Here is a 139,997-nt window from a genome sequence, read left to right as displayed (position 1 = left end):
ACCATATTGGAGCCGGGGGAGGGGGATAAGACGGACCCCCTGGTGTATTACTCTCCTGGGGCTTCTGTGACAAGCTAGGTGGCTTAAAACAAGATAAATATATTCTCTCCAGGCTCTGGAGGGAGAGTCCGAAATCAAGGTGTCAGCAGGGCTGGGTCCCGCTCCGGGCTCTGAGGGACAGTCTGCCCCAACCTCTGTCCCAGCTGCTGGCTGGGTGCTGGCAGTTCCTGGTGGCCCTCAGCTTGTGGCTGTGTCACTTCCACGTGTGCCTCCTTCTCCAGGTCACTGTCCCCCCTGCGCGTCTCACCCCTTCTCTTCTCTTCGAAGACACTTGTTTTGGATTTAGGTCCCAGCCTGCTGCAGGGATTTCTACATTTCCAGACCTGTAATTTAATCACAACCCCCCCCCCCCAGACCCTTTTTCCAAATAAGGTCCTATTCATAGGCTCCAGGTAGACCTATCTTTTTGGGGGATGGGACCACCATTCAGTGCACTGCACTTGGCTTTCCCGAAGCAAACGCATCAATAATATATCCAAAGTGGACTTGTTTGCTAATCTGATGTTTAATGGAGAGAATTTCCCGGTTTGACGATTTCTCTTAGCTAAGCGGTAATCTTAAATCATTTTTAATTAACTTGATTTGAAATAGACTTATAATAAATTCTGTTTCAATCTAAAATTTTTTTAATGCTTACTTATTTCTGAGACAGAGAGAGACAGAGCATGAGTGGGGGAGGGGCAGAGAGAGAGGGAGACACAGAATCCAAAGCAGGCTCCAGGCTTTGAGCTGTCAGCACAGAGCCCAATGCGGGGCTTGAACTCACAAACCAAAGATCATGACCTGAGCCGAGGTGCCCCAGATGCCCCAAATTCTGTTTCAATCTAAATACACCAGTCGGGTTGTGACTTTTAATACACCTACTTTTCAGCTTTTCGTTATTTTTCGACTGCTTTAGCGCTCTGGGGAAAAACAACCAGCTACAACTCCAAAAAACATGCGTATGGGGTCCATATGCTTCCTTTTGTCTCAGGTCTACTCCAGGTTGGCACAGCACTGCTCAGGTATCAAAGGCAGGTGGGGGGCGGCCAGTGGCCGGGCTGGTGGCCCCCAAGGGATGAAGGCAAAGGGGGATGGGCCGGCACTGAGGTATCATTCGGATTAGACTTTTGGCCGCTGCCGTTCATAGTTTGGGGTTCTCTCACGGTTTTGGTATCTTTCATGGCAGAAACATCTCGTGAAGGCTTCCCAGCTTGGCAGGAAGCAGGATCTCACCACGGTCAGGGGCCTCAGAGGCCGTGGGAAACCAGCCCAGCTGCCCATCTGATTCCCATGTGGGGCTGGGTGGGTTCCACATCAAATCACCACGGCCGAGGCCCTGACGGTGGCCCAGACAGGCAAGAGCCAAGCCCCCGAGTGTGGGCTCTTCCCCCAAAGCATCCTTTTGGCCGGCCGCCTGGGCCTGGCTTCCTGGGGGACCAGTGATGTCTTTCCCTCAGAGCATCACATAGATGAGGGCGCCTGGGACAGACCGCGTGTCACTTCGCGGTCCTCGGTGGGGAAGGAACACATACGCCATTTTACATGAAAACGCGCTGAGAGAATATAATCTGAACAGCTTTCAACTTTGAGCTGCTTCTCTGCCGGATTTGTGAAGAGCGGGCAAATGCCTCCTTTCTGATTTCACAAACTGGGCTCCAGGCGTCAGCAGGAAAAGATCCTAGAAAGCGAAGTATTGTAGGTGGGCCTGAGGACCCCGCTGTGGTGACCTGTTCTGAGGCTCCCTGACTCTGGTGGAAGCCAAGCTTCTGCGTGAACCCCAATGACCCTATTTGCAAAAGCGTCTTTGCAGATGTCATTCAGTTAGAGATCTCGCCATGGGATCATCCTGGATTTAGGGTGGGCCTCAAATCCCATGGCAGGTGTCATTATAAGGAGGGGACACAGACACAGAGGGAGAATGTCACATGAAGACAGAGCAGAGGGGGCGCCTGGGTGGCTCCGTCAGTTGAGCGTCTGACTCTTGGTGTCGGCTCGGGTCACGATCTCATAGTTCGTGGGATCGAGTCCCGTGTCAGGTCTGCTTGGGATTCTCTCTCTCCTTCTCTCTCTGCCCCTCCCCTGCTGGTTCTCTCTGTCTCTTAAATAAATAAACTAAAAAAACAAAAAACAAAAAACCACAGAAAACCCAACAACCCAGCCTGGCGTGCGTGCGGTGCAGGGTCGGGTGAGCGACTGTCGTTGGGTGGGGCTGAGCCGTAACCCTAAGTGCTGGGCACTGAGGAGGTGTTCGCAGGACTGCGGGTCCCGCTGCTTTTTGCAAAGCCCGTTAGAGGCAGGCCCGGCGTGAGGGCTTCCTCTCCCACTGCCCCCACCTGCCGGTCCGGCCCCTGCTTTTCCGGCCGTGTAGTATTACACACACAGAGCTAAGGCTTCCCTTCTTTCCCGTTTCAGTTATCGCCATCTGCACATTAAAACTTGCGTATAGCGTTCTGTTCCGTTGCCTGCTTTGGCAAAAATATTTCGCAAAAGCCTAAGGGCTCCACACGTGTTGGGGTGGTGGAACTTCTATTGCCTCCGGGAAGATCAGCCCTGAGCCCCTTTCCTCGCAGGGAAGCTGGGGCCACGTGACGGCAGGTCGGCCACGAAGGGGCCCTCACCTAGACCTTGGGTGCCCAGTGCAGGCCAGAAGCAGGGATGAGGGGAAGCCTTCCTGGAGGAGGAGGCAGGAGCTTGGGGGGCCGTGTCCAGGCCCGCGGGGGCATCCGCTGCAGCGTCCTCGGCAGAACACGTGTGGGGCTCCGGCTCTTGCTGGACCCTTGCCTGGTTCTGCCGTCTTCCTGCAGACGGAGCACGTCCCCCGACCTCCCTTCAACACCCCCCTTTCTGATCAGCTCGGCCAGGGTCGGCTGGCGTCCAGAGCCTGGCTGATCTGCGGGAACCAGCAGCCGCCGCTCCCGGAGGACGCGCCACCCGCCACACCGTGCTGGTGCCCTGCCTGCGGTCTCCTTCGACACATCCAGTTGTTTCCCCGCTTCCCCCACCCTCTGGACCGCTAAACCCAAGACCTCGGGAAGGGGTGGGACCCCCAAGCCCCCGCTGAGCGCCACGGTGACCCGTCGTCTGGGAGCGGGGATCCGCGCGCCAGGGGGCACTCGTGGGGAGGACCACACCGGATTCTCTAGATGCCCGCCTTCATTAGTCAGCAGAGGCGCCCAGCCTAGGTCTGGAATGTGCCCTCAGGGTGGGTATGAGGGCAAGGAGCAACCAGAACCTTCCCGCACGGCTGGTGGGGGGCGCATAAGCTGCCGCGTGGCTCTGGAACACGGGCCAACGGCACACAGTGAGCCCGGGAGCCCCTAGGACTCAGCCATCCCTCCCGCCGATACTTCATAAACCCACGGAAGCTGCGCTCGCGTGGGAGCCGAAGACGTGGACACCGTTCACAGTGCCACGTCCATCTTAGCCACGAGCCGGGAGCCGCCAAGGCACCCGTGACCGGCGGCATTAGGGACTGAGCCCGTGGCACCGCGGGCGGCGGGGTTGACAGGTGCGTTCATGGGGCGAGTTCATAAAACTAGATTCTTCGGAGTTGTGCGTTAGCTTTATGCAGGTTAGACTTCAATAAGGAGTTAAAAGAAGAGAGGACATGAAACTGGGGATGGGTGGGGGCGTGCGGGGAGCTGGGTGTGGCTGGAGCTTGAACTCAGGTTCCCGACACTGCCACCAAGAAGGCAAGGGAGGAGGGAGAGGAGGAGGGGGAGGTGGGAGAGTGAGGAGAGGAGAGGGAGGGGGAGTAGGGGGGAAGGAGGAGGGTGAGGAGAGGGAGGAGGGGGAGGAGGAGGAGGGGGAGGAGTGCTGCTTGCGGGCTCCTGGGCTTGGCTGACTCAGGCCTCCCTCCCTTGGGTCTCAGCCCGGACCCTGGACGGCAATTGGTGACCCTGCTTTCCCCGGGGGGTGGGGGGCCCTCCGCTGCTTCTCCAGCAGGTGCAGCCGATGTCCCGTGGTGCAAGATCCCAGCTCAGGCCCCCGCTCCCCTCCCCTGCCTTGCCTCGGCCACCTGGTGGACAGGGAAGATGGGTGGCCTCCTCCTGCTCAGCCTCGGATTCTGTGTTTGACCACAGTGAACACTGGAGGAAAAGTGTGCGATTCCCAAGCACGGGCAGGGGAGAGGTACAGCGTGGGGCGGGGCAGCAGGATGGGGAGACGGGGGTGCTCAAGCTGGGGGGCCGCAGGTGGGTGGCAGGCCGGGTGGCAGGAAAGGGCCCATGAGCGGGAGGGGCTGAGGAGGCCCGGGGAGCCGGGCTGGTGGCAAACGCACTCACTGAGTCCCGATGAAAAGCCCCCAGCCGGGCCCCCCAGTCCGCATCAGCTCTCGTCGAGGGCTCCTGGTCCGAGCGCGTTCACAGTTCAGTGCGTGGCTGGCTCCTTCCTGCATTTTCCGTCTTGTGTTAAATGTGAGGGATTTGGCACTCCCGAGGCTGGCTTTTATACAGAAAACATAATTCAGAAACTGGCTTTCGTTGAAAAAAAAAAAAAAATCTTCATCTTATCAAACTGGAGAATTTGAATAACTAGCTTCTATCTTTTGGAAATTTAAATAACTAGCTTATACCCTTATATCTAAGTTCAGCTGATAAGTTGGGAAGTAATTCCTTTAACTAGGCCCTTGTTTAATATGAACTGACGTCGCTCTCTCCCCGGTATCTCACCGCTGCATCTGTGCAGGTAGGGGATTGAGCTCGAGCTAGCTCGAATAAAGGCTCTTTTGCTTTTGCAAAAAAAAAAAAAATATGAACTGACGTCAAACACCTCTGAATGCAGGTGTCAGTTTAGCAAAGTGGCTTTTCTTGCTTCAGCTATTTGATTAACAAACCAAACTTACCTGCTGATCTAATTAGGTAAGAAATTAACCTTGTAGATGCAGAGATTCTCAAGTTCTCTTGATTGTTCCCATGCTGGAATAAATTTAGTAAAATTTCTGCCTAATCAGTCACTTCTATTTTAACTGAACAAAATAAGCCAGGCAGCCCTTGTATTGCAATTACAAACACGGCAAACCCCAAATATCCGTAAATTCTTTAACGTGAACATATGGACTATGAGTTTGAGTTTCTTAAAATTCCTGTACATGATTCCAAACGTTTCAGCTGTGAAAAGTCCTAAGAGGTGAACCCCTAGAAGGCCACCAAGGAAGCAGTGGCATATTCCCAAACCACTTTGGGGACAGAAGGTCATGTCTCCATGACGATAAGGATGCGCACTGCATTTGGACATATTGAGCTCGTAGTCTATAAGAGGGGTGGTGTCGTAAAAAAGATCCCTTATTTTATTTTATTTTATTTATTTTTTATTTTTTAATTTTTATTTACAAAATTTTTTTTTAAAGATTATTTGTTATTGAGAGACAGAGAGACAGAGCATGAGCAGGGGAGGGGCAGAGAGAGGAGGAGACACAGAATCCAAAGCAGTCTCTAGGCTCCCAGCTGTCAGCAGGGCTCGAACTCACAAACTGCGAGATCATGACCTGAGCCGAAGTCGGCCGCTCAACCGACTGAGCCACCCAGGCGCCCCAATTTTATTTATTTTTTAATGTTTACTTATTTTTGAAGGAGAGAGAGACAGAGTGTGAGTGGGGGAGGGGCAGAGAGAGAGGGAGACAGAATCCAAAACAGACTCCAGGCTCTGAGCTGTCAGCACAGAACCCGGCGTGGGGCTCGAACTCATGATTTGTGAGACCATGACACAAGCCGAAGTCGGACGCTGAAGCGACTGAGCCACCCAGGCACCCCAATTTTATTTTATTTTTAAAATGTTTATTTTTGAGAGACAGAGAGCAAGCTGGGGTGGGGCAGAGACAGAGTGGGGGGGACACAGAATCCCAAGCAGGCTCCAGGCTCCGAGACATCAGCACAGAGCCCAACGCGGGGCTCGAACTCATGGTCTGTGAGACCATGACCCGAGCCGAAGTCGGACACTCAAGCGACTGAGCCACCCAGGCGCCCGCATGCATCTCCCTTTCTGAACGATGCTTGGGCTTCATAGATTCCCAGCAGCAGCTGCCTCTATACTGTGACCGTAAAGGTCGCACTGCTTGCAGGGACCTTTTAAATACAGGGAGAGGGTTGACTGTCAGCCTTTCAGAAACCACCTGTAAGAGGACACAGGCTGGCCCGATGATACAGGGCCGCCGTCTGTATAAAGGTAAAGTCAACACCCCGGGCTTGCTTTTGATAAACAAAGGGAGACCGAAAGACCTCTTGCTGAAGCTTGTCCTTCACGGCTCGCCCTCCTCCTGCATTTCTTCTGTAACATCCACCGTCGGATTCTAGGTTCTGGGGGGACAGGGGCTCGGTCAGCCTCCAGGCAAGGCCTTCACTGCCGGCCCAGGGCCTGACTTCACCACTTGGGAGAAACCATCGGCAGGAAGAGGCTAATGTGGTCAGGGTGTCTCAGTCTGCTCGGGGAGGCACAACAAAATCCCACAGACGGGGCGACGTAAGCAGTAGAAGTTTATTTCCTCACTGTTCCGGAGGCCGGACGTCCAAGGTTAACGTGCCGGCAAGTTGGTCCTTGGCGAGAGCTCACTCTCCGCTTGCAGACGTCCGCACGTGGCCTTTCCTCAGCACGTGCACTGCGGTAGGGGTGGGGGAGGGACCGAGCTCGCTCTGCTGGACTCTCACAAGGACGCTAGTCCTGTGGGATCAGGGCCTCACGCTTAGGACCCCATTTAACCTTATTGCTTCCTTTCTCCAAAGGCGCCCACCATGCGGTTAAGACTTTAACCTATGAGTTTGGTGGGGGGACTGGGGGGACAGAATTCAGTTCACAGCCGGCTGGTAGTTTAGGAAGATTCACGGGCACAGCAGAGAGGGGAGGTAGTGGAGAAGAAAAACATTTATCGAGTACCTATTGTATACCTGGAAGTGTTAGGGGTTTCGTGTACCTTTTATTTTATTTTTTTTTTATTTTTAAATTTTTTTTCAATATATGAAGTTTATTGTCAAATTGGTTTCCATACGACACCCAGTGCTCATCCCCAAAGGTGCCCTCCTCAATACCCATCCCCCACCCTCCCCTCCCCCCCCACCCCCCATCAACCCTCAGTTTGTTCTCAGTCGTGTACCTTTTAAAACATCATCCTTATTTACTCTTCTTTCACAATAAGGGAAACTGAGGCCAAGGTGGTTAAAGAACTGCCCAAAGGTATACAGCTCCCACGTGGGAAGTGAGACTTGACCCCTGGGTGATCCTACCGGAGCCTGGCTCTGTAGGCTGGGGGCAGAGGTATGAGTTTGCGGGTGCTCTGGGCACGCCAGGGCACAAGGGCAGGCGGGTTCAGGGTGGGCTGTTTTAAGGGTACACCCGCAGGATCTGGGAGAGGGCCAGGTCTCACCCAGAGAGACCCGGAGAGAAGCCTGAGACCGGATCAGGCAGCAATCGTTGCGTAGAAACATCCGGCTGCCGGGGGATCTCACGGTCTGAGCAGGTGCAAAGGTCTTCGTGAGGGGCTAGGAGGGTGTCAGGTGCTGTTGTCGACCCTTCTTTAGTTACGTGGCCGTGTTGGGGTGCCGTCAGAGTGCCAGAGGGAAGGGGACGTTTGTCGGGGGCCCGACGGAAGCGTCTAGAAGGTTCCCTGTCTCAGAGAAAGGAGAGCGCAGGTGCCTGGAATCCACAGAAACTGGGCCCTCACCCCCTTTGTTAAGGGAGAACAGCACAGCCGTTCAAGTCCTTGGAAAACAAGGTGATCCGAGCACAGGCTGGAGCTTACGCAGGAGGGGGAGGGTGGGTTTAAGACAAAGCATTCCCCAAGGAGGCCGAGCCACTTGGCACAGATCTCCCTCCTCAACACAGGGCCGTATCTTCAAACCCAACCAACCAACTCCAACTCAGCATTTAAAAAACCTGTTGTGGGGCGCCTGGGTGGCTCAGTCGCTTGAGCGTCCGACTTCGGCTCAGGCCATGATCTCACGGTTCGTGGGTTCAAGCCCCACGTCGGGCTCTGTGCTGACAGCTCGGAGCCCGGAGCCCGCTTCGGATTCTGTGTCTCCCTCTCTCTCTGCCCCTCCCCTGCTCGTGCTCTGCCTCTCTCTCTCCCACAAAAATATACAGACATTAAAAAACCTGTTTCTGGGGAGCCTGGGTGGCTCAGTCGGTTGAGCGTCCGACTTCGGCTCAGGTCACGATCTCGCAGTCCGTGAGTTCGAGCCCCGCGTCGGGCTCTGGGCTGACAGCTCGGAGCCTGGAGCCTGCTTCCGATTCTGTGTCTCCCTCTCTCTCTGCCCCTCCCCTGCTCGTGCTCTGCCTCTCTCTCTCCCACAAAAATACACAGACATTAAAAAACCTGTTTCTCAGTCTTTCATGCAGAGGTCAAAACCCAGCATAAAATAATTCACTGCCCAAAGACCCACATACCAAAAGGGGGAAAAATTAAAAGGGGACCCGTTCCTTCTGGACAGGGCAGTGAGGGCCTCACTGCCCAGGGCTGTCTCCCGTCCATCCTTGGATGTCTCCTGTCCAGCCACACTCTGGCCGCCACGACCTCCATCAGCCGTGATAACCCCCGTGGTTCAGAGAGGTAAGTGTGTCAACCGTGACAGAGATGCAAATTCGGGGCACTCGGGTGCCCCGAGGTTCCTGTCCTGATGGCCCCAGAGATGGGCAGTTCTCCTGCCGGGCATTTCCATCCGCGGTTGGCTTGTTCTGTGAATGTGACACGAGCACCAGATGGGAGAAGGGAGACGCTCCCGCCGCTCCCGGGCCTGGCAATCCTCTTACATTCATGAGCAGAAGCCGGTTTGACACTTGCTTCCCGGGGAGCTCTCTTCTGTTCTTCCTCGTGGAGTAAGAGGGGCAGACAGGCTTCTCCAACACCGCCCTGCGTGGGGCCCACCCCACAGGGTGCGGGCAGGTCTGGGTCAAAGGCACATAGAACGGAGTCCGGGCAGGCGGGCGGATTCGTCAGGGCTCTCCAGAGGGACAGATGATATGTGTTTAAGATAAGGAATCCGTGCACGTGATCACGAGGATGAGAAGTCCCTGAACCTGTGTCTGTAGCCTGGAGACACAGGAGGCCGGTGGTGAGATCCAGTTTGAGTCCAAAGGCCTGAGGTCCAGGTGGTGTGAGACCCAGTACAAAGCCAGGAAGTCCGATGTCTCTGCTTCAACAGCCAAGCAGACGGCAAGTCTGCCCTCTCCCCCCTTTGCTCTCCATTCAGGCTCCAACAAGCTGGACGGGCCCCCCAACGCTGGGGAGGGGTCCCCCTGCTTTACTCAGTTCACCAGTTCGAATGCATATCTCATCCAGAAACACCTTTGCAGACACACCCAGAACGATGTTGAACCAAATACCTCTGAGTCCCCCCTGGCCCGCGGCAGTGGACGCACAGCATTAGCCCTGACAGTGGCCTTGAAGCCGGCGGGAGAGGCCCTTCCTGCTCACTGGGCCTGAGCCCAGGATCCATCCACTCCGTGCTGTTAAGAAGCTGGCACCAGCGTCCTGCACTCGGGCAGTGGGGCTGTAAGGGAAGGGGCGTGGTCCTCCCAGCTGACCCACGGGATTGGGAGAAGATGGTGTGGTGGACCCCTTGTTTCTTGAAACGTGTGCATGTCAATTCACGATTGTGTTCACATGCTTGCCCGGATGTTGCTGCAACATGAACCAGCACGCAGATATGCACCAGGGAGTCATTTAACATCACTTAGGCTCAGGTTCCTAGTCTCAGCAATGGAGACCAAAAGGTGCCCCTTCCCTATGGAGACCAATGGGTGACCCTTCCCTATGGGGACCAGTGGGTACCCTTTCCCTATGGAGACCAAAAAGTGCCCTTCCCTATGGAGACCAATGGGTGCCCCTTCCCAATGGAGACTGAAGGGTGCCCCTTCCCTACGGGGACCAATGGGTACCCTTTCCCTATGGATACCAAAAGGTGTCCCTTCCCTAAGGGGACCAACGGGTGCCCATTCACAGATTTGGTGACAGTGCTATGAGATGAGCTGCTTGTCTGTAGGACCCTCTTTGCCCATTTGGTCAGCACCCTTGTGTGAGGCACAACCTAGCTGGGTCTATGCAGTTGGCCTGGCTGTTTTGCCACGGCAGAGCAGGAGGAGGGGAAGAAGGTGGCATTTCGTAGTGCATACTTGTAGGAAATCGGAGCTTAATAGGTGCTCCCTGAAGAAGGAGGAGTTAGGGGCTGGCCTCCCGCACCAGGTGACAGTTGAGGATCAGACAAAGCGCTAACAGTGACCAGAAGAGACCAGGATGCCAGCGCCCTGCAGGGCACGTGTCAGAGGCACCCTATCCAGACGTCAAATCTGGGAGCACGTGGGGCTATCAGCGGGCAACACTCTCTGAGGGCCCCAGGGGACAGGAGCCAGCGGGGGCTGGTGCCCGACGCCAGGATGACAGTCAACCTGAGGGAGGGATATTTGTTTCAGGATCAAAAGGCCCCATCAATTCTCTTCCTTTGAGGTCGTGTTCTGTACGGGGAGGCTAATGACAAGGGAGGTGGGGGTGACCTTGGGAAATGGGGTAACACCAGGGTGTCTGTGCTGGGGACCCTGCTAGACACCATGCGGCTCAGCTTTCCTCTCCCTCGGGGTCAGCCTGTGCCCAGGGCCACAGTCATCACAAAGGACGGCCAGTTATTCATGAGTGTCATCAGCGAAAACAAGAAAAAATGGAAACAATCAATTCAGGGTGTGGAGAAGCCATGCTGGGACAGAAAGGCACACTGCAGCCTTAGCACCAAAAATGGCCAAGGTGGGGGCATCAGTGACGTTCCAAATGGAATCCACAGTCTGACTCCACATCCAGACCTTCCAACTCCACTTTTCACTTCAAGGTCTCCCATCGTGTGTGTTTGGAAGGCTTTGACCATCAAAGGCGTAGTGGTTTCTGTGCTCTGTGGCTGAGGCTGGGCTGGTCTCGGGACAAGGTTTTATAGGGTGCCATGGGGCACAACTCCTACATCTCCTTATTGTGCATCCCGCTCTGTGGGAGAGAGAGGTTTCAGGTTCCTTGTTCTGCAGATGTTGAAAACATCACTAGGTGCCAAAGGCCTTGGTTAATCTCATGTGTGGTAAGGGAATCTGTTTTATACAAAATTTCACCTTATATGTTTGTCAATATGAGAAACAGCCATTTCACTATATTGTTTCCGGAAAGAAGTAATAGCTTCTCAAGGGAAATAAGCTAAATTAGTTCGAGAAGTTTGAAAGAGGGGCATCTGGGGGACTCAGTGGGTTAAGCTTCCGACTCTCGATTACGACTCAGGGCATGATCTCACGGTTCATGAGTTCGAGCCCTGTGTAGGGCTCTGTGCTGACAGCATGGAGCCTGCTTGGGATTCTCTCTCTCTCCCTCTCCCTCTGCCCTTTCCCTGCTCTCTCTGTCTCACAAAATAAATAAACATTAAAAAAATAAAAGAATTTCCGAAGAAGTCAATATTTTAATTCAAGCGAAGATGTTTTGAGACATGTGCTCCAGACCTGGGTGTAAGCTGAGTCCAGAAGAAGACAATTTGTTGGGGCTCAGGGTCCCCAGCGTAGGGTCTTCCAGAAGAGAGATGATTCTCAACTCTGGGTGCCCGTGGATATCTACTGGGGAGTATTTTAAAATGCTGATGCCCGGGCCACACTCTAGACCAAAGGACCCAGAATCTTGGAGGGCGGGCCCAGGAATCTGTCTTGCAAAAGGCTCACCCTGGGTGGATGCTGAAACCCAGGGCATAGGATTATCCGGGCTGAAGACCAACCACATGGAAGGTTGGGTGATTGCCCCGCAGGGAGGTTGTAAAGTTGACAAACACTAACTGGGCCAATCCCTTCTCGGGAGCATCTCAAAGCAGACAGCTCTCATTAGCTCCTCTCCAACGTGACTCATTATCCAGCCGCCCCTAAATTAGCCTGAGCGCATCCGCATGCGTTTCAGGGAAGCGGTGAGTGGCAGCTTGTCCCAAAATGGAAATGCAGATGACAGAAGCTTAATTGAAATAGAATAATCAGTATTTTTAAGACCCCCACACTTGGAAGCATGGCTTGGGCTGGAAGTGAAGGCGACATGGCCCCGAATCACAGCTAGCTGAGCTGAAATTATCATGACTCAGTGGTACCGACGGAGCGGCTTTGTAGCCTCTGGACTTGTCTCTGCCCGTGTCCCCGACTCCGATCACATTTTACCCCCTTAGCACACTGCACACGCCTCCAGCGCCAGACTACATCTTACCCATCTCAGAAATCTCCATGGCATCCGACGTGGCATCAGACTCCTGACAGGAACTCAGTGTTTCTTTTTTGAAGAATGAACGAATCATGTCACCAGTGTCTGGGATGTGGAAGATGCCACCAGCCTCCGTGAGGCTGACGGGAGGCACACCTCACCAGCGGCTGAAAGGTTCCTGCCGCCCCGGGATGACCCGAGGAGAGAGACAAATGTCAGTTGGCGTTTTCAACATGGCGGCGATCCGTCCTTTACCAAGCTCAGTCACTGGAAGTAGGAACAAGGGAGCTGAGGGATGTCATATCTTCAAATTCAACAGCAGTGAGCATGTTATAGCTGCTAAGTCCTGCATCTAAGACCTACCTGTATGCAACATCCTTGGGAAGGATGGGGACTGACAGGTGAAGGCCCCATTGGTCCACTCACTCATTCAATCGGCAATGCTCTTTGGAAGGTCAGTGTGTGCTGGGCACTGACCACAGCTTGTCCCCGTAGAGGTCGCCATCTAATGTGGACACAGACTAACACAAACAATTCCAACGCCATTTGAGGGCCAGCAATGGTACACGAGAGGCATGGGGACCCTGAGGATAAACACAGGGCCTGGCTGGGAAGGAGAGTGCCCACAGATGGTGGGCATTACTAATCCAGAGAAATTAGGGCAAGGATAGGAGAGGTCAAGATGGGAGAGATCTTCTCTCTGGCGTTGTGACCACTTACCATCCTGTCTAAATGGTGCTGATTTTAGGAGGCCAGTGGTTTGCGCGACTGGGCCGTATGTCTTTAGGGTGTCTGTGCAGAACCGAAAACCATAGAATTGTCAAACAAGAGGACTGGACTCCTAGTTTACGATGAAGTAGAATAAAACACGTACCGTCTACGAAACTACCTGGAAATGCAGCGAAATGTTGAGTCCTAGGTAAAAGGAACAAGTAGGCTTTTCTTGGTTCCTGAGAGTCAAGAATGGTGGAAGCTGGTTGAGGACATGAGCGGGTCTCTTGCGACCAAGTCAGTCCTGTTTGCTATCTAATCCACGTCTTGTTTCCAGTAAGTTCCCAAGAAATCTCTGGTGAGCCATGGATGGCTTGCCCAAGCAGGTGCCTGCCCTGCGCCGGGATGGTGGCAGTTGCCTTGTCAAATGTCTTCGGGTTTCAACGGCCAACATTTCTCTTGGTTTTTCATTGCATTTCACTGGAATGCTAACACCAAGGAAGATGGTCTGAATTTTTGGACGTGATTTAACTTGTCCATATGGAAGACGGTGTGCCTGGCAGCAGCTGTTTACGTTTACTCCTCAGATCTGTTATTCCTACCAGATTTCTGCTGCCAGACCAGCGTCTTGTAATCTTTTAGAAGTAGGGCTGCAGAGCAGATTTTCCACAACATTATACAGACCATAAAAGTACTAGGAAGAAGGCAGGAGATGTGAGTCCAAGGGCACAGCTATGTATTCTGGCACCATTTTCAGGGAGGCTTTGGGTTAATTCCTGTCAATTCAAGTGGGCAATGATTCCGATGAGCGATGGCCAATCTTTCCTCACCCATAGCCTCCTTTGGACAAAGATGGGGGCTTTCTATTTCTAGAACATGTGCTTTGAATGAAGCACATTCCTGTTGGGCATCTTTCGGCAGGCTGCCCCTGTGACAACAGGTCAGCTCTGAGCACTGTTCCTAAGAGGACAACATTGTTCCCTGCTGGTGACGGGGCAAGGCGAGGGGTTAGACCTCACAGGGCAATGAGCATTTTCCCCATGTCAGTAGTTGGAGTCAGTAAATGGGCCCGTTTGAGATTTGTGCTTACGCACACTCCTGAATCCCCCATGCAGTCCTGTCTTCCTCCTGCCATCTTGAAGACAACCACGTAAAAGAATTTAAAATGTGTGTTTTGCCTTAATCCCCCACGACAAGAAGTGAACCAAGCCAAGAGAGGGCTGCTGTCTGGGATTGTGGAGGGACTCCGATCCCTGGAGCCCTTGAAAAATGGTCTCCCGGTGGTGGAACCAAATTGCCACTTAAGTCCCCGTGTCTCCTTCATAAACGTCTTTCAAGAGGTAACGTCCAGTGGAAAAGATGCGAGCGTCGGTACCAAGATACGCTCTGAAGGTCGTGAGCCACGAGGGCCGCGAGAGCGGAATGTCGCATCCTGAAACCCGTGTGGAGAGAGAGCTAGGGGCACAGTCTCCCCCTCGGACCACGGCAGTGTCCCTCTCCGATGAGAAAAGTAACCGCAAGAAAACTCTCGAATGACCAAAATCTCTTTAATAAATCCACTGAAGAGTAAAAGATACGAACCATCGTCTTTGGTTGGTCTGCAACCCAGAAATAAACACTTACTTCCGCACGTCGGCTATGAAGCATAGTACAACCAGGGTGTCTAAGTAAGGAGGCGTGGTAAAGACCACTATTTTTATACTACTATTTAAAAATCCCATGGCCAGTCTTCATTAAATGTTCACTGAAAGAATGAATTAGAACATTGGGCAGTGAACAACTATTTTAGATACAAAAACATCGCCTTTACACCTAGACCATGGATCGGCACCGTCCAAGTCCCTCCCACCACCTGGTGACGGCTTCCATCCCTTTTTTCCCTGGCTAACACACCTCAATTTTATTTGAGTGCCATTTTCCCTCGCCCTGGGATTAAGTATTTTCTGACCCAAGCCAGCCGTGGCCATCCTGTCCATTTGTCCCTGCGGGCATCTACGGGTTCCGAGTGACCGACCTGTGGCCAGTGAGATGCGCAGGGAGTCAGCTGGAGCATTTCTGGGAAATCGTTCTCTCCCTGACAGTAAAAAAAAGAGAGCTTTGCAAAGATGCTTTTTGTTTCCCGTGCTTCGTGCTGGGGACGCTGGGCATGAGAACGTGAGCCATTTTGTAACCGTGTGGGGGACACACACTGACCCCCTGGGCACAGCAGACTGGAGATGGCGGTTGGGGAGGGGGCTCGGACTCTGGTTCCATGTGTGTGCGTGTGTGTGTGTGTGTGTGTGTATGTATGTGTTGGTTTTGACCTCGGTGTTAGCTGCTTTGCTGAGAGCTTATAGGTCATAGATTTACAAGGCTTCCCTATGTTAGGCTCACCATCTAGAATAAGCCTGGGACACATTTGACAAATATTTGCATGTTAAAGAAATGTCCGTCCCAGCTCTGGAAAGAAAATGTCCTGGGCGGGGGGCTCAAGCAACACATGTGTATCTCTCAGGGCTCTGCAGGCGGCTCGTCCCAGAGCAAGGGGCTGGGAGCTGGGGTTCTGGGTGAGGTCCTCTCTGGGGCCTGCCGATGGCCACCCTCCCGTCGCGCTCACGTCAACTCCTCTCCGTACCAGGGAGCTGAGGGCTCCGGCGTCTCGTTCTCTTCTTATGAAAGCACCGATCTCGTCGCGGGGCCCCGCTTCCAAATATCCTCACCCTGGAGGTCGCAGCTTCAGCGTGTGAGTTTTGTCGGCGCGTGGACGTGGGGCCCATAAGCGAGGGGCTCGAGTAGGAAGATGCGGCGAGATCGACAGTTTCCCCATCCCCGTTTCGGGGAAAATGACGTCGTGCACACGGAGCATGGCGTCTCCGGCTGCGTTCTCTAGAAGCGGCGCCTGAGGTGGGGACTTCTGTGCAGGTGACTGGTTGGGGGCGTGCTCCCAGGCACCCAGGACGTGACAGAGGGAAACCAGGTGGGGTCTCGGCAGCTGAGGGCTGGCTCCGGCCTGACCCTACACAGGCGCCCTGGAGGGACACTGCTGCACAGGCCCCATCGCCCCTTGAGATGCGCTTCTTGGGAACCATCGGCCAGCCCCGCACTGTGGCTGGGGGACGGGGGAGGGCGGTACCCCGGGGTCAGGGGCGCCCCCTTCCGACGACGGACACCTCGCCCCTCGCCCCTCACCCTCCCCGTGGTGGTGGGATGTGTGCACCAACCCGGCAGGGGCTGAGGGTGCGGGGAGCGCTCTCCACCCCCCGCGCCCCTAGCACTGCGCAGACCCGATTGCGTCTGCCTGAGGCCTCTCCGTCCCACAGAGCAGCTCCAGGGCCCAGATGGTCGCGGAGTCCAGGGACAGTTAAAGGAGGCTTCGAGGGACGAACTGTACTCCTTCTGCTGCTCACCCTGGGACTGGGACTGACACTCGGGGTCCCCTCCTCTACAGCCCGGTCCAGGCTCTCCGCCGTGGCTCGCGTTTCTGCAGGGCTGGGTGGCTGGCTTGGTGGGGCCCAGAGTCACCCTTGAGGGTTTCTGTGTTTTCATCAGGCTGCATTTAAGCACTTGTCTGTCTGCAATGAAAACTGGTCATGAGAGAAGCAAGTCGCGTCCCCGGGGTTGGTATGGGCCCCAAACACATTCCTTCCCGCCCCCCGTACATCAGCAGCCCTACACGTCGGTCAGGGTCAGCTGCCCCTCCCCGCACAGCGATGCCTTTCTCCTGCCTGGAGGAGTCTGAACAGTGGCCTGTTTTTCTGGGGTCCCGTCACCCTTTTGCTTATGGTTGCTAGGGAGCCGAGGGCTGAAGGAGCACTACCCACCATGAGCCCCGTCCTGCAGGGGACGCCACCACTGAGCGGTGGGACCCCCCCCCTCGTGGGCGCATCTCTAGGGCACCTGGAATCGCCATCACCAACGATTACGACAAAAACTTGTCAGTGTCTGCGGCGCGTACAACGTAAAGACGGCGAAGCCGAGGACTCAGGACTGAATTCATCAACGAGCCCGTGGAAACGTCTTCCACCTCACCAGTAACCCCGGGCACACAGATTAAAAGAGCAATCTGACACCATCCCTCATGCTTCAGATTGGCTCAGCCTGTTAAGCGCCCGGCTTCGGCTCAGGTCACGATCTCATGGTTCACGGGTTTGAGCCCCGCGTTGGGCTCTGTGCTGACCGCTCGGAGCCTGGAGCCCGCTTCGGATCCTGTGTCTCCCTCTCTCTCTGCCCCTCCTTCACTCACACTCTGCGTCTATCTCGAAAATAAATAAACATTAAAACATTTAAATCTGCAGGTTGCTTAAAAGGCTCCAAGAAGATTTCTGGACGTTGCCCTTCCGAGCTGTGTGGCCGTGCCCTGGAGGGCTTTCTTTTCGCCCCGTCTCCATCATTCTGTTCCTTTCACGGCTGCCGTTTCGTGAGACTTGGTTCTTATCATTCACAAACGGTTCCATTTCATCTCTGAACTCATGTGCGGTGGCCAATATCACACCCTTTATTATACTACAGAACAGCCTGTGAATGGAAAGATAGAGTTTTTTTCCCGGATCAGAATGATAAATAACGACAAATTATGACCAGTGCAGAGTTGAACTTGGCCACAGACCGGGTGTGTGTGGACATGACTGTGCGTGCAATCACGTGTGTGTGCGTGTGCATGTGTGTGCGAGAAGGATGGTGTCCACCCTTGGGACAGAGCAGCAGCAAGGCAGAGTCCTGTCCCGGCTCTGCTCCCAGCTTCTCTGGACTTCTTGGCGGATTATTTAATCACTTTTTACATCTGACATCCCTAAAATCCCTTCCAGCTCAGGTCTTAGGTTCTGTGACACGCAGGGGTGGGTTGGCCCGGGCACAAGCTTTGGCCGTGGAAGGACTGGTCCGGGGGGACGTGTGGAGCCCGCCCCCAGTGTGGCCCCAGAGGCCATGCCAGGTGGCACAGACCCGCAGGTGTGGACCGGGCGAGACCCATCGTGACACGGTCATCGCCGCTGGGGAGCACCGGTGCCCTCACCGCCTGAATGTGGCCTCTGTCCACACACACAACACCTTCTCTCTCCTGGACTCCTGTGGAGTTTGCCAAGCTGTGTTCAGAAACCAAACTGTCAGGGCGTAAACTCTGTGTGGACCTGTGGTGGGTTATAAGTGTCCCGTAGCCCCTCGTCCCTGTAAGGCCCGGAGAAGTCCCTTTTGCAAAAAATATGACAAAGTTTGGTTGCCCCAAAATAGCCCCTTGGCGACTGTGGTTTTCTACTGCAGACGCTTTGATCAAACTCTGGAAACCACGAGAGCAGAGTTTTACGGACAGAGGGAGACAAGGCCGTGCAGGTGCCGAACTTGGATCGGTGCCCGTGGACTGGCCAGCTGTGACCCGGAGGGACTCTGACTTCTATGAGCCTCATTTCCTTTGTACAGTGGGAAAAGCCGCACTGACAGGCCAGGGGCTGGTGAGGGTCACGCTTGGCTGTGCAGCTCTAAGGCTCTATAATGATCCTGTGCTCTCTTGTAGCGTGTGCTCCTCTTGGGGCCACAACAAAACTCGGAAGGCGCTCTGTTTTGTGGACGAATTGCGTGCAGTGGAATGGTCCGCTAATGTAAAGCACAGGGAGGGCAATCCTGCCGGGACAGAGAACTTGGCTTTGTTTGTAAACTGGTAACACAGAAGGAAGAAGGCAAATGGCAGCATGGTGGGCGCCTAAACGTTGATTCATCCGAGGCGCGGAACTGAAGGGTGTGACTCCAGAGAATCCCAGCCTGTAGACGTGCGACTCTGGGAGCCCTGCCCTCAGCTGTCCCCCGTCTCCTGTCCCCTGTCCCCTTTGATACGCTGATGGCACCCCACCCCGGAGCCAATGGAAAGACAGCCAGACTCGGAACTTGGAGAGAGTCCTAGGATTCGGAATTGAAAGGAGGGAAGGAGTTGGAAAGGCAGCACCGAGGTGAGGGAACCGAATAGTTACAGTAGACTCCTCAATGGCCTTCTCCCATTTTTCTCTCTCCCTCAAATAACTCCACCACATCCCCTGCAAGTTTTCTCTCTGTTACCTGGCCTGGGATGATGGGGTCACTTGTCACAACAGGTGCATCTTTAAGAACTTCAAATACAACAGGCAGGACATTAGTGTGCAGAGTCACTGGGGCTTCCTCCTTCCCTCCCTCAGCCCTGAACTGACAGGGCCTGCAAAGGCTTTGGGAGTTTTGTTATTGGGGGAACTATGAGATTAATTGGGAGTGTGGAGCACTTGGCGGGGGGGGGGGGGGGACAGGCTGGATGAGACTCTCCAGTGGGTACTGGAGACCCCAAGAAGGCACAGGGTGCCTGGGACCCAAGTGCTCAGGACAGAGGAGATGGACAGATGCCTAAGGCAGGTCCCGTTTACTGCCCTTCCTTCGGGCCCTCCTCCTGCAGGGTAAAGAGGGGACATGCCACACGTCTCTTCCTTGTGCTTCTCCGCCTGTCGGTGCCCCAGATTCCACAGCAGAGAATTCAGGCCACTGCAGGTGCCTCAGGGGCTCAGCCCCGCGGTGGCGCTCTTGAGGGCTAGCCTGTCCTATACGGGAACACACATTCAACCTTAGATAACCTATTTACAAATGAACTTTGGAACACAACCTATTCAGAGTTTTAGGTCAGCCTGTACTCGGGCTTCTCGAAATGTTTACAGAGCCTGAGTTTTCCCCCGTTTGTATTCGGAGTGTAGAACAACACAGCCAGGCTGCCAAAGTGAGCATATTTGAAGCTCTGATCTCTTGGTGTCAGAAGAACGAGTTATTATTGAATTTATGCCGAGAATAGAGGCGTACAGACTTCTGCTTCCAGTGATAGTGAGCTAAGCAATTTGGACCGACTCTCCCTCTGAGGACAACAAGACACATTTGAACAAAATATCTGAAAAAGTATTCTTGAATACTGATGAACGAATCAGGCAGTGAGAACCACAGGGCCAGCACTAGGGAGAAGATAGAAATTTGGAAAGATGAGCCCAGCATCTGGGGCATTTTTTCCAACAGGAGTGTTTGCCACTCATGGAAGAGGCAGCTGAGAGGCCAAGCCAAAGACAAAATTTAGAGTCCAAGGTCCTTCAACTATGGGGGTCTTGGCAACTCTTCTTCTCTGAGGGGGGACGCTGAGGTCTTGCACCTGAAGAAAAAGGTGAACTGGAAATAAACAAGCCCTCACAAAAACTTCAGTCCCGTTTTAAGACATCTGGATATTCCAGGAAAATCTCAGTCCATAAAATTAGATTAAGATGATTCCAAATTGTCAACACAACCAGGTGCCTGGCGGCCACAAAAATCCCCAGAGAAAGTTTTTATCAGCACATTATTTCTACAATTTGTCCCCAGTGCAATGTCTAGCACACAATTTAGAATACGTAAACACACAAAGAGAAAAGACAGTGTTGACAAGAACCAGCAGAAAAAAAGGACAATAAAATTAGACCCTCAGGGGCTCTTCCTAGATATTGGAATTATCCAGGCAAAACATTAAAATAAGTGAGAGTTGAAAGCTATAAAAAATGATGTGACATATATGAAAATATCTGAGCACAAGTTTGAGAGCTACAGTTATACAATCATTGGAATTAAAACCTCAGGGCGCCTGGGTGGCTCAGTAGGTTAAGCATCTGACTTCGGCTCAGGTCACGATGTCACAGTTTGTGGGTTCGAGCCCCATGTTGGGCTCTGTCCTGACAGCTCAGAGCCTGGAGCCTGCTTCGGATTCTGTGTCTCCCTCTCTCTCTGCCCCTCCCTCGCTCATGCTCTGTCTCCGTCTCTGTCTCTCTCTCAAAAATAAATAAACAATAAAGAAAAACCCTCAATGGATGGGTTTAGGAGAACATTATTATATCAGCTAACGGGAAAATTAATGAATTTGAAAGTGGGTTAGAAGAAAATATCCAGAAGAAAGCATGGAGAGAGACACAAGGACTGAACATACAAAATAGGGAGTCAAAGACATAGAAGGTATGCTATTTATCCGATATGCTACTTATGTTTTCAGACTCCAGCAGATATTTATGAAGAAGATTTCGTAAATATTTGCCAGAGTCTGAAAAGGAGAGGGAAAAAAGAATTGGAAGAAACTAACATTTCAAAAGATACTGGGTAAGAACTTGTGTAATTGAAGAAAGTCACCTAAGACTAACATTTTTTTTCTAAATGTTATTTTCCTACATCTCCCAATATTTGAAATATAAGGAGAAGAATGGCTTAAAACAAAATAGTGGGGGACATGCCATCTAAACACTCACAAAAAGAAAACTAGTGTATATATACAAGTATCAGACAAAATTGACTTCATGCATGACGCCATTAGAGACACAAACTTGCTAGAGACCAAGATGGACAGTTTGATTTACCAGAAAGGTGTAGCAATTCCAAATGCACATGCCCTTGATCACATGATACCGAGATGTATTTTAAAAACATTTGATAGAATGAAAATAAATAGAAAAATTCACAATTGCAATGACAGCGGGAGACGTTGACATACCTTCGTTACTTGTAGGTAACGTGAAAATGAGGAATGATATGAAATGTTTCATAATATGAATAAACGACATAATAGACATATATATGGCACATGCACCAAGAGACTGCTAGATACCCATTCTTTTCAAGCACATGTGAAGTAGTTCCCAAAATAGACCGTAAAGGAAGTCTCAGCAAGTTTCAAAAGCTAAATCATGCGCAGTAAGATTTTGGCCCGAATGCAACTAAGGCAATAACAAAAGAAAAATAGAAAATCCCCACCCCTCCCCCCATGCTTGGAATTTAATTCTTTAAAAACATTTTTTTTATTATTCGTTTTGAGAGAGGGAGAGAGAGAGAGTGCAAGCGGTGTGAGGGGCAGAGAGGGAGACCCAGAATCCAAAGCAGGCTCCAGGCTCTGAGCTGTCAGTGAGGAGCCTGACGCGGGGCTTGAACCCACAGCCATAAGATCATGACCTGAGCCGAAGTTGGAGGCTTAACCGACTGAGCCACCCAGGAGCCCTTGGAAGTTAATTCTTCTAAAAGCTTAAAGTTCAGAGGAGACATACGAATGAAAAATTTTTAAATATTTTGAGTTGAAAGATAATGGCACAAGAAACCAACGTCATAAATAAAGAGGACATTCCTATGGGCACTTATAGATGTAAAAAAAAAAAAAAAAAAAAAGAAAAGAAAAGAAAAAGAAAAAAGAAAAAAGAGAAAAGAAATAATGAGAGGATTTTGTGAAAAACTTCATACCAGTAACTGAAAATTTTAGATGAAATAGAAACATTTCCAGAAAAATAACTTACAAAAAATGAACACAATAAGGGTGCCTGGGTGGCTCAGTTGGTTAAGGTTCTGACTCTTGATCTCGGCTCAGGTTACTCTGCATTGGGCTCTGTGCTGATAGCATGAAGCCTGCTTGGGATTCTCTCTCTCTCTCTCTCTCTCTCTCTCTGTCCTTCCTCCACTCATGCTCTCTCTCTCAAAATAAATACATATGCTTAAAAAAAACCTAACACAATAAGAAATGGAAAATGTGAACAGTCTTACAACCATTAAAAAGATGGATAAATCGTCTCAGTACATGGGGGGAGAACTATGAAAAATTCCAACAATCACTTGTGATTAGAAATAAAAAAAATGAGGGAAGTCTGGGTGGCTCAGTCGGTTAAGCGTCCGACTTCGTCTCAGGTCATGATCTCACAGTTCGTGGATTCGAGCCCCGCGTCGGGCTCTGTGCTGACAGCTCGGAGCCTGGAGCCTGCTTCGGATTCTGTGTCTCCCTTTCTCTCTGTCCCTCCCCTGCTCACACTTTGTCTCTCTCTCTCTCTCTCTCTCAAAAATAAACATTTAAAAAATTAAAAAAAAAAGAAATTAAAAAACGAGCAAACTAGGCTGTGAGGGAACTTCCTAAATCTGATAAAGGGCATGCCAAGAAACTAGAGAGATCATCATAATTACAAGGGAATGTTAAAATCTAACATTGGACACCGGAAGCAGGACAACGATGGTGGCCCTCGTCACTTCCGTGCGGTCTCGTACTGGAGGTCCTACCCAGTGCTGGCTCTTTCTGAGAAGTTGGGCGCCCTGGGTAATTCTCAGGAACCCCGCTGAGTGACTGCGGAAGCTGGTCTTGCCCCTCAGACAGGTGCAGCTTGTGGGCCTCGTTGCTGTTGGTGGGGTCACGTGACTGGTCGTGCCCCACGAGTCATGGATGGAAAAGTGTCAGAGCCCTTATTCCCTCTGGTATGGTTCTCCCAACCTTTCAGGTGGTGGTGGCTATTCCGCCAGCTTGGACCCCGGAGTGGGGGGTTTGGAGAAAAGCCCCCAAACTACTGCAAAGGGCCCACAGTAAGAACGAGAAAGAAATCTGTTACTATGAGTCAGAGACGATGGCACTGGGACAGAGGGCTGTGCAGCATCTTGCCCTCGCAATGAAATGCTCTAGCCAGATGATGCCCAGATGACCCACTCAAACACAAGGAGTTCTGGAAATGTTCTCTACAGAAATGAACACAGAGATGCACCCTGAGGTCCCATCTAACATGTTGGCTCCGATGGCAGCAGGTGGGCCGCTGCCTGCAACCCCTTCAGTGACCGTCTCGGCTGTGGGGAGACACCCGGCCCGAGGTCAAGCCTCCCAGGCAGCCCACGTTCCGGGGCCGATCGTGGCAGGGGCTGAAAGCCTTGGCCATTTTGGCCCCAGATGGGACATCGAGCTTCCCTGGGAGCTGGCTGAGGCTGTCTTCAGGCTCACAGCTTTTCCCAGTAGGACAGAGAAAGCTGAGCCACACCCAGGACTCGATCATCAAAACAGCCGAGCTCCAAAGAAGGTTAGATCCCCGACCCAACCGAGGCAGGTTGGCTATGCCAAGGCCAGGACCCTGGCTGGGAATAAGTGGGACCCTGGCACTTGGAAACAGGGACTTCCGGGTTGGAACGTCCAAAAATCCTAAACTCCCGATTTCCCCGGAATCCCCTGAGTCTGCGGAAGTGGGCCATCCCGTCCTGGTACAGATGCTAAGACCCCTGCTTGCTTGAAGACAACGTAAGATGTCTCCCCTGCGTTCTCTCAAGAGTCAGAACTTCATACCCTGGCAAGGACCCAGGAAAGAGATGTCACCCACTTTGAGCTAGGACGGTCCCTAGAAGCATGGAAAAACAGGCTCGCACTGAGCGTGACGGGACCCCACGGTTGCCACGGCAGATGGCAGACAAAGCAGTCCCTCCTCCGAGGCACGGGAGGTGTCCTAGGGACACCTGGAATGAGGATACCACCTAAGGCCAAATGCCTACCTGACGGTTCTACTCCACAGGAAGTCCTGGAGGTGACACCATTGACCGTGGCCGCATGAAATGCATTCCTGGGAAGAGTACCAGGCTCACTGAGAAGCCAGTGGTGGCCTCCTCTGTAGACCAGGCTCACTGTGGGACAGGCCATTGCAACCAGGCTCACTGAGAGCAAAGGGAACAAAGACATCAGACCCACAGGGACAGGTGTCGGTGCTGGACTGTCAGAAGACAGCCGGGTGCAAACACTGCAGCGAGAAGAAAGGTCACCGAGGCAGCCAAGGGGGGTGTGGCCTGCAGCGCGAGGGACACAGTTAATAGAACACAGCATCCTTAGGGGCAGAACATATGTGCAGCCAGCAAGGGTACCCCTGAGGCCAGACCAGAGAAGAAAGTACGGGTGGATGACCGGAGGGGGGGACAGGTGCCCCATTAAAGAGTCACGGTCCTTTGCCCTGTTTCCAGATCGGAGCCGTTTCAGACCCGGAACCTGACGGCTGAAGAGCGGGTCGGACCCCCAGGGGAAAAGAACGACAGCACAGCAGAGCCAGTGAGCTCGGTAACAACGGTCCTGTTCCTTCCCCGAGGAGACTGATGGTCATTTACTCGAGTAACTGTGCACTGCGGAGGGAGGGATATCCTAGCATCTGAAAGCCTGTTGGATAAAGGGCTAGAGTTTGCACGAAGGACCCAAAGCTTCATCCCGACTCCCCACCAAAGAGGGGGTACACGGAGGCCAGGTGACAGTTGTGGTCTTGACCAAGCACTGATTTACGATAGGTCCACTGGGTCCCTACCTCTGTCCCAGCTGCTAGGACTTCCACCCCCAAATCATAGGCAGGATGTTCAAACTTGGCAGTGGGTAAAACTCACTGTAGGTCCTTGGTCTGTGGGATAAAATCGGCTGTCACAGGGCAACGGAGGCCTCTGCAAACACCCCTGACCCTGGTCAAGACAGTAAATGAAGGCCCGTACTGCGTACCCCCGGGTGAGAAGTGGCGTGGAAATCAGTTCCCAGCTTACGGACCTGGAGTTCACACGGCTGGTGGGCGTGTCTTCTGGGCACAGTCTGTGCCCAGAGGCACCCACCCTGCAGCTGCCCTGACAGGTGTGGTTTCTTCTCCAGAGCAGGTTAACACGGCCTCGGGTACGTGGCTTGTCCCCAGCGGGTTGGCCAGTGCCCTCGGTCCCCACGAGGAAACCGTCTGCATTCACGTGGGCTGCGTAACGGGGTGCATCCCTGCTCTGCCACAGGGCTATGTCCACTCGCGTGCTCTATGCCCTCAAGCAGCCCGGAGGGATCTGGGGGACCCGGGCGTCTCAAAGAACACGACATCGGTCTAGTACATTGATGACACCATGCCGGTCGGTGATGGGGAAGAAGTGGCAAACATGTTGGAAGTCTTGGGAAGATGTGTGAGCTCAGCAGGTGGAAGTTAAATCCCAAGAAGGCTCAGAGAGGGAGGGGCCGCATCAATGACATCCGTAGGGGCTCCACAACCAGGGGTGCGCTGGGACCACATCCAGAGGGAAGGACCGCCGATCTCACTCTGCCTCTCCCGCCGTGAGGAGCCGCAGACGACGCCTGGCATTTCTCTAGGGCTCCTGGGGGCCGCGTGTTCCACACGTGGGCAGACCGCCCCAGCCCGAGGCTGACGGAGAGGCTACCAGCTTTGGGGGAGCCTAGAGCAGGAAGGGGCTCTGCGGTAGGTCCAGGCCGACCGCACGCAGCCCCGAGAGCCCGGCCGTGCGACCCGATAGACCCCGTGTTATCTCGGGCACACGCGGTGGCATCTACGGCAAGCCTGTGTCAGAGTCCCCATGCAGCCCCCCCCCCGGGCTTTTGGAACAAAGCCACACCGTCCGCTGGAGAGAAGTCCGTGCCTTTTGAGAAAACAGCTGCTGATGGGCTGCTGGGCCCCGACAGAGACGGGCGTCCCATCATGCATCTGGGCCGGCTCGGGGGGAGCTGGGTTCCGTCACATCCTCAGGTTGGAAGGAGCCCGTCATCGGTGGGGATATGCGCCTGCAGCAGGCGCACGGGGCCAGCAGGCTGCACGTCACCCGGTGACCCCCCCCCCCAGCTCGCTCGGTGGCCCGATGGGGGAGCCCTCCGGTGAAGCAGAGGCGGAGGGGCCCCGCCTGGGCGGACGGTGGCCCATTCACCCCGCGGGGCCGGCCCAAACTGCATGGCTACTGTCCTACAGCCTCCCTCACAGGAGCCTCGCTCCGGGAACGTAGAGATGGTTCTGGGGCGTGAAGAGGGCCGGCGAGAAACACGTGAGCGGCTGGACGCGCACGTTCCCAGCGGAGGTGGCACGAGGCGACGCCCTGCTTCGCTTTGTTTCTGCCGGTGATTCCGCGGTTTAAAATGGACCCTGCAGGGGCACCTGGGTGGCTCGGTCGGTTAAGCGTCTGACTTCAGCTCAGGTCACGATCTCGCGGTCCGTGGGTTCGAGCCCCGCGTCGGGCTCTGTGCTGACGGCTCGGAGCCTGGAGCCTGCTTCTGCTTCGGTGTCTCCCTCTCTGTCTGCCCCTCCCCCGCTCATGCTCTGTCTCTGTCTCAAAAATAAAAAAAACATTTAAAAAATAAAAATAAATAAAACGGACTCCGCAGAGCGGGAAGTGGTGTTTCAGTGCGTCACACGCGACGAGTGGATACGCTCCTTCCGGGGTGAGCGCCGATGCCGTTGGCCACGAGTCCCACGTGAACGCACCAACAATGTATGTGACGTGACATGGGTGTTTTTATTTTTTTTATTTTTTTAATTTTTTTTTTATTTTTTTATTTTTGGGACAGAGAGAGACAGAGCATGAACGGGCGAGGGGCAGAGAGAGAGGGAGACAGAATCAGAAACAGGCTCCAGGCTCTGAGCCATCAGCCCAGAGCCCGACGCGGGGCTCGAACTCCCGGACCGTGAGATCGTGACCTGGCTGAAGTCGGACGCTTAACCGACTGCGCCACCCAGGCGCCCCTACATGGGTGTTTTTAAACAGAAGCACACATCCAGCCAGGCTGTGTGTTGATGGATGACGATGCTGTGACCCAAGCCTTGAAGGGACAACCTTGCGTTTCCCTCCCCCACCCCCCCACCCCCGGGAGCGATGGCTCAATGTTTGCTAATTCAGTGTCCACGCAGACTTTCTAGAAGCCAGCTACTGCAGATAATGAGAATTGACTACGTTCTTCCAGGTTTGCGGTTTCTTTGGGGGCGCCTTCCTCTTAATAATGCAGGTGGCTCCTCACTGCGACTATGGACAGAGATCCCTGTCCGTCTCTGGAGACTAAAAAGCTTGGCGGGGAGAGCCACAGCGTCACTCTCTGTCCCTGGGTCCTCCTGCAATGGTGCCTGCGGTCCGGGCGGGGGTGGGGGGCTGGGCGTCACTCTCAGAGCCGCTGACCTGGGCTGGCAGCTGTCCCCGGAGCTTCTCAATGTTTTCTTGCCGTCGGTGCGTGGGGAAAAAGCTTCCTTCTCGTCCTGCTTGTTTCTGGATTTGTTAATTCCCACTCCCTTTCGTCCCCGCTCACAAACCAGATCGTGTTCTGAGCCCCTCTTCTCCTTACGGTGTCTTTCCAACGGAATCCAACAGCAAGCAGCACAAAGTGCTAAAATCCGGTTTCCGGCACCTCCCTGGAGCGGCCCCCGCAGCGCCGCGTGCTGAGGCGCAAGACCCGCCCCCCCTGGGACTCCCGGGCGCCGGTGGTTACCCAACGAGCCACCGCTGCCCACCGAGGGGGACCGTCTTCCCGCCTCTGGTCGCAGTCTCCCCGCGGCCCTCCCGTGATGCAGGTTACACGCCACCGGGACCGTCGGGCTCTGCGTCACGTCCGGGCCAGACTCACGGAGCAGCCAGCCCCTCGGACGCCGCCAGCCGCCACGGCAGAAGGGAAAGAGCTGTGGAGGGCCGCCCTTGGGCGGTGAGATGCCCCAGCCCCAGAGGAACGCGTGTCCCCTCCGCCCACGGAGCGCTGTCGGAATGAGCGGGGGGGCCGGTGACGCAGGGGGCACAGGTTGGAAACACTTGGCGGAAAGCACCGATGGCGGCTGTCGAGGACCAAAGAGACGAAGGGCTGGCCGGGAACCCAAGGAGCAGGTGCTTGATATGGTGCCCAGGGTGCGGTACGAGCCCACCGAGGGGCTGCACGGCGGTCGGGGGAGGGAGCCAGGAGTGTTGTGCGGTCTGTCCCCTGCGCTGGCTCGTGCCGGCTGCGCGCAGTGGGGTCTGCTTCGCCCCTTAGCTCTCCAGGCCTGCTTCACCCTGGCTCACCCTGGTCATGGCCTGAACGCCCCGAGGGGTCCCTCTGCCGCCTGTCCTCATTCCGGGAACAGGTCCTGGGCTTTTGTCCCAGCTGGATCTGGGAGCCCTAGAAGTGCCACATCTTCCCCGCGGCGGCATTTGCGAGTGACCTGTGGAGGAGACTGGGATCTGTCCTGGAGGGCGTCATTAACACCGTGGATTTGTCACCGTGGATTTGTCACCGAATTGAAAGCCCCTCCGGAAGTTCCTGGACCTGATCAAAGCGCACCCCCCGGGCTTCTCTGAGTCATTGGCGCTTGGATGCTTTTCTTGCATTTCATACAATTTGGAGGCATTGATTTATCATTTCCCCCTACTTGGTATTCCAGAGACTTTGTTTTTCATTTCATGCTGCCACTTCTAAAAATAAAGTTAGTGGTAATTTGAGCTTCTTACTCCTTTCTCTTCCCTTTCGACAGCAGGCGATTGGATTATAAAATCCTGCAGTTGAGGAGACGGGCGGGGGCCCAGGCACCCTGGGCTCGGTCTTCGTGCTCGTGCCCCTGCTCCCCCATTTGGGTGCCGCTGGCACGGGTGTGGTCACGGCCCCTTCCCCTTATGGGCTGGGTCACCCGGCGGGACTGGTGTCCCCAAGCGGTCCCCAGACCCGGTCCTGGGGGACCTGCCTCGTGAAGTCGCTCGCCCTCTGGGGCTCCGATACTCTGCACGCTGGGGAACAGTGTCTGCTATTCGCTCCCACACAACAGAGGGCTGAGGAAAACGGCTGGCTGAGGCAGGGAAGGGCACAGTGACATGAATTTAGAATTTGCTTAAAGACAGATCACATTATATATATATTGGTTTATCCTTTATTTATTTTTGAGACAGAGAGAGACAGAGCATGAACAGGGGAGGGTCAGAGAGAGGGAGACACAGAATCCGAAACAGGCTCCAGGCTCCGAGCGGTCAGCACAGAGCCCGACGCGGGGCTCGAACTCACGGACCGCGAGATCGTGACCTGAGCCGAAGTCGGACGCTCAACCGACTGACCCACCCAGGCGCTCCAGCAAGTTGACTATTTTAAACAGAAGTTAGTTAAGAGACGGCCAGTGCGGGAAGGACACGCAGACCCTCCTCCGTCCCCTTAGAGCAGGAAATAAATCTCCCTTGTGGAAGGTGCCCTCCCTGTCCCAGGAGGAAGGGACGCATCCTTGTCACCGGAAGTGGGACATTTGGAGCCCGGAGGGCTGTGTAAACAACCCTGGTCACCACCCCAGCCCAAATTCTGTTAGACTGCCTTACTGCCTGAAGCCCCCAAAGTTAAGTTTTCTTTGTCCGCCAGTCCCTCCCACGCGGATTGTCTCTTGGTCTAAGAGGTGTGAAAACTGTCCCCCTGGCTCATTCCGCCTCGAGACTTGTTCTCCTCCTGTAATCTGTCTCACATCAGTTTCGCTCTGAGTGCCGCTGGAAGCCCTGAGACCAAAGGGTCCCCTGTCCTTCCCGGGAAGGGCGCCCCGTGCTCACCGTGGAGGCCAGGGGACAGGCAAGTGCAGTTTCTTATAAGCTGTTGTCTCACGCATTTCTGGGCCCCCCACGAGAAGCCCCCTAATGAGAAGCGTAAACAAGAGAATCGCACGGAGGCTGGGGTCAGAGGTGGCTGGCTGGCTGCAGGCTGGGGCCCCCCCACCCCGGGACGCTGCCCGGCTTCTGCGGGGTAACCTCTCCGACCCAGTCCCCACCCCCAGTTTTTCAGCAGGAGGGTGACGAGGCCTCCCGAGTGCCTGGCTGAGCCTGGTCAGCTCCCGCCTGCCCATCTGCGCGCGGGCCTTCTCAGGATAGTGCACACGCTGGAAGTGCGACAGGCGAGCAAGCAGCCCAGCCCCTCCCCCGGCCTCCCCCCTCCCCCCCGCCAGGGAGGCACCAGGAGGGGTCTGCAGGTTCACACCCCCCCCCCAAGAGGACCCGGACGCCCCCTGCAGAGGAGCTGTCCTTCCCCAGGTCCATCCCTGCATTGGCTCTGGGGGCCCTCTCGTGGCGGCAGAGAATCTGGGCTGAATTACAAGAAAGGAAACAAACCTGGGTCGCAGCCTTTGGGGCAGGAGATTCCGGGTCCTGCGTGCCCACCAGCCCCAGGCAGAGGGCGGCCCCTGAGTCCTACCGTTACCGGCCCCGCCCTGGTCACGGCCACATCTGCACCCCCTCCAGGGAGCCTGTGCCAGGGGCCCGCGGCCGCCGCCTCCTGTGTGCCCGGCCGGCCCCAGCCCTGCCCCCCCCCCCCCCAGTCAGGGCTTCACCCACTGTCCGCTGCACCCTCTCTGAAGCCACTTGGCTGTCTCGGAGCTCAGGCCGCCCCCTCCTCGCCCCTCCCCATGCACCCCCTGCCCCTCCCCTGGCCCTGCTTGTCAAGAGAACCCCAATCCTGGGTACCTGCCGGCTGCCCTGTGTCTGTGAACCCTCTCCCGGGTGGTTTGCTCGTCACATCGCTGAGGTCTCTGCTCGGCTTTCCCTCCTCGAGGAAGGCCATCTGACAGCAGATAATGCTGTGCCCTGTGCCGTCCCCTCACCCCCGGCGACTTTCTGCCAGAGCCGGGCCTCCCTGAACTGTCACTGCCCACCCGTTTGCCCCTTGGGGTCTGTCGCCCCTGCCAGAGTGCGGCCTCGGGGGTGCTGGCTTGGGCTCACCCTGGTTGTCACTGTCTGCGGGCTCACTCAGCGCTTGGCGACAAATCGTTTTGAATGAATGAATGAATGAATGGCACTGGTCTACCAGTCAGGTTTACAATCTTCCTCCAGGCTCCTGGGAGGAGCTCCTAGGACAAGGGACCCTGAAAATGCAGCTCGTAGAGCTGGCGATGTCCCAGGTCACTGAGGGTGTGGCAAGTGCCAGGCTCAGCCGGCGTCGCCTCTCCAAACGCAGCCCTCCCGGGAAACAGTGGCCTGTGTAGCAGATTCCTTGACTTTCTAGTGTCGTCCCCTACTTTTAAAATTAGCTTTAGGGGCGCCTGGGTGGCTCGGTCGCTTGGGCGTCCGACTTGGGCTCAGGTCACAATCTCACTGTTCGTGAGTTCGAGCCCCGCGTCGGGCTCTGGGCTGACGGCTCGGAGCCTGGAGCCTGCTTGGGACTCTGGGTCTCCCTCTCTCTCTGCCCCTCCCCCGCTCGTGCTCTGTCTCTCTCCAGAGTAAATAAACATTAGAAAATTAAAAAACCATTAAAATTAGCTTTTCTACTTCTCCCGATTATAAGAATAAGACACGTCCACCGCAAGACATGTAGACAACACAGGAAGGCCCGCCTCCGGACTTAGAGTCAGCTCCTTGGAGATGTTCACACGCCTGCCAGGTGCCTCCCAGCAACGGCTGGATTAGCGTCTGGCCAAGTGGGCGTCGCGGCCCAGCCTCGCTGATACCGAGAAGCAGCCGTCACGAGTCTAGAAGGCGGTCTGCACGTCAGAAGGCAGACAACAAGCTGTGGGACCGGAGCACGGGCCCAGCTGTAGAGGGGATGGTGGGCCACAGACACAGAAAGACACTCAACCCCACTCGCTGACTTAAATGGAAACCACGATGGTCAGGATAATGCGGACGTTTAAGGGCAGGGAGGGCCCCCGGCCTATCTCTGGCGTGCTGGTGATCCTCTATTTCTTGCCCTGGATACTGGTTACGTGACCGCGCAATTGATAATTTCTGACCTGTACGTAGAGGCTGCCGGAGCTCCCAGGGCCGGGCTCCGGTCCTCAGGGCGGAAAAGATGCACTTGTCTGTGGGGTCAGACAAGTCTGTGGAGTAAACACCGGCTCCCTGGCCCTTTAAACGGGCTGCCTGCCTCTCATCCGTCCACCGGAGCACAGGCTTGTCTGGTGCAGACGGCACGAACCGATGCGGAGGCCCAGTCACAACTGTTTCGAGGCCCAAAGAGAGCTTTGGGCCAGAGTCATCTATTCGTTTTAGGCCACTTGCTTTGTTTGACTCCCAGTAATAAGCCAACCTGTGTTTAATTCTGGTGGATGTGGCCATGGGGACAGACACGCACGGGGCGTCCCCAGCCCTGACGGTGAGCCCGCCGGGCGTTATCAGGACATCACCGGTGAATAAAATCCAGCGAGAAGCGGGGGGAAAGGGCCGCTGTGTTGAGGCCTTGGCCTGGGAGGGGAAGGGAGCGTGGTATGTGTGTCCACGTAGAGAGAGGCTGTGTGTGGGCGGTGTGGGTGCTTCGCAGCCCGGTTCCTGCACACATCCCTGCAGTTCCCTGCAGTTCTAGCCCCCATCGGCGCGCCAAGCTCAGCACTGGCTCGCGTGTTTTCTCCTCCGCTGCCCCTTGAAAGGTGTGGGATCACTAAGAGCATTCCCAGCCCCGCATCTCCTGGCCCGTAGACCCCCAGAGAGAAGCGAGGTTTGCGGGTGTTTGTACGGGTGCAGAGAGGCTCTAAGGACCTCAGACTTCGCTTCTCTCTTCTAGACAGAGCAGCCTCCACCGGCGACATCCGGGGCTCCTACAGTGGCCCAGCAGCTCTCCCTGCAGGCAAGGTGCACACCGAGGGGACTGTGTGCCATGACTCAGACAGCGTCCCCCTCCCCGGCCTCTGTGCCCCTGTGGGAGGCACACCGTCCTTCCCACCTGTGTGCCCCGCAGCCCCGATGGCAGCTTTGCCACCGGGGACGTGGGGACGTGGGAGAACAAAGCCACAACGGAGGCCGGCGGGTATGGGAAGGGGAAACCAAAGCTGACCCCACTCGTGGCCTACGCAGAACTCAGGTGTGGTTCCTGGGACAGTGATGGCTCGGGGAGGGCTTCGGGGTCAGCAGACCGGGGACCACTGTCCACGGGGAGGCCTCTCAGAGGAGGCCGGAGGTCATAGAAACGTAGCACTGTGCGTCCACTTAAGACATGATAAATAGAGGAAGTGCTGTTTTTGGCTCTAGAATTTTGGTGCTAAAAGGTGCCCTGGCTTAAATACAAAGGGCTTGGGGGCAGAGGGGATGGGGTGGGATTACTTGACGGGCACAGGGGTGGTGAAAAACTTTGAAACTAGACTGGTGTGGCTGCACGGCATTGTGTGCACACCAGATGGCACGGGCGTGCACGCTTGAAGATGCTTAAGTGCGTGTTGTGTGAATTTCACCTCAGTCTGAAACGTACAAATAAAGCGCATGGGGCCGGAGCACACGCGCCCCTTCTGGTGGACTCCGAGACGTCCTGGGGTGGGGGCGCCACAGCCCAAGACCCCAAAACTCTCCAGGCCGTGGGCACGTTCAATGTCTCTGTGCCTCTACTCAATGCACATCTACCCACGGTGCCTTTAGAAGCGGATCGGGCACGATATCCAACAGGTAACAGACTGTCGGACTCAGGCCTCAGGTTGGGACTTCACAAGGGGGCCAGGCCATCTGGGGCATCTTCAAGTCAAGGTGCTGCCCGGCCCCGCCCCACCGCCTGGGACTGTGCCCGCTGGCCCTCGCCCCTGCTCACCTGCTCAGCTTCTGGGTGAGACCCCCTCTGCCCCTGCTTGGGCTCCAAGGACAACTCATGCAGCTCCCAGCCGTGAGTTTTGCAGGTGACGCTGCTGTCATGGGATTGTGCCAGCTGGGACTGTGACTCACCAGTTTCATTCAGTCGGGCTTCACATCTGTCTCGTCTGCCAGCTCTGCTGTTTGGTTCGGGGCCCGATGGAGCCCGGCTCCCCCGTCTGGAGTGCGTCCATGGATGAAGGTTTCCGCTGCACTCTGACCTCTGCCCTCGCAAGGACATGGTGGAGTGTGTCTGTGTTAGTTAGCGTCTCTCTGCAGTGGCTGGAAAGGCCGGGCCCGGGGACGGCAGAATGGGGCCAGCAGCCCTGAACCCGCACATCCTCAGGTGCACGTCAGAAAGTATGAGCCTTTGGTGGCAATGACGTCACACTGACTGGTGAAAGGGTAGCGGAGGAGGACTGAGTGGCCCGGCTTGTGGAAGACTCGCAAGGACGAACTCAGAGCCTCGAAATTAACCTTCAGTGGGAGGAGCACTTGGAACCCACCGCACATAACCTCAACAGGCTGCACGGTTTCAGGGAGGCACCACCAGGGGAAGGGACACCCATGGACACACCCCGCCTTCCCAACACCACCACCGATCGTCAGAGACAAGGCCAGGACCAGCCCGTCCCCCCGCCGGCCGCCAGTCCCCGTGCTGAGTCTGGGTGGAGCATCCGCAGGGTGATGTCACGGGCCTGTGACCCTGAAGCCGCACGGGCCCTGTGCTCAGAAGGGCCCACGCTTGGGGGTTCATGCCTCATGGTCACCGTGTTCACGTGCTGAATAATGTTATCTCTGCACTGACGTTTCTAACTGAGGTCGCAGGTGCTGGGAGGCCCCATGATCTCACCTCCTACCGGCCTCCTCCCGTCTCCCAGACAGAGGAAAGGAAGACATTTTCTTTAAAAAAAAATTTTTTTTTTAACCTTTATTTATTTTTGAGAGACACACAAGGGAGGGAGGAGCAGAGAGAGAGGGAGACATAGAATCTGAAGCAGGCTCCAGGCTCAGAGCTATCAGCACAGAGCATGTTCGAGCAGGGCTCAAATTCGTGAACTGCAAGATCATGACCTGGGCTCAAAGTGGGACGCTTAGCCGACAGAGCCACCCAGGCGCCCCAGGAAGACACTTTCTATTTCAGTACCTTGAACGGCACTTTTTTCCTGTGTTTTGAACAAAGGGCCCGCGTTGGCTGAGAGATCGGCAGCCTGCACATCGCAGCCCCCCAACCAGGTCCTGCAGGGTTGGGGGGAGGCACCGGGCGTGAGGCTGCTACGGCTCCTTGGGGACACCCCACGGGACACATTGTGAGCAATTCACAGCAGTGAATACTGCGTACTGTGCCCCCAGCCTCCACACCACCGGCCCCCAGCGCGTGGCTGCCCCAGTGCCTCCCTGCACGTCTCTCCTGAGGAAGTTCGCGGTATGCAGACCGGAGCGAGCATTACCAACTCCTACGACAATTTGGCACCATGTCTGTTGAATCTAACAGGCGTCGGGACTTGGGTTTTCCCAGTCCATTTTTTTTCTAGTGATTTTTAAAAATTTTTTGATGTTTTATTTATTCTTGAGAGAGACAGAATATGAGCAGGGGAGGGGCAGAGAGAGGAGACACAGAATCCAAAGCAGGCTCCAGGCTCCGAGCGGTCAGCATAGAGCCCAATGCGGGGCTCAAACCCACAAAGCGCGGGATCATGACCTGAGCTGAAGTCAAATGTTCAACCGACTGAGCCACCCAGGCGCCCCATCTAGTGATTCGTTTTTATCGGGTGTCACAGCTGGGGAGGTGGTTGAGGGTGCACTTCCAGGCACGATACTCCGGACAGGCTCTGCTCCGTCTCTCTCGCTGCCCGTCCCAGCTTGCTTGGCAGTTATCCTGCTGGCATCCCCCCCTCTGCCCCGCACCCCGCCCTGGATTTGAACAGGAACATCTTAGTGACGCACAGGTTCTTGGAAGGCAGAGTCACATCTCCGTACAAAGGCGAGCATGCGCGCGTCGCGACCAGCTATTGGCGGAAGGACATCTTCTCAGCCAATCGCTCAGGTGGAAATGAAGATTTATTGTTGTATTGAAATCGTATACCTTTTTCTTTAATGGGGCAGTGAGACCTTCCACTCCCGGGCCCAGAATGTTTCCGCTATGTGCATTCCTTGCTTTCCAATGTCGAGTCTGCATTTCAGCCTCCCCTGGGGGCCCCTGCAGGCTCGGAGCACGGAGCGGCCGTCCTCTGTGGCTTGTGGGAGACTGTCTCGACTTCAGTCCCAGACTCGGGAAAAATAATGGCCCAAAAGCTTCCTGCCGCTGAACCACAGGCGATGGTGGCTGCTCTTTGGGGTGGGGGCAGAAGCAAAGAGGGTCAGAGGGTCTGCTGAAGGCCTCACCCAGGCATTTGACGGGTTCAAGCCTCGGGGAACAGGGGGCCCCAGAACGTCACGGTGAAGGACTCTCTGTGCGTTAGTCACCATCGGCCCTGCCCGCCTCGGACACAGGCCGTGGGGCGAGCAAGAGGCTGTCCGGGCATAGCGAGCACAGGCCTCGGGGCCCCTGCCGCCCGGGACAGGGAAGGAAGGCAGAAAGGAGTGACCCCAGCCGCAAAGAGGAAACACAAGACGGAAGGAACCGGAGGGAAAGAGAACCCCGTGGGCGGAGCGAACCGTGTGTAAGGCACCGTGCAATCCACTCGGTGCTTGGGCAAGTTTTATTCTAGCAGGAGGGAACTTCTACACGTGTAATAAGCAGCTTTCGTTATTGAGCAAAGCAAGCTTGTCTGGTGAGGACAACCGCCCGCAGGAGACCCCTCGTCTCTCTGGCCCTTCTCCGCAGAGCCCGCAGCAGGAGCCTCCGCCGGGGCCTTCCCGGCCGTGGCCCTTGGCACTGTGGCACGGGGGAGGCCACCACACGGCCCCCGTCACGCAGACGGAGAAGGCGCCTGTCGCCTGTTGTTGGGGAGAAACTCAGAGCCGGCACCGAGCACCGAGCACCACCGGCAGTTTCAGGGACGGCCCTGCTCCTCCCCGGGTGGCATTCGCATAATTCGCAAACTGCCCAGACTCAGCCCCTCCCCCAGCAGGGCGGCCCTGGCTTTGCCACCAACAGCCTCTCCCTCCAGCTGCAGAGCTACGGACTGTGTCCAACCCCGAGAAAACCAAGAACGCACAGTGTTTGGAAGTTGTTTTTTTTTTTTTTTTTTTTTTTTTAACATGCGGGAAACGTGAGCAGACGTCATCAACATGCTGCTTGAGCTATTTTTTAAACATTTTCTCTCGGGGCGCCCCTTGATTTCGGCTCAGGTCGGGATCTCCCGCTTTGTGAGAACGAGCCCGTGCTGGGCTCTGCGCTGACAGCGAGGAGCCTGCTTTGGGCTCTTTCTCTCAAAATAAGTAAATACATCAAAATAAGCTTTAAAAAACCGTTTTATTTCAAAGAGCAGACAAGTATTCTGCTAGGCAACAACTGGGAAGACAAATGGCCAAAAACAATCATAGTTTGTCTTAATAAATAACAAAATGCCATTTATTTTCTTGGATTTCTAGAACACACAGCACATCTTAAATAAATCACCCCACGCTGGTGCCGCGGGGCTGGAGACAGTTCCAGGCGCCTAGTGTGTTGCAGGTGACTCACTGCGCCAGGCCCGCCCACCCCGGCCACGTCCTCCCCGAGCCCCGCAGGGACCAGCAGCAGCAGCCACCGCAGCGCTCAGATGGCAGACGCATCCAGGTGTTCGGGCCTGGTGTTCCCAGGGCCCTCGACGGGCAGGCCGATGGCCTCGCGGCTGCCCACTCGTCGACAATTCTGCAGGCCGGTGAGGAGCCGGGGGCGGTGGTGGGAAGTCTTGCGGGAGACCTGAGGGCCCCGAGGTCCGTCCTGGTTTCTGACCTGGCATCGGGTTTCTTCTGTCCTCCCAGAGCCTGGGCTCCGTGCTGGCTGCGTTCTCGCGCCCGCTGCGGCATCGGGTCCCCGACACGGCCCGTTCAGGTGACATCAAGGTCCCTGCCAGCGCGACACGCACCCGTTCTAACGTCCTAGGCTGGAGCGCCCGAGACTCAGGCTGACCTGAGTGCCACCCACCGGGGACCCGCCCGCCCAGCCACGTGTCCCCCGGCTCCGCCGTGGTGAGGGCACTTCCCACGCGCCTCCTGTCCGCGGTGCTGAGCCCCACGGCTCGCCTAAAACGGCAGCTGGACTCCTCAAGGCGGCTTTTGTGTCTTTTCCAGGTGTGTGTGCAAAAGGCAAGGGTCAATCATTCTTTCCAACACAGGATCCTTTATTTGAACTTTCCCTTGACAGACCGTTGGCGAAGGACGGGCCCGCCTCCCTCCAGGGGACTCGGCGGTCAGTGTTCCTTGAACCTGGAAGAGGAGGACAAAGGAGCAGCTGGTGACACGGCCAGAAATGGCACAGGAAGGACGCACAGCCCCCCCCCTCCCCCCCAGAGCCTCTGGAGCCACCTGGGGGGTGCAGCCCCGCCCCACCCGCAGCCCTGGGGACGAGGAGGGACAGAGATGGGGCGGGCGGGGGGTGGGGCAGGCTGGCTGTGGGGGCTCCTATTCTTGTCTCTAAGACGCAGCTCAAAGACAACACAGAAGGCAATTTCCCTGATGTTTTCCCTCAGCTTCTGAGGAGAGATTAATTGCCACCATCAGCCGCCCGGAGGCATTTATTAGGAAAGGACAAATCAGCATGAACGAGATGTGGGATGATAAGACGGTGGGTGGGTTTTCTTTTCCTTCCATTTTAGGAGAGGCCAGGTGTGGAAGGCAGGCAGGCAGGCCCGTACTAGAGCTGCTCTCTGACCTCTGACCGGTGGCAGGGGGCAAGGGGAGGGGGCACTTACAGAACCTGGTCCCCGGCCGCTGACCCCGGGCAGCTCAGCTCCTTGTGAATGAGACGAATCAGGAACTGCAACCGGAACAAAGACCAAAGACAGAAGCCGTTACTGCGGGCAGGGACCCTGCATCAGTGCTCTCGGAAGCTCACTTGGGGGCGGCTGTGTGGGCCCCACATCACACGCTGGGGTGCCCCGGGCCCCAGGGCAGGGCTGTGGGCCTGTGAGCCGCACGGAGGCCGTGCTCCTGGAGGTAAGGACAGGTTTCAGCCTAAAACGTCTGTTGCAAATGAAACGAGTCCAATCATAAAATACCCAGATTAGGGAAAGAGAATGTAGACCAGGTGACCCACGATCGCGGTGACTCTGGGTGGGGGCCCTGGAGAGCCGCACGGGGGACTCTGAAGGCCAGGTGAGCATCTCATGGGCCCCGGCACCCAGAGGCGGACCAGGCTCACGTTTGGAGCAGCCGCGTTTTCTTAGGAAACTCCTGGGAGAGCGCTGGGCCCCGCCGGGCCCCTCGCCCACAGCCTCCACAGCTGCCGTGGGAGTAAACCAGGGACAGAGTTCTGCCCCGTACGCGCCCACAGGGCTGGGTCCGTTTACGGAGACAGACCGGTGACCTGGTGCCACACCAGCTAACTGGTTCTGCCTGTGTCTGTGGCTTCGGACCCGGTCTTTCCGCAAGCTGACCCCAGCCCCACAGGAGGGCCCCTTCCAAGGCCCAGAAGGACCACTGGGCCGAGAGAGGGCCAGCGTGGCCTCAGGTCAGAGCTCCAGGAAGCAGGGGAGCCTTCAGCGCTCGTGGTTCAAGCAGAAGCTCTGAAGAGAAGTGGCCGGTGAGGAGAACAGGGGTGACTCCTTCCGAGAAAGCACAGTCCGGCTGCCGTGCCTGACCCTCGATTGGTGCGCATACGGTCACAGGGGTAAAGCAGGGAACGTGTCAGGGGCCGAGCGTGGGGCTGGCGGTGAGGGGGACGTTCCTGTGGACCAAGCGGACCCTGGCAACGTAAGCCTCCAGCAGCTCAGCATGGGCCTGCTCGCCTGGAGCTGGGCACCTGGTCGACACACGTCCCGCCGAATGTGCCGTGTTGAGCGTTCGCAGAAGACCCGCCATCATCCAAAGCAGATCCCGGACACAAAGGGAAAAGGGAAGGAAATGATGAGTGTTTAAGGTGGCATGAAACACTGCAGACAGTAGTAACGAACCTGAAGGACAAAGGTCACACTCTTGCGGGGAGGGGGGAGAGGTGGGGGGAGGACCTGGGCGGCTCAGTCGGTGAAGCATCCGATTTCGGCTCAGGTCACGATCTCATGGTTCGTGAGTTCGAGCCCTCCATCGGGCTCTGTGCTGATAGCTCAGATCCTGGAAACTGCTTCGGCTTCTGTGTCTCCCTCTCTCCCTGCCCCTCCCCTGCTTGTGCTCTGTTTCTCTCTCTCTCTCTCAAAAGTAAAGATTAAAAAAAAATTTTTTTTAAAAAGGTCACACTGTCGCATGTGACGGAGAGCCGTGTCTGCGGGCAAGCCCAGGGAGGCCCGCCTGCTCTAAGTGCCTGCCCAGACGCCCGGAGCCCCCTGGCCCGGGTCGGCGGGGGTCAGCCCATGGGTGTGACAGCATGGCCACCGGGCTCTGCGCACGTGCCCCTGAGAGTCCGGCAGGCCCCAGGTCTGACCCCACAGGGTGACCTGACCTGCTGGGTGCTGGGGTTCCAGCCTCAGACTTGGGGGGTGGGACCGGCCTCTTGACCCGCGGAGAGAAGACGTCTGTCTGGTGTTTAGGCCGCCTGCGGACTCCTCCCGCTCTCCCGTTTGGGTCTCACCTGGCCTGGCCGGTCCAGCTTGCTTCCGGTCACCACTTGCCTGTCTACCACTCTCACATCCTGTTCTCTGTCCTTTCTGAATTCCGACGCGCCACACGTGCCGTCTGGCCCGCAACCCCAGCGCTGCCCGGTGACGGCGGGCCGCTCACGGTCACGTTTGCACGCGTGCGCTCGCCCTTCTTGTCGGCCGCGCAGCCCCGCCTTCTGTGCCCTGAAGCTGTCGGCTGTTCCGTCTTCGACTGTGCTCGGCCCCGTCTCTACATTCCTCCCCGGGGCTCCGGTCTGTGCTTCATCCCTGGCGGCGGCCACGGCTTCCGCGTGCTGGGCTGTACCCGGGGACGTCCTTGTCTCTGTGCTCCACGGGCTCCCCTTCTTTGCTCGTGAACCCACATCCTTCTCGGACGTCTTCAGTACTGCTACGTCTACCTGATAACCATGTTATCTGCAATTTTGGGGGGTCTGACTCTGCCGTTTGTCGTGTCTGTCACCTCAGTCACGGTGGACCGTTTCCCAATTTCAGGCTCCTCTCTGCCGGGCGTTAGCAGTGGGGATCCGGGCAGCGGGTTGAGGTTTGCCCCTTGCAAATGGTTTTAGGGTTGCTTCTGCCCAAGAACCAGGCGTATCACGGTTCCAGGCCAATTTTACTCAATTTTTGGGTACACATTATGTGTATTTACCTAAGTTCAAAAATCTAAGCTTACCATAGGCAGGTCCGTGGCTAAAAATCCTCAGGGACGACTAGCCCCCTCCAACCTGGTGAACAGGCTGAGGTGGACACAGATCCTTGTCTCTCGGACCCACGTGCTCGCTGGAGCCCAGCCCACTGAGGGTCCTGGCCTCCTGCCCCACTCGTGCGGGCCTGAAGCCCCACCTCTGCTCCCCAGGGGGGCAGAACCAGCCACTCCCCGATTCCCACTGCTCTAGCCCGGGTACTTGTCTATGCCGCTTCGACATTCTGGGTCCCGTCCCGAGGATACCCTTCCTTTCCACGGGGTTGGCTGTGCATTTAAAAGGACGCATAATGTGTGTTCCCCCGCATTGCTGAGGGACAGTCTTCAGTCTCTAACCAGCCATGATGATGGAAGTCTCGGGGCCACTTAGTTGAAATGATCTGGGACTTAACTAAAGCCCTCAGGCATTTATAAAAACAAATGCTTTGAGGAAGAGCCTCTTAAAAACCTAACAGGCTCCCGAGTTGAAAGCTGGCCCTGGATCCTCTACGACATGGGGGGCTGTGGAACAGCCCTGGAATGAAAATACAGAACTCTCAGAGCTGATATTTCCAAATCCTCGACTCACCCTTACAGGGATCAACCTCGGGCGTTTTTCTGGGGAAGCGAGAGGAGGCACGTGGCTTCAGGTCGGGGACCCCGTGCGCAGGGCGGCTGCAGGTTGAGCGCACGCTAGCCACTCGGGTGAGCACGGCCCGCTTCTGACCGGTGCCCGGGCCTCTCTGTCCTGCAGGGGCCGCAGACGGAAGCTGGGGGCCGGCACCCACAGCCTCTGCTCCTTCTTTCCCACCCCTTTGGGCTCCGAGAGTCAGGCCGCTTTCCCCGGGGCTGCAGGGCACAGGAGGAGCAGTGGGGCAACGGAGGTCACCACGTAGGACGTGGGTTTCGGCCTGCCGTCTCCTCCAAGTCCCCTCGACGATCCTGCCTTGGGGTGCCATTATTATGCCTGTTTAACCAACGCGGGAGCTGCAGAACAGAGAGGCCAAGTCACCTGCCCCAGGTGCACACACACTCGGCAGAGGACGGGGCTGGGATCCCACGCAGGGAGCCCCTGCTCTCTGCCTCCCCACCATCCTGCCTAAAGCTGCAGAGTGGCAGGCCGGCTTCTGCTCTGACATTTGTTCAGACCAGAAAGAGGAAGGCCTCGGATCGCGAGCACTCGGGAAAGCTAGGGTCTGTCACGGGCCAGGCCTTCCTGAGGACCGCACTTCCGTCGGAAAGAGCGTCACCGTGTTGGGACGACAGCCACAGAGACTTACCAGTAAGGCACAGGCGTCTGCAACCATCAACATGTAGAACACGTTGTTCCATCCAGACGGGGAGAGGAGCCCAGCCAGCAGGGGGCCCAGCGCGGCTCCTGGAGGGGGGCAAGGGCACACAGGAGCCGGGTGAGGAAAACGCTGGAAGGCGACTATCCGACACACCCAGGCCCAGCGAGCACACAGCAGGGTGCTCGACGCCTCCCTCACAGTTAAAGAAAAACACGCTGAACAGCACAATCTCATCCCCACCTCCCAGACTTGTGGGGGGAAAAGGCTCGCTCATGCTCAGTCCTGGTGAGGACGCGACGGGCATGGCCTGTTTCTGGAAGCAAATCTAAAAATATGTATTGACCTTAACACGCTCATTCTTTGGATCCAACAATCCCAATTGAAAACTTTATTAATGAAATCTGAATCTAATGCACGATCTCAGATACGCTTTGGTTAGGAGATGTGTCATTGGGGAAATATGAGTAAGGTTTGTAGATGCTAAGACCGTGTCAGTGTTAACTTCCTCAGTTGATGATGGGGCACTGTGGTTACATCAGGGGATCCTTTGCCTTCAGGGAATGCACACTGAATACACAGTTACTGGGAAAGGGGCAGCCTTCCGCAATTTGCTCCCTAAGTGGTTTGGGGAAAAGTATGCATATATATAAAGTATGGACGTATATGTACATTTCACTTCCACTGAGCAGGTGCCCACCCTCCCCGACAATGATGGGAGTGCTGGCCGCAGGCCCACACCCCGGCGGGCACTGGGGAGTCTCTGCCTCCAGATTCTAGTTGGATCCCATGACCACGAAGACCAGTGGTTGATGCATCATTCCGTGTGGAAAGGGCTTCTAGCAAGTGCTCGGTGGCTCATCCTTAAATACAAATATACGATGGGCCAGCCCAGCTCACCTGTGTCTGAGGACAGCTCCAAGGTGAGAGCAAACAAGTCGGAAGGAGGGGAACCGGGAGGAAAGAAACAAACTGGGGAGGAGAAAATTCCCAGGAAATTTTAATACCTTCAGATAAGTGACAGAAAATCGAGTTGAGCCACATGACATTCTCACAAAACCAGCAGCAACACTTCACGATTCAGTCTAATAAACGCTGCATCCAAGAAGTGAGAACTAACGAATGTTAACATGATGACAACCAAAACGAAGACTGGAAAGTCAAGAACATCTCTGAGAAAGCAGAGAAAAGAGAAAACGACAGGAAGAAAGGAAAAAAAGAAAAAATGCGAGGATCAGCCCACAAGTGTTAATACCTGACGCATCAGTTTTCCAGGACTTAAAGACAGACAGCGGTAAGGGAAATGCGTGAGGAAGGGCACGTGTCTCCAGGCAGGTGAGTCCCCGGGTACCCGGGGCACAGGGGACAAAGAAAGGCACCAGAGATAAAGAAGCGTGCCCAGAGGTTTTGGGGGGAAGCAGGCTGGGCCGGGGGGGGACAACAGACTTCTCAACAGAGACCATGGAAGCTACAAGACACTGGAATCCTGAAGAAGCAGTTTTAGCCTGGGATTCGTATCCACAGGCTGCAGCAGAATCCAGACCGCACGGACTCCCAGCCCTCAGGCTCCGCTTCCCGTGGGCTACTGCTCAGGAAGCCACTGGAGGTCTCCACTAAAGAGGAGCAGACACGGAAGCTGGAAGACGGGTCCAACGCGGGAACGTGGCGGAAGCGGCTGCAGGACAAGGCGTGGGAGCGCTGTGGCCGGTGGCCCCTCTCGGCTGACGGGGGGAAGCCAGGGCGCACGCATAACCACAAAAAGCTCACTTCTTGGCCTAGAGCGAGTGCTGCGACCCGAGGAGCGGTGTCGACTGAGGGGGCTGGGGAGGGGGTGAGAGCCGAGCCCCGGCCTTCTTCGCAGGAGGACAGCAGTGTCGGGCCGAGGGACGGAGAAGCGTGTAGGCTCGTATGCAGCTCAGACCACAGGGAAGAGCCGACGAGGCTGCATCTACGAGGAGGGAGCTGGCGGGGGCACAGGGACCCGCGTCCCACGTCATAATCGGCCCGTGAGGCTACCTGGCCTCAACAGTTGCATCAAGTGTTACTCTGATAAAATAAAACTTAGCAGGAGGAAACTCGGGGCGCTGTGCAGTCGCCGTGTGTGAAACACAGAGGAACGACAAGGGCTCGCGCCCCACGGGGAGGCGGCTCTAAGCCCTGGGAACGCACCAGGCACATAAACCGTGTCACCGGAACCACGGGGCCGCGGTGAGCTGTGAGAAGACATCGGCCTAGTTACTATTCACTGAGCTTTGCCCCCGTCCAAACCAGTATTTACGGCTCGGCGTGGACGTGTCAGGGTGAGCGCTCTGTGAACGGGGTTTTTTGCTGAACTGTGTGCGTTTCCACTCAAGCCTTTCTTTCTTCTGTCTAGCGGGCGGCACTTTGGGGGAGAGAGAAGGGCGGGGACACGGCTTGCTCCGCCATGGCCACTTCCTGGGCCCGCGGGCCGGGAGCGAACAGCACTGCAGGTGCCGTGGGGGTTGAGGCACCAGGGCCCCGTGGCCGGTGCACCCCACCCGTTAGTGGCGAGGTCGAGCCGGTCTGCTTGCCCTCGGCCATCCTTTGTGGGGGAGAACGCGCTTAGAGCTGTGCCCCGGTGTCTCTCCTGGGGGCTCCCCGATGCACACATTCCACTCTCGGCACTTCTGCTCCCTCTTGTTTTGAGAAGAAAACCAAGAAAGATGTGTTTTTCACCCAGTTCGCGTTTCCGTCCTTGTAAACTGCCATCCTCTGCTGCAGAAGAGCTGTTGACCCTTCTGGCAGAGCTGCAAGTTAGCCCCAAGACACGGCTTCACGGTGGCAGCTGGACGGACTCGTGGACCGTCCTCTGGGGACAGAAGGCACAGAAGGTGGTTCCAAGTCACACGGCTCATGTGACTGAGCTCAGCCCACAAGCATCCCGACTTCTGGCCGAGCATGTCCTCCAGGCCCTGGGAAGTCTCTCGCGGGCCATGGGAGTGGGGACAGCAGGGGACCTGCTCCACGTGGGCAGACCGTGCTGCCCTGCAGACGACTGCCCTGGGCACAGCGCCCCCCCCCCTTTCCTGGACGTGTCCCCACGTTCCCCCAAGGGGAACTGTCTTGGTTTAAACACCACAGGGGTGACCACGGACACTGCCCAGCAAATTCAAAGTCACCCCATGATCCAAATACGGGGCAGGTATGACTTTGGGGAGCAACAGAGGCTCAAGCGTGGCCCCCTCACAACGGCCACATTGCCCCGTGCATCTTAGAACGAGCAGAACCTGCTGCGGGAAGCGAGCTGCCGGGGGCCCTGGGAAGGCGGCCGGGGCAGGGACCAGGGCTCCTGTGACCCAGGGGCGGGCGGCCCTGTCCTGCTGTACCGTGCAGGCCTCTCTGACCCGGCCCCTCCCCTGTGAAGTCAGCACCCCCAACAGGAGGCGGCCTGGCCCCGTGTGGGATTCTGGGTGTGGGAGCCGCCAGGCAATTCATTTTCCACCCGTTCACTGAGTGACTACTGTGCTCCAGGCACCGTCTCCGTGCTGAGAGTACGGCAGAGAGTGAAGCGACTTCCTGTCCTCGGGCAGCTTCCATTGAGGCGGAGGGTGAGGGGATGGCATGAGGCAGGCAGGTGGAAGGTGCTGCGGAGAAGACGCCAGGGTAGAGGGGCCCTGGCTGAGGGTGACGAGGGTCCTCCTTCCAGAGTGTGGGTGACAAGGGTCCGCGTTTCAGAGTGCGGGTAATAAGGGTCCGCATTCCACACGGGCCGAGACGTCTCACTGAAAGGGTGGTGTTATTCCTGAGCAAAGACTCGCAGGGCACAGTGCACAGACATGAGGTTCCCCTAGGGGAGCTCCTCCAGCACGGGGCACAGCTCGTGCAAAGGCCCCACACGGGGACACGCTGGTGTCTGAGAGCAGCCGCAGGGAGGCCGTATGGCTGCCGAGAGTGGTGGGGATTCTGCATTAGTGAGACAGCAGTGGGCGCCCAGGACAGGACGGCGGCTGTTTCTATGCAGCTGGCACGCATGCCCGCGGGCACCACCAGGAGGGAAACCTCCCACAGCCACACAGAGGGGCGGCCCCGGGGGCAGGTGCAACTGTGCTTCGACTGAGCTGCCTTTGTCTGGCAAGAGCTCGGCTTTACTGCCACGAGACCGTCCCAGATGCCCAGATGCCCCTCCCCACCCGGCTTGCCCTCTCTCTCTCAGTCCCCCTGCTTCGGGTGCCTGGGGCGGCAGGTGACGGCAGGATGCGACCCAGGATCCTCCAGGGTGGCCGCGGGCGTCGCCAGCCAAGCTCCTGAGCGTCAGCTTCCCGCATCCAGCGAGGGACCAGCGTAGGAGGGCAGCGCCTGGAGCAGGGCAGGCCCGTTCAGGAGGCTGCAGGGTCCCTGGCAGGGAGCCGTCACAGAGCGCGTGCTCCCTGCACGAAGGCGGAGAGAGGTCAAGAACGCTGCCGTCAGCCTTCTGACTCGTGGGTAAGAACAGGCTTCATGGTTCGCACCTGCCCGTCTCTGAGCGCAGGACCCACGCGTCTTGCAGCCCCCCGTCCTCCAGAGCGTGCTACGGAATGCTCTTCCGGAGCTGTAACGAGGCTGCCAACGCCTTGATCTCTTACGCCTGGGCACTTACTAGTTTTCCTGCCGCGTGCACCTAATTCAGATTCTGTCCGTCGCCAAATGGCAGCGGTAAAGTCAGGAGGCCAGTGGCCCAGAGGCCGCGGGGTGCCAACGGCTGGCCCGGGCGAAAAGCTGAGTGCGCGTTCGTTCACACGGAGGGAAACCACTTCCAGCCAGTCACGTGCCCGTGCTTCCTCTGGAGCCGTCCGACCAGGGCGGACAGACGGCGCCCGCACCCCCCTTCCCCTGGGTCCGCACGTGCTTTTGACCTGCTCGTATTTGAAAAAGGCTGGCCGATCCTTTACTATTCGTCCTAACTCGTTGATAAATATATACCATTTACCTGTTTCTGAACGGGGACTGAACCTTCTGAATACTGAAATTGATCTGAACATCATATTTTGGAATTACTTTCTTCTACTTGCAATTTTAAAAATCTGGTTGTGGAAATTTTGTAACGTAATGCACCTCAGATGTTATGGTCGTGCCACAGTGAATCGTCGCTCTGACATGCGTGCCCTTGACCCTAGACTGAGCGTGGGGATGCTCTCTTTACTCTCCTACCCGTGATCTGCACCTTAGACCGTTCCTACAGCCTATGGGCTTGTGAGGTGGGCATTTTAGAAAAGATCAGTTTTTCACGGTAACTCTAATGGTAACTGTTAGAGCCTCTTTTCTCATTAAATGATCCAAACTTGTCAACAGTAATGATCTGAACTCTGTGGTAAAAAAATTAATCAAATTGCCCTTAGTTGGTTTTTGCAATAAATTATTAACATAAATTCACACCTTTGCTGAAATACTAACTGAACTTTAAGTGATTATAAATACCATATTTTTCCATTAGTAAAAACTATTAGTAATTTTTATTTATTTTTATGTATTTATTTTTAAAATTTTTTAATGTTTATTTTTGAGAGCGAGAGAGAGAGAGCAAGGGAGGGGCAGAGAGAAAGAGGGAGACACAGAATCCGAAGCAGGCTCCAGGCTCTAAGCTGTCAGCACAGAGCCTGATGTGGGGCTCGAACTCACGAGCTGTGAGATCATGACCTGAACCAAAGTTGTTTGCTTAACTGAGCCAGCCAGGCTCCCCAATAATTTTTTATTTTAAAAAGTTAATATTTTTTAATTTTAAGTACAGAGTATACTTAATTTTAAGTAAGTACCACCTTTACGACAAGAGAGACATCCTCCATTTTGTCAAGACTTTGTGTAGGTCTTACGTATTTGGATGAAATTTTGGATTAAGTTCTCTTTGTGAAATTAACTGAGATTATTAAAAAAAAATTTTATCAGCATCATTACACCACCTAACTAAAAAATAATCTTTGAAGGATTCTTGAAAAATAATCTTTCTTTTAGAATAAGCATTATAACAATACTGTAAAGAGTGTTTTGTGCAGTAAAAAAAACCAACAACAAAAAAAACCCAAAAAAGGCCAGCCAATACTAGTATTATCCAGACCCTTGGAATTCTTGGCATCTGTTAACTAGGATGTGACAATGTGGTTTCCCCTATGACCACAATTAACTTCTTAGCCCTAAAGATGACCACTCACCTACAGACCCGGTCCCGTCAATGATGGCGGTCACGGTGGCGAGGGCGTGGGAGTTTCCTTTGAGACTTTTGTGCGTGCCCTAGACGAGAGGGAAAAACAGATGTGAGGCCCATCTCAGCTGCATCAGTGAGAAACCAGCCTGCCCCTCCTTACGACAATTTACCCAATTTTCGAAGCAATTCAAAATGTGGGGCGTCTTCCATCAGAAAAATCTAAAATCTAGTCCGATCCAAACTTACTTTGGAAAAATACACAAAGTTTAAGGGTTTTCAACAGTAAGACACCATCAGAGATATCTGTCCAAACATATTCTGGTTGAGAGAACTCTCAGAATTCTTCAATCAGCAACTATTTCAATCAGCAACTATTTTACTCAGCACACCACACCTGCCAACGTGGGAAAGAAGGACACAGACTTGTCCCTACCCCGGAGGGGGCCAGCATCAACGCCCATGTCCATGTTCCCGCGAGGGGCCTTGTGTGACACGTGCCGGTGGCTCTGCAGTACTGAAAACCCAACCCGGGTAATGGCAAATGCCAGGAAGGATGGGGAAGAGGGCAGGACCCAAGACACCAGTGTGACGGTCGCCAAGTCCTAAATGACAAACTGAGAGGAGCTTTGGTTTTCAAAAAGCAATACATACAAGGCTGGGGGGAGGGGGGAGCATAAACCGAGGACAGTAAAAGAAAAGTAACTGATTGGGGGAAAAAAGTGCCTGGAAACCTAAAATGACACAAACCAAAGCCTGTAAAAACAGATGCTTGTGAGCGTGTGCACAGCAATATATAAATAAAGCACACACACAAAGTGATAATCACCCATAACTCATGTTTTCTGGAGTCTGGAGTCCCTGCTCTGTCCTTCCTCTGATCCCACAGAGCAGATGACTGTTACTTGTCTGCTGTGGCCCCTCCCAGCATCTTCTGTGCCCCATGCAGGCAGGAGCACAAAGGGGGGCCTGATGTTGGAGGGCCTGCCGCCTGGTGGGACTCCCCAGAGCCCTTCCTCTGCCTCTCTGCTGACCCGATGGGGCCTCTGGTTGTCCCAGGAGCGGAAGGGCCTGAGGGGCCGAGGACAGCGCTCTGAGCCGATGGGCAGGGTGAGTGTCAGGCAGACACGGGAGAGGAGGGGAAGGGGGCGGGCATGGGGTCTGCCTGGGCATGGGGTCCGTGTCCTCGGGGGGCCTGCCATGGCCTCCAAGCAAGAGAAGGAGCGAGTGGCTGGTGAGCTCCGGGTCTGACTCTACGAGGACTGGACAGAAATGCAGAAGAGAAGCAGGGTCACTGGAGACAGGAAAGTTCCAGGGGCCTCAGGGGCCCGTGGGGGAGGGTTCACCGGGCCAGACGCCCAGAAGGCCGGCCATCCTGCCCACAAGTCTACAGGCCGCTTCTGGGTTGCTGCTTATGGTTTTGCTTGAGAAAAGTCTTGGGTGCACGTTAGTTTTGCCAAGACGGCACACGGGCCGCGTGCCCTGTGCCCGCTTTCCCTGGGTCACCGCCTTATATGGCTTGCTGTCGCTGCCACAGTCAGGAGCCCAGCACTGACGCGTTATGTTTACCTAACCCAAGGACTTTCATCTAACGTCTCCTTTGACCTCGTTCTGTGTGGGACACCACATGACTCAGCCGTCACGCCTCCCAGGGCTCCTCCTGCCCGGCAATTCGGCCCACCTTCCTGGGTTCTGACCCCGACAGCAAAGTGCCCTCTGCTGGCGTGTGCGGGACGTTTCCCTCCTGAGGAGCCTGGGAGCGGGTTTGGGGAGGGTGGTCTCAGAGGTGAAGTGACATCTTCACAACACGTGTCCAGGGTGCAGGCCGTCACGCGCCCTGTCACTGTTGGCACTGACCTTGGTCCCCTGGCGGGGCCGTCTGTCAGGTCCCTCCCTGTAGCTATGACGTCACCGTACACAGCCCGCACCTAAGGACAGAGAGGGCGCTCCCCTCTCGGAGGACAGGGTATCCATAGAAACTCTTGTCTGCGGGGGATTTGACTCTTCTCTCTTGTTTATTTAAGAAACAACTTTTTAAAGAGGATCTTGTATCTTGGTGCAGGTGTCGGTGCCCGCTACGGACAGTGTGGAATGTCCCTCGTGTCAGGCGCATGAGGGTGACCCGCCCCCACTGGGTCTCTACGGGCATGATCAGGAGTCCGAGGTCACCTTGTCAGCAGCCCCCTCCCTCCAGGAAGGACAGGTGAGTTGTTCCTGTGGACTCTAAGGCCCAGGTGGCTCCCCCCTCTCCACGGCACTGGCATTTCTCGCCGCGTGCGTGAACGCGGGCTTGCTTCCTCTCTGGAACAGGTCCTCTGGGGCTCAGGTCCCCGTCCGGATTGGCTCTGCGGAGACTAGCAGAGGGCCAGGCACAGGGGGCCGGGTGAAAGGAGGGGCCGACCCCAGTGCACCTCAGATCTGGGCCCTGGGGGCGGGCTCAGGGGTGCATGGTCACCAGTCCCCGGGGTTAAGCAAGGGTAGCACAGAGGATCGAGCCAGCCGGACTGCTGCCTTCTGACCTCGGGCCTCAGACGGGCCTCTTAAACTCGCTCGACACCCTCGTTGATGGAACGGGGGCAGCACCTCCCTGTATCTGCTTCAGGAGACTCTCAGAAGCATATGTATCAGTCACGGGCAAAAAGCCCCGTCTCTAAAGACACCGTTTTACTAACAGAGACCGTCTCTGACCAGCACCCGCCCCCGCCCTGCACCGAGACCGCGGCCACTCACCAGGTCGGCGGACACGGCGGTCGTGATCAGGGCGTATGGCCCGCTGACCAGGGCCCCACTGAGCAGCAGCATGGCTGTGGGAACCAGAAACCAGAAGGAGGGATTCAGCAGCGGAATGGTGCCCTCTGGGAGAGCCCCCACGGTCTCGGCAGCCCCCGGGTGAGCGCCCTGGTGTCACGCGCGGGTCTGGCCTGAGCGCGATGTGGGCGGGTGCTAGGAAGGAGGCCCGCACGCCTGGGGCGCGGTGACTGCCGACTGCTGGGGCCAGCGTGGTGAGCTTCTTCCTTTAAACCTGCCCCAGGTACGCCTGTAAGTCCCAATCACAGGACCTGCTGCTCCGTTTCCTCGACCCTCAACTGGCGGCGACTGTTGAGAGCCTGGAGGGACCAGAAGCCCGGTGTCCCGAGTACGGATGTGCCGGGGGTGTGCAAATGCTCCCTGTGGTCAGTGCCGGCTGGCGCTAACCCCAGCCTTGGCCTGCTTTGCAGTGGGAGGGTGTCTGTCTGTCTGTCTGTCTCTCTCTGTGCCCGCAGCTGTGGATGGCTGCCCCCGAGGGACACCCGGACACCCAGAGCCACCGAGCTCCCACGGGCAGGGTAACGTGCTTACTTCTAAAAGGCACGCTTTCTAAACCGTCCTCCAGGCTCACTTTTCCAAATTAGCCACTGGTTACCACTCCTCTGTGCAGAAGCTTCTGGACCAGTGGGTCACGGGAAACCCACAGCTCCTCGTGTCAGCAATCTGACTTCTGGATGACTTCTAACAGGATCACACACAGCCTGCCTCCCTCCCGATCACCACTGCTGGCTGCTTAAGACAGGAAAGATATTTACCAGGGCGCCTGGGTGGCTCAGCCGGTTAAGCATCTGACTCTTGATTTCGGCTCAGGGTGTGATCTCACGGTTTTCGAGACCGAGCCCTGAGTCAGGTTCTGTGCTGACAGTGCAGAGCCCGCGTGGGATCCTCTCCCTCTCTCTCTGCCCCTCCCCTGCTTGTACACACACGCGCTCAATCTCTCTCTAAATAAATTTAAAAACTCAAAAAAAAAAAAAAAGAGGGGCACCTGGGTGGCTTAGTTGGTGAAACGCCTGGTTCTGCTCAGGTCATGATCTCACAGTTCATGAGTTCGAGCCCCTCATCCGGCCCTGTGCTGACAGTGCAGAGCCTGCTTGGGATTCTCTCCCCCTTCTCTCTCTCCCCCTTCTCTCTCTGTCCCTGCTCTCTCTCTCTCCTCTGAAAATAAATAAATAAACATTAAAAAAATCCTTCCCAAGTGTCAGAGCCATATCTGATGGTACTGCTTGCAGGAAGTAAAGAATCGTCCTCCGGCGTCCTGCACCCGCTCTCAGAAAGGCAGCTGGCAGAGGGCAGCTGGGAGTCTGGCCCCTGCCGGGCTCTGGCCTGTCCTCACCTGCTGGGGTGCAGGTCTCGGGGTGGAGCCCTGCCTCTGCCTTCCGGGGGGTCACGTGGCTTCTCAGAGTGCCTCCTCGCGGCCCTGGAGCGGGTGGCCCGTGCTCTCCCACGCTTGTTCTCAAGCCTGCGGACGGCAGGCCTCACTCCTGGGGCAGGAGCCCCCCCGAGGGACCTGGGACTATCTGGGCCACCCCACAGGCTCCGTTTACACCAAGCCGAATGCCTCCACGCTAATTTGTTGCTCTGCTTCATCAAGCCGTGTGGACAAAAACCGCACACAGAAGACAAGAAGAAAGGCCGTGGGGACTCACCTATCGTGGCTTCTAGGCCCATTCTGCTGATGGTGGAGAACATGTAGAGCTGTGAACGGTGTAAAACCAGGGGGACAACCGGTCACTGTGTGCAGCCAGATGCTGCCCGGGCCGGCGGTTCTCAGACAGCCGACCAGAGAGGGGGCCCCTAAGAAGGAGCGGGGGCCCTGCGGCCCTCGCCAGGCGCTGTGAAGCCTGGTACCCTGTCCCCACGCGCGGGCTCTGATGGCGCCTCCCACTGAGCTCCCAGGGCCGGGCACACGGCTTGGGGCAGCTCTCCCTGGGATCCACGCCTCAGTCCGACCGTCCCCTCCTCGGGCCGTCTGCCTAAATGGGTGCACCTGCTGAGGGGGTCCTGAGGCAGGGGCCACGGGGCCACACTGACGTTTTCTCAGTGAGGTTCTCTGCAGGTCTGTGTCAGGCAGCATCCAGGCCCTGAGACGCCGGACAGCTGGGCCTCGTTCTGGACACAGCCCAGCCGAGTGGCAGGCGGGCAAGTGTGTGCCGTGTAGCCCGATGAGTGACGGTACTATTGTTGTGACAATAGAGACAGGCACACAAAGGGAAGGTCACCTGCCCTAGGTCATTGTTACCAAATGCGTTCAAAGCAGTGGAAGCCAGCACTACCGTAGGCAGGGCTGCTGCCGCCTGGGGAGGTGGGGGACCCTAGAGGCTGAGCAGGAGCCTGTCGGGGAGGGGCCAGGGCCAGGGCCAGGGGAGGGGGCACCCAAAGGGGAGCCAGTGATGAATGAAGAGAGTGGCCCAGCAACGTGCAGAGGGCAGGGGAGACATCTGGGGAAGGAGGCTTGGCAGGCTCAGTGGGGGGACAAGCTGAGGGGGTTCTGAGGCCACGGCCAGTATCCAGAAACCATGAGTCACGAATGGGGCTGAGCCCGGGCTGGAGGTGACGGTGTGTGTAGGTGGGGGGGGAGGGGGGAGGCGGCTGGTCCTGGAGGCTTGGGGTCCAGACAGGGCGGGCGGTGGGGTGGGATGGGGGCCCGGCTCACCGTGGGGGCCGCAAGCAGAAGCATCAGGCCACAGGTGGAGGCCCGCTTCTCCAGTCGATCTGAGATCACGCCCGCCAGGATCCCACCTGCAATGCAGAGGGGGTGCTTGGGTCCCCGGGGCAAGATCCCACGGAGAGAGAGTGGAATATGCAAGACGGCAGTGAGGAGAGAATAATCTCCCTCTCCACGTCCCTGTCCACCCTCGCCGTTAGCCACGTCCCCGTCCCTCCTCGAGCGGGACTGTCCTCCCAGAGTGACGGCCATACGTCCACTTGGGTGATCTGACGGTTTGGGGAATGCGTGTTCCTCCCGATAGGAAGTCATCTCAGAGGGAACACGGACGCAGGTGTCCAAATGCCACCATCCAAGTTTTCCGTCCACGTGCGACAGGGAGGGAGGGACTCACCGAAGATCCCGCCCACGTCAAACAGGGTGGAGAGCTCCCCGGCTTGTCTGGCATCAAGGTGATCTAACAAAACGACAAGTGTCCCCGTGAGCAAGTCACAGCAAAGTAAGACCGTGCGTGGCGCTCCTGTCTCCTAGGCATGACCTGAGCCAAGCCGCAGTTAGGGGTGAACTCGGGGTAAAGGAAAAACAGCAGAGGCTGCTACGTGGGGAGATGCGCAGGAAGAATGAAAGCGAAACGCTCTTCGCCGGAATAGGAGGATCCTCATGGCTCGGCCTAACTCCCACCCCTCTGGTCCAGTGTCCGTCCCTGGGGTAGCCACAGGTTAGGCGCAGCCCCGAAGGTGCAAGAACTGCCTGGCACAGAGGCTCCGGCACCTGGGCGCACCCTGGGACACTCGGCGGACCCCGAGGAACTCCTGAGACAACAGGGAGGGAGCCACGCTGGGCTCCAAGGGGATTGAGGTTGGACAGTGCAGGAGAAACGGGCTTGGGACGCATGTGGGACCATCAGTCGAGTCCAGCCTTTCCTGGTGTCCTCAAGGCACATACATCCAAGGGACTTAGCTTCTTCTAATCACTCAGACTGGAAAAGCCAGCAATTCGTGACTGGAGTCCTAAAAGTGTCACCCCTTCTGCAATCATGGGGGAACAAAGGAAGAAAGAAGGTACGACATCTGTCTACACAGCGTGCGGCTTGCATGCCCTAATGGGGGTCTCCAGTCTACACTGAGTATGGCTTGCCTGCCGTAATGGAGGGGGGGTCTCCGGTCTACACCACGTGCGGCTTGCCCACTCTAATGGAGAGGGGGTCTCCTGTCTACACTGAGTATGGTGTGCCTTCCCTAATGGAGGGGGTCTCTGGTCTACACCACATGCAACTTGCCCACCCTAATGGGGGGGGTCCCTCCAGTCTACACTGCATGCGGCTTGCCCGCCCTAATGGAGAGGGGGGTCTCCAGTCTACACCGCGTGCGGCTTCCCACCCTAATGGAGAGGGGGTTGCTTGACAGGGAGCAACTGCCTTCCCTCCTTCCCAGACTCTGTCCCCCATAACGTGGCGGTCCCCTTACTGCCTCACCTGCTGTCCCTCTGAAACTCAGCCCTCCTGCCCCGGGCTCACAGCCACGTCTGCTGGACCTTGTGGCCGTGGGGAGTATGTGGTGCGGGGGCCCAGGGCAGGCAGCCCCAAGAAGGGGCACTTTGACCTGAAGACTATTTTCAGTTGAAAGCAATCGAAGCCCGGCAGATTCGGGAACGTTCCTCACCTCGCCCACAACTGCCTACATTCGTGCTGGAAGGCAGAGCCCGAGCAGGAAGCGAGCTCTCACAGAGGCTCCTCTGCACCTAAGGGCCTGGTCTGCACAGTGGGGCAGACGCTGTCTCCAAACACCTCCTCTCCCCTTCCTGCTAGCGTCCTCCCCCTTCGGGACCCCCAGAGCCCACCCCCTCCCGGGCTCAGGACGTCCTACTGGCCTCCTGTTGCCTGACTGTCTCTGGAATGTCCACGTCTTTGTGGATTCCCCGTAGGCACCAAACTCCATTTGATTTCCTCCTGCTCATGTGTCTCGTGTCAATTTGACTCTCAGCCCAGCCACAAGGACCTTGAAGGGCAGAGAAAGCTCTTCCTCCCTGACAGCGATCTGTACTCTGTGAACCCCCGGATTCCACATCTTCCCTCGCTGCCACACTCCCCAGAGCCTACATCTCCCAGGGACCCTTGCAAGCCCTGTCCCCTGGCCCCTCTGATGGTCCCCGTGCCCTTTCGGCTGTGCCTGCAGCCCCCGCACTCAAGGCTCCTTTAAGAACTGTGGTCACACGCAGCACAGGGAGGGTGACGGTGCCATGGAGCTGTGGGTTCGGTCACATGTACAGCTTCGGCCGTGGCTGGACTTCAGGAACCCAAGACAAGCTGTCAGCTGTCCCTAAAACTAGAGCTCTTCCCCAAGCAGCCATTTCCAGGTCGGATTAGTCAGCCTTTATTATCTCAATCCCCAAGGCCTCCTCCCCGCGCCGCAGCTGTGACGTGAAGTTCCAGGCAGCCTAAATTTAAACGCAGGCCGCCCCAGATAGTTAGAGCCCCGTGGAATTGGCAGCCGCAGCTGGGCTATAACGTGGGCCCTTTAAGCCCCATCAAGGTTATTACGGCCACGGAACTTTCGTACCCGAATTCTCTTTTTGTCTATACGTTTCTCTAATCACACGTTGTGTGGTTCAAAAGCATGTCTCAAATCCTCGGGCCCCACGCGTGCCCTTTCCTTCCGAGACCGCGGAAGCCAGCGCACGAGAGGGGCGCCGGTCAAGGCCCTGCGTGAACTTAACGTCTGTGTTTCCAGCCGCACACACTCACCCACACTGGTGATGTAGAGTGGGAGCCAAAACAGGAAGGTGTAGCTGACCAGCTTTGCAAACAGCAAACACAGAGAGAACTCGATCACACCCTGAATGGGAGACAGAGAGCCGGTGTTTACCCCAATGTGTACTCTGCAGGTTGACTTACACGTGCGACCGAATTATGAATGACTTCGTTCCCATGCCAACGGCTGGCATCTCTGGCCTGGGCAGCTGCAGACGCTGCAGGGAGAGAGGATGCGGGACCTATAGGGCAGGGTGCTGCCTGGGGATGGGGGAGCGGGGGGCAGTCAGCGCATGGGCCCGCGGCCACTCCTGCAGGGCGTGGCCAGAGTGCATAAGACACGACTACCACACCGCACGGCTCTGGGAACTTAGCGGTGAGAGGAGCTCTCCAACAGCGTGCCTGGAGGGGCCATCTCGTCACCGCGCACCCAGCGCTCTCTCTCCCCGGACCGGAATCCACTGCAAAGGACATGGCAGCCGCCCCACACTGAACAGCCTTCCCCCTGCCGCACGCACGGTCGCCCGCACCCTGCCCATGCTCAACACACCGAGGGTGCTGGGAAGTCACCTGGAAGAGAGACGTAGGCCTCCCCGAGGAAACCAAGGTCTGCGGCCTGACAGCTAAGGGGAGACACCTGCTCGAGTTTAGGTCCACTTTTAGAAAGAGGTGGCATTTTGAGACAGTAATTCAGGGTATCACTGGGAAATCTGGGTGAGAGAAGGGGTAACCCTAAGGCAGCATGCGGGGTGCGTGCGGGAACACCCCCCAAAACTGGGCGGAGGACACAGCTCCCAAGTGATGTGATTTCGAGATTAAAAGAGTCAGGGTCTCACAGCGGTGACCCAATAATGAGGACGTGCGCGTGACCAGCCTCATGCTAACCAGGCGCCTGGCGTGGTGCTCACTGCGGAACGAATGGTTTCACGAAATCCTCAGAACGTGAGGCAAGTCCTACACCAGGGCTGAGCCCGATTCGCAGATGGGGAAGCGGAGGCTCAGAGTGGTTGCCAACTTGCCCGGGACGCCCAGGGTGTTCGCAGCTGGGCCAGGGTCAAGCAGGCTGGGGTTCTGAGGCTGCTCCGTCCACAATGCCACGTTTCCTATGTGACCGTGGCACCCTGCCCCACCCTCAGCCCAGCATCCGGACCATAAAGCGCCACAGAAAAGCTGCTTGTTATTCACAACAAAATTTTAAAGGTAACTTTTTTTTTTTTTTTTAAACCGGCATCTCCTACAGGCCACCCACATTCTGGTGACTCTGGGAGTCCCGGCCTGGGCTTCAACGTTCCCCACTGGCTGGAGACCAGCCTCACCCAGTCACGAAAGGGTCTCTGGACCCGTGTTCCCCGTGCCGTTTCTCACTGAGGGCCCACGAGGAGTGTGGTCTGGGCGTGAAATCTGCAGCAGCCCGTCACACCCGAGGGCAGGAGCCCAGACGTTTCCAGGTGTGGTCCACGAGGTCTGGCAGCAGCGAGGGCCTGGACATCCTTCCCTGCGTGGGCAGGGTCTGCTGTCTCCCCTCCGCACCTGCTTCTGCCCCGGCTCTGCCGTCCCTGCCCACCGCGGCTCGCCACGTTAGAAGAACACATCTCCCCTGTGTCTCTGCGAGCTCCCCGGATCCTCTGCTGAGGGAGCCCAGGACTTTAATGCAAGAAAAGTCTAAGCCCACAAGAAATCGCACCCCTGCACCCCTCCCCCACCCGTCTGGGGTCACTTCTCCCCGGGCCCCCTTCAAGCCCTGATCACGTACCGCTGCGCCCGCCGGCAGGTGCCACGCACGCCCGTCAGCCTGGAGCGAGGGCCCGCTGCCTCCCCGCAGACCAGCCACCTCCCTGCGGACCAGCGCACATGAGCTTTAAACCCCAAACAGGTGCAGAGGCTGCACACCGCAGCTGTGCGTCCTGGGGTGGCTTCCTGCCCTCCCCCCGGCTCGCCCTCCCCCTCACCCCTTCCCCAGTAGCACACGTGGCTCACGTGGACTAGCTGTGTTCTCCTAAAAGCACCTCAGAGGGTAGAGAAAGTGGAGCGGGCCCACCCACACCACAGAGCGGAAGTCGGGGACAGTGCCTCCCCGGGGCTCTCGGTCAGGGTCTTCGGGGCCAGGGAGGGGCTGGGCCAGGAGGGGCTTCAGGCTCTGCCGAAGCCAGACTTTCTGGTTTTCCAAGGGGGGACGGGAAGCCCTATTCGTCCAGGAAGCGGGTCAACGTCTACTCGGAGGCAACTAACTTGAAACCTTTCAGGCACCGGGTGTGAGGCCGACCCTGCGCCTCACTCAGACCCAAGACCAACTGTTGGCGGCTTCTGGTTTACGCTGTAGATTTCTAACCCCCGGATTATAGAACCACGGGCTTTTTGTTTAAAGCTTGATCCACAGGCCAGTTCTCTTCACAGCAGGCGAAAGCGGCCCTTTCCGAAACCCTTCCCAGGCACGCGTACTCACGGGGATTCTCAAGGCCCCTGTGAAGCTGATGGCGGCCATGCTGCCCCCGCCGTCGGCCGGGAGGACGACGACGTGGCTCTGATGGACCGGGTGCTTTCCGTCTGACAGCAGTAGACACTGGATCTCGGGGTCCTGGCGGTGAAGCCCGTTGGGAAGAAAAGAGACATGAGGGGTTAGCAGGCATCCGGCTGAAGTGAGGCTGCAAGTCCTAGGGCAGCCGCTGCCCCGCCAGGTCTCGGGGGCGGCCTCGGGGGCGGTCTTTACAAAACGCTACAAACATACAAAATCCCTGGGCCCGGCAATCTAGGATTCTGCCCGTGAAAGACAGTCGGAAAGGCGGAAGAATACGATACGGTGAACGCCACGCCCCCGTTGGGAGAAACGGGTAAAGCGCATCCACAAAAACAACATAATCTGGCAGCAGCGGTAAAAACAAACCAACAGCTTGTGAGGTTTTGACGCTTATGTCACATTGAGTAACAAAACATTCCGAACTGCATTTTCATTATGATCTTAAGGAACACTGAACACGTTCCAATTTTTCTCTGTCGGGGTAACTGGCAGGATCTAGTGATGGGGGGAGAGCAGCTAACTTCTAAGCTGACAATGGTTACTGCCGGGTGACAGAATTGCATGTAATTTCCAGGGGTCAAAAATTCTTCACACGGCCCTGTGTTTTCTAAGGAGCTCACACTGGACGCAGGCATGTTACCAGAAATTGCATTATTTTAAAATTCATAAACCACTTCCAATATCCTGTGAATCCCGCTTCTGGACACTCCTGCAGGACAAAGTGTGCCTTCACGAAAGCAAAGAACAGTGCTCCCCCGCTCGGGGATGGGGGCCCAGCCAGGGCCGGGATGACCTAATGACACTCTTCATGAGTGAACCATGAACTGCAAAGACTTCCAAAGCAGTGTTTCTGTGCATGAACACTTTCCACCAAGTCGAACGGTTTTGTCGCGTTTCCCTCGCTATAACCTGTGCAAGTTGGATATTCGGGATTCTCTTCCAGTGAAACACAGAAACTGGAAGACCGGGGGTGGGGGGTGGGGGTGGGGACAGTCCCCGTGGGGGACAGTCCGACGCCCGCCGGGAGCCCCGCGCCTCGCCCTCGGCCCTTCACCTCGGGACGGCCCAAGATCCACACCTCCGGGAGGCTGGCTTCCGGCCCCACGTGGCCTGGGGACGAACACACTCACGGGTAAGCGTACAATCTGATGTTTCCGACTGGGGATGACAACCCCCGGTGTGACCGCACATCTTCCCAAGCACGGTCCCACAACAGCATACGGACACGGAAGACTTCCGTCTGAGTCTGTGCTGAATACGCGTCTCTCTCCTGAATGATGCTGACTGTCCAGCTTAGGAGGCCACATCGACAGCAACCACACGCTGCAGACTCGGGGCTCGGAGGGGCTGCGGCGCTCAGGCTCTTCCCCAGGCCAGCCACCGCAATCTCGGGGGGCAGGCCGCGGGTGAGTCGGTGTGCAGTCAAGGCCAAAAGCTGGACAGGTGTTTTTTTTTTTTTTTAATTCTGAATTTTCAGGTGTGGATTATACACACAGGAATCAGTCCCGGCGTGTGTGGTGTCACCAATTTCATGAAGACTCTCCCCAAACCTATACAATCTCATATATCTCATTAAACTGCTTCTTCCTCTAAAATTTAAAAAAATGCGTATTTATTTTTGAGAGAGAGAGACAGAGCATGAGCGGGGGAGGGTAGAGAGACAGAGGGAGACACCGAATCCGAAGCAGGCTCCAGGCTCCGAGCTGTCAGCACACAGCCCGATGTGGGGCTCGAACTCACGGACCGTGAGATCATGACCTGAGCCGAAGTCGGACAGACACTTAATCGACTGAGCCGCCCAGGTACCCCAAAACTGCTTCTTTGAATAAAAGATGTAAAACACTTGTTAACGAATGGAATGAAGACCCTAAATTAGAAAATGTATGAAAAAATTTTATAGGAGAAAATAAAGATTTTCAGATGAGTTCATACCTATGTGTAGCTGTCGATACAGTTACTATACTCTCTTAATAAGATACTATATGTAAAATTTTAACTCCAGTATCACGAACACAGTGTGGTATCAGTTTCAGGTGTACAATGTGGTAACTCAACACTCCCACACGACACTCGGTGCTCATCACAGTAAGTGTCCTCGTCAATCCCCATCACCGGTTTCCCCCATCCCCCCACCCCCATCCACCTCCCCTCTGGTGACCATCAGTTTGTTCTCTATAGTTAAGAGTGTTTCTTGGGGTGCCTGGGTGGCTCAGTCAGTTAAGCATCTGACTCTTTTTTTAATTTTATTTTTGAGAGAGAGAGAGAGAGAGAGAGAATGAATCATGACCCGAGCTGAAATCAAGAGGCAGATGCTTAGCTGACTGAGCTACCCAGGCACCCTAAGCATCTGACTATTGATCTCATGGTCGTGAGTTCAAGCTCCACCCTGGGTTCCACACGGGGCTCCATGCCGGGTGTGGAGCCCATTTAAAAATTTAAAAAAAGTCCATTTTTTGGTTTGTCTTTGTTTTTTTCCCTTTGTTCATTTGTCTTGTTTCTTAAATTCTACATACAGGTGAAATCCTATGGTATCCGTCTTTCTCTGACTGACTTCTTTCTCTTGGTATAATACTCTCTAGCTCCACCCACATCATTGCAAATGGCAAGATTTCATCCTCTTCTATGGCTGAGTAACATTCCGTTGTATATAATACACCGCATCTTCTTTATCCATTCTTCAGTTCATGGACACTTAGGCTGCGTCCATGTCTTGGCTGTTGTAAATAATGCTGCTATAAACATAGGGGTGCATGTATCCTTCTGAATTAGTGTTTTTGTATTTTTTGGGGAAATGCCCAGTAGTGTGATCGCGGAGTCACAGGGTAGGTAGTTCTACTCTTAACTTTTTGAGGAAGCGCCATAACGCTGTTCCAGAGCGGCTGCACCAGTCTGCATTCCCACCAACAGTGCACGAAGGTTCCTTTTTCTCCACCTTGGCCAGCGCCTGTTGTTTCTTGTGTTGATTTCAGCGGTTCTGACAGGTGTGAGGTGATACCACGTTGTGGGTTTGATTTGCCTTTCCTCCATGATAAGTGATGTTGAGCATCTGTTCGTGTGTCTGTTAGCCGTCTGGATGTCTTCTTTATGTCTGTTCGTATCTTCTGCCCATTTTTTAATTGGATTATTTTTTAGGTGTTAAGCTGTATAAGTTCTTTATATATTTTAGATACTAGTCCTCTCTCAGGTATGTCATTTGCAAATATCTTCTCCCATTCGGTAGGTTGCCTTTTGGTTTTGTCGGTTTCCTTTGCTGTGCAGAAGCTTTTTCTTGATGAAGTCCCAATGGTTTATTTTCACTTATGTTTCCCTTGCCTCCGGAGACACAGCTACAAAGGAGTTGCTGTGGCCAACGTTAGGGACATTACCGCCTGTGTTCTCTTCTAGCATTTTTATCGTTTCAGGTCTAGGCCAGGTGTTTTGTAAACACGAAAACAGACTCACCAGTGGATGAGATTCAGCCAGATAAAGATAAAACATAGAGGGAACAGACCCTGCTCAGCCAAGAGGAGAAGAGCGCCTCTAACTCAGAGCAGGAATTGTACACAGAAACCCGCCTGGTCACAGCCCTTCCTGGTTCCGTAAAGCGTGTCTGGATTGCCCGCTGGGCTGGAGAAAAGTCTCGGATCCAGCCCCTCAGCTCTTTATCTAAGCAAGCTTGGTCTTTGTTGGGAAGGGCCTCCTGCCCACACCCACTCATCTTTAGGTACAGCCTGGGGGCTCCTACCTACCAAATTCCAGTGCTTGGCAGTGTCTGGAGGAGACAGAGGGAAAAAGGGAAGTCCTGGTGGGTTTTGTAAGACAAATCAGGGGGTGGGGCACCTGAGTGGTTCGGTCCCTTGAGCGTCTGACTCTTGATTTTGGCTCAGGTTTTAATTCCAGGGTTGTGGGATCGAGGCCCAAGTGGGGCCCCTCACTGAGCATGAAAGCCTGCTCGAAAGTCTCTCTCTCTCTGCTCTTCCCCTGCTTGTGCTTGCTCTCTCTCTCTCTCAATGTAAAAAACAGAAACAAAAACAAAAAGACCCCACAACAAACAGGGGAGGAAATCTGCCTCCTCCTTATAGAGCCAGAGACCCACCGGGCGGACCGGACATGGGAAGCTGGGCACCAAGAGCCCCAGGGGATCTGACGGCACCAGCAGGGGCAGAGCTTCCTCAGCCAAGGCAGCCCGCTCCTAGGCTCAGGACTCGGAGGGCAAAAGGGCTCCATGCGATGAACACAGACGCGCGCACACGGCGGGCGGAGGGGAAGCGTGCAATGCTGCCCCGACGGAAACCCAAGCCCACGGCATGCCCTGTGCTGCCCGCAGCCACACGGAGGAAGGTCTCCCCCAGAGAGCGTGGATTCCCACCGGTGCGCCACGTGGAATCACCTTTGGCATTAAAACGCCCACTCAGCGCTAAGCGTTGGCTGAGCCCCAGACAGCCAGAAAGACCCTCAGAGAAGCCTAGGATGACGGTGATGTGGGCCTCTGAGGGTGACAAATTCCCACCAGCCAGCCACAAGCCGAGCATCACAAAGAACCCCATGGAAGAGGGTCCACCTGGCTCGTGATGCCTGAGCCTCTCCCTCTTTGTTCGAACTCGCCTCCCCACGCGCCCCTGGCTTCACGTCTTTTCTCGCCAAGTTGCTAAGAATCACGCGTGGCCCAGACGCCACGGTGATGAAGGTGATGAGGGGGTGGGCGCTGCTCAACTCTGGGCCCCGCGGATCCGAGCTCGGTCCCTCCGGGAGAGGGGACAACAGGGTGTCCTGCCAAACTGGAGGGACATCCTGCCTGGTGACCCAAGAGCCCCCCCCCTCCCCACTTCAGTGGGTGCCGCGTAAGGGACATGGGACCAAAATCTGCCCGGTCACGGGCACATCAAGGCCAGCCTGCGGTGTGGCCGGGCCTGAAAAGACCCGCCAGGGCCTCTAAACATGCCACTGTCTCTCTGGTGACATGGTGGTCAACGGAAGGCAAGAGGGAAGTTACGCTCAGAAGACGTGGTTAGCCGTACCGGGTGGCACGCTGCCAGAACACGCGGCCTGGGGGTCTTGCCTCAGAGGAAAAGGTGAGTCTTCAGTAACAGCCAGAGGGGAGTCACAGCCACTTGGACATCGATTAACATCTGGTGGTGTGGACCGACTATATGTGTTCCTCCCAAATTCCCATGTGGGACCCCAAGCCCCGAGTGGTGGGCAGAGAGGTCACGATGGGGTCAGCGCCTTGTGAGAAGAGGCCCCGGGAGCCCGCGTCTCTCCCTGTGCTCTGTCTCTGAGCATCCAGGGAGAAGGCAGGCGTCTGCGAGACCCCAGACCTGCCGGTGCCTTGATCCTGGACTTCCAGCCTCCAGAAACAAACGTTTGAAATGCGAGGGAAAAACGCGCGTCGTTTAAGCCACCCAGTCTGCGGTATTCTTGTTCCGGCGGCCCGAACTAACACACCCAATTGTTGACATGCACACTCAGCTGAGAGTAGAGAGTTTACAGGACTCCGGCGGCATTTCCCCCAACTCCGAGAACCAAGACGTGCGAGACGTCATTTTTCCCTTTCAGTTACTTCAGCCACCACAAATAAACTTCCTTAGGCAGTAAAGAAAAAAAAAGAAGCCCACGTGGAGCATGTATCCTTCTAGCTGTCTGATTGAAAAAGCAAACAGCTTGTTATTTCAATGACTAAAACGAATCCAAAATGCCCCTGTGGCTCAGTGTGGTCAGTGAAGCGGAGCCATACGAGAAAGTTCTTGGCAGTATCCTGGAGGGAGGAGGCCCACCGGCTGCATCGAGGCTTCCCTTCTGAGGAGGACCAGGCGGGCAGCTGAGCACTCGGTGCCTCAGTTTCCTCCTCTGTAACACGGGAGTGGCAGTGCAGAGGGCTAGGAGATGATTTTACGTTATCTCTTGGGCCCACCTCACTCGCCAGCCCTCCCTGTGTGGCCCCTGAACCTCCTAGCCCAGGTCCGCTCAGGCCCGCCCCCCTTCACGGCTCTGTCCACGCCCCCTGCTTAGGGATGGCTCCCCACACGAGGCCTGAACCAGCGCCCGCTCACCCGTCTCGGTGGGCTCTGTGCCTGGCATTTAGCTGCTGCAGGAAACTGCTGGTTTCCCCTCTGTCCCCCACCCGCCCCCCCAGAACTTGAGTCCACGGGAGCAGCGGGGACAGTGTGACTGCCGCTCAGGGCGTGGCCTGACGCGGAGCACGCCTGGGACACTGAACGCTGAGCACAGCTGTTGAATGAGGGCATCGCTTCCAAATTTGATTACAGACTTAAAGTAAGTCCAGCCTGCTGCCCAAAGAAATCGCGCAGGGGCAGGCTCAGGTCTCGTGCAGGAAACGCGAGGCCCAAGTCTGTCACCGAGGCAGGGCTCGGATTTCCGCAAGGCGGCGGGGGCTCGTTCGACTCACCAGGGGCTTGTTCTCGTCGTCCGCGAAGACTTGCTTCTGCAGCCTGAATCTGTGTGCGCTGTTCTCGTGGCCCCTCGAATGCTGGGTCAGAAGAGCAGAGCGTTACAGCGATTCCCGAACGGACGGCGGCGACCGCAGTGGCCACCCCAGAGCAAGGGGCACCGTGCAACACGTCCCAGGACAGGCGCCGGGGGGAGCGAGACACACGACTAAGATAAAGCAACAGGTAATCGGGGGCTCTGGACCCTCAGACAAAAGACGTGGAAAGAAGATCTTTCTTGATGAATAAGCCAAGACTGAGGGATAAGGAAACGTAAAAATGCTGATTACGGCAACCTAATCGTCCTTACTGGCTTTGACAGTTTTCAGTGACGGATGGAAAGGCCTGTAGAAACGATACAGGGCAGTGTCCTTCTCTAACGAGTGTGGAACAGAGGCCCTGCCGGGGTCAGCAGCGCGATTCAGGGCAGGGCGTTTTCACGGACACTAGTCACTGCACAACCAAAACCCGATCCTTACGAGCTTTGAAACGGAAATTCATGCTCGCGGCAGGAAAATGGCTTTTAAAATGTTTTACAGTATCAACTATGGGTTTTTTTTTTAATGTGTTAACCTTCCCGAAGGTCGTGATTTTCAAAATCGGGTTTGTTTTCATTCAATAAGGCATCAGAACCCCTCTTTTCAGATTGTGCTTAAAGGCTCCAAGTAATTAACAAGAGGGAGTCTCTGGCTCCGTCTCTTGCACTGCGGCGGGCGCTGGTCCGGGAGCAGTGGGCCTTGGCCGTGAGCGAGAGGAGCTCCTGCCTGCGCGGTCACCTCCCACTGGGGAGACCAGCGGCAAGGAGTAAACGAGATGTACTGGGTAAAGCCGGGTAGAGTAGGAGGCGGTTAATCAAGTCAGTGATGTGCCCTGACTTCCCAGGCAAAGCGTGAAACATGGGTTTGGGAGGAGCAAGGGCTCAGTGTTTGAGGAAACTGATGAGCAGTGGCTCAGAGGGGAGAGGACGGTGCCAGGGGCCAGCCTGGTGGACGTGACGTCCCAGGAGCTGGCCTGCCCACAGGGGGGACAGTGGTTCCCCGACTGAGACGGGGACAGCCGGGGCCCGGCTGTTTATGGGGTGAGGTGGAGAGATTACTGGGTCGTGGCTCGTCTGAGACGCCTCTACGGGGGTGGCAGGCGGGCAGTGCCCTGTGTGACCGTGTTGCTCAGGGAGAGGCCCCGCTGGGACTCCACACCGGCGCACAGGGGGTGCTGAGGCAGGGCCCGAACGTATCTCCAGCGGTGAGAGCACAGAGGACGGGGGAAGGAAGAGGCTGGGGTGCTGACGCATCTGAGGCTGCAGGGACCCTGGCGGGCTGTTTCGATGGCCCAGCGTGGGCTGGAGGGAAGGCAGGAAACGTGCACGTGAAGTCAGCGAGGGTGGCCCGCGGGGACTGCTCCGTGGTCAGCGGGGAACTGGGCGTGAGGGCCACAGGGGCTCCGCCCGGGGAAGGGACACCACCTGCTGGGCGCGGCAGAGGAGCAGGGGCCCGGCCTCAGGTCAGCCTCTGGGGGGGGGACGTCGCGGCCCGGACTGCTCCAAACTTCTTGTCTGGGGGTCTGTCGCCACGGTCATGACTAGCCCTCTCCTGGCACTGCCAATACTTCGAGGGTGGGACCCTGTCCACACTTGGCTACCCACTGACACCACACAGACCAGCCAGACTGGCGGCGGTCGGCAGACACCTAGCCGACGGCACACGGTCCTGGCAGACGTGAGGAGTGGAGAGGGAGTCCTTACCGCCACCAGGGAGGAAGAGCAGGCGATGTCCTTGGGATCTGAAACACCAAACAGAGCAACGTGTGAACCCAGGTCTGACAGCTTCCACCGCAAGAAATGAGACTGCCACGAGCCATCTGATACTTGACCAGACGGAAGGGAAAGACGGCTGCCCGGCGGGGTGAGGCTGCAGCTGGTCAACCCGCCAGGCCGCCCCACGCCCCCTCTTTCCGTCCCCGGGACCACGTGCTCCCCCAGTGCCCACAGCATGGCAGAGGGAGCCACCGGCAAAGGGAGACCGTCACACGTGTGAAAACGTGGGACATATAAAAATAAGCAGAGCACATGTGTGCTACGATGACAGGCCATGGAAAACGCACGTAAGGACAGGAATCAGAAGGAACTGTAGACGTGGGACAAGCCTCTTTGGAGCAGCTGGTCACTTTCAACATATGTGATGGGCTCGTTAACATTACGGAATGAATTACGAATAAGAGTTAGTGGGGACCAAACATCTATCGTGATACAGAGCAAAATGCCTTTTATCGAAACGCGAAGAAGGAAGGACAGGTGCAAAGCCACAGAGCCGACAGCCAGACTCACAGCCTCCAGGAGCTGGGGGGCGCGGACCCCCTGCTTCGGAAGCCAGACGGCCGCCCTAACGGGATACACAGGTCCCTTCGGAACGGCTTTGAAACCCAGATGGCCCCCAGGACCCCCTGCTTTGGAACCCAGACACTGCCTTAAACAGCCCGGCCCTTCCTCCTACCCAGAATCCGGGTCTTTTTGTGACTTTTGGTGACTTTCAACTTCCCACAGCTGAGTTCCCTCTGGGGACACGGGGGTGACAGCCACAGGGGGCCCCACCGGACTGAACACACATTCTGCTGGACCAGCAGCTCTTTCACGTCCGCCGTGCGTGGCCGCTTGGCACTGGCGGTCCCGGTAGCACACCTGAGATGTGCCGTCACTGCTTATAGAGATATCAGCAGTGCGCAAGTGGCTTTCCCCAGGGAGGCCCCTGTGAGGTCCCCAAGGGTCAGTCAGGGGTCGCCACTCCTCATGAGGCTCGGCCAGTCCCCACGATACGGCCTTCACTGTACGGGGCATCAGCACAAAGGACGCTCGGATGGGACATGCCAGAGAGCGGCTTCCCAGGCCGACCCAGAGGGGCCTGAGAACGGGGGACCGGGAGGGACCCCGGTCACGAGAAGGGTGGGGAGGGAGCAGAGAGAAACCAGCAAGGTGCACGTCGACTGGCCTCCCCTATGTTGAGGGCTCTGCCGGCAGCATCGCCCGTCCTGACAGCTGGCCGTCATCACCGTGCACACGGAGCCTCCCGGTCACGGGGACAGAACACGGTCCCCCCTCCCCCGGCAGAAAGGCCCCAGTTTTGTTCTGCTGTGGGGGAGGGCAAGCGGCCTCCTTTAGGCTGACGTGCCCTGCGTCCACGTGGACCCGGGCTGACGGGGGACACGCGAAGACGGGCCTCATGCACGAGAGCCTGGCCAGGGCCTGGGCGAGGAGGACGGGAAGGGTCTGAGCCTGCACGCCGGGTTCTCTCTGCTCACACCAGCTCATGCATGGCGCCTGGGGTCCCGGCACGAGGGAATGTCAGGGGACCACAGAAGCACCTCGTCCCACGAGGCCGGCTAGAGGCGCCACCTCCAGAGGAAAGTCAGCGGTCAGCACACGGCAGTGCCCGTCAGAGCCGCGTGCACAGAGGCCCCCCCGACCACGGCTGCGGGGAGACGGGGTGCGTGGCGGGGGCAGGGGGCTTCCCCAGACAGGGTGGCATAGAGTAGAGAGGCCCACTTGGGGGTCGGGGGGGCTGTACTGCGGGATGAGGTCCCCTGCCGACAGGTACGGATGGCAAGTCTGGCCCACGCGCCGGAGCGATGGGGTCACGAGCCCTGTCGACCTCCTCCTGGCTCCCGTCGGGGGGCCTCCTCGGGGGCTCCGACATCCCCGGCAGGAAAGAGAAGGGCCTGCGGGGACAGGGGGGCCGGAGGCAGGGCGAGGAGGGGTGGAGGCCGCCTCACGTGCGCGGCGAGGGCGGGAAGGGGGGCTGCGGTCAGGGGAGTGCGCGTCCCACGAGCAAAGCCAGTCTTTCACTTCACCGGGAGAAAGGGGCTCACGTAACGGAGCGACGGTGGCAGAGAAGACACCCATGTGTGGCGTCTCTCAGACGCTTTCTAAGAGAAGAGTTCCCACAGCCCCAGAGATAATCTCTCAAGTCTCTGGGTCCTAGGGAACCCCGGTTTGACAAACAGACTTAAGAAAAGCCTACACTCTCTGTTGCAGGAAAACGTCTCTCAAATGCATATTGTCTCTGTGACAGAAAATAGCATTTATGACAGAGTTTGGTTTTTTTAATTATCACCTAAATGACAAAAAAAACCTTTTGAACCGTATCCACGAGAACACATCCCAGGGACCTAAGGGGTCTGTGGCCAAAGTGCGAGAAAGTCTGAATGGGTGAGCAGGCACCTGTTACACCCCAACCTCACCGTCTACCGTGTGACCTGGGGCAGGGCACCCACGGCCCTGGAGGTCCACGCGACTATACCTGCAGCGAGCCTGGCACGGTGCCGGGGACACAGAAGGCACCTGCTGTACGGTGACACAGAATGGTGACACAAGAAGGGCCACTAATTACTCAGAGGGCCTGAAAGATGACTCAAGTCCAGGGCACAGAACAGGGTAAGCCTAGTCCGAAGGCAGTGCCGGGCGAGGTGGGGTGAGGGCGGGGACCAGGTGACTAATCTGGCTCTGGGGGCGGGGGGGGGGGGGCAGGTTCCCCGAGAAACCTGCCCCAGACCGTGAAGGGTGTGGGAGCAGGAGGGTGTGGGGGGGCTGGGAAGGAGGAGTGGGCAGACACCGCGGGTGGAGCAGTGGAGGGGAGGCACAGGGGCTCGGCCGAGGGCCCGTGTCGCCTGTGGCGAGGGCGCAAAACCGCCTGGACGGGGCCGGGGACACGGGCTCCGAGTCCAGGCCTCCGTCCCACAGCACCGCCCTGCCCAGGGTGCCTCAGGCCGCCCCCGTGGTCAGCACGTGGCCTTTCTCCTCAGGTCAAGGACGACCCAGGAGCAGGAGAACGAAGTGCAGGTCCGCGGGTGTGCGTCTGTCCCCGGGGATCTGTAAGCCTCCGGACAACTTCCTGGGCAGGGTCCCTGGCCTCACGGCTCGGCAGGGCCGGGAAAGCAGCTCGGGGGTCACCGCAGGCACCGGACGGAGAGGGGGTCCCCGACCAGGGCTGGTGGGAGGGCAGCTCCAGGAGAGCCCTGCGTGGACCCTCTCTGCCTTGTCCCGCCCCTCGGAAGACACAGGAGCGGTGGCTCCGTGGGAAGGGGGCTCTCGTTTTCCTACGGAGGACGAACCACAGCTTCCTTGTTCTTGGAAACCCTGTCCGGAGTGGGGGACGAGGCCCCGCCTGGGAAAACCGACCCGAACGGTGCTACGATCCCGGCCAGGCTGGCAGATTAATCGCTCCTGCCACACACCTCATTCCGTGTCACATTTCCTCTTTCCCCCTAAACCACCCTTCCTTGGTTGGGGAAGAGAAAAAAAAGGTGCCGTGGACACACCCGGGGGCCCCTGCGCACGAGCAAAGAGGACACGCATTGTTCTCCAGATGACTAATGCGTAAGGAACACTCTGGAGAGCCCCGGGACCGAGCTCCAGGTGCCAGGGAGCCAGCGTGGAGACAACAGGGGACACAGGGACCTTTCCCGGAACTCCGTGGTACCCAAGCTATGGCTGCCCGCCACAGGCTGGGTATGTGGGTGAGGTGGCTCTAAACCCCTGTCTGTCTCACGATTCACTGGTCCTGGCCACGTGGACGCGTTGCAAATAGTGTCCTCGGCCCCGGAGGAGGGGGAAGAGGGGGTGAGCCGCAGCCACCCCTCCCCGTGCCCGCCCGCGGTGCACCCCAGGCCTCAGCGGACCACGGCCTCGCTCTCACTGACAAGGCTGGCCTGGAGCCTCACACCCGCACAGCTGATGGTAGTCACTTTAAGACGGAAAGGTTACCTTTAGCAGCAAGAAACAAGAAGTGAGAAGCTGGGTCAAACAGACCTCAACGTCCCGGGTGACGAAGCCGGCAGCCCGAACTCAGAGCTGAAGTGACAATGAATGCCCAGCACGGAGGGCGTAGCCGGGCTCCTGAGGGTCCCTACCTGGGAGTCAACAGTGGGGAGCTGTGCTGCACCATATGATTTTGTTTTCCCTGAAGCCAAATCAAAGAAGTAAATGCCAAACGTGACCCCTCAGAACAGCTCGTGGGACGGGGACGCCTCGACACCCGACACTTTCGGCAGCTTCTCTCCCACTGGAGGTACTGCCAGGACTCCTTGTCCCTGCCGGATCTCTACTTTGAAAACTGATTTCAAATTCAATTAAGTCAGAGTGTGGTATTGAGTCTAGAATGGGGCAAAGAATTTGAGTTTCTGGTAGAACACTCTTCACCTGATTAGGACATCCGGTCTTGGGTTGTGCAATGACTTGGTGACATTGTCTAAGGTAGATCTTATCAGAAGACAGACAAGCCGGCGAGGTACCAGTCTGCGTCGGCAAGACAGGTGAGCAGGTGCGGCCACGCGGGCTGGGCGCTGCACCCCGGCAGGTGAGCAGCGTGGCAGGCCTCGGGCAGACGTGACGTTGCCGGCACCGGGCCAGCCACGCGCACCTTGCGCCGCGGGGCAGGAGGGCAGGTTGGGATGGGAGGAATCTCAACATCAGTTACTCCAGAAATCAGGAGACGACAGAAAACCCAGCCAGACCTGAAGACAGAAGGCTACCTGGCAAGGGGAGAGCCAGGGCGACCGCGGGCCCACGAGGGGCCAACACAGCCCGTTCTCTTAACAACTCGCCCCGCGAGGCCCTCCCGGGGCGCCATCTCCAAGGCCGGGGTACTTACGTTCGATGAGAAAGAGAAAGCACACAATCCCCATCGCTGCCACAATGGCCCCGGGCACGATGAAGGACAGGCCCCAGCACGTGGACACCCAGTAGCCGGCAATCAAGGACCCCAAAATGTTGCCCACGGACGTGTGGGAGTTCCAGACCCCCATAATCAAACCTCGCCTGCAACACAACAAAACACAAGACGGCCAATGATGTCGAGAAGCTTCAGTGGACCAGCAGGTGGAGGACAGACGGTGCCTACGACGGGTGCGAGGAAACATCGAAATCAACGGGCAGCGTGGATGCCACTCCCGCAAGGTTGTCTGGCGGGACACACGTCAGGCCGTGGCACTGCACGTCCCTCTCAGAGCTTTGTTATTCTGTGCTTACAAAGAGGAAAGAAGCCTTTCCCTGACCTTCTTGGAAGGCCCCACATTTACATTTGTGCCTCCGTAACTGAAATACAATCATCTGGGGCACCCGGGGGGCTCAGTCGGTTGAGCGTCTGACTCTGGATTCGGCTCAGGTCGTGATCCCACGGCTCAGGAGTTGGAGCCCCACATCCGGCTCTGGGCTGACGGCTTGGAGCCTGCTTGGGATTCTCCCTCTCACCCTCTCTCTGCCTCTCCCCCACTCATGCTGTCTCTGTCTCTCAAAACTAAAAATAAACTTTAAAAACAAATACAATCGTTTGAGGAGATACCCCATTAGCAAAAGCTCACGTCGAGGACCCCACCGGCTGAAGGATCGAACCCGGGCTCACGGCGGTGGGTTCTGGCCCTGCTTCCCTGCTTTCCCCGTGGCTCCCAGCGCTGTGTGCTCTCGGGCCTGGCCACGCCGTGCACCATGCAGAAATCACAGACCGTGGGCCCATCGCCAAACACTAAGTGCAGCTCAGGACCTGTCACCCTTCCAGGTGCCTTCCTGTCTTGGGACGATATACTTATTGCTTCACAAGACCTGGGGCCGGGCCCTAAGCTCCGTGTTTTCTGCCAGGCTCGCGGGTGACCAGCTGCGCAGAACGACACGCTCCCGCAGCCCGCGACAGGGACAAAGGCCCACCTGAATCTCAGAACCCCAGAGTGTCAATCATCTTTGAGAGAGCAGGCTAGCAAAAGCGGCTTTTTCCGCAGCGGATCTAAAGAATGACTAAAAATGATGTGGTCTGGTTTGCGTCAGAATCTTAAAAAACAAATGGTGCTGAAAGCGGGTGCCTTTTCTCACCTTCCTTTTCCGAACCAGTTGCCGAGGCAGGTGACGACGCTGGGCCAGCCGGTGGTCTGCACCAGTCCGTTGATGATCTGTGACAGGGGCAAAGGAGGGCTGACGGCAGGTGGGAAAGCACACGCGGCCGTCTTCAGGCCAGGCTCACAGGCGCTCGCTTCCCCGGTTCTTTGCAAGTTTGGGTGCACAGCGGGGACTCCCACAGCAGCAAGGCAGCAAAACCCTCCTTGATGGGAGCCTCAACAGCCACGGATATGTTTTCAGCTACACACACACACACACACACACACACACGTGCATGGAAATCATAGATAAGTGCTTTCACTTCTGTGGCCTGAGCCTCTGAGAGGAGAACGAGCTGGACGCAGAGCTCAGGGAAGCGTTTCTCCACGTTTCAACAGCGCCCGGGCTGACGCTCTCAGAAGGTTCAAGAAGTGCGAGCAGGTCTGCTTTAGTCTCCGGGGCATCCGGGGTCAAGGGCACGACAGGAGCTGCCCTCCTTTGCCCCCTACAACGTTCCTGGGCCTGTCCGGCTTGCCTTCCCTCTAGGAACAAGCTGGGACTCTGGGAAGCTTTTTTCCTTCCTTCTAGTTTTTTATTTTACTATAAAGTGTGAATCGCTGTTGTCATTAAAACAGCCAAACTTGTTCAAGTCCAACGGCAACATTTGAAAAGCAAATTCCGGACAGTTGGCTTTGATGATTTGATGACACCCTCAGGCTCTGGAGAGCCTCAGAGGCTGGGCACGAGTATTTCTGTCATTTCTCACTTGTGGTCGATGTTCACCCAGGGCGGGGCAGGGCGGGGGCAGTGGCACACCAGGACAGATGGGCCGGCAGGAAGGGCAGAGCCCACGGCCTGGCTCTACTCCCCTTGGAGCACGGTGAGGCTCTCTCCTCTCCGCCCTGCTGACCGCCCACAACGCCAACCTCCCGCCAGCAGCTCCAGAGTGCTCCCTTCCTCCCACCCCTGCCACCCTGTGTCCCTCCATCGAGACAGGTCAAATGGGCCACAGGACACGAAATCTCCCACACTCGGGCGGCAGGGCTCCCAGGCTCCCTGCCTCAGTGCCCAGTGGGGGGCTCGGAGGGGGAGGATTTAAGAGGCAGGTCCCAGGACTAAGGGAGGCCTCACAGCTACTGCAAGGACAGAACTTCCTGTGCCAGCACCGACCCCAACGGCAGACAGGACCCCGTGCACCCCCACCCCCAGGCAGCCTTCTCTCGTGGCAGAAAGGCCCAGTCCGATTCATCACGGAAACCCCATCCATGGGGAGCCGCGGACCCAGACCTCACCTGAGTTACCACGTAGAAGCCGAAACTGTGGATGTTGTAGAAATACCCTAATCCAAACAGGGCGGTAAAAGCACCACTGGCCAGCATCCCAGAAGTCAGGTAATACCGAATGGGCAGGCGTTCCCCTATTATGCCACTGAGGACGGAGAAGAAAGAAGCGAACATGAGAAAACAAACACACCCACAACGTGAAGGGTCCGGATCTTTCCGGATGTTTTCACGCTGTTCTCTGAGCTTTCAGAACTCCGATGCGCTAAGTTTCCAGGAAGATTTCATCACAGCTGTCTCCGGTGGAGCACTTATTAACCAGAAATTGGCAATTGGCAACATCTCTTAGGACTTTATTTCTAGTAAAAGCCACTAACCATCAAGTAATAAACCTCAAACACTATGACTTGCCTGTGATGGTTGCCAATTAAAACAACCAAAATCTCGTCCTGCTAGTTAAACGTGTTTTTCTGTAAACAGCATCCAGTAACTGTGCATAGTGTTCAAACATCTGGAAGGGCAGATGTAGGCGTGTCATGAAAGGGATCAGTTGTGGCCTCGGTTAGTCGCTCGCCCCCGAGCTGTCACCGAGTCCCCTGCGTTAACACGCCGGGCTGGAGGGGCTCTGCCAGCTGCCTTCCTGCTGACCTGCTGACCTGTGACCTGGTTTGAAGACAGACAGACTGGAGCGTGAGGTCAGGGACAGGGGGTGACATGCTCCTTTCCACCGGCAAGGTGGCTCAAAATGAGCAGCTGGCTGGACAGCTCCTTCCCAGAGCCGTCTGGTGCTCCGGTGGGGTCGCTGTGGGTGAAGGGCCCGGGGCAGGGTGGCCTCTCACCGCCTTAGGGGAAGGGCCACCAAGGAGCAACGTGACAGTGTCACTTGTTCAGTGCACAAAACCCAGAATAATCCCAGGTAACTGGGAGGCTTATGCAGCCATGAGAAACCACGGGTCACATTTTCTTCCACGTGGCCGTTAAGGGATCCGGATAAACAAGAAACTTAATGGAGAGTGACCCCTACCTGCCCGTGAACAATGCTCTGGGAACCATCTCCACGATTCTGTCTTTCATCTCAAGAACCAATACACTAGAAAACCTGTCCTTCTGGAGTCCCCAAATAAAGCCAATCTACCTAACACCACACCGGTGACTGAGGCAAATGACTAAGGCAGAGGAAGTAACTTAAAATTAGAAACAGGGGTGCCTGAGTGGCTCAGTCTGTTGAGTGTCAGACTTCAGCTCAGGTCAGTGATCTCACAGTTTGTGGGTTTGAGCCCCGCGTCGGGCTCTGTGCTGACAGCTCGGAGCCTGGAGCCTGCTTCAATTCTGTGTCTCCCTCTCTCTCTGTCCCTCGCCTGCTCACGCTCTGTCTCTCTCTCTCTCTCTCTCGAAAATAAATCAACATAAAAAAATAAAAAAAAAAATTAGAAACAACATTCAGGTCAGATTTTAAGCTGGGGAGAAACCGGTCACAAACTCAAGAGCGTTCTAGAGCTAAGCAAGTTCTCTGCTTCAACCCGCTGGCTTCAGAGGAGAGAAGACGTGTCTCAGAGGGGCTGGCTGACCTGCCTGGGCATCACAGGACAGAGCTAGTGCCGTCAGCCAGGGCTGACACATGTTCTCCAGTCTTGCTATATGACACTGGGCCCAAATTTAGTCTCTGCTTCCAAGTCGCTAAAGAAAAGGCCTAAGGGAACGGACACCATTCCACCTGACATCCGATTCATACCGGGAACCAAAGGCCAGGGCGCACCTGCTAGGAAGGTCTGGGCTGATGTAGGTGCCCCCGTATGCGGTTCACGCGACATACAAACGATCCATTTCCTGAGCCACGTGTCACAGTGTCACTAAAGGGCCATCCAAAGAAGCAGTGTATGCCTTTGTTACAGCCACGAGTCTACTCTGGATTCTACACGAGGCAGAATTTTGTTAATAAACCCTCATTGGCGAGTTTCATGACACGTTATCTTTGCTGATACATAAGCAACAGTAAGACCCTCTTATTTAAAGCCTTCTTAACCTCAACCCTCTTGACCCGTGGGGTCGGGTCACTCTTTGTGCCGTAGCATGCTCAGCGGCCCCGGTCTCTGCCCACTAGATGCCAAGCACCCCTTGTCCGGTTGTGACACCAACCTTGTTTCCAGATCCTGCTAAGTGTTGCCTAGGGGACAATATCATGCTAAGCTGAGAACTGCATTTAAATACCGTTTTCTACTAACTGGGAAAAACAGTCCAACCTTTGGGCTTTTTCTTTTTTTTTTTAATTTTTTTTAAGCTTTATTTATTTTTGAGAGAGAGGGAGAGAGACAGAGCATGAGCAGGGGAGGGGCACACACCACAGGCTTCCGTATCCAAACTTACACATTCATTCATTCAAACCCGTTCTGCAGGGCTATGCAAATGAAACACAGAGGGGCCGTCCACTCCACCAACAGAAAGTGCCTGACCGGGCACCACCCCCACCCTGCACTGGGGTGCAGGGGCAGGTCTGGATGATGCCACACTCTGGGTGGATATCACAGAGAAGCTAACCACTCACAGGTGTCCCCACGATGCTCAAAGCTCTGAAGATCACTGGGTCTCTGAACAAAAGCCCCTTGCGCTGAAGGCCTTTAGTCCCTATAATTTTTTTTTTTTAAACCCGGCTGGACTGACACGATACCAGTTTTTAATCAGCCAATCACAAATCCTGTTACCCACATAACACTTCCACCTTCCTGGGTCGATGCAGGACGGGGTGAGAATCACATGTGACCGACGCTGGGAACACTCCACGGGCCGGGCTCTGCTCTGCGCATTCCACACGGATTAGCTCATCCTCTCCTGCCATGATCCGGGGAGTTAACCACTGTTGTGCCCATTTCGCAGAGGGGAAACTGAGGCCCAAAGAGGGGCAGCACTGAGTCGGATTTATTCCCAGCTGCGTGTCTCTGGGGTCCGTGCCCCAACCACAGGGAGGACGGTGAGGTGCTGTTTGGGGCGAGCTGGGCAGCCAGGGGGACGTGCCCGGCACACGCCCTAAACTGCTGTGACTCTAGTGATCCGGGTCGTGTGAACAGATGGTGGCCCCAGGGACAGAGGAGAGGATCACTCTGCACACGATCCCCGGGAGCTACCAGCACCCTGTTCCCAGCGACCACCCCACGGCAGGGTTAACGGTGCCTCCGAAAGCCCGGGGCCCTGAGAGCCGTCCCCGGACGGCCCGCCCTGAGCAGCACAACATCCGGGGCGTCTACACGCACCGCTTGGCGGTCTCGTGTTGATCAGCCCTGCGGCACGCTTTACCCTCCCCTCTGAGAAGAGCCAGGGCGGTAAGCAGCCCGCAGACATGTCCTGCGGCGAACGGACGAGAACGACGAGCATCTTGAGAAGCAGGCAGACCCACCTCAGGTACATGCCGATGGCGTATGCGCACAGAAACGAGTAGTCCAGGGCCCCGAGCAGCTGCTGGTAGTTGTCCTGGTCTACACAGGGTGAAAATCAGCAGGAAACAGTGAGTATGGCCTACTTCCACCAAATACCAGTCTGTGTTCTGGGGCCGGGTGATAAAGTGCACATGCCTGCTGTCTACACTTGGGCAGCAGACGCAGGAGGAGAAAGGGACGGTTTTGAACACAGGAAATGTGGCAGGACATCCGGTTGGCTTCTGGACAAAGGGAAAGAAAGTTGCCACATTCTCAAATAATCACTAACTAGACGTCATCTGGATTAGAGAAAATCCCCACTGTGCATGGGGAGCAGGTGGTTTTTTTATTCATTTTGCCTCCCGAGTTAATCTGGCTTTTCTGCAGCAGCCCCGGGCCAGCCCCCGCCCCACACCTCTGGGGGCTCCCTCTCCTGTTCAGCACGGTCCCCGCTCGGCAAAGCCTGGCTCTCAGCCCCGACAGATGCAAAATACAAGTCCTCTTGAGCAGATTTCCCCAGAAAGAGGATCTCCCGGGCGTCAGCAGGTGCCGCGGGCACAGTAGCTGCGGGAGGAGGCGAGCGGGTGGCAGGACAGAGCTGTCCCCGGACAGGCAGTCACGTCCGGGAACACCGTTAGTGCCGCCCACATCGGTGAGGCTGCCTGTCGCTTTCAGGACTGGCTGTCTAGCCACGCGAGAGGCCGCAGGACGGCGCGCGTCAGGATCGGGATGCACCGGGGTGGACAGACGGAGAACTCACCAAACGGGGCCCAGCTGCAGTCAGTCTCGTTGTCTGGTGGCTGGTGGCGGGGGGTGTCACTGGCCCTCTGGCTCTGGCTGCTCAATTCGACGTCCCCCTCGTTCAGTGCGGCACAGTACCTGTGGAGCTCACCCTAGGACATCAGCAGAGACAGCGTGCTCAGGCCAGGTTCAGGGGCTCGCGGCATTGGAACAGCCATCCCCTCCTTTCGGTCTTCCCAGGGCAACCACGCTCTGGGGGAGCGAGGCCCCCGCCGGGGCGGTCTGTCTGCACGACCCACCGAATGCCTGCGGTGACCGGGGCTGCTCGGGCCTCTGCCGCTCCCAGCCCCGAACTCACACACAGCCAACACAGGCCTGTGACGGTCGGGCGGCAGAGACGACCACGCAGCTGAGAGCTGCCTGCTGCCAGCCCAGCACCGCCTGCCACACTGCAAACACGGCCTCATCGTGCCAGATTTACACCCGAGTAAATGCCCCGCAAAGCCGGAGAGCAAGGCACAGGTCCAAGCAAAGAGGAGGATGAACCTCCCATCAGAAGAAGCCTGACGCGAGGAGCGCAAAGGGCAGACTCGGTCAGTCACTGGAGGACAGAACCTAGCCCCAGGTGGCAGCGGTGACACTCACTCACCAGCAGGAGGGCCGCGAAGGGGGCGGGGCACACGGGGCCTGCAGTGGGAGCTGGAAGGGGCCAGACCCTAACCTGGGGATCGTTCGGGCTTGCGCATATTTGCCAGGCTAGACGCTTCAGATCTGCGGGTGTCACCATGTGCAAATCACGAGCCTCAGTAAGACAACAGGACAGCTGGGGCACAAGGCCACCGACCCACAAAGTTGTCCGCGGAGCCAGCACGCGGGCCAGGGGCAGAGGAGTGTAAGGCTCGGGAGCCCTCTGGCTGACAGGTGCAGGGGCCTAAGGAAGTCGCTCCCACCTGCCTCAGTGTGCCCGCCTGCAGACAGGGCTGGCCCCCCTCAGCCGCAGAACTTAGCGGGATTGGTGATGCTGTTCCAGGGCATGGATGCACCAGGGAGGGCCGGAGGAGTGGGCACCGGGGCTGTGTGCAGGGCACAGGGGACGCGGGGTGCTCCTTACAAGAGGACCTCCCCTTCCAGCAAAGGGCCCGTCTTGCTACGGGGAACCTCCACCTGTCTACCAGTCTGCCTTTCAGCCCCACAGTCCATGTCTCCCCTCCCCAGGCGCCCCTGCCGCCTGCTGTGCATTTTCTGGGTTTTTCTGCTCCCAGGGGCTCAGATGAAGTAATCCCCCAGGTGTGAGTGAGGGCAGAAAGGAGGCAACCACAAGGGCAGGGAGTGGCCCTTAGTGGGAGCAGGGCCCCAAGCGGCGTTCTTCACGGAGCCGCAGCGTGAAGGCAGGGGTCTGGGGTTCACGAGGAAAGCTGGCTCCAGAAAGAACAGCGGCCACATGTCCTGCCCACCGCCTCCTTCCCTGGCACCCGTCTCTTCCAGAGGGAGTCACCAAAGAGGCTCCTGCGAACGGCTGCCCTTGCCAGGGCTGTGGTCAGCCTGGGCTGGACGCCTCCTGGTTTTGCACGGACACACGCCACCGAGGCCTGGCAGGGCACATGGGACTCAGCCACTCTGTGGTCCCGTGGCTTGTCATCAGCACTGGGCGTTCTGCTAGCATTCAAACCTCGCCCTAAAAGTTCTCCACAGGCTCCGCTTTACAAACTCAGTCGAGTCTTTGCCAAGACAGCTTTCTTCTCACCCTCCCGGGGCCGGAGGCCGGCTGTGCTGGCCGGGATCTCGGAGTCCCCCTGCCCTGCACACAGCAGGCGGCCCTTCCCCATTCCCCCGGGTTCATACTTGGCTCCTCCTCTCCCCGCAGAAGTCACCCTTCCCTGGGCCAGACCCCGTGCCTCACCGCCCTCGCTGTCCATCCGTCGCCGAGAGAGCAGCAGGCAGGCCGGGCGCTGACCCGCCTGCCGAGACGGAACGAGGGAGGAGGTGGCTGTGGGCCACGGCTCCAAGCGGGGCTTCCACATCCCCTGGGACCAAGAAAGATGAGGAAGGATCCCTTCTTGTGCCATAAACAAGCAGAAAAGGGTTTCATCTTGGTTGTCCTGTGATGAGGGGGACTCTGAGCGGGGACTCTGGTGCCACGGGGCTGGCCTCCCGCTTCTCCCCTGGACTCTCAGAGGGCACAGCGACTTCCCCAAGGCAGGGGGCCCCCCACTCACTCCAGCCTCCGGCGGCTGCGCCGAGCCCTTCCCCAGCCCGCACCCTTCCCACCGGAACCGCGATCTCCACCCTCCGGGCGGCTGAAGGGCTGCAGGAGAGCCAGCAAAGACCTCACACTGGTCCCGAGGATGCTTGTTTCTGTCGCCACGTGCTGGCTGTCAGCCACCAGCTTTATTCCCACACCCGGTGTGTGAGGGAAAGTTAAGGATGAATTAGGCCAAGAGGATCTGATCAGAAAAACCCTCAGCAGGGGAACGGGTTCATACCCTGGTGTGACAGCGACGGGGGGCTAGTCCTTGGCCCTTGCCAATTTTTACGCGAATGTTTCCACAGGTAACAAAATTAATGGACGTGTGACACCAGGCGGTCATTAAAAGCCAAGCAATCAGGAGACTATGTGGCCTGGAGGCTCCAGGTACACGACCCTCCAGGTTATTTACCGCTGCCCACGTGCCACACGGCGGGACAGCAACAAAGTACACAGCAGGTGCCACGGGGATTGGAAGGTGGGGGCGGGGGCGGGAGGGGCTGGTGTCCGCAGGATGGGGGGACACGACAAGCAGCCACGAAAACAGCCGCGGGGCCACAAGGTGGGTGGGGGTGGGGAGGGGCAGGCAGGGGTGGGGTGCGGGTGCTCTCTGTCCCGTCTGCGGATGCATCTCCAGCCCTGGCCCCTCCCCCAGTGCCCCTACCAGTGGGCAACAAGAGGGAACCACGCAGGATCAGCGGGCAGCATGGCCTTTCCGAGGCACCGACGTTCTACACGCGCTCACACCCACACAGACTTAGGCACACGTATCTGTACGTGGACGCACATTTACGGAAGACTGTTGTTTAAGCCTCAACTTGAGCCACGAGCCTCATACACTCATTCATCCCAACTGTGGGGGGGGGGGGGCACCTCCTGGGTTCTCAGGCCTGCCAGGCCCCAGTGATGCTGCTGGTTCTGGGTGACTGAGCAGAAAACCAACCGGGCAGGGACCAGGGCGGGGACCAGGCCGGGGTCAGGAATTCAGGGCGGTGACGATGGGGACGGCAGGTCAGGGTGGGATGCCGGCCTTGTCAACGCCCCCAGGAGAGGGGTCGTGGTTGTGCCCCCTGTAGACGGCACAGTGAGAGCTTAGATTAGAGCACGGGTGCACGCGTGTACGTGTGAGTGCGGACGTAGTCCACATGCAGGGACACGTGTGGTCAGCTCTCTGTGGTCCACCAGGTGGCGTGGGCCCGTTCGCTTTAACTAGTCCTTTACATTCCTTTTATCAGGCTTTGGGTTAAAAGAACTTGCCAAGGCATTATCCAGAGGAAGTCCTAAAGGAGAAAGGAAAGTTCCGGTACCTGCGGCGGTCTGAATGCCTGTGTTCCCCCAAATCCCTGTGTTGAAACCTGCCCCCCGCCCCCGTGATGGAGCAGGAGCGGGGGCCTCTGTGAGGACGGCAGGTCCCCTACGTGAGGACACAGGGAGGCGGCCATCTGCAGGCCGGACCCCGCTGGCACCCCGATCTGGGACTTCCAGCCCCCAGGACTGAGAGCAGTACACGTCTGCTGCTGGTGAGCCACCCAGCCCACGGAACTTGCTAGAGCAGCGTGAGCGCGGGGACAGGCTGACCGCGGGAAGGGCGGCGGGCCCTGCGTGTGCTCAGCTGGTCTGCGGGAACCACTGGCACCACAGGACCGCGCCGCCAGCCCACGCCCGCTGCCACAGGGGCACGGAAAGGGGGCGGGGGGCTTTCTGCTCCTGTGCATCCTCTGGTTTTCAAAAACGGAACCATTCTATATAGATGTTAAGTACACCTTCCTCTCCCCTCTCAAAATAGCTCTAGAAATCTTCCCGTGTCACCTGGTCTGGCTCTGATTAATTATCGTTTTGTTTCTTAATACTTGTTTCTTTACTTTTTGAAGTTTATTTATTTAAGTAATCTCTACACCCCACGTGGGGCTCGAACTCACGACCCCAAGATGGAGAGCCGCACGCTCTTCTGACTGAGCCAGCCAGGCGTCCCTGTGATTCTTTTAAGTGGCTGCGTATATCAGCTTATGGACTGGCCATAATTTACTCAGACTTTCTTTCACCTGCTGACTGGGGTCACATAATATGTAGGATTTTTCCTTTTTCTTTTTGAAATTGCAAACAGTGCCACAGTAAAGACACATTTGCAGATTTTAAGTACGGCGGCGCTTTTGGTTAATGGGCAAGGGTCCCAGCGCGGCTGAAGGGTGCATATTCTATCTCGGAAGAGATACGGTTCACAAAATGGTCCCCAGAAGGCGGGAGCCCGGCGTCCCCATTGCCAGCGCCTGGCCGTCTCCCTGCCCTCGCTGCCGTGACGAGGGCAAGTGTTTAGACAGCGGGAGTGATGCGATCAGGGGCCACTTTCGCTCGCCTTCGTGACCGCTCTCGCCCGGCCACCGGGTGTCCGTGAACGACCCTGCCCGCTATCCCCTCTGGCCGGCCGCCTTCGGGCTTGCCAACTCCACACCTCTAAGATGGACATACTTTCGCTCTTGGAATTATACTTATTTTTCCCATTTAATTCTTTTTTTTTTTTTTTTTAACGTTTATTTATTTTTGAGACAGAGAGAGACAAAGCATGAACAGGGGAGGGTCAGAGAGAGGGAGACACAGAATCTGAAACAGGCTCCAGGCTCTCAGCTGTTGGCACAGAGCCCGACGCGGGGCTCGAACTCACGGACCGCAAGGTCATGACCTGAGCCGAAGCCGGACGCTTAACCGACTGAGCCACCCAGGCGCCCCCCCCCCATTTAATTCTTTAATGTACCCATCTATTTGTATAAGACAGAGACCCCACTTCATTCTTGTAGCCGAGTAGCCAGCTGTGCTCATGCCTTTTGCTAAATAAGCTACACTTTTCCCAGCACCTCCGTCGACCACGCCACGTTTCTAGTCTCTTCTACTGACCTCTTGGTCTACTCTCAGGCGTACCATAAAAACTTGATCATGGTGGCTTAATTTTTCCTTGGTCATTAATTCTTGCACATTTTTCCACATATATTCTAGGGAGACTTTGTTCAGTTAAAAAGACACTGCGGCAGGGCACCTGGGTGGCTCAGTCGGTTAAGCATCTGACTTTGGATCTGGGCTCGGGTCACGTCAGTTTGTGGGATCGAGCCCCACGTTGGGCTCTGCACTGACAGTGTGGAGCCTGCTTGGGATTCTCTCTCTTCCTCTCTCTCTCCCCCTCTTCTGATCGTGCTTTCTCTCTCTCTCTCTCTCTCTCTCTCTCTCAAAATAGATAAATGAACTTAAAAAAAACAAACGCTGCTGTGTTCTAATGAAGCCCGCACACCGGGACACTGGCCGCTCTACCCACGGCGTGCACCGTGGCCAGCTTTCCCGGCGGTCTTCTGTCTGCTGCTGAGGGTCTCACACCTTCCTTCCTACAGGCCCTGTGTGTGCAGGGAGGGCCGGATGCTCACACTCAAACCAGTGGGTGTCCCCATTCCCGCGGGGCACAGGGCTCCCTGCGGCTCCCCAGAGAAGCCCCCTGCCCTCAGGTATGCTCGGGCCCACGGGGGCGGTGCGTTGGGGAGAAAGAGCCCCCAGCGGCACCCAGTGCCTGGAGCAGGCCCCGCCAGTGCCCAGCCTCGTGGCCTGAGGCCGGGCTGGGACAGGGTGTGGGAAGGGGGAGGGCTGTGCCCCCGGCTCTCCATCACTGTCATCTTTGCTTTCTGTTCGCTCCACTAAAATCAGAGACAAATGAAATGCCTCAATGGTGATTAAAGGCGAGTCCAAACAGGGTAGTCTAAATCTGACATGACATATGTCCTGTCACTCTACAGATGAGAACCGTTCTACAGAACGAGAATGAGAACCTGTCACTCTACAGAATGAGAACCGTTCTACCTGGTGACCAATTCCAGGTAAGCAAATATACTTTAATTTTGTGTTGCTTATAAAGTGTTAGGAAATACAGGCTGCAGAGAATTCAAACTATTCCTTGTGTCCCCAGAATCATCCCTACTTCTCGTTTTATGCAGAAGAGGCCCAAGCACGTGAGCGCTTTGTCAGGTGTTATAAAGCTTAGGTCGCTGCAGGTAGTGGGCCAACCTTATCCACCTGAGAAGAAGAAACCTCAGCTCAGCCCATCGCAGGTGCTAAGCCTGAAAATCCGCGTGTGAAAGAAAAGCCGGGTGCGAGGCTGCGGACGTACTCAGGTACTCCACACCCTGCGGGCCCGCGGCACAGAGGTTGAGAGCAGAGACCCTGCGGAATTTGCTGGAGCTGCGCCACCCTGCACGAGGCGACTGGGCTCCCGAGCCCCCAGGCCTGCTGCGAGGACTGTCAAACGATGAACAGGGCACCCTGCCCTGCCACGGGGCTCAGCAGGCACCCTGACGGATGCAATACTCACATAGGAGTTGATGGGACACCGCCTCATCAGTAAGCCCCAAGCTCCCGGCGGGGAAGCTGGGAGGGTGCCCCACAACAATGCTACATCCCTTCCTGGCTGAACGGGTTTCACAAGGGGCCCCTTGTGATAGCGAATCGAATCCAAGTGTCCTGTCCCGCCAAGGAGGTCCTGTGGCGGCCGGCGCCCCCTCCTGTGTCCTCGCACGGAGCCTCTGCCCCCTAGGCGGGGCTTGCCAGTGAGAGCCCACCCTCCCTACTCTAGGCGTTCGCCCCCCACCCAAGGTCAATGCTGAACCCCCAGCAGCTCCTTCAGCCCCACGGCGCTCACCGGGACCCCTCCAATGGCCTCTTCCGTTCTTAGAACTTGCCTTTCCTTGAGCCGTATGTGCGCTTCCCTAACAAGGAAGACAAGGAGTGAGTGGTAGCATTGAAATGTGGTGGCGGGTCCTTGGTATGATTTTAGAGTCCCTGGTTGGGTGCATCACATCCCCCCGCAGTCATTCAAACTCGGTATATTGAAAGCTCCAGTGACGTGAAGGGCACGGAAGATTCCTGCTAACTGGGGGTCAAGGACGAACTGTAGGATCCTTTGAGTAGATGGATGCTGTTTAACTAACACCCACTGGGCGTTACTGGAGAGCAGGGAACACAAAACTGTCCACAGAACGATGGCCGTGTTCGGCATTCCCTGTCCCGCTGGCCTGAAGGCCTCTGGGCGGGAAGGGAGGAAGCGTGGCTACAAAGGTCAGAATCACGGTGCCCGATCTGCGTCCCTGCCCAGGACCAGAGGGTGAGAGGGCAGGCAATCGAGTTCTGACTAAGCGATCTTTGGCAACAAACAATTTCCTGTTCCTTCTACAACCAAGAGTCAAAAGCCTTGACAGTCTATAGGCAAAATGATGTCGTTCCTGTGAGGGTAAGAAAATTATCTCGCTCCTTCCCCAGTTTAAACTGACTATTACATAGGACTGTCTACTTGAATCTTCTCTTCTTGAAGTCTAGTTAAGTGCCCTGCTGAGCGTCACCTGGTGCTCACCCGTCACTCAAACAGAAGCTCGTGGCTCTAAGAATAGCGGGGCCACCACGGCCAGGCTTAGGATCGGAGCACAGTGACGGGAGAAGCACCTTGGGGAACGATTTCAGATTAGATGTGTCTGGAGGGAAAAATTCACGCAGGACAGAATAAATACTTAACGAAGTTTTAGAAATCTGCAACCGTCGACTAATGCGGCACCTCTGGAGTTACAAACCCTAAAAACACTTCGAAGACGTTCATTTCAGAAAAGAGAAACCAAGGAGGATAACTTGCTTCTAAACCGTCTGTTTCCTCCACTGTCTCACCACCACCCCCCACCCCCTCCCTCGCTCCCAAACCCGTTCCTAAAGTAACAAGTTCCTTACGGAAATTATAGGCAGGACATGAAACGGGGTGCTTTTTATGATTTCTTACCTTCACTATGCTGATAGGCTTTCGGGATAAGTGGAAACTGGCATACAGCAAAAATGTCAAAACAAAAATGAAGGCTCTGTACCTGAAACACAGAACAGAGGTGGGGGGTGACGTAAAATGAATACAAGATGCGTTAAGAGTACACTGTGTTTCCCTTGCCTCCGGAGACATAGCTAGAAAATGAAGTTACTGCCTGTGCTCTCTTCCGGGATTTTGATGGTTCAGGTCTCATATTTAGTTTTGAGTTTCTTTTCGTGTCTGGTGTAAGAAAGTGGTACGGTTCCATTCTTCTGCATGTCACTGTCCGGTTTTCCCAGCATCATTGGTTGAAGACACCGTCTTTTTCCCATTGCATATTCTTGCCTCCTTTGTTGAAGATTAATCGACCACACGTTACAATCGTGGATTTATTTCTGGGTTTTCTACTCTGTTCTACTGACCTATGTGTCTATTTTTGTGCCGGTACCACACGACTTTGATTACTACAGCTCTGTAGTGTCTCTTGAAATCTGGGATTATGACGCGTCCAGTTTTTTCAAGAGTGCTTTGGTTATTCGGGGTCTTTTGCGGTTCCATACACATTTTAGGAGTGCTTGCTCTAGGGCTGAGAAAAGTCCTCTTGGTATCTGATAGGGTTTGCGTGGAGCCTATAGATTGCTTTGGGTAGTACAGACGTTTTAACAATGTTTGTTTTTCCAATGCATGAGCGTGGAATGGCTTTCCGTTTCTTTGCACCATTTTGACTTTCTTTTGTCAATGTTTCATAGTTTTCAGGATACAGGTGTTTCACCTCTTTGGTTAAGTTTATTCCTCAACATTTTGTTGGTTTTGGTACAATTGTAAACAGATTTGTTTTCTCAATTTCAGTTTCTGCTCCTTCATTGTTAGTGTATGGAAATGCACCAGGGGCACCTGGGTGGTTCAGTCGGTTAAGTGTCCAATTCTTGATTTTGGTTCAGGTGTGATCCCAGGGTCATGGGACCGAGCGCCACGTTGGGCTCTGCGCTGAGTGTGGAGCTTACTTGGGATTCTCTCTCTCTCCCCCTCTGCTCTGCCCCCTCCCCACCTCACGCTCTTTCTCTAACTAAAAATAAATAAAATGCTCTAATTATGCTAAAAAAAGAAAGAGAAATGCAACAGTTTTCTGTAAATTGATTTTGTATCCTATGACCTTACTGAGTTCATTTATCAGTTCTAGTAGATTTTTGGTGGAGTCTTTCGGGTTTTCTATATATTCTATCATGTCACCTGTAAATAGCGAGAGTTTTGTTTCTTCCTTACCAATCTGGATGCCTTTTATTTCCTTTTGTTGTTGGGTTACTGAAGCTAGGGCTTCCAGTACTATGTTGAACAACAGTGGTGAGAGCAGACATCCCTGTCTTGTTCTTGACCTTGGGGGAAAAGCTCTGTTTTTCCCTACTGAATATGAGGTTCGCTGTGGGTTTTTCATACATGGTCTTTATGATGTTGAGGTACGTTCCCTTTAGACCTACTCTGTTGAGGGTTTTTATCATGAATGGATGTTATACTTTGTCAAATACTTTTTGAAAGCATTTTGACATGCTTTGAAATGATCTTATGGTTTTTATACTTCCTCTTATTGATGTAAGGTATCGTGCTGATTGTTTTGCGAACACTGAACTACACTTGCATCCCAGGAATAAATCCCCTTGATCATGGTGTATGATTTTTTTGATTTATTGTTGGATTTGGTTTGATAGTATTTTGTTAAGGACTTTCACATCTATATTCATGAGAGATACTGGCCTGAGGAGATAAAAATCCTTAAAGAGAGGGGTGCCTGGGTGGCTCAGTCAGTTAAGTGTCCAACTTTGGCTCAGGTCATGATCTCACGGTTTGTGCATTTGAGCCCTGTGTTGGGCTCTTATTGGCAGTGTGGAGCCTACTTGGGATTCTAGCTCTCTCCTCTCTCTCTGCCCCTACTCCAGTCGTTTTCTCTCTCTCAAAATAAATAAACTTTAAAAAATCCCTGAAGAGAGCATAGGCAGTAATTGCTCTAACATCGGTTATAGCAACATCTTTCTAGATGTGTCTCCCAAGGCAAAAGAAATAAAAGCAAAAATAAACTCCTGGGACTACATCAAAATAAAAAGCTTCTGCACAGTAAAGGAAACAATCAAGAAAACGAAAAGGCAACCTACTGAATGGGAGAAGATATTTGCAAATGACATATCTGATAAAGGGTTAGTATCCAAATATATGAAGAACTGTTACAACTCAACACCCCAAAAATGAATAACCCAATTTAAAAATGGGCAGAAGACATGAACCGACACTCCTCCAAAGAAGGCACCCAGATGGCCAACAGACACATGAAAAGAGGCTCAGCATCACTCACCATCAGGAAAATGCACATCAAAGCTACCCTGTGATATCCCTTCACACCTGTCAGAATGGCTACAATCAACAACACGAGAAACAACAGGTGTTGGTGAGAATGCAGAGAAAGGGGAACCCGGGTGCACTGTTGGTGGGAACGCAAACTGGTGCAGCCACTCTAGGGAACAGTATGGCGGTTCCTTCCGAAGTTAAAAATAGAACTACCCTATGACCCAGGAATCACAATACTGAGTATTTACCTCCCAAATACAAAAACACGAATTCAGGGGAATATGTGCACCCCTATGTTTATAGCAGCATCATCTACAGTAGCCAAATTATGGAAACAGCCCAAGTGTCCACCAACTGATGAATGGATAAGGTAGATGTGGTATACATATAACCTGGAATATTACTCAACCATAAAAAAGTGAAATCTTGCCACTCACTTGCAGTGACATGAGCGGAACTAGAGAGTATAACGTTAAGTGAAATAAGTCAGTCAGAGAAAGACAAATATTATACGGTTTCACTCACATGTGGAATTTAAGAAACCAAACAAATGAATAAAGGAAAAGAAAAAAGAGAGAGAGTCAAACCAAGAAACAGACTCTTAACTATAGAGACTGATGGTCACCAGAGGGGAGGTGGGTGGGGGCAAGCGTGAGTAGGTGATGGAGATTAAGGAGGGCACTTATCAGAATGAAAATAAGTAAGTAAATAAATACATACATACTAAAACACTGTAACTGTATTGTATTTTAATGTACTTAATGTGTTTTAATTTTGTAATGTTTTTATTTTATTTTTTGAAAGAGAGGGACAGAGCACGAGCAGAGAAGGGGCAGAGAGAGAGGGAGACATAGGATCTGAAGCAGGCTCAGGCTCTGAGCTGTCAGCACAGAGCCCAACACGGGGCTCAGACTCACAAACCGCGAGATCATCGGTTGAGCTGAGTCGGACGCTTAACCAACTGAGCCACCGGGCACCTCTGTACTGGATGCATTTTAAATTGTCTTATGCTGTATATTGTTCATTCAGTCCTATATCGTTATTAATCCTGTATGCAGGATGGCCATAATATTACATTAAAAAAATCTGCCACTTTTAGGGGCGCCTGGGTGGCGCAGTCAGTTAAGCGTCCGACTTCAGCCAGGTCACGATCTCGCGGTCCGTGAGTTCGAGCCCCGCGTCAGGCTCTGGGCTGATGGCTCAGAGCCTGGAGCCTGTTTCCGATTCTGTGTCTCCCTCTCTCTCTGCCCCTCCCCCGTTCATGCTCTGTCTCTCTCTGTCCCAAAAATAAATAAACGTTGAAAAAAAAATAATAAATAAATAAAAAAATAAAAAATCTGCCACTTTTGTCCAAATCGAAGCTATTTAAATATTCGTTAAAAAAAAATGACTACAAAGAGAAATCTGAGATGTGGAACATGAACAGAGTCCATAAAGTAGACAGAAAGAAACCGTCATCTAGTCTGTAACAGAATTAACTGCAAATTTCTTGTAAGCCTGCTATCCTGGGTGTTTCGGATCCTGTTTATTTTTTTACTTTTTTGTTTCTGTGCAACTTGGTAGAAGGACACAAGAAATGCAGGAATATAAATATCTCAGGCACCTGCACGAGAAAGTCAGCGATGCGGACATGCGACGATCAAGGCCGATGACGTAGGAAACCCTGGCCTGAAGCCTTGCTGCTCTTCTCGGCTTATACGGAAAGCAAACCGAGAGTAAGACGGAAATGAATCTGAATCAGAGACTCAAGAAAAGATAATTGTGTAAGAAGATAAAAGTTTTTCCAGCTTTAGAGTTTGAACCACTTTCTGCAAAAGTATTTCTCAGACAGGGAGACAGGTGAGCAGGAAGAGTATTCGGCAAGAGATGAGAGCAGGGGCCTCTACCTGCTCTCAGGTAGAGGCAGGCCCCTCGTTTCGGGAGGCGCAGCCCGAAACCCTGAAGAACCTGCCTGTTTCTGGTCTGAAAAGGCCAGTGAGTTTCCAAGAGTGTCCACTTTGGTGGGTAGTGACCTCCGGTGGAGGCACGGGTGACAGAAGGGGGCAAGTCGGGGCTCCACCTCCACAGGGACCCGGACCTGCCCTCACCTGGGCACAGGGCTCCCTTCTCCAGTCTCCACAAGGAGTATGAACACCGGTCTGGGACTGAGTCAGCTCCAGCATCTGCCGGACCAGAGTCTGAGAGAAGCATCTGGAGCCTTCGAGGATGCTATATAACACCGGTTCACGAGTGTGTTATCAGCCAGGAGAAATCCGAATTTCATCGTCATTCCGCTCAGGAATTTGACAGCGTGGCTTTTGGGTTCACGCTCTCTACTCTCCACCCAGACATAAACGGAATATCCTACTTACAAATACTTGATTTTTATTAAATACGTTAACATGTTTATTAAATAGAGTCAAAAAACCCAGACATAAAGAGCTCCTCGGTTCGTCCAGATAACATCTGAAGAGCTCGGGGGCCCTACCCTACCCTGCATTCCTGGATGGTGCAGTCCGTCCAGGTTATTGGGACTTAGTGGACAACCCGGGCCTCCACCCTCCACCTCGAGGCTGCTGTCCTCCCTCCCTGGGCCTCCAACTTCACTCCCCGGGCCGCTGCCTCCTTCCCTAACTGGCAGTTCTACAGTGGGCACTCACCAGTGCAGGGCCTGGTGGGTGAAGGTCGTTCCCCTGACGGCCCCTCGCTGGGGGACGCCCCCTGAGTACAGGGGCCGCAGAGGGGAGCTGTACGTGCTTCCAGACCAATCTGAATTTTCTGTGATGCATCAGCGTCTTTGGGGAGGGGACGTGCCGAGAGGCCGGCAGCGTTCTGAGAGAAGCTGTCCCGGAGTCAGGGCGAAGGGTGAACATACACAGCAAACTGGAGTTTTCTTGGAGATGGAAACTGTGTCTCCCAAAAAGGAAAGCCGTATCTTTGATTCAGCCGGTGTCAGGGCCGACGGTCCTTCCTCCCTCTCTTTCCTCCTCTTGTTTACGTGGGACTTGGGGAGGGGGAAGAGCCCGCAGCAGAGGTCGACTTTTCCCCTTCCAGAAGGCCTGGCCACAGCAGCCACGTCACTATGCCTGTCCTGGAGAGGGAGCAGACGCTCGACTTCCTCGGGGTTACCCGGGGTTATGGGACCCAAGTCCTACGCGGCCCTCCTGATTCCTCAAATCAAATGAGATCCTAAATCCAATGACTGCAATCTTTATAAAAGGCCGTGTGAAGACACAGGGACAGGCAGGGCAGAGGGCCATGTGACCGCAGAGGCACAGCCAAGCCAAGGATTGCCAGCAACCACAGAAGCCAGGAGAGGCAGGAGGGGGCCTTCCCTGCACCCTGCGGACCAGCCGACACCTGGATCTCTGACTTCCAGCCTCCAGGACGGTGGGAGGAAATTTCTGCTGTCGGGAGCCCTACAGTTTGTGGTCCTTTGTTACAGCAGCCTTGGGAAACGGACACCATCCCATGCTTTTATTTTTGTGTTGTGTTACACACAGGCTTGTGGACATTAAACAGGAACCCTTACAAATGAGCTGCCTGACACTTTCGTTCCTGTCTGTTCCGCCTGTTTTTCGTAGGGACGTCTGACGGTGGCCTCGTCCGCGTCTATCGGTACCACGAGAACAGCGTGCGGGTTAACACCACGTCTCTAGCAAAACCAGAGCACGTCTCGGCAGCGACAGCCCAGGACAGGTGTGCACTTCCAGAGTCTGCTTGGACACGTTCTCGAATATCGCAGGTGTCCCCAGATGGATAGCAGCCTGCTGCCACCTGAGAGATTCGGGGCAGAGTATCCATTTCCTCCTCTGAGCGTTATCGCTCTGAGTTGTATGCAACTAATGACGCATACTTTAGACGAGGGTAACGGAGCAATACGATTTGGCACAGACACCAGTCCACAGGCTTCATCTGGAAACAGTGAAACCGCGCCTAGCGGTGACGGGAGTCCTTTTCAGAGCATCCTAAAGCAGAGGCAGGATGTCGGTGTGGTGTTAGCAGTGGCCACTTGGCTAAGGGGCTGTCTGCCCCTGTCTGTCCCTCAGGGAGAGCCACACCTTTTCTAAGCAATTAACGGAGGAACCGTGGGGACATACGGGGAGACCACACGGCCGCCCTGTCCCTCCCGCCTCCTCAACAATGTGTGCACGGAAGCTTCAGGCTTGAAGCAGTGATCCTGACGGTCACGGGACGGCGGTGTGCCATCGCGGGCCCGGCTGCTCTACTTAGCGGCTGGCATTCCACTTGGGGAGGGGCTTCCCTTCTCCCGTTTGTGCATTCACTTACTCATTAGATTCTTAGTGTATCCAATGGGCTATCATCCATTCCTAGTATCATTTATTTTCATTTTTTTTTTCTGGAGAGAGAACTTGGGCACGTGCGCATGAGCACGGGAGAAGGGTGGGGGGAGACAGAGAAAGAGAGAGAGACTGATTGATTCTTAAGCAGGCTCCATGCTGATGGACGGTGGACTAGCTGCATTTCAAGAGTACTTCTGCCCGAGGTTCACTCTACTCAAGACCCTCAAGGCTGAATGTCCCGGGGGCTCTGGGGGCACTCAGGCGGGTGAGCGTCCGACTTCGGCTCAGGTCACGATCTCACGATCAGTGGGCTCAAGCCCTGTGTCGGGCTCTGTGCTGACAGCTCGGAGCCTGGAGCCTGGTCCGGATTCTGTGTCTCCCTCTCTATCTGCCCCTCCCCCGCTCGCGCTCTGTCTCTGTCTCTCAAAACTAAACATTAAAAAAAAAAAAAAAGTAAAAAACAAAAAAGACTGAACGTCCCAGGAGAGACCAAGAGCCCATCCTGGGTCCTACCCTGCCTCCCGGGGGACGTGGGCTGTGTGAGAACCGCCACGGGAACAGAGCCTCAAGGGCCTCCGCTGGCCACCATAACAGACCCGGAAGCATGAGACCTACTCACCTGCTGAGACAGGGAAACTAAAGGGACCCCGTAAAAAACTGCTCTTTTCTGTCTTTTTCCTGTTTCTAGTTTTTTGCTAAGGCCTACACCCCCGCCTTACACACCTGTTACAGAACAGGTAACATATGTCCTCCTTGTCAAGGTCAAGAAGTTAATGACTTCTCTGGAGTCTTCTTCGAGCACCAGAGATGACATCTAAGGAGTGACTGGGCGGGTCCTCATCAACGGCATGAATGTTTTTCCAGGACTGCGGACTCAACCAAGACCCCTGGCCCCAGGGCATCAGTGACTGGTGGACGACACCTAAGCACTCGTCTGGGTCTTTGTTCCCGGATTTTGAGAAGACAGAGGCACTAGACCGCCATCAATAAAAACCCCAGGCCCCAAGCAAACAGGAGATTCCCTCTTCTTTCCTCTCCGAGTCTCCCAAATGCTCTGTCTGTATCCACACTCTCTCCGTACCTTTAATAAACTCTGTTTATTACTTCCTCTGGGCTCACGTTTCATTTCTATCCCGTGTGAAACCCAGAGCCCTTCTTGGCTGGCCCTGTGGGCCCCCCTCTGGGTCCAGGGACCCAGCCAGCCTGCGTCACTCCCACAACTGCACATGCAGGAGGGAAGTCAGGTCCCCAAAGGACATCAAGGTGCTGTTAGGAAGGGCAATGCGTGCTGGGAGAAAAACATAAAGCCCTTCGGAGGAACCTTAAAGCCGGCTCTCTCCTTTTACAGGGAAGGAAGCTGGGTCCAGAAAGGTTCAATAACTTTTGAAGGTCAAAGAGCAAGTCTGAGGCAGAAATGGAAGTGATACTCTATATCCTTGCTACCCCAAGTACTGTCTACGGACTCCACATCCCCTGGGAGATGCAGATTCTCTGGCCCCACTCCAGACCTCCCAAGTCAGCAACGCATTTTAACAAGTTCTCGGGGTGATTTACATGTGCGCTAAAGTGTGAGAAGCTCTGTTCTAGCCCTGCCTCGACCTGAAAAAAGAAAAAGAATTTGTGACATTCAGGGGTTCTTCCAAGTTCTTTGTGATATCCTTGTAATTTTCCTCTGGGAGTTTAAACATTGTACCAAAAGAGAGTTACAAAACAGACAAAGAAACGGAAGAGAAGCACCCAGGAGATGAAAGGTAAGTGTGTAAAGCCTTGTGGCCGGGTTACTGGTAGGCATGAAATGAGGTGACACGGGAACCACTCTGGAAAGGAGGCAAATGTCTGCGGTCACACCGGAGACCCCGTGGGTGCCCACCAACCAGCAGGGGCCTGAGAAGCAGGGAAGAGCCCACTGATGCCACCAGTGGGCTGTCGTGGCAGAGAAGAAGCGTCCAGAATACACCACTATGGCATAAGAACTATTTTGAATAGAAGGCATTTGAGTTCCTGAAATCTCTTACCTGCCCGAAAGCACAGCCACCTAGAACAACTCAAGTGTCACGAAACCCTCCCTGGGCACAACCAGGGGAGACGACCCTTCTTACTGGAAATGAGAAGTAGCCACAGCACTACCATATCTCTCACCTAGTCCCTAAGGGCCCATTTCACCCTTTCCAGAACGTCGTTGGTTTTCCCACACGTCTTCTCCTCCTCCTCTTCCCTTAAGATGGCAAATAAGCCCTTTTGAGTCACACTCTTCTGAAACCTCCCATACATATGTGATCACATTTGTCTTTTGTGGTTTAATTCGCATGCCCCCAAAGAAAGAACCTAAGAGGGTACAGGCAATCTTGTTCCTTCCCGATAGAGATCAGCAGGGAAGAGAAGCCTTTGAGAGGGCGGGCCAGACGATGCAGAGCCTGACTCTAGGCTGCCCTCACCCTCTTCTTCCTCCAAGGAGCCCGGGGTTCCTGAACCCACCATGAGAAGGACATGCCAGGAGAGGCTGCCCTCAGAACAGAAAGTGGTGTTTGGGCCTGCATCTAACTTGTTTACATCTCTTTTTCTCCCAGCAAGTTCTGCCCCCGCTGAGCCGCTCGCTGACTTTGGACTTAATGTGCTCATTTCACCCGCAGCCCCTTTGTTTTTATTTCACTCCTGCCGGGAGCCAGTGGCCATTTTTCTGCGCAGACTGCGGTCCTTACGGAAACTACCGAAGACCGCGAAGGGGTCCGAACACCGTCACCACCAGAAGCGAAGATGGAAGACGCTTTGGCAACAATCCCGGTCACGTGTGCACCACTGACAGGCCACTCAAAGGTCGCAGGGAGGCCGGTCGCCCGCGGGGCTTCCTAATGCCACCGGCCGTGCGGTGTCACCGGCACAGGGCAGCGGGCCTGGCTGGTGCCAGCACTTACCACTGGTCCCGGGAGAAGGAGATGATGAAGCGGATGCCGGCAGGGAGGGGAGCCATTTACGCCGCACTGACCACGGAGCTCCGGTCACAAGGCAGGATGCTTCCTCCACAGGCTCCTGACCCCGGCTCCAAGGATTTCCCTCTGGCCGCTGCGGCTCACGCGGACTGGAAAGTGCGTCGAGGCGTCCTGCTGGTTCTCGCTGGCCCTCTTCCGTCCGGCGGAGCCTCGGCTCTCTACAAGGAGGACGAGGAATGGAAAAGTCGGCTGTTGTGACCGGCGCACGCCGGTGGGGTCCCCGGCTGAAGGAACACCCCGGACGGCTGCCGGCCAGCCCGCGGCAAAGCTGGACGTCCAGCACGACGGGGAACTCCCGCCGTGAGCGCTACAAGGCGGACACAGAGCGTCCGCCCTCGGGGACGGCTTGTTCCAAGATCACAGGAATGAGTTTCACCTGATGTTCTGATGAAGCCGCAGGCGACCCAGGGCTCGCCTCCATGCGGGAGACGTCTACAGATCAACCCCTTGGCTCTTAACCACGGTACTCCTCAGAGCTAATATTAGCCTTCACAGGAAGCCCGGTTGTGCCCGGTGGCTACACCACGTGCTCAATTACCAGGGCACGCAGGACCCCCGGACACGCTCGATCCCGCCCACCGCGGACCAGGCCCCATCTGGGCCGCGCTAACAGAGAGGAACGCAGGCCTCGACAAGACGGCACATCAGCAAACCGATCGCTGAACTGTGGCCGCACAGCTCAGTGGAAACACACCGAATGCCACGGGAAGGAACTCGACTGCGCATCTGCCTCTCCGTTCCTCATCTCCTGTGGTCACCTCAGAGACCCCCAGCACCCCAGGGAGATCTGTCCCCCGTCCCAAAGCCAACCTCATGACTTGTGTTATTTTCCAGTCTATCCGCTATGCTCGGCAACAAGGAGTCTTTTGGACCAACGCATTAAATAACACGGTACACGGTGCATTGTAGGACCCTGGCCAAAAATTCACCGGCTTATATACTTTTTCAAAGAAAGCTACTTTGAGTAAACATTAATCTCAATCTAAGGCAGCTGAAATTTATTTAACGTCTTCAAGCAACTTCCTTGGGATAACAAACAAGCAAAGCAAACAGGAGAGTCGGAGCACTCCAACTAAGTTCTAAGTGCCTGGGCATCTCCTCCTCTTTCATTCCAGCCCTCCCTTCTCCCTCCGCACACCTTCTTCAAGGATCTCCCTGCATGATGGTAGAGAAAAATTCAAAATCCTTGCTGAGTTTTCATCCCAGAAGCCCCGACCCTGAACCCTCCACCCAGGGAGGCAGTGGAGAGGTGAGTCTGCTCCAGCCGGAACTGTGCCTGAACTTCCGCCAGCCTGCTGCACCACCCCTCCCGACCCCGCCACCCCGCCTTGGGCTGGGTGACCCTGGGCACGCTGCTTAAACTGTCTGCTCCCTTGTGGTCCCTGCCTAAAAGATAGGGATGATGGCACCTACGTTTTAGAGTTGTTATGAAGAGGACAGGAGATTGTCCGTGGAAAACCCTTCACACAGGGCCTGGTGTGGAAGATGCTTGGTAAATAGCAGCTAGTGTTCTTGTGAATACGGATGAGGGAGGCCCAGGACTGCCGGGGACGGCCCCGCTCCCGTGACTGAGGTTTAGCACTTCACACGCAGCAGGGGCTCAAGAGATGTGTGAAATGAACCTCCACAAATGCTTCAAAAATGTTTTTGCTCAAAATCTAGATTTACAAAATATTTTACTAAAACTCTGCTCAAAACGAGTGGGCCCCTGCTTGAGCCTAAATCTATTTTGAGAAACAATCTTGCGACAATGACCTCGTAGCGAACGATTTGATTTCAACTTCACGGTGCCTGAAAATGGATGGTCAGAGTCCAATTTCTTCCTCTATCCAAACACTGCTTCTCTAGGCATGGCTTATCTAGGAATATTCTATTGTCATCTGAATCAATCAATCAACCAACCAACCTCAATTCTGGTAAAACCTGTAATTTCAAAAAAAAAATTAAAAAATCCAAAAGGCACTGGAAAACAGCAGGGGAGGAAAGCGTCCATCTCTTTTTAAAACAACAGCGGATTTTTCCCCTGTACAGTGGGTCAAAGCCAAGCGCTATAATTCTCATAGCAAGTGCAGTTAAGCTGCATAAAGGTAGTGATTTTACATGCGGGATGTTAAGAGCTCAACTTAATGAGGCTCCTTCCTCCAGAGCCCGGGCGGTGCCCACTGAGAAGCATTCCACGGAGAGCCGGCCGAGCCCTCTGAGGTTCACGGCGAGGACTCCTGTAACCACCGTGAGGCATGGCGTTCCCTTCTACAGAGGACAACAGGGACAGATGGCTCGCCTGGGCTGGACACTGGGCAGATTGAGGTCCAGATCCTCTCAGCCCCGTCCTCCCTCCCACCTCGCTTCCTCCAGGCTGTCCTGTCCCCTCCAGAGAGCACAGAAGAACGAGGCAAAGCACCTGCTTGACATCCTGTGTTTGGCATGCAGCCCAATCACGTAAAAAGGAGACAGACTTTCCCCCCCCCGTCGTTCTTTCCAGGCGCCCCTGGAACTCAACATTCGGGAGAGAAGTCAGAATGTCCAGTGTCATTCTATCACCAGAGACAGCAACTTCAGGACCCCCCACCAACTCTGTTAAAATCTGCCACAGGCACGTTTTTACACCCACCTTCTGGAAGAGCCCAACCCAGCCAGCTAGGAGAGGAATGACCCGAGGGAGACCTGCGTTCCCCAGGGCGGCCTCAGACCCTCCACTGGTGGCCCGGCAGTGGCTCCGTGCGCTCTTCCAAGCAAAAATAAGGAGACTGAAAGGAGGTAATGGCAAGAGTAAGGCGGAAAGGGTCTTTCCAGAACTGAGTGCTGCTGTAAACGATCTACACAACCCTGAGCACATTTTAAATGACCTACTTAAAGACAAAGTTTGAAAAGTGGGCCTTATTTTAAGACAAACATGGATGGCAAGTGCATGCCCCTCCCCCCAAAAAGTTTTTCTTTTTTCTTGAGAGAGAGAGAGAGAAGGAGGGGAGGAAGGGAGGAGAGAGAACAAATACAGCTTCCTTGCCAGAGAAAATACTTTCTGCGGTTGGTACTTTAAAGGCTCTATTCCATATTAAAGATTAATGACAATGGCCACTGTGTGTTTCCCGGGGTCTAAACACAAAAAAGGGCTCCTCTACCTGTACCACTGTCCTTGCCTCCACCCGCAGACAGAACCTCAAAGGTGGTGCACAAAACAGAAGCTGCAGATGCCGGTTCAAGACTCCATGGTGAGACACTGAAGGTCTGGAGCCTTGACCCACAAGGACACCAGCGAAGGGGCCTGGGAGGAAATCTAACACAGTCACCAACTCAAACAACTTGACAGGATTTCAGATCCGAGGCAGGCAGCACGTTCCCTGCAGCGAGCTCAGGGAAGCCGGAGGAGAGGCAGGCGTTACAATTCATTCCCCTTTTAGAAAGAAATTCCGACCTGGGGGCAGAGGGCTGGGGCTTTCCAGGGTCCTCCGTTCATATGCAAATCCGGGCGGTCCGCCGGCCGCGGTCGCCGGGTCACCGGGATGGGCCGCGTGGCTGCTGGGGCGGGGAGGGCCGGAAGGTGGGAGAAAGAGGAAAAAAGGGCCCGATGGGTGGTGGTCGGCAGGTGGGGGACGTCCCGGCGCTCCCCTCTCGATCCACAAGGTCGCTGTCACTCGCGTCGGCCGGGAGGCTCACGAGCCCGGGAACCAGCCGCGCCGCACGCAAACCGCCCAGAGGCCCAGGGCGCCGGCGCCCCGAGCCTCCGGGACGGCTGTTCCGCCGGCTCCTCCCCGGCAGCCGGTCCCGGGGGAGGCGGACTCGGCGGCACGCCCACGTCCCCGGCGCGCGGCGGACAATGCGCGGGGCTCCTCCCGCGGCGGCCCCGGTCCCCCAATGCCAGCGCGGCCGGGGCGGGGTGGGGAGGGGGGCCCGCAGGACCGCTCGGCCCGCCCCTGCCCCCACTTGCCCGGGGTCCCCGCGCCGCTCGGGTCCCTCCGGACGCACGGAAGGAGTCGAGACTCCCGGGCCCAGGCCAAGGCCAAGCACAAAGGCCGGCGGGGCGGGGGGCAGCCGGCGCGCCGGGACCGGCCCCGCCGCGGCAGGTGCCGCGCCGCCGCCAAGCCCGAGGACGCCCACCCCGCGCCGCTCTCCCCGCCCAGCCCCTAGCCCTGTCCCCGTGCCTCACCTGCGCCGCAGCCCGACCCGGCCGCCGCGGGCGCTTCCTGCTCGCGACTTCCTGGGGCGGCGCACGGAGGCCCCGCCGGCCCCGCCGCCCCTTTCACTTTCCTGCGGGCCGTGGGGCGCCGGGGCCCGGGCGGCGGCGGGAGGCGCGGCCCTCCCTCTCCGGCTCATCCCCCTCCTCCGGTCCTCCCCTCCCTCCCTCGATCCACGCCTCAGCCCGGGCCCCGGGGCGCGTCCAGGGTCCCAAACAGCCCCGGGGGCGCCCCCACGCGAGCGGCGCTGCCGGCCCGCCGGCTGCGGGGGCCCCCAGGCCATCCCCCCGGGCGGTATTTCGGCGGCCGTCCTGTGTCCTTGCACCTGCCGTCCGGCTCACGGGCATTCATTGGCTTGTTCTCCACTGGCCAACGGGGAGTCCCACCCTGGGCCCTTAGTCCTCAAGGTAGGTCTTGCCGACCAGCAGCAAAGAGACAAAGCGACGCGTCCCGCGGGAAGGCCCAGCGCTAAAAAGGGCGTGCCTTGGGCTACTGGCCTTTATTCCTATAGTCCCTTCTCAAGGGTCAGAATCAGGAAAGTAGCATTGTATTAAGTGAAAGTGGGGTCCACGGAGAGGCTCTGCTGAGCCTTCTTTTATCACGTCTGGATGCGCATGACCCACGGCAGCTCACAGGGTTAGCCGGACAAGCCCAGCCTGGCTCCAGTCACCTGCACCCGTTTGCACTTGCTGGTGTCTTCACACATGGTCCCCCCCCCCCCCCCGCCCCCAACAATTGTCCTCTGCATCCCGCTCTCACTTTTGGCCCACAACTGACCTTGGGCAGCCGCCAGAGGGCCCCATGATGTTCCTACAGCACCCACAGAGCACCCTCTGTAGGCACAGAGCATCCAAGCCCAACTCCCAGAGGAGCATCTCCCAGGAAGAGCAAAGCGCAGCAGAAAACACATCTTGCAGATGAAATTCCAGGAAGTGGCTGCCCCCAGCTAAAACTAAAAACAATGCTTAGGGCTAAAACAATCCAGGGCCTCCCTGTGAAAACCTTGAGGTCTGTAGGGACAGCGGCCCTCACCGACCTGCCCCGCCCCGCCCAACATCTCCCTCGGGCCAGCTCCCTCCTCCCCTGCCAGGCTCGCGGTTTCCCCTGGGGCCCCGTTCTGTTTCTAGAACACGGTTATCCTTTTCTGTTGGCTGAGTTGACTTGTGTCCAATGCACGGCCTACTTGGCTTTTGCAAAGGTTCTCCATGCAGAAAGGAAACCTGCCGGCTGCAGGTGGCCCCGGGGTTCGGCCACAGGACACCTGCTGGGGATGGCCGCAGGCCCCTCAACGTCTCCCTCCCTTTGGCAGGGTCTCTGTCTGCCAGTCCCTTCTCCCTTTCCTGACTCTCCGTTCTGAGTGAGCCCCAAACCCGCCCAGTGTGGCTCCCAGCTCGTCCTAGGTCACCCCTCCTCTGGTACTCCTGCAGGGTCTGCTCAGGGCTCCTTGTCTGTCACTGAACGTGTGCATCAGCTGTCCCCTCCCCCCACTTCTAGGCTCTCCCTCAGGCACCCACTCTCCCAGCGCACCAAATCGCCCTCCTGAAGCAGCTGGGATCCTGTCATTCCCAACGAAAACCCTTCACGACGCCCCTTGGCCCGCAGGAACACGACCTGGTCCTTTAGTAGCAGGACAACAGGCCTGACCCGCGCTTACAGCTTCCTGCCCAAGCTTTGTCACTTCCAAGAGGCGTGCTCTCTCCCACACAAGGCCGTTTCTGCCTTGCCCTCCAACCTCGGCCGGTCCCGGTGGGCTCAAACTCTGCGAGCTGGATCCACTCTCTCCGTCTTCCTAGTCTGCGCTGTGTTTCCTGGGGGCAGTAGAAACCAGTTTATCCTGACTTATCACCAGGAACTGGTCCCAGTTATTTCTAAATCCACCTCCTGGCCCCCGGCCTGGGGTTGGAGAGATTCTCGGGGTCCAGCCCTGACTCAGAAGACACCAGTCTCTGTTTGCCAGCCGTGTGAAGGAGTGCGGTGCCACAGGGATGGCGTCTCCTGACGGTGTTCACAACATCTCCTCTCAGAGAAAGTGGTATTTGTGTGGCACACAGAAAAACCGGAGGGAGCCGGGGCGGTCTTCATGGTGTTTGCTGAGAGTGTTAGTCTTTTAATTTTAGAAACGGTGACAATATTTATCTTTTATAAAATATTAATCGGGTATGCGATCATAAACACCTAAAAATGTATTAGGGGAGATAATCAATTTGTGTCAAACTCCCCAAATAAGACAGGTCACACTTTGAAATGAAAACCTGTGACTGCTTCACGATGAGAACGCACCAGGCTTGACGGTGAAGACGCCGCACACAGGTCCTGGGCGGAGGGTGCAGCTGCACGTCACCACTGAGACGCTTTCTTTGTGCGACCAGATAATTTTAAAGCCATTTGTTGCCATCACAGATCTTACAACAGTTGAAATTGTAAAGAATCTAACAGCTCTTCCTTCTCTTTCATTGACACGTCATGTGGAAATTTCTTAGGAGAACAGAAAGAATTCCAATCCAGTTGAACTTCTCATACCCAGCATTTCCAAATCATGACCAGGCGCGCCAGGCCACAGGCGGTGTGCCCTCGGGTGGCCACTGACACAGCCGAGGACCAGGGCTCCACACGGACGAACCCAGGGCGGCCAGACTTGGGGCTGGTCAGCTGAACACACCTCGCCTGGTGGGGGGGGGGGGGGGGGCCTCTGCTTTAACCCCAAACTTCCATGCTTGCTGTCAATGTTTTGATGCTATTTCGGTGAAAGAGCCACAGACCAAACGAGGGGCAAGCTCTTTCTTATCCAACAGATGCTTACTGCTTGCCTAGAGCGGCCAGCCCTGTGCCAGGCACTGAGGCCTCCAAGTCAGCAAGGGGCCTTGACTCTGAAAAGTTCATAGAGCAAGAGGCCAGGTGCACTCCAAAGCAAATCGACGTGAGCGTGAGGAAGGGGCATTTCTTAGGGCCGCTGTGACCAAGTACCTCAAACTGGGTAGCTTTGAACGGGCGAAGTTTATGGTCTCCCAGCTCTGGAGGCCAGAAGTCTAAGATCAAGGCTGTGCTCCCTCTGAAGGCTCCAGGGAAGAATCTGCTTCGGGCCTTTCTCTTAGCTTCCGGGGTTGCCGGCAATCCCGGGGTTCCTCAGCTTGCGGACGCCAGGCTCCAAGCTACCGGTCGTCGCGCTGCGTCCCCATGTCTCCCCTCTTATGAGGACACCAGTCGTTGGATTTCGGGTGCACCCCGCTCCAACATGACCTCATCCTATTTACATCTGCAGCCTCATTTCCACGTCAGGTCACGTTCTGAGGCTCCAGGAAGGACAAGGATGTGTGCGGCAGGGGCAGAGCCTGGTGGGGGGGGCGTTCCGTAAGTTCGAGCAGGGCACAGGGTGTAGGGAAACTAATGGGGGAATGCATCCTTAGGCTAGCAACATCAGGAAGCTGCTGGCACGGCAGGCGGAGCTGAGGCTGTGGCCAGAGGTGCTCGGCAGGAGGGGGCTGGGGCTTGGGAGCGGGGGTGACTGCTGTCTGGCGGTGGCCTGGCAGGGACCGAGCAGGGAGTGAGCAGTCCTCTCTCTCAAGTCCTACTCTCCCACTGACCCAAGCCAAGAGGCAGGCAGAGGCGACGGGGCCCCACTGCCACAGCACGGCTCTGGGAGGCAGAGACAGACGTGATGCTCAGAGAGCACCCGGCTAGGGAACATGTCACACAGATAACCAGCGACCACAGCACTGTTACACGTGATAACAGGGGGCATACAGGGTGCAAGAGAGCCGCTCCTGTGGCTGTCTGGGCCCGAGATATGGCTGCTGGGGAGCACGGGTTGGAGAAAGATCTACGAGACCAGAGGAAGGAGGCAATGGAGAGATAGGAGCCAGGGCTGGCCCCCACATGCCTGACTTGGGCAGCTAAGTGAGTGGCGGAGTCACTAGGGAGACATGGATGCGGGACACAGACTTGGGGGGCAGGCGGGAGAGGAACATATTTGTACTTGTTGAGCATTTGGCCCAGGGGACCCATCAGTGCAGATGCAGACCGGGGCTGGATGTGTGGTTTTAGAGTCTCTGGAAGAATCCTAGGCTGGTGGGGGCGGCTGGGTGTGGACAGCAATGCACAGCAGCGGAGAAGCTCGCCCAGGCAGGAGGCTAAGACGGAACCCAGGGGGGCCAACATTTAGGGGCCGGACAGAGAGGAGAAGCTGGAAGCCGCGGACACAGTGGTGGGAGAGGCCGGCAGGCGGTGATGTCCAAGGGCCTGAGGAAGGCAGTTTCCAGAAGGGGAGGGAGAGGGCCAGATGCAGCACAGGAGTCAGGGTTTACAGGCTTGGCCCAGAAGGTGGGGACTGAAGCTTCCAGGGGGGCGGGCAGACCTTCGTAGGGGACTGCGTGGGAGCAGGAAGCAGAGGCCACATAAAGCAGACAGACCATTTCAGGAGGGTTTGCTGAGCCTGGGAGGAGAGAGAAGGACCCAAAGCTGGAGGAGGACCCGGGGAGGAGGAAGGGCACGTTTGAGGCGTCTGGACGTTTCCAAGCACAGGTGGGAGGGGACAGGACACGAGAGTGAAGCCCGTGGGCCCATCACGCACTTCATCCACTGCCAACACGCGGCCGACTGCGCCTCCTCCTTCTGTCGACCCCCTTCCCATCCCAGGACCATTCTGCCGCAAATCCCAGACACGGCAAATTTTCAGGATGTATCTCTAAAACACAGGGTTTTAAACACCACCACAACCCCATCGTCGTGACTCCCCAAACAAGAATAATCCCCATAATAGCATCAAATACCCAGCCTGTGCTCTCTCCTCCCTGACTCCCTACGTTCTCACTATTGTATTTGTTTTTAAAGTGTGTCCATTTGAGGGAGAGGGAGAGAGAGAGAGAGAGGGAGGGAGAGAGGGAGAGAGAGAGAGAGAGAGAGAGAGAGAGAGAGGGAAGGAGAGAGAGAGAGAGAGAGAGAGAGAGAGGGAGAGAGAGAGAGAGAGGGAGGGAGAGAGGGAGAGAGAGAGAGAGAGAGAGAGAGAGAGAGAGAGGGAAGGAGAGAGAGAGAGAGAGAGAGAGAGAGAGGGAGAGAGAGAGAGAGAGAGGGAGGGAGAGAGAGAGAGAGAGAGAGAGAGGGAGGGAGAGAGAGAGAGAGAGGGAGGGAGAGAGAGAGAGAGAGAGAGAGAGAGGGAGGGAGAGAGAGAGAGAGAGGGAGAGAGAGAGCAAGGGAGGAGCAGAGAGAGGGAGAGGGAGAATCCCAAGCAGGCTCCATGCTGCCAGTGCAGTCCAACGCGGGGCTTGAGCCCAGGAACCGTGATACCATGACCCGAGCCTAAATCCAGAGTCAACGCTTAACTGACTGAGCCACCCCGGCAGGCACCCCGCTATCGTGTCTGTTTTTAAATGGGGTTCCAAACAGTCCACACGCGCCTTGTCCTGATGTGTCCCCCAGGTCTCCCCATCTGGAGGTTTGCCCTGCACCTCCGTCTCTGCCCCCGCGCTCTGGTCGCAGAGTCCGGGCCGTCTGTCCCGCAGCCTCCCACACCGTGCGGTGCAGATTCCGTCTTCGCGATGTGGTCCCAACATGTCGTTTTTGCTCCCTGCCCTTCCTGAGCTGGGTGGCGAGGCCTCGAGGCGGGGGCAGATTCGGGCAGTGAGGAGCACAGCAAGCACGACAGCAGATGTCCCCGGCCCGAGCCGGTTACTCACCGGGGGTGAGAATCGCAGGAGCAGTGAAACTGTGAGGTCCTCACCCCGTGACGTCTTCCTGTGGGCAGCATGCGTCCACAAGGACGGGCCTCCCCTCACCAATTATTTAGCTCTGAGGGCGGTGCATACAGGCAAGGAGGAATAAATGCGGAACTCCTTAGTGGCCAGTTTGCAAAATAAGGTGTAGGTCTTCTAGCATTCTTCCCCACGTCACCACTTTCTTCCCGCTTTGTTTTGCCCTTTTGTTACGCGCAGGGTGGCCGGCGCTGGCTGTGCTCTGACCCGCTGCCCTCGCCCCCCTCATTCACCCATTCCGGCCTCTTCTCGTTGGCTCCCGACTCCTTCCGCCACGACCTGGTCCCGATAGCGTCCTTGCTTTCTAGTGTGACAACACGTTCTGGGCTCACCTCACACGTCTGCCCCAGACCCGGAACCAGCCACTTCTCTCAGGAGACACCCGTCCTACAGAAGCCACCAGAGGGAGTGGGAGTCGATACGCACAGGACTGGGGGCTGTCAGCTTAAAGGACACAGGGCCCTCCAGGGGCAGAAAGACAGGAATCCAAAACACGCGCGGAGGAATGAGCCTCGGGACAGATGGAGACAGAGATCATTTTGTGGGCGGGAAGGCGGGAGGTGAGAGTTATCTGCTCTCCCTTCTTGCAGAAGGTAAAGTCGGGGGCTGAAAGTGAAGAGGGAGGAGGTGGCCTCTGGTGTTTGGGGACAATCCAGAGGATTTAGCGGAAGGGCAGCAAACGCTGGGGGAGGGCAGCAGGTGCCGAGAGACAGAAAATAACGAGATCACGAATTTCTATTGGTGCCAATCTGTGCGCGTGGAGTGAGAGTGTCTGTGACCCAAGTGACCCCGAGGGAGGACGAGGGTGGGCAGATCCAACCTGAGGGGTCAGCTTTTGTCACCCCCCCACCCCCAATTTGCAGGGAGGAGTCACTCCACCTACTGGGAGGTTCTGTCCTTCATGACCAAGAACGGGAGAATGAGACCCTACTGTGTATAAAATAAGCCCTGTGCTCGGGGGCTGGGGTTGCAATGAGAAGTAAGGCTTAAAACAAGGACCTCCAGTCCAAGAGAACTCGGTGTCTGTGGAACTGGAACCGGGAGGCGAGGCCAGGACGCTCCAGGGAAGGAGCAGAGGCAGACATTCCCAGAGAAGGCCTCCCTGGAGACAGCTCTGGCGATTCTGGGCTTCAGAGCTTGAGGAAATACCTCAGGCTTAGAAAGCATCCAAGCATTAACCATTATTAGAGAGGTAAAATCAGCGGGGCTCACTTAACTCGGAGAAGAGAAGCTTCATTTTATCTCCACTCATCAAAAACTCAGAATTCTGGCAGCTCTGGGGCGCTCAGCGGTGAGCGAGGTGATCTCTGCTCAATTATCCGCGTTGTTGCTAACGAACAGAATGGACGGCGGTGCCCCGTCCTTACTGGAGGGGCACCCCGGGAACATCACCTTACCCTCCCGAGCGCCAGCTCTCACCCATGGTTCCCTGGGGCTGACGTGAGGGCGAAGGAGGTCACGTGTTAGGATGGCACCTGGGTAGAGATTTTTTTTACCTGTTTGTCCACCGTGAATCCTTAGCACCTAGAATCAAGCCTGGCACACAGGGGACCCTGGCTGAACCCTTGACGCTGACTGGTCACAAGCGTGCAGTGGCTCCACCATAAATACTGGCAAACACAGCACATCGGCACGAATGCGTAACGGTTCCCGGACACACATTGGGCGCTGGGTAAGAGGGAACTACAAAGTCCCTCTCTGCAGCTTATTTTGTGGGTTTGCCAGTTTCTTCTAAAAATGGAGTTCGGGGCACCTGGGTGGCTCGGTCGGTTAAGCGTCCGACTCTTGGTTTCAGCTCAGGTCAAGATCTCACAGTTTCGTAAGTCTGAGCCCCACGTTGGGCTCTGCGCTGACGGTACGGAGCCTGCTTGGGATTCACTCTCTGCCCCTCCCTAATCACACCGTCTCTGTCTCTCTTGAAATAAATAAAGAATCCTAAAAAATGTTTAAATTAAAATAAAATAAAAATGGAATTTGATTTCCTGCCCCCGATCTTTAACGTAAGTCGTGTTAAGGTTCGGCTCGGGGGCATAGAGCTAATAGAGGTTTTAAAGCCAAATGTGCTACAGGGCGCCGATGTGTTCCTTCACAGCCATCCCCCTGCTGGCAAACACGGGCGCATCTGTGAGGGGACGTGCAGTGTGACACGTCAGTGGCCAGGTACCAAAGAGTGGCCTGGCTGAACGCTCCCACCTTCCTCCTGCAAGCATGCTCCTCGCGATCACCGCTGGGCCGATCAGCACTTACTGGATGTGCCACTGTGGAATGTTCCTGAACGTGTTTATACCTCAGTGTTTCCTCCTCTAAGGCAGGGTCACTGAGCACTTCTCTGTGTAAGACACTGTCCCTGTTACACAGAGGGAAAGGACAGGGCGCTCACCATCTAGCTGGCATGAAACAACAGAGAACCTCAAGCCACGAAACCCCCAAATCCCCCCAAAGATCCTTAAACAGGTTACACATTTTCTAGTTTTAACTTAAAAAAATGTTAAAAGTGTTTTAGAAAAAACAATCATGCATTTTGTTGATATCCCAACTTTTGTGAATCAAACAGGATTCTGAACATTCTACGGAGCCAATCAAAGGAGCGCGCTGGTGAGATGAAGTCGTCTTCGCCCAACTGACCTTGCTTAATAGACGTGGGATTTTACATTTCCATCCCGTTTCGGTGGGGAAACTTCTAGGGTCCCCACGCTGAGAACCTGCCCCTTTTGCCAGAAACGGCGGCAGTGGCACGGGTGGCGACCAGGACCCCCGGGGTGGCCCACAGGGGGTCCCAGCCAGGATTTCAGTGCCAAGTTGTAGTGCTCACGTGGTGTTTCAACCCTCTGTGGCTCTCCTCTTTGTGGAGGGGGAGGGAAATGATCCCGCAGCTCTCCTGACTACTAACTGTGCTTGGCCCCCAGCCTTTTAGAGGCTTCTCCTAGCAGCTGGATCATTAAAGACCAGGCCCGGGAGGGAGAGACAGACACAGTTACACGCAGGTATACCGGGGCCCGAAGCAGAGGCGAGGCTCGCACCCAGAGCCGAGGAAGCGCTTTTGATGGTCGCTCCAGAGTAGGGATTGAAGGGGGTGCCCAGAAAAGACAGCTGAAAAGGTATTTCCTTAAAAACGTAAAGGAGTATAATCTCCTTAAGGAACGCTCCGTACCTCCTTCAAACTTGTATTAAACATTTCCACTCATTCTTTTATCAAACCTTGATTGAATGAAGATAATTTTGACATATCCTCAAGGCAAAACATTGTTTGGTCATTTAAAACACTTCTGAAGTGGGGCGCCTGGGTGGCTCAGTCGGTTGAGTGTCCGACTTGGCTCAGGTCATGATCTCACAGCTCATGAGTTTGAGTCCCGCATCAGGCTCTGTGCTGACAGCTCAGAGCCTGGAGCCTGCTTCGGATTCCGTGTCTCCCTCTCTCTCTCTGCCCCAACCCACTTGCATTCTGTCTCTGTCTCTCTCAAAAATAAAAATAAACATTAAAAAAAAATTTAAAACACTTCTGAAGAAGCTCTGACACATGTGCCATAGAAGGTACATGGTAATGGCAAGTGAGAAATGAAAGCATTCCCATCAAGTACAAATATCTGTGCATTTAAAAAGCCTGGAAGGATTCACGCCAAAATGCCAGGAACGGCCGGACCTGGGAGGCAAGGTTCCTGGTAGTCTTTCCTTTCTTCTTTATACTTCACTGCATTTTACCCACTTTGCAAAAAACACTTAGTAATTTTTAATAATTTGAGCCTTGACCTTGTATCAGGCTCTGTGCTAGACTATGGGGGTCAAGGCCCTGGGAGCACTTGGGGAGGCAGACCTGGAGGCACCAGTCACGATTGTGGCAGGAACGCAACAGAAGGGAGGGGGACCCAGGGGCTCGAAGCAGGTAGGAAAGCAGCCCCCCAGGAGGCTGCGTCTGGGTAGGGTATTCAAGGTGAAGAGAAACATGAGAACCGGGAATCGCGTTTCAGAAAGAGAGAACAGCATACACTGATCTAGGAGGGCGTCCTGGAGAAAAATGATCTAAAAAATTAACAGTAGCTCATGGAGGTGAAGAATAAGCCTTTGGCGGAAAAGTGCTTATCCTCACGAACACTCCGGGAAATGCAAAGTAAAAGCACCATGAGATGCCCTTTTGCCCATCAAATTAGCAAAGGAGAGAAATGACTTACAGTAGGCACGGGTTCGGCGGGCAGCAGTCGCCGGGCTGGAGAGCGGGGCGGGGCCGGCCATTCTAGGAGGCAACACGGTAGTGCGCATTTAGTCTCCACGTTCCTCCCTCTGGTCGGTGAACCCTCAACCCGCACACAACCAAATCCCACACAGGTGGATTTGAGGTGTGGACAGAGACCTATGCACGCAGATATTCACACGGATACATTTCTTCATTTGGGGGAGTGGGTTCAGGGTGACCACTGCATCACTTTGCTACATCGCTGGCATGTGGGAACACGTTATTCTTCCGGATTCTTCCGGACGGAGCGAAGAGTATGTGGTCAGTGATTTAAAAGCCCGAGCGAAATATACACGTTCCATTTCTACCGCACGGGGCGTTTCCAGAGCATGTCATCCTCATTATCTTTGGTTCTCATGACCTTTCTGCAAGTTGGGCAGGACAAGCCTCGTCACGGCAGAAGTCACTCAGCTCGCAGGCTCCTCCCTGCACCTTGCTCAGAGAGCCTGATGCATCCTTAGGTCCTGCAGGGTGCAGCCCCTTGTCCCTTGGGATCTCCCTCCACCATCACTGGCCACACCAACGTCATCTGTGACGGCAGAGTAGAACCCATCTTACATATCCACTAGGACAGAGGAGTGACATCTTTTTTAGAATAGGGGTCCAAGATGAAGCCACGAAGCATCAGAGTTTTGGTAATTTTTTTTTCATAGCATGGATTAATGTTGAATTCGTCCTAAATGGTCTCCACATTTTCCTCCTTTCCTCAGAGCCCCCTAGTACCCAACCCAGGGGCCCCGCACACACACACACACACACTGCTACAATTACTTCACGAATGTACTGAGAGGGCCCCTGGGAAATCAAACCTGATTTCAGAGGGGTAAAAAACCCAGCTCATAAAGCAGAAGAAAAAAAGAATAAAAACTGGATGTACTTTCCTCTTCTTTCTCTTTTCCAAGTGTTGTGTAACTTCCAGTGCTGTTGCAAAATGATACCTAACATTCAGTTTGATCAGCTTGTGTTGACTGAACCCTTACTGTGTGCTGGGTGGTGAGAGCAGAGCACAGAGGAGCCGCAGCTCTTCCCCTGAGTTGCTGTCCAGCAGACAAGGCCAGTCTGCACAATTTCCAGACATCTCGCCTCCACCCCGGCTGACTCCACTAACCTCCCCGCCCCCCCATGCACATTACTGAATGGTTTCGCTTCCTGGGTGGTCAGGAATTCGTTTTTGTCTCTTGATGACACGATTCTCAACATCCCTCATTAAAGCACATAACTCAGGCAGGTGTGTCTGTTTGTTTCTTCTTTGCTGACTGCCATCTGCATGAGAGAGGCGTGACTTCAAACTGTTCAAAGAGCCACTTGCGCTTAAGAATCTACAAGTCAAGGGCAGCCTGGGCGGCTCACAGTTAGGTGTCTGATTCTCAGTGTCCGGCTCAGGTCATGATCTCATGGCTCCTGAAGTGCAGCCCCACCTTGGGCTCTGCGCTGATAGCACAGAGCCCGCTTGGGATTCTGTCTCCCCCCCCTCTCTGCCCCTCTCCTGCTCACGCTCTCTCTCTCAAAATAAAGAAATAAATGTTAAAAAGAGAACCTACATGTCTATATATTTCCAGAAACTGCAGTCTCTTCCTGCCCTCAGGTGTATTAGCACTAATGAATATGAGCATATTCAGTGAAATCTCTTCATCACAGCCTAACTCTGATCCTCACAATTACCTGGCTGACACCTTGGCAGTTTGATTCCTCTTTAGGAAGAAACGACAACTGAAGATAATTAAGATAAATTGGAGTCAAAAGTTCACCAAAGACCTACCGATAGAAGGTGCTTAGCTTACTACACAGTTAACACAGAATACTAATTAATAATAGCTTGCAGGGGCGCCTGGGTGGCTCAGTCGGTTGGGCGTCCGACTTCGGCTCGGGTCATGATCTCACGGTCCGTGAGTTCGAGCCCCGCGTCGGGCTCTGTGCTGACAGCTCAGAGCCTGGAGCCTGCTTCGGATTCTGTGTCTCCCTCTCTCTCTGACCCTCCCCCGTTCATGCTCTGTCTCTCTCTGTCTCAAAAATAAATAAACATTAAAAAAAAATTAAAAAAAAATAATAGCTTGCATTTACTAAGCACTCCCCACTGGGCTGAGCTCATCAGAAACATTTTATTCAGACATGGCAACGGCCCTAAGAGGGCAGTTAGCTAGATCTCCATTTTAAACATGGACAAACTGACCAGAAAGAAGTAAACAGAGCTAGGGTTCCAACCCTGCATCTGACTGCTATCCACTAAATGTCATTAAAAGTCTTTTATTTTTATTTTTTTTTAATGTTTATTTATTTTTGAGACAGAGAGAAAGAGAGAGAGAGTGCCAGCAGGCGAGGGGCAGAGACAGAGGGAGATACAGAATCCTAAACAAGCTCCAGGCTCTGAGCCGTCAGCACAGAGCTTGACGCGGAGCTTGAACCTACGAACTGTGAGATCATGACCTGAGCCAAAGTCTGAGGCTTAACCAACTGAGCTACCCAGGCGCCCCTAAAATCTTTTATTTTTTAAAAAAAGAACTTGCAATTCCTGTTTTTAAAATATCTGTTGGAGGGGGGGCTGGGTAGCTTAATTGGTTAAATGACTCGACTTTGGCTGAGGTCATGATTTCACAGTTTGTGAGATCGACCCCTGTGTCAGGCTCCACACTGACAGCATGGAACCTGCTTGGGATTCTGTCTCTTCCTCTCTCTCTCTCTGCCCTTCCCCCTCCTTCTAAAAAAAAAAAAAAGTTGCAATTCCTATTTTAAAATGTTTTTTTATTCTTTATTTTTGAGAGACAACGAGACAGAATGCGAGTGGAGGAGGAAGAGACAGAGAGGGAGACACAGAATCCAAAGTGGGATCCAGGCTCTGGGTGGGATGCGGGACTTGAACGCACAAACCACAAGGTCATGACCTGAGCAAGTCAGAGGCTTAACCGACTGAGCCACCCAGGCGCCCCCGCAACTCCCGTTTTTAAAATAGCTATACATCTACATCTGTATACCCACATATCTGTATCTACGTACCTATATCTGTACATGTATGGTCATATGTGGGTATACCTGTAACACATGCATACATTTCCAAGAATATAAGCAATTTTAATACACAGCCTGACGTTTCCATAATTGAGATGGGTCTCAATTCATTTTGTTGCTTATTCTCTGAGCGGCTGCCGCAAAGGCAACACAACAAAACAGGCCTGCCGGCATGCCTCCCACCGTCCTCAGTTCTTAGGGCTTCCCATGCACGGTCCTGAAGAGCTCAGAAGGGACGGCTCTCGGGGACTCCCCCAGTTGCCATGGCAACCGCCAGGCCTCCAGCCCTCCGCTCGGAAGTGGGTCAGAAAGGTGTGCACGGTTGGGTAACAGACCCCCCAGGAGGGCTTCCAAGAGCCCTCTCCCCCCCCGCTCGGGAGCACCCCCACGCGAGGGGCTCGGGGCACCCGCTCCAGTCGGGCCCCTGTGCTCTCGTTCTTTGTTCTGGAGGAGGGTAGGTGGGTAGAGAGGTGGCCTCCGTCACCCACACGGCGGGGAAGGGGCAGAAGAGGATTTCCTACCCGAGAAAGGGAGCTGGGCGGACCCGTGGGCGCGCCCCGTCCGCACTCACCCGAGGCCCCGCCGGCCGCGCCCGCCAGTCTTCACGGAGCGCCGCCTCTGCGCAAGCTCGCCGCGGGGGTGGATGGGAAATCCCTCGTGGGGGATGCTGGGAAGAGCTCCCTGGGGGATGATGGGAAACGCCGGGTGGCGGGTGGCGGGGAGGGCCGGCTGGGGCGCGACGGGAGACCCTTGCGGGGGAATTACGGGAAGGGCCTCCCTGAAAAGGTTTTGAAGGAGTAGAGGAGGATTTCTTCCTTTTTTCCCCTCCTGGTGATGGCCTCACCTTTTTGCCCCTCGTTCCCCCAAAGAAAGGCAAAGGATGAGTTAAGCGAGCATTTTGAAGGCCTTTGGAGTTTGAGGGCGCTGCTCTTGTGATCACCGGGCACTTCGGGGTCACCTGGGAGTTAGGGGTCAAGCTGCCAGGAACCGGCTTGGCCCGATGAAGTCTTCCCGGGACTCCCCAGGTCTCCTGCGAGGGAGAGAGCCTGATCTGAGCCAGGGAACGCTTCTGGAAGGAGGAGTTTGGATCAGGTCCCGTGTTGCTGTGGGAGGCTGGGGAGGCGGCCCTGCTGTCACCCGGTATTGCTTTATTTGGACACTTGCTAAACCTGCCGTGTAGTGAAATTACTGTAGATTGAAAGATGGGGGGAGGGGGAACTCTGACTACTGTGCGTGGGACAAAAGTTGTAAATTTTAGGGTTCACCAGTGCTATGGCCAGATACCCAGCTGCTTACTAACGATGTGATCCAGAACAGGGTTTGTTTATGCCACTTGCTGTATTTTTTCCAATCTAAAGCGTATTGAGCCAGTGGTTCTCTGCTTGGTAGATGGTTAAGGCCAGTCCTCAAAAACCATAGTTACTCCTTTAAATCAGAGATCCGGGAGGCAGTAGGGGTATGAGCTTTGAACCCCGCTGGCTCTATGATCACAAGCAAAGACTTTACCTCTCTGTGGCTTCCTTTCCTTAACTGTATGGTGGGGGAATGGCAGCAAGGGTTTAATAAGATAATTCATATAAAACTCTTAAAACACCACCAGCCCAGGGGCGCCTGGGTGGCTCAGCGGGTTAAGTGTCTGACTTCAGCTGGTGTCATGATCTCGTGGTTCGTGAGTCTGAGGCCCACATCCGGCTCTGTGCCGACAGCTCCGAGCCTGCAGCCTGCTTCGCATTCTGTCTCCCCCTCTCTGCCCTTCCCCCCCCTCAAAATAAATAAACATTAAACAAAATTAAAAACAACAACAGAACACTGCCAGCACAAGTTGGAACTTAGCAAACCGTAGTTACTGTCATTGTTAGAGCAAATCTGAAAGTTGAGTTTCCGACAGTTTCACATGCATAAAAGCAAAATTTATTTCTGTTACTATTATCATCACAGATTTCTAACATTAAAATATTTTTGACATTTAATTATAAAAAGACACAATTGTAGTCAGTGTGGCAACCGTCAAGCATAAAAGTAAATCTTAATCATCTTTATCCCAAACACCTGACTTTTTTTTTTACAACTTTTTTTCTTTGCAACTAACAAATAATGTTAATTGTAGGGTCTTGTGTGTTAATCAGCTTGTAAATTGTTTCTTTGTTCAGTAAATGATGTGTTTGGGCCTGAGGTTTGGTTAAGATCGCCATCTTCCTTTCTGTCACTGTTTCTGAAGGAAAGGCCTGCAAAGTGTGTGTGACCTGGGAGATCTGTGGATGTTTCCCTTCTTGGATGTGGCATCCACAAGGCTGTCGGGCAAGATCAAACTCTGTTTCCTCAGCCACTCCTCCCCTACTCTGACAGCAACAACAAACGACACACCTTGGGGTGGGTGTGTGGGGAACTTTCTATGAAGGATGTGTGATTTCTTGGTAATATTTTTGTTGTTAACATGATGTAGCTATCACAATAAATGACAATACGTTAATAAAATATTATCTCTGGTCCCCGTGGCGGCTCTTTGAGATTAGAAGGGCATATTCTCCTCAGTTTACAAAATAGGAATCCGAGCCTCAGAGGGCAGCTGAACTGCCTGAGGTCACCAAAGCCATGGGGACCCAGAATTGGAACTTGGGCATTCTGGCTCTAGATGGGTAATGTTTCCAATGATGACTTTAGGACCGGTCTCCCCCCTCTCCCCATTTAGGTCAATTTTTTTTGAGTACTTAAATGGGTTTAAAGAAATAAAACTATTGGGCTATTGTTATTGCTGAAGGTACTAAATCTCAAAAAGCAACAGTATTTAGATTTAAGCTGACACAGTTATTTGTATAACTTGCAAAAACACATTAGAAATCAGATATACAAATGTATGATGGCCAAGTCGTATAGAAAAATAGAACTCTGATGCACAAGCTACAGCCCAGGAAACCAACCCATTATTTATAGGAACCAGCCCAAAAAGCCAGTGTGCTGTAAGTCAGGCTTGTCGGCAGTCAGTCCTCTGTCTCTACCAATTGGTCTAGGAGCAAACCATAACTTCTGTAACAATTGGCCAGGACTTGATTAATAACTGAGCAGTTCCTGACCATTTTCCCTACTTCCAGCTTAGGACCAACCAGAGGGAGTCCAATTTGCACTGATAACCAATCATTTAGGGATGTCCCACTGATGAGGTTTGGGGGTGATGGTGGGGTCCAGAGCTGACGGCCAAGAAAGAATTCTTGAAGACGTCTTTGGTGCAAAAAGGTGATTTTGTTAAGACAGGACCCAAGAAAGGAAGAGCTGCCCCAGACCCTGAGAAGAGACCGGTTATATACTTGGGAGTTGAGGGAGGTAAAGTCAAGGGGAAGTTCCCAGAAGGATTTTCATATGCTAAAGAAGACTCCTAGGATATGGAGGCCTAGCTATTGTCAAGTTAAGGTTGTTTTTCCCTCTAGCAAAGCATTAGCATTAAGACAGCAGGGAGTTCCTGGAGAGACGCTGGACTCTGCCGGCCTCAAGTGGTTGTCAATGGGCTGCAGGTTAGAAGGAAATTTAATCTTACCTGCCATTTCCTTCTTGCCTTTGTTCCCTACGTCACTAATGGAGGGGGTGATGTTGGGGCTCCAGGAAACGGAGTCTTTAGGTTTCTGGAGATTAGCTATTGATAAGATTGCCTTTTTCTTGTAATTTACTAAGATATTTGTAAATAGATGGAGACTCAGGTCGTGCGGGTCGATGATCTCTACCAGTTAGCCATTTGTTTTCCGCTTTCCTTTGTTCTTGGGCAGCCAGGAGTGCCCGAGGAATGTTACACAATCCCACCTGGGGGTGGGGGGTGTTTGCGAGGTGTCAGCTTGCCTTGTGCTCGCTCATCACCACTTCTAGTTAGCTGCCTACAGCTTCCCGGGCCAACAGCCTCTGACGGGGTGCACCTGGAGCCTCCCTGTTCTCCACTGTCAACTTTGCCAAATCCCCTGCCTGCCTGTGAATCTCCGCCAAAATGCAAATGATGGTGGCTGAGTCCCTTGCTGTAGCAAGCTCTGGATAAGTAGGCTTTGCTTGTTCTCATTTGGGTGGCTTTTCTCTATTCACACCACAAGATATTCTTTTAAGTGCAACTGATGAAGAAAGACCTCGACCATAGTTCCATCTCACCAGGCATCTAAAGGCTCAGGTGGACTGATTTCACTGGCTCGGCTGAGCACCGGCTGTGGGAAAAACACCTTTCTAGGTGCTGTGGGGGCCGATCGCTAGATGGATGGGTGGATGGATGGATGACAGGTGGGTAGATCATACATGGAGCTGAAGTCCTTTCCTCCTTCGGGTATAAAGGGGACTGCACCCATGTTCAGGGTGGAGATGGGACGTCAAACCCTGCAGGGCATCAGTGTGGAAGCGCCTCAGCGAGGAGCCGACTCCTTGCGCTTCAGGAGACGTTTATAAACATGAGAAGAGATCTCAGCGGACACATGTCTCTGGACTGCTAACGCTGAAGGGCCAGAAGGGCCCAGACAGGTGAGGAAGAGCGGGCAGGGCCCACGGAGGGACTCAAGAAGCCAAGGGGAGGGGTGGGAAGGGGCCGTGCTCAGCGCGGGGCAGAAATGAGGCCCTCTCGAGAGCTGGCCCGGTGTGTCTTCTGTGCACCAACTCTTTAGGGCCCTGGTCCAAAGGTGGCTCCACGTTACAGGATCACCCAGCCTCCAACTAAAGAGTCCCGGGACCTGTCACACGGGGTCCAGGTAGGAGAGCTGGTGGGTACCAAGCCCATCCCAAGTCCCGCCCCCTCCCTCTTCCCGGGCGGCGATTGGTCGAGGTGGCCCTCTCGTTGCTATGACAGCACCGAGAGCTTCCAGTGGCTCCGCCCCGCGCCTTCCCACCCCGCCCCTTCCCGCCCCAGGCCACGCCCCCTATCTTCCCGGGCCGCGATTGGTCGAGGTGCCCCTTCCCGTTGCTATGACAGCACCCGAACGCGGCCAGTGGCTCCGCCCCACGCTTCCCCATCCCTCCGCCCGCGCTGGGGGGGGGGGGAGGCGGGACGGGCCGCGTCTCCATGGCGACGGCGGACGCGGCTGTGCGAGCAGCGTGTACCTACCTACCAGAGACGCGCTGGTGGCGGCGAGGACCGAGACGGAGGCGAGGCCATGTCGGACCTGGGCTCGGAGGAGTTGGAGGAGGAGGGAGAAAACGATCTTGGGGTGAGAGCTCCGGGTGTACGGGGGGGGGGGGTGCTTCCCAGGCGCACCCCCGGAGGCCGACCACAGTCCCCCGGGCGGCCCAGCCAGGGACGGGGACGCGCCGGCCACCGCGGCCTGGAAGTTGGCGGTGAAAGGTGAAACGCTGTGACGTCTCTGGCCACATCCCTTCTCGCCGCCTCCTCCCCTCCCCAGCCCGCCTCCCATTAAAGGCAAAGATTTCCAAGTCAAAGACTTGGGAAGCGGCCTCGACCCCGCTGCCGCAGTCCGCCCAGGCAGTCTCCTTGGTTGGCGGGGTCACCCCGACCTGCCATGCTGCTCTGTAATGGAGCTCGGCTGCTCGGGATCAAGGAGGATGGAGGAAAGTTCTTCCTGGCAACCTTCAAGAAACGCTCAGAGGGTCTCAGGCTCAGCGAAGGCTTCCTGCAGGCCCGGAATGCCGTGTGCTTTCTTCAGTGTGGTGGGAGGTGACCCGAGTCTCTGGCATTATTCCGGGTTTGGGCAGCAGAGAGGCGGTATGGGGTGCACATCCCGCGATGTGAGCTGGGTGCAGGGTGGGCATAGGTGTGTGTGCGTGTGTGTATCTATCTATCTATCCATCTCCATATCCACAGATTAACTGTCTAACCCAGGGGTGATCATTTCTTGGCTGACAGGCTGGGAACCCCAGCCACGGTGCGTGCGTTCAGGGCACAGAGTCGAGATAGTTTCAGAATTAACTGAAAACCTAGCACCTCTCCGGGGCCGGATGTCTTGGTGCCTGCTCAGACCTTTTGGCAATTCTGTGCGCCCGTCTCTCAGCCTCTGCCCCATTTTCTGCTCAAGACTAGCACCTCCATCGCGTGGAGCCGCCTGGCCAGGTGGGAGAGCCAGAAGTGCCTGGAATCTGCACGCTGTCCCCACAGCCAGCGGCTAGTGCTAACAGCACCGCAAACCACAGGATTTGCGCTGCAGGGTCCCTCGTGCAATGAGGCCGAGTCTGGGACACCTCCTGACATCCCCATGCTGGGCGGCCTCCTCCTTCATATCTGTTTCCCCATCCCCCTTACCGGTTCCTCGGGGAGGGCTTATAAAAACCACTTGCTCGGGGTCTGCTTCCGGGGGAGCCCGACCTACAACATCAGCCCAGGAAGACTTCAAGTTTGTCTCCTCAAATAGCCCTGCTGGTTTGTCACGTTTTGGTGCCCGCAATTTGTAGCTTCAATCACAGCTGGGGTCGTTTTAAAGGGTTCCCTTCCTGTTCAGTCACCCCACTGGCTCAGTAGGGGTGCACTGGGAGGTCTTTTGAGCAGACCTCAAAAGCTTTTATACATTTTGATTTAGACTGACCCCGCAACAAGTGTGTAAGATCATGCCATTTTTACCTTCTGTCCTGAGCACGGATTTCTGAGCTGGATCGTGCTGGGAAAGGGGGTCTGAAGCCCCGGCAGGAACTTGAACTTGTGTTTGAACTTGTGTTGTAATAAGTCCATGCAGATGCGGGTCTATGTCAAATCGTTACTCTGTGCCTTGGCCCTTTTATTATCTGTTATGTGCACTTTGCACTTGTGATCAGGTGCTGGAGGAAGGTTTATTTTATGAAGGGTCAGAGGAAACAGGTGAATTGCAAGCTTGTGTTATATATACATATATGTGTGTGTGTGTGTGTGTGTGTGTGTGTGTAGAGAGAGAGAGAGATTTACTTTTCAGATACGTCATTATTGCCATATGAGTCTATGAGTGTTTGAAACTCAAGTCTCTTGATAAGGAAGTTAAACTAAGTGGACTTAGGGACTCTTGTGACAGTTGAGCCCTGTTTACGCCTCAGCGCCCCCTTTCTGCTTCCTCTCCCACTGGCGCCTCCTGAGACCATGTGCGCCCAGGGAATCGTTTGAAGGAAGACTTGTCTTTGCATTTTAAGTCCTGGATTGTTGAAGGAAGCACCAGGGAGGTACTTGTGTGACCGAGGACCGATTCCACCCACATATGTTAGTTCAAACACGTTGCTATAAAGAACGCAATTTGGAATACCTTGAGTTTTGTTTACAGTGTGAAGGGTTATCATGATAAGTTACAAGCTCAGACGTGGCAGAGAGAGAGTGAGGCTTCCACCAGCGACAGGTACTAAGTGTGTTACCTTGGACAAATGCCCCATGTCGCCCAGGTGCAGTTACCTACCTCACCTGTAAGATGGGGCTGAGGATTGGGAGGGCTTCAACGAACCACTATTTACAAAATGCTTTAACATATCGTTAGTGCTGAACACACGGTAGCTGTGATGATCCTGCTTTCTTCTGCCCAGGAGTACGATGGGGAACGGAATGAGGCAGGTGAACGGCACGGACACGGGAAAGCAAGGCTGCCCAACGGGGACACGTATGAAGGGAGCTACCAACACGGTAAAAGGCACGGCCAGGTCAGAACTGGTGACGTGAGTGGGTCGTTTTCTCTCGTGAATACTCTATGGGTGAGTATTGAATTCAGGAATGATATGAATTATGTAACCAACGTGTTTCAGGGGATCTACAAATTTAAAAGTGGCGCTCGATACATAGGAGAATACGTTAAAAACAAAAAACATGGCCGTGGCACTTTCATATACCCAGATGGATCAAGATATGAAGGTAAGGGGCGCCTGGGTGGCTCAGCCTGTTAAGCCTCTGGCTTCGGCTCAGGTCACGATCTCGTGGTTCAGGGGTTCGAGCCCCGCATCTGGCTCTGTGCTGATAGCTCGGAGCCTGGAGCCTGCTTCGGATTCTGTGTCTCGCTTTCTCTCTCTGCTTTCCTTCCCTGCTCCCACTCTGTCTCTCTTTTTCTCAAACATAAATAAAAACATTACAAGATGTGAAGGTAAAATGCACTCACAAAGCAGATGTTTGTGCTGTAGTGGTGTCCCCTGGGGACTGGACTTGGCTGTGGATGCTGAACTGTAGGAAAGGGCTTAGAGTTCTCCAGATCAGTCAGTCACTCAACAAACACAAGCTGTGCCCCTGTGTTCACAGGGTTGATACAGAAGCCAGAAAGCCTTGATTAGCGAGCTGCCGCCCCCCGTGGGAAATGTGGCCGTCGCTGCGGCCAGCACACTCTCTTGTGAGCCCCTGTGCTGAGGCACGGGGGGCCGCACAGACCCCCATGGGGTCCGGACCCATGATGTTAGATGCCCTGTAGCTTTCTTCTCCTTGAAGCTGCTTCTGCTGTTTTTCTCTCTGACCATCCCCTCTTCTGCTGAACACACGGGTTCTTTAGACCTGGTGGTTCCTTCGATGAAGGCTTCTGGTCCGGGAGACCCTCTGCCTCGTCAAGCTGGCATTCCTATGTCTGGCGATTTCTTAGCCGCCAATGTTACGTCTCAGGAAGATGCTAATCCCCTTATTTCCGAGACCCCCACTGCAGCCCTCACGCACCGTCATCCCCCACGGTGACTACAGTGTGGATCTGATCACAATGGGAGGGGGGCGAGCCTGGGGGGAGAGACACAAGTGGAGCGTGCACGTGAGTCTTCAGGAACCATGCAGGGTCCTGTGTTCCGGACTTTTTTTGGGAAGAACTTATCTAGTTTTCCAAGGAGACCCGTGACCCCCAACCCCGGAGCTATGGTGACAGGTGTGACCTTGTGCGGGGAGGCTCGCTCCTCGTCTGCAGCACCAGGACTGAACGGATGAACACAAGCAGGACAGGGCACCTGACAGGTGGCGAGCGCTCAGTGTGCGGCGGCCTGGGAGGTGGCATCACCTCCCGACGGGCGACGCCACGTCCTCCGGGTGCGAGCCACAGCCGCCTGCCCCGTTGCTGAATGAAGGCAGGGCCCCGGAATTCTACAGCAACCATCCTGCCCGCGTCCGAGATGCAGGTGGTTAATGCCTCCCCGTCAGACGGGGCATTTCTGCTTGTTCCCTATTTCTCGGAGGGCTTATTCCAGAAGGAGCACCATCTGCTTTTGGAATCGACTTTCAACAATTTAATTTATAGAGTTCAACTGAATTCTTTCCAAACCGTCACGAGCCTGATCTCATTGCCGTCATGTTCTATTTTCACGTAGACATTAATACAGCTGGAGCCACACACAAATATAGAAAAGCAAAGATACTCAGAATAAGAGATGGAAGGACTTTCTAACGTGACCGTCTTTGGAAACAGCTGCGCGTTTTTGTGTCTCCCTGTGGCTTTGTCTCTTAGAGGGTGCAGGGTGTAGTCACTACTCGGGGAGTTCTTCTCCGAGGTCAGAAGCTGCAGCATCAATCTTAGCTCAGGGAGCAAACAACCTTCCGGCCACAAAGTCCGTGTGAACCCATGGCCGAATTCGTCACGACTGAGCGTTGGCTGACTGCCACCCTGAGGGACACAGAGTGGTTTCCCGCAGGCTAGCGAGCGCGCTCAGCCTTGGCCCGAGGTATGGGGCGCATTCCTGGTCTCCCAGACACCGAGCTGAGCCTGATGGGGAGCCCGGGGACGGAGCGGACGCTCCCGGTTTGCGGGGCCACTTGAGCAGAGGCAGGGAGACGGGGGTGCTTGGCGAAGCAGGGGATGGGGTTGGAGGGGTGAGTGAGTGCCAGACTTTGGAGGGGCCTCTGGACCACCCGCACAGATTGTGAGGTGAGGGGAGGGAGGGCCGATGAGGGCTGGGGAAGGAGAGGGGGCTCCCGTCTCCAGCGCTGGTCCTGCTCCCGGCCACAAGGAGCGAATAAAGACTATGATGTTTAGCAACAAAGTTGCAGAGAAACAAAGCGCCATGATGACTTGGGGTCGGCTCTTCTGGAAGCTCTCAGGTGGCAGGAGCCGGAGGGAGACACAAATGCTTGGCCGTTGGGGTGCCTGTGGAAGAGAGCCAGAGAAACCCGGATTTTCATCTCAGCCCCGCTGTGTAGCCTTGGGCAAAGTGCATGATGTCTCTGGTTTCCGGGTGCCGTCCCTGTAAACGCATGTTTCGGTTATTACCCCTGTTCCAGGAGGCCACCTTTCCCACTTCTGCACCATTTACTGCGGCCGGGGTCCCGGTAGCTGGGCCGGGTCTCCAACAGGTAAACTGGGACTTTAAAAAGAAAAAAAATATTTTTTTAAGTTTATTTATTTATTTTTGGAGAGACAGAGAAAGTATGAGGCAGAGAGGGGCAGAGAGAGAGAGAGAGAGAGGGAGACAGAATCCCAAGCAGGCTCCACATTGTCAGCGCAGAGCCCAACGTGGGACTCGAACCCACGAACCGTGAGACCATAACCTGGGCCGAAATCGGGAGTCGAACACCCAGGTGCCCCTAGACTGGGACTTTATAAAAAAGGGGGCGCCTGGGTGGCGCAGTCGGTTAAGCATCCGACTTCAGCCAGGTCACGATCTCACGGTCCGTGAGTTCGAGCCCCGTGTCGGGCTCTGGGCTGATGGCTCGGAGCCTGGAGCCTGTTTCCGATTCTGTGTCTCCCTCTCTCTCTGCCCCTCCCCCGTTCATGCTCTGTCTCTGTCTGTCCCATAAATAAATAAAAACGTTGAAAAAAAAATTAAAAAAAAAAAAAAAAGCTTCCTCACCATATCTCGCTGGCTTGAAATTTGGTTTGCAAGTTAATTCTTTTTTTGAACATTTCCTATAAAATACTTCATACACTTTTCTTGCCACGCTGCCCTGGAGACCAGCTCCCTCGGCCAAGAGAAGAGGACGGAATTGCTTCATCAGTCGTGGTCTTTTGTTGGGAAGAGACCAAGGGAGGTCTTGGCCCCAGGGCCCTGCTTGGTCAGTTCCTGAATGTTCACACGAGCCAGCTCTGCCCGCTTGTCCCCAGAACCACGTGCAGCCCAACCTTGGCCACAGTGTGAATACTTACACCACAGAAATCGGTGTATGCTACATGTCTGCCCTCCTCCTCCTCCTCCCTCTCCCTTCCTCCCCCTCCTCTTCCCCCTCCTCCCTGTCCCCTCCTCCCCCTCCTCTTCCCCCTCCTCCCTCTCCCCTCCTCCCCCTCCTCTTCCCCCTCCTCCCTCTCCCCTCCTCCCCCTCCTCTTCCCCCTCCTCCCTCTCCCTCCTCCCCCTCCTCTTCCCCCTCCTCCCACCCCCCTCCTCCCCTCCTCTTCCCCCTCCTCCCCTTCCTCCTCCCCTTCCTCCCCCTCCTTTTCCCCATCCTCCCCCTCCTCCCTCTCCCCTCCTCCCCCTCCTCTTCCCCCTCCTCTCCCTCCTCCCTCTCCCCTCCTCCCCCTCCTCTTCCCCTTCCTCCCCCTCCCCTCCCCCTCCTCTTTCTCCTGTTCCTTCTTCTTTTATTTATTTTCTTTTATTATTTTATAAAATTTTTTTCTATGTTTGTTTTTGAGAGAGAAACAGAGCATGAGCAAGGGAGGAACAGAGAGAGAGGGAGACACAGAATCCGAAGCAGGCTCCAGGTTCCAAGCTGTCAGCACAGAGCCCGACGCGGGGCTTGAACCCACGAGCCGCGAGATCATGACCTGAGCCGAAGTCGGACGCTCATCCGACTGAGCTCCCCAGGCGCCCCTTGCTTCTTCTTTTAAACTGGTAATTTACAAGGACACAACTGCCCCTTAAAAATCCAGACAAGTCCAGGTGCCTGGGTGACTCAGTCGGTTAAGCGCCCGACTCTTCAATTTCTGCTCAGGTCATGATCTCACGGTTTGTGAGTTTGAGCCCTGCGTCCGGCAGAGAAGAGCCTGCTTGGGATTCTCTCTCTCCCTCTCTGCCTGCTCCTCCCCTGCTCTCTCTCTCTCTGTCTCTGTCTCTCTGTCTCTCAAAAAATAAACTTAAAAATTTTTTTAAAAACTCCAGACAAGTCCTCCGGGGACTTCTGCACACTCTGTCTATCCTTGTGGCTACGTTAGGTGCAAACTGTGTTTACTGAATTATTTCAGTTTGGGGATTCTCCGTTCCTTCTGCTCATGGGGTTCCTGACACGCATCATACCACGGAACCCAGTCCTCTTCTTTAACTATTACCAGTTGCCGAATCCTCCTCTCTGGGAAGGCTCGGTTTGCCCGCCCTGTCCTGAACCTGGGAGCTGCTTCCCGAAAGCACAGTTCTTTCTTCTTTGTGGTGTCTGCCTCCTGCCCAGACGAGGGCAGGCCCTCCCTGAGGGCTCTGTCACCAGTCCAGCTGCTGGTCTGTCTCACAGAGTGCCGAGAACCCTGTGGGACTGACAGAACGCGTACAAGTTCCTTTTGTAGATGTGTTGTTGGTGGTGGTGAACATGGAGTTTATTCACGCAAACATGTATTTCTTGGACGATCAACGTATTCTAGGCATGTGAATTCTTCTTCTTTGTGTGGAAGCGGGTCCAGGTTTCCTGTAAGCCGGAAGCTTATACAAGTTTTGGGGGCTCTATTTAAGAAAAAGAATATAGGGGCGCCTGGGTGGCTGGGTCGGTGAAGCATCTGACTTCGGCTCAGGTCGTGATCTCGCGGTCCGTGGGTTCGAGCCCCGCGTCGGGCTCTGTGCTGACAGCTCAGAGCCTGGAGCCTGCTTCGGATTCTGTGTCTCCCTCTCTCTGCTCCTCCCCTGTTCATGCTCTGTCTCTCTCTGTCTCAAAAATAAATAAACATTAAAAAAAAATTTTTTTTTAAAAAAAGAAAGAAAAGAATATAAAATTGGCATCAAAGTAAATTTTGATTTGTAACAAGAAATCAAAATAAATGTAAAGATTTTAAATACTGTGACCATTACAAAATCTGAGGAAATAATATATAAATTTTTATTTTATTGCTATTTAGTTATTATTTATCGCTATTTTTAATAGAATTTATTGTCAAATTGGCTTATATACAACACCCAGTGCTCATCCCAGCAAGTGCCCTCCTCAATGCCCATCACCCACTTTTCCCTCTCCCTCACCCCCCATCCACCCTTAGTCTGTTCTCTGTATTTAAGAGTCTCTCATGGTTTCCCTCCCTCCCTCCCTGTTTGTAACTATTTTTCCCCCCTTCCCTCCCCCCATGGTCTTCTGTTAAGTTTCTCAGGATCCACATGAGAGTGAAGACATATAGTATCTGTCTTCCTCTGCCTGACTTATTTCACTTAGCATACGCGCGGACGCTGGTTGGCAAAGGTGTGGCGTCCAGTCACGCGGAGCAGGTGCACAGGTGGGGCGCCCTGGGCGCCCAGGCTGGGAGAGTGTGCGGGAGTCTGGTGAGGAAGGAGGTGGGAAACGGCACGAGATGGTTGCTGCTGGATCGGTAAACCCACGCAAGCAGAGGGAGGGTGGTGTGGGGACTGCTGGCGGCCGGGCGGACAAAACCCTGGTTTGAGTCCTGGCCACGCCACTGACCGGCCGTGATACCTGCTGTCGGCACACGCGGGTGACCGCGGCCCACACGCCCAGACCTGCACGCGGTGAGCCCCTGACCCAGCTTCCCCTAACCAGCGCCCGACGCCTCGCCATCCAGCCAGAGGGGCAGGGGGACAGTGGGGAGTCACAGCGGGAGGTGAGGGTCGCAGCAGGTGGCGGCTGTCCTTCCCTTCTCACCCGGGCCCGCTTTTGTGTCGTCCCTTCCAGGGGAGTGGGCGGATGACCGAAGACAGGGTTACGGCGTCTACTACTACGTCAATAACGACACCTACACCGGAGAGTGGTTTGCTCACCAAAGGTGCGCGTTTTCCCCTCAGCTCGGTAGACCTACTTACGTAATGAGAACAGGATGCTGTCTTATTAAGAAGCAGAATCATGATAAAAGCCCACTAGCCTGCTCTTGCCAGGCAGTTCAAACCCCTCACGGCTTTAAGGTGAGCACGCCGGGTGGCACGTCACGGGGCAGGTGCACGTTGTGGGGAGGGTATGTGGTCTTTCGTCCGAGAGCCCCGGGGGACAAGGAGGGCACAGAAGAACCCTCCTGGGGACACGGCCACCGCTCCCGGGAGCGCTGCCTCTTCCCCGCGTGGACCGGCCGAGCTGCGGGAAGGTCGTCCTTGCGCAGCCGGCGATGCCCCTCCCGCGAGCGGGCACACAGGGCAGGAGCGCACTTGGACGGGGCGCAGACAAGCCACATAGAGGCCACGCCCAATTTTAACGTCTGTCTCAGAAACGCGGGCGGTTTTCCCCATGTCGGAACAAAGCGCACTGCGCTCTCTGTCTTCACCAGGCACGGGCAAGGCACCTACTTCTACGCCGAGACGGGCAGTAAGTACGTAGGCACCTGGGTGAACGGACAGCAGGAGGGCATGGCCGAGCTCATTCACCTGAACCACAGGTACCAGGGCAAGTTCTTGAACAAAAACGTAAGTCACTGGGCAGCAACGTGTGCCCCCTCCCCCCATCTGTGTACATACGTGAAGGAAGAACCCGAAAATCTCAGGGAGTCCTCCCGCCCCCTCCCAGTACAGGGAGCAGGTGGCCGTGCCTCTCCCCGGGCCTCTGGTGCCTACAGAGGGCAGCGTGGAGGGGGGCAGAGTAGAGAGCGAAATCCTCCCTCCCCCCCAGCAGCGATCCAGCCAATCCTTGTAACACGGGGGCATCCTTCCTCTCCTACGTGCTCCCCGTCACGGCTACACTGGACGTGAAGCATCTCCTGCGGTTGCGCGTGCGGGTGTCTGGACTTTCTTTGCCCCGGGAGGCCCGGCGCCAGAGCCCTGGGGAGGCCGAGCCGTGCGTGAGCTTGCTTCCTGCAGGCTAGGCCACCCGCCCTGGGCCTGGACTCGGGCGTGCCCGCGTTCAGTCTGCGGTGCTGGCGACAGCTCATTTCTGTCTGGAGGGCTCCGCGGCTTTGCCGAGCCCTGGTGGGGATACAGAGAAGCCCCGGCTAATTCAGCACCCACCGCGCTGCCATCCCCCGTGGCTTCGAGCAGGCGCTGGGCAGAAACTCTCCCTGAAGAGTTTCCCGAGCAAATTCAAGGTGTTGGAAGTTGACGTGGGGAACATTTAACTGATTTCAGTGAGCCGCCTCAGACTCTCTTAAAACTCAGTTTTCAGTTTCGTATCGTTCATGCCCTAACTTTCCAGATTCTCCTTTCCAGTGTTTGTAAAACAGCACATTTCCCCCAAATCTATATGCTGCATATATGTAATTATACGGAATCCCCGGCAAAATTCTCTTAGGACATTTTTTGGCATGGGGAGGTATGTGGAGGGAAAGAGAAGTCGGCAGGAGTTAATCAGGAAGAATCAGCGAGGCTAGATGAGCCTGGAGGACAAGGGCTTTGTTCTGCCAGGTAGTGAAAGTGTGCTAGAAACACAGGAGTTCAGCTGACCCTTGAACAGTGCGGGGTCAGGGGCGCTGACCCCCACACAGTCAAAGATGCACAGACAGCTTTCGACTCTCCCAAAACGTGACTGCTAACAGCCTGGTGTCGGCTGGACGCCTTACCAGTGACACAAACAGTCGATTAACACACACTTTGTACGTCGTAGGTATTACACACTGTATTCTTACAATAAAGTAGCTAGAGGAAAGGACACGTTATTAAGAAAATCATAAGGGAGAGGGGCGCCTGGGTGGCTCAGTCGGTGGCACGTCCGACTCTCGGTTTCAGCTCGGTTTCGTGGTCTCGCATTTCGTGGGTTCGAGCCCCACGTTGGGCTCTAAGCTGACAGCGCAGAGCCTGCTCGGGTCTCTCTCTCCCTCTCTCTCTGCCCCTCCCCCGCTTGTGCTGTCTCCGTCTCTCTCAAAGTAAGTAAATAAACTAAAAAAAAAATTAAAAAAAAGAAAACCGCAAGGAAGAGAAGATACATTTACAGCGCTTTCCTGTATTTATTGAAAAATATCCTCGTGTAAGTGGACTCGTGCAGCCCAAACCCACATTATTCAAGGGTCAGCTGCCCATTCCAGTTGTAGGGCACCCAGACACGTGGCCCCCTCTGCTGCCCACCTGAGTTCCAGCCTCCAGCCCTCCCTTCTTCCCCTGCTTCTTCTCCCGGGGCCGTGTGACCCCCACCCCCCACGTCTTTCTGTGCAACCCACATGCACACACTTACATACGTGGGAAAACATTACATCAGGACATGGAAACATACACTTTTGCGCATTTGGGGATATCCGCGTAGGTTAGACCCTGCAATCGTGGAGTCCACAAATATTGACATTTTAAGTTGTGATCGATGCTGCCAACTTCCCTCCAAAGCTGTGCCAGTTTGCACTCCCGCCAACGGCAGTCTTTAACTTTTTTGCAAATCCGATGGATAAAAAAATATTTTCACGTTGTTTTAATGCGCTTTTCCCCGATTCCTAGTGAAGTCCAGCAACCTTACACCCTTTTGCTACTGGCTTGACTTTTCCTCAGAGAATCACCTGTTCCAACCCTTGCCGGCAAATTGTTAAAACAAATTTAAAGCTGTGATAAATGAAACCGAGATACGTGAATGGAGAAATACAGATCAGTGGCGTGGATTAGAGAGTCCGGGGACAGATTCAAGTGCCTACAGTAATCTAGCTCCGGAAAAGGGCGTCGTTTTAAGTCAGTGAGGACCCGACAGGGACAAGTGAAAGAGTGGTCCCAGGACCCTTGATAACCACTGGGGGTGGGGCAGGGAAGCAATGTCAGGGTTCCCCCTCTAGCATTGGATGGAGACATGCGAGGACAGGAAGAAAGGTTTAAACGTGAACAAAGTCACAGAAAAAAAAAAGGCGAATGTTTATTAACTTTGAAATGAGGAGAGAGGACTCTGTAAACAGAAATAGAAAAGGAAAACCAAATAGAGCTGGTTGATAAAAATAACCCCTTATAGAGTAGAATGCACTATAAAGAAAATTTAAGAGGGGCGCCTGGGTGGCTCAGTCGGTTGAGTGTCCGGCTTTGGCTCAGGTCATGATCTCATGGTCCGTGGGTTCGAGCCCCGCGTCGGGCTCTGTGCTAACAGCTCAGAGCCTGGAGCCTGCTTTAAATTCTGTGTCTCCCTTTCTCTCTGCTCCTCCCCTGCTTGTGCTCTCTCTCTCTCTCTCTCTCTCTCAAAAATAAATAAACATTACAAAAATTTTAAAAAAATTTAAGAGATACACGACCAATGGGGTTAGGGTATTTGTAACATTAATATAAATATAAAGCACTTATATCAATCAATGTGATTTAAGTGGCCAAAAAATGTTGAAAAAACATTCAACCCTACTAATAGCTTAAAAATGTGACTTCATGGTGAGATCCTGTTTTCTATATGTTAAAAAAAAATGTAAAAGTATGTTAAAAAAAAATCTAAAAGTAGAACAAAATGTTAATGCCCAGGAAAAAACAAGGGTTTGAGGACAAGGTGTTCTTGAGTGCTGTTGTGGGAAGGGACATTATTGGAGCCTCATTCTGGTCAATATATTTAAAAAAATACGTGTGTCCATATCTTTTGTGTGTAAATATGTGCACAGTGTATGTGCATGCGTGCGCGTGCTGTTGCCCAGAAATTCCACTTCTGGAAACTTCCCCGCGGAAAATGTCAAGAGGGGACATAAGATGTGACTCTGCTTATGTTTCCTGCAGTGGCCTTTGTCCAAGACTAGTATCGGCACACCAAATATTAGCGGAGTAAATGGGTGAAATAGACTATAATAACTCTTTTTTTAATAGTTTTTTTAATGTTTATTTATTTTTGAGAGGAGGGAGGGGCAGAGAGAGAGGGACAGGCAGAGAGAGAGGCCCTCTACTTGGCAATTCCGGGCGCCACGAGTACAAAAAGGCTTTCTTTAACCCGCACCGGCCTTCCCGCGACGTGACTTTGGGCGGGATTTCTGCAGCAGGTGCACTGGACGTTGGGCGGTGAACTTGGGAATGAGGTGCTTCTCGGTTTCCCTTTGCTCGCAGCCCGTCGGCCCTGGAAAGTACGTGTTCGACATTGGATGTGAGCAGCATGGGGAGTACCGTCTGGCAGATGTGGTACGTGGCAGACCGCAGACCGTTTCTCTTTTCGTGGGTGACCGAGCTGCCCCGTGACGTGGACCCTACGGCCCCGACGAGGTCGGACGGGAGTGGTGCCAGCCCTCGGCATCGTTCACGCTCTCCTCCTCCTCCTGGGCGTGCGGGCGTTAGTTTGGACCCCAAGTGCCAGGACCGAGTGGTATCGCGTCACGGTTCTCGCGGGAGCCTGCGCGTAGCTCTGGCCCCGAGTCGGGGGGCTGTGGTCCCCCCAAGTCCGTCCAGCGACACTGCTCCCCGCGTGCGGCGGGTAGCTCTCCTAATTTTGTCTTTTTGTCCCTCTCCGGTACTCAGCAGTAATGCTAATGCGACCTCGGTGCTCCCTGGACGAAGCGGAGATTAGCCCTGAATGATGTCATTAGCAGGCATCCGTGTGTGTGTGTGTGTGTGTGTGTGTGTGTGTGTGTGTGTGTGTGCTGGGGGAGCGCCGTCTGTGCTGGATTTCCTGTCATTGTCACCTGATGGGGCCTGTAGGTAACAGGCACTTTATCTACAGCACCCCCCATGCCCCCTGGGCACCCCCGCACCCAGCCACTGCTCAGCCCCTCTTTTCCTGCTGGGCTTCACTTCCTGTGTGTCAGTCTCCCGGAGCCCCTGGGTCCCCCAGACAGCCTGTGGTTCCCTGAGGTCTGCAGAGTGAACGTCCCCCTTCTCTGCAGTGGCCGGGATGCCGTATGAGCCCAGAGTGACCTGTCCCCTGGCCCTACGGCCCCTGCTTGCCTTCACGGCCCCTTTGGACCAGCTGACACGGACCGAGGTGGGGCCAGCATCCTAGCTCACTACCCAATATGAAACGGCCCAAATGCTCGATTCTGTTGCTAAAACACAGGCCCCGCCCCCATGCCCAGTAGAGGACGCGTCGTCTGAGCAAGGGGCTCCCAGAAGCCAACGCGCCTACCAGCAAGGAGAGGGGTTTGACGCGTCACCCCCACGGGGTACGGCCCCCCGCATCTACGTCTGCGCGGAGCCCCGTGCGCGCGCGTCAAGTGCAAATGCAGTTAATTGCTGTGCTGTTGGATCGTGACAGCGACGTGTCGCGTGCTCGCTGGGCTCCGCCTGGGGCGGAAGCCTCTTACCCACCCCCCGGAGGAACCCGTGGGCTGAACTCATTCCACTGCCCCCCCGAATCTGGCCTTTGTGGTCTCACTAGTGGTCGCACAGTTATTTTGCTTTGTGAAGTGATAAACACTAAAACAGCGGCGTTGTGGGTGGTTGAAGTGTGTCCCGGGAGAAGTTCTCAGAGGTCGGGGCCTCTAAGTAGGGGAAAGTAGGAAGAACATTCTAACAGCTCTAAGGGGGAGAAATAGTGCCGTAAGCCCCCAGACTGCTCCTGTTCGGGAATAAGCTCGCGTCCGAGGCCACCCTTGTGCCTTCTGGGACGGTGACTGGTCTGTGATGAAGCAGAGGAACCCGGGTGTCATGGTGCATGCAGGACGCGAGCCGACGGGGGCTCCAGGGGCGGTCCCCCGGGCCTGGTCCTGGGCCTGCATCGTGGGCATCACCAGGGCTTCCGCTAGAAGCGCAGGTGACCGGGCCCCACCCCGATGTCTGGACGCGGCCGCTCTGAGCCGTGTCTTCACGGGTCCTCTGCTGATTCCGGGACGGTTCCCTTTGCAGCACGGCCGTCCTGGGGCATGGGTGCCACACGACACGGGGGACGGGGCTCAGATATTTTGAAACTGCCTCCTCTATTTCCGAGTGACTCAGCGGAAGTAATAGGGTGGTGTCTGTCACTCTTTGCCATAGGTATCATCCTCCATGTGACAGTGACGCTTTCCACACTTGTGGGCTGATATTCAGACCTTTGGAATTTTGGGATAGCTATAAAGCTGGGGAGGAGCTGGTCTGCTTGGCCCGGTGGGCGTGTGCCGGCCGCTGACCATTGTCGGGATTATACACTCTTACAGAAGACCCCACGTTTAGAGGTGATCAGCGCTCGGTCTGGTTTCACAGAATTCCATTTTTCCTGCAGAATCCTCGATTCCAGAGCTTTTAGTGTTTAGGCCCTTTCATATTATATGGTTGTCTCGGGACCCTCTCTGTCCCGTCTTTACGGTGATGGTGGTCTCGTTACATATAAAGAATCTGGGAGCTGGAAAGTGTGGCCAAGCGCGGGAAGGCGCACAGAGCCTGGGTCAGTTCCCAGCTGTTCCAGTGGGAAGGCGCACTGAGCCTGGGTCAGTTCCCAGCTGTTCCAGAGGGAAGGCTTGGGAGTGTCGGGTCTGAGAGCCGTTCACGGCATGCATGGGGAGCAGGCAGGTGCCGCGTGGCGATGCCCGTCCGCACCTCGTCTTAGCACTTCCCAGACCCACCCTCCAGCCCAGATCACCACCAGGGCCAGCTGGCAATGGGGCCGACCCCTGAGCCGTGCGGTGACAACGCCCGAGTGGCCCCTCACTGTGAGCATCCCATGGCGAGTTCACAGAGACATCAGTAATTTTACATTTTCAAACTTAAAATAGGAAAGAGGAGAAGAGGGAGAGGAGGAGGAGGTGACCCTGATGACCGTCGTTCCCAAATGGAAGGCCACCAGCATCACAGAACTGGCTCTGTGGACACCAACCCTCCCCGAGGAGCAGCCACCTGCGGACGGGACCATCCAGGAAGAGGCTCCGGGACCCGAGGGTGCGGGGTGTGGGGGAGGGCGCCTCCTCTCCGTGGGCCGGTGGCCGGTTGAGCTCTGGGAGTCAGACTCAGCCTGTTTCGTGTGCAGGATGTAGTCAGGGGGCCGGGAGCCTTGGGGGTCGGACCTTCCCGGCGGGGCAGGAAGGAACAGTGGCAGAGACTGGCTGGAGGGACGGCCTGGCTGGTTCCACGGGAAAGCCCTGTGGTTAAGAGCCCCACCCCCCCCCCCCCCCACCCCCCCCCCCCCCCCCCGCCTCGGTCAGCGACTGTCTGTGGGTGGGAGCTCGGGCAGGGCCGACAGCAGCTGGGCGGCAAGTCCTTCCCGAGGAGGGCGCGGCCTCTGTGCCCGGCCCAGGGTCTTCCCAAGAAGCAGCCGTGGGACGATGAAGAAGGTGACACCGTGCAGGGGTCCTTGCGTCACAAGTGATTGAAACCCAAACCCGAACTGGGCCAAGTGAAATTATACTAACGCGCTGGGGTCCCTACCGCTGTGGGGTCGGGGGTGGAGGTGCCTCCCCGGGCCTGGTGGGGTCAGGCCTCGGCTCTCTGGTCTCTGCTGCGTGCACTCCGTCCCCTTTGGAGAGCGGTGCTCACCGACTTCATCGGATTGTGGCCCCATCAGCGCTGGAACCCTGGGGGACAGAGCGTGTCTTGTCAGTGGGGAGTAGAGTTCCCCTCTGCGCCCCTCGCCGGGGAGCGGGACAGGCGCTCCTGGTGCAGGCTGGACTGGGTGACTTCGGGAAGGGGGGTCCCCGGAGGGGTGGCGGGCGCCCTATCAGCAGGAGGCCGCCTGAGACAGGCCGCAGCCCACACAACAGCGGTTCTTATGGCTCCGTCCCAGGTGGCGGGGAGCCCGCGGAGGACGACCAGGCTCTGGCGGACCTTTCCGAGGGGGAGGCTGACCTCACGAGGCCTGGGGAGGACGACGAAGATGCCACCAGGGAGGCGGGGCACGAGGATGGCCGAGAGGAGCTTCGATACGGCGCCATCGACCAGGGTGAGCTCTGTTGGTCTGCTCGGGGCTGCAGGTTCCTGGAGCCTCTGAAGGTCTTCCGAGAGCTGTGGGCACCAGCAGTCCAGGGAGGGCTCTCTTCAAACCGGATTTCTTTTATCTGATTTAAGGCGGGTGTGTTGGCGCTGAGGGGGCGGGTGGTCTGGGAACGGCCGGCTCTAGACGGTGGTTGGAGGGCCAGGGGCCCCGCGCAATTTAGTTTGTCTCTGTTGCAGAGTAAGAGCAAATGTCTTTCCCGGTTTTTTGGAGATACCTGAAAAGATGAACTCCCGTAAATCAGGTTTCAATCTAAATGCTTGAGGCGCACGGAGCGTTAGGCTTTTGTTGGCAAGTGATTGTAAGCCCTGCAGGGCCACACCCGAGAAGCCCGCGCTGGCGCCGGGTGGCCCGTGGCTAAGGGAAGGCCCGGTGACGTCTCACTTGTCCCCCTGCCTCCTGCATGTGGACTGGATGCCCCAGGGTTTGTGAGGGCGGAGTAGGCTGTGTCCGTAGAGCATGGAAACGGCACGGAGAGGCTGATACGGAGCATCCCCGATGGGATGACCGGGTGCTTCCCAGGGGAGCCGAGAGGCACTGAGGGCCCGACAGGAAGTGAGCGGAGAAGCATGTGCCATGTGCCCGCGTGTGCCTGTGCACGCCTGTGTGTGGTTGTGTGTGCCCGTGTGTGCTTGCGTGTGCCCGTGTCTTCCTGCCGTGTGCCTGTGTGCACAATTATCCAAACTCGAGACTTAACGTGATTCTGACAGTGTGTCTGAGGTTCACCCTGCTCATCACTTCTGACATGTTACAGAGCCCACTTCCCAAAACAAGGTAACTCTCGATTTCATGAAACATTCAAGATAACATCTTTCCAGAATGTAGCAAGTCCCTGCTTTTCTTTTGATTGATGCAAAGGCCAAATAGTGACCCCTCGCGCTTGTAAAGCTGCCCGTGTTTGGACGGCGTGTGCGGGCAGAGACGTTCCCGAGCTCATGCTCGCCGACACGAACATTCTCAGCCTGGACTTGGAATACAACTTTGGCTTAATGTATTAACCGGTGCCAAAGAAAAAACCCACCAGCGTCTGTGTGAGATAAAATTGAACATTCCTTTTTTTTTTTTTTTTTTTTTGCCCGAGAAAGGCTTATTATTTATGATATTATTCACTGCAAAAGACCTGTTAGCTCACTGAATTTCAAGATAGCAAGAGGGACGTGGGATATACTCATGTTTCTTTGTCCCCCCGCCCTCCAGGAAATGTTAATTTTGAAGAAGAGGAAAGTAAGCAGGGAGAGCAGCCCGCGTGAGGGGAAGCAAACAGAAAGAGTAGGAGAATGCATCACAAACGCGCTGTTACTTGGCCCGCTGACGCGAGTCTATCCAACTATCTTACTAGTTGTTTATATGGTGCACTATAGTGACAATACGAATAAATTTCTTCCTCATCCTTTGCTTGTGGAGGAGCTTCTGCTTCCAGTTATTTAAGCCAGAAGTCGCCAGGTTATTCTGCTGTGTTTGCCCAGTGGTCTTTTCTCTTGGGACAAAGAAAGAGGTCCCACGACCCGGACTCCGCAGAAGATGATTCATGGCAGCGGCCTCCTGGCCGAGCTCGTGGAGTAACTACTCACCAAAGCTTCTCTCTCAGGCCTTCCTCAACAGAGCCAGGAAGACGCCTGGAAAATAACCCCGTGTGCAACGCGCACGAAGCACAGAGTGATGAATAGACTATGGGCTTGAGCGAGAAACCATCGGCTGCCATCGGAGGGGGCGCGCCTGGCCATCCTAGGGCTGCAGCATCCCAGTGTGGGTTTCGGGGGTCCCTGCGGATGGTTGAAGGGCAGGGCTGCCCACAGGCGTGGCTCTGGCCTGTGGTACCAACTCTTCGGGTCCTCCGGTGGGCCGGGGGCTAACGTGTAGACCACGAGCTCTCTGTCCCAGCCCCTCCTGACTGCCCAGCACGGCTGTGAAGTCCTGAGCTCCCGGAGGAGCCCCTGTCCCCTGTCTACCCCAACTCCACGAACAGCATCCGTCTCCCTCCACCCCCAGAGTGGCTCGCGGGGGGGGTCTTCATCACCCCAGAATGGCGTTCGTAGCTGGTGCGCCCGGCGCCGTGCCCTGCATCTGGTCATCCGGTCCCCAGAGCGGGGGGCCTGTTTAAGAACAATGCATTATTAACATGGCCTCCGAGCCTCTCCACAGAAACGCACACAGCATTACGAATCTAAAATTACACCAAGGCGGATACTGTTCTAGGATAAGAAATTTCAAAAAAAAATTACCCACTCAGAGGCCAGCGAGTCCACAAATAGCACATCTAGAAAACTATCGGAATACGGTGTGAATTCGCCGCACGCCCCGAGCCTGTCTCTTCCTACGACGATAATTTTGCAAGATTTCCTGCAGGGAGATCAGCAAGGTCATCACTTTTCCCTTGAATGCGGTTTGTAATTCCTGGCGGTTGATGGGCTAGAGCATTGCCCCTCACACCCCACATCTCTTGGCTCCCAAAACTGCCTTCGACTGTGCGCTATGTACAGGCGGTCTGATAGATCCTACTGGGCGCCGAAAATTGTGCACGGCGCATCATCAAGTTCCCGACGGGAGAGTGTCCTGTAGATGAAGTGACGTCCACACTCTAGAGCCTGGTGTCCCTCAAAGCTCGTTCCTCCACTCCCACAGATGTGGTGCTGGGTCCACGGGACAAGGGCAGATGGAGACCTGACCTTTGACCCCATACCTATGTGTCAGAGTGCAGGGTAAGTCACCCAAATGGGTGGCAGGAGTATTTCCGGAAGCTATTCCGGAGCAGCATGCGAGAACGGAACCACACGTGGGAGTTACTACAAACCAGTAACACGCATGTATTCCAGAAACCCACACCTGCCAAATCCATCCCCGATTGGGCCCTCCCTTAGCGTGTTCTTTTTTTTTTTAAGTTTATCTATTTTGAGACAGAGAGAGGGAGAGCACAAACAGGAGAGGGGCAGAGAGAGGCAGAGAGCGAGAATCCCAAGCAGGCTCTGTGCTGCCAGCACAAAGCCCGACAGGGGGCTCAGTCCCGTGAATCCTGAGATCGTGACCTGAGCTGAGATCAAGAGTCGGACGCTTAGCCGACTGAGCCACCTGGGCGCCCCATCCCTTATCATGTTCTAAAAGTGCTGTGATGGCTGTATTGCCACCCATCACCAGGGGACAGGTGTCAGAATGCCTCAGAGGGAAAAGAGACAGAGGACTTAGATGGTCATGGGGAAGATACTTGTGCCAAATGCACAAGAGCCTGTACCTGTGAGAGCACACCGTCAGGGTGTGGAGGGACCTCGGGCTGGTGAGCCTTCACACCCTTTATTGGGCGCAGTCCCTCCCACGTTGCTGGTTTTCAGGACGGAGCTGCTGTCTGCAGACTATTGCAGCCCCTGGTTGTGTCTGGGCTCTCTTAGCTTGTTCTGCTATCCCCTGTATTTCTAATTTCTAGAAGTTATGGCCAAAGGCTTGGTGGATTCACCATTCACGAACAGTTAGCTAAATGCACTGTTTTTTGCTGTTGTATACTTCCTGTGTCATCTGATCAGAAGACACACTGTGGCTGGCTGGCCCCTGCATTAGCTCTGCCACCCTGCACTGAGCAGCCTGACCCCTCTTGTCCCACTCAGGCAAAAGCGGCGTGTATGCTGTGAACGCTGACGTCGTACGACCTTCTGCTCTCCATCCTCACCGCCCAGTTTCAACACCAGCTCCTGATCATTGTCCGAATCTGTTTTATTGTTACCTTACTTTCTCGTGGCTGCTGTCTCAGATCACCACAAACAGGGTGATTCAATCAACAGACGTCTATTCCATCACCGTCTATTCCGTCACCGTGCTGGAGGCTGGGAAGTCCAAACCTGAGGTCTGTGCAGGCCTGTGCTCCTTGAGGAGCTCTAGGGGAGGACCTGTCCTTGCAGCTCCTGGTGGGTCCTATGCTCAGTGACTACCCTGATGCCCCCTCTTCCATCTCACGTCTCCCTCTGCTTCTCTCTTGCAAGGACCCTTGTGACTGGATGATCCGGGACCACGTCCCCATCTCAGGTTGCTTGATTTAATCACACCTCCAAAGACCCTGTTTTCAAAGAAGTGACATTTACAGATTCCAGGGATTAGGACCTGAAATCTTTTGGGCCACCCCTCAGACCATTACAACCATGGTTTAAACAGTGGTTTTCCTTTTTTTTTTTGTTATTAAAAAATTTTTTTTAACATTTATTCATTTTGGAGAGTGAGAGAGACAGAGCACGAGCGGGGGAGGGGCAGAGAGAGAGGGAGACACAGAATCTGAAGCTGGCTCCAGGCTCCGAGCTGTCAGCACAGAGCCTGATGTGGGGCTCAAACTCACAGACTGTGAGATCATGAGCCTGAGCCGAAGTCAGATGCTTAACTGGCTGAGCCACCTAGGTGCCCCCGGATCTCTCTCTCTCTTTCTCTCTCTCTCTCTCTCTCTTTTTTTTTTT

General features: G+C 55.4%; 2 protein-coding genes and 3 long non-coding RNA genes across 15 annotated transcripts; 4 read left to right on the top strand and 1 right to left on the bottom strand.

Annotated features, from left to right (window-relative positions):
* The first annotated feature begins 27,312 nt into the window (after nt 1-27,312).
* LOC147577647 (uncharacterized) lies at nt 27,313-28,864 on the top strand. Its single transcript, XR_015255885.1, has 2 exons — nt 27,313-28,273; nt 28,510-28,864. It is a non-coding gene; the product is annotated as an uncharacterized LOC147577647 (long non-coding RNA).
* An 8,457-nt stretch (nt 28,865-37,321) lies between these two features.
* SLC37A1 (solute carrier family 37 member 1) lies at nt 37,322-119,232 on the bottom strand. Of its 8 annotated transcripts, none has more exons than XM_086676045.1 (21): nt 100,951-101,128; nt 100,219-100,322; nt 96,732-96,964; nt 87,185-87,266; nt 79,168-79,300; nt 78,389-78,467; nt 75,013-75,148; nt 73,718-73,794; nt 72,507-72,673; nt 67,610-67,647; nt 65,829-65,909; nt 59,372-59,503; nt 56,923-57,013; nt 54,574-54,636; nt 54,168-54,253; nt 53,161-53,209; nt 51,437-51,510; nt 48,717-48,795; nt 42,565-42,662; nt 38,764-38,828; nt 37,322-38,278 (listed from the first exon to the last, which is right to left on the bottom strand). In XM_086676045.1, exons 3-21 carry the CDS (start codon nt 96,785-96,787, stop codon nt 38,263-38,265), a joined length of 1,602 nt encoding a protein of 533 aa, XP_086532171.1. In that variant the 5' UTR covers nt 96,788-96,964; nt 100,219-100,322; nt 100,951-101,128; the 3' UTR covers nt 37,322-38,262. The 8 variants fall into 8 exon arrangements, with proteins under 8 accessions (XP_086532171.1, XP_086532170.1, XP_086532176.1 ...); XM_086676044.1 differs by having other exon boundaries at nt 100,219-100,319; XM_086676050.1 differs by lacking the exons at nt 100,219-100,322; nt 100,951-101,128 and adding an exon at nt 119,013-119,232.
* On the top strand, nt 50,458-52,712 carry LOC147577646 (uncharacterized). 2 transcript variants are annotated; one of them, XR_015240487.1, is made up of 4 exons: nt 50,459-50,909; nt 51,381-51,578; nt 51,738-52,032; nt 52,125-52,712. It is a non-coding gene; the product is annotated as an uncharacterized LOC147577646 (long non-coding RNA). The 2 variants fall into 2 exon arrangements; XR_015240486.1 differs by having other exon boundaries at nt 50,458-50,909; nt 51,381-52,032.
* Nucleotides 81,354-84,871, top strand: LOC147577645 (uncharacterized). Of its 2 annotated transcripts, none has more exons than XR_015240489.1 (3): nt 81,354-81,852; nt 82,629-82,913; nt 84,768-84,871. It is a non-coding gene; the product is annotated as an uncharacterized LOC147577645 (long non-coding RNA). The 2 variants fall into 2 exon arrangements; XR_015240488.1 differs by lacking the exon at nt 84,768-84,871 and adding an exon at nt 84,617-84,704.
* Nucleotides 118,954-136,971, top strand: RSPH1 (radial spoke head component 1). 2 transcript variants are annotated; one of them, XM_086676052.1, is made up of 9 exons: nt 118,954-119,115; nt 121,394-121,507; nt 121,610-121,715; nt 127,567-127,657; nt 128,150-128,285; nt 131,787-131,858; nt 134,360-134,522; nt 135,364-135,519; nt 136,768-136,971. In XM_086676052.1, exons 1-9 carry the CDS (start codon nt 119,062-119,064, stop codon nt 136,818-136,820), a joined length of 945 nt encoding a protein of 314 aa, XP_086532178.1. In that variant the 5' UTR covers nt 118,954-119,061; the 3' UTR covers nt 136,821-136,971. The 2 variants fall into 2 exon arrangements, with proteins under 2 accessions (XP_086532178.1, XP_086532179.1); XM_086676053.1 differs by having other exon boundaries at nt 135,750-136,971.
* The last annotated feature ends 3,026 nt before the right edge of the window (nt 136,972-139,997 follow it).

This window comes from Puma concolor, chromosome C2, assembly GCF_028749965.1.
Source record: "Puma concolor isolate L17-30 chromosome C2, mPumCon1.1.hap2, whole genome shotgun sequence".
NCBI lineage: Eukaryota > Metazoa > Chordata > Mammalia > Carnivora > Felidae > Puma > Puma concolor.
Note: the sequence above shows the minus strand (reverse complement) of the source record. Positions and strands in the feature narration are given on the sequence as shown.

Excerpts from the sequence above, each read along its gene's own strand:
- SLC37A1 (XM_086676050.1), bottom strand. The coding sequence starts at position 96,787 with ATGGCTCCCCTCCCTGCCGGCATCCGCTTCATCATCTCCTTCTCCCGG. Across the intron at positions 78,468-79,167 it reads CTGCAGCTGGGCCCCGTTTG|ACCAGGACAACTACCAGCAG; the intron begins GTGAGTTCTCCG and ends CACCCTGTGTAG. Across the intron at positions 54,254-54,573 it reads TGACGTGGGCGGGATCTTCG|GTGGGATCCTGGCGGGCGTG; the intron begins GTGAGTCCCTCC and ends TCTGCATTGCAG.
- RSPH1 (XM_086676052.1), top strand. The coding sequence starts at position 119,062 with ATGTCGGACCTGGGCTCGGAGGAGTTGGAGGAGGAGGGAGAAAACGAT. Across the intron at positions 121,716-127,566 it reads AGATGGATCAAGATATGAAG|GGGAGTGGGCGGATGACCGA; the intron begins GTAAGGGGCGCC and ends CGTCCCTTCCAG. Across the intron at positions 134,523-135,363 it reads AGAGGCTCCGGGACCCGAGG|GTGGCGGGGAGCCCGCGGAG; the intron begins GTGCGGGGTGTG and ends GCTCCGTCCCAG.